At 36.1% G+C, this 144,179-nt stretch overlaps 5 protein-coding genes across 6 annotated transcripts in view; 2 read left to right on the forward strand and 3 right to left on the reverse strand.

Moving 5' to 3' along the window:
- Nucleotides 1-5,838: 5,838 nt before the first annotated feature.
- LOC121405796 lies at nucleotides 5,839-26,699 on the reverse strand. The gene is made up of 13 exons (XM_041596749.1): nucleotides 26,332-26,699; nucleotides 24,176-24,452; nucleotides 20,613-20,725; nucleotides 18,019-18,180; nucleotides 16,736-16,882; nucleotides 16,050-16,145; nucleotides 15,073-15,537; nucleotides 14,393-14,533; nucleotides 13,125-13,331; nucleotides 11,386-11,461; nucleotides 10,750-10,908; nucleotides 7,447-7,587; nucleotides 5,839-6,720 (listed from the first exon to the last, which is right to left on the reverse strand). The coding sequence occupies exons 2-13, from the start codon at nucleotides 24,431-24,433 to the stop codon at nucleotides 6,652-6,654; spliced, it is 2,034 nt and encodes a 677-aa protein (XP_041452683.1). The 5' UTR covers nucleotides 24,434-24,452; nucleotides 26,332-26,699; the 3' UTR covers nucleotides 5,839-6,651.
- Nucleotides 26,700-30,276: 3,577 nt separating this feature from the next.
- On the forward strand, nucleotides 30,277-94,929 carry LOC121406043 (oleosin GRP-17-like). 2 transcript variants are annotated; one of them, XM_041597051.1, is made up of 7 exons: nucleotides 30,277-31,030; nucleotides 52,932-53,009; nucleotides 80,129-80,164; nucleotides 87,204-87,250; nucleotides 90,341-90,404; nucleotides 91,318-91,379; nucleotides 94,565-94,641. In XM_041597051.1, exons 1-6 carry the CDS (start codon nucleotides 30,767-30,769, stop codon nucleotides 91,339-91,341), a joined length of 513 nt encoding a protein of 170 aa, XP_041452985.1. In that variant the 5' UTR covers nucleotides 30,277-30,766; the 3' UTR covers nucleotides 91,342-91,379; nucleotides 94,565-94,641. The 2 variants fall into 2 exon arrangements, with proteins under 2 accessions (XP_041452985.1, XP_041452984.1); XM_041597050.1 differs by lacking the exon at nucleotides 91,318-91,379 and adding an exon at nucleotides 93,277-93,381 and having other exon boundaries at nucleotides 30,301-31,030; nucleotides 94,565-94,929.
- Nucleotides 94,930-107,846: 12,917 nt separating this feature from the next.
- On the reverse strand, nucleotides 107,847-112,866 carry LOC121405839 (late histone H2B.L4-like). Its single transcript, XM_041596808.1, has 4 exons — nucleotides 112,727-112,866; nucleotides 112,045-112,207; nucleotides 110,647-110,784; nucleotides 107,847-109,947 (listed from the first exon to the last, which is right to left on the reverse strand). The coding sequence occupies exons 2-4, from the start codon at nucleotides 112,186-112,188 to the stop codon at nucleotides 109,849-109,851; spliced, it is 381 nt and encodes a 126-aa protein (XP_041452742.1). The 5' UTR covers nucleotides 112,189-112,207; nucleotides 112,727-112,866; the 3' UTR covers nucleotides 107,847-109,848.
- Nucleotides 112,867-120,343: 7,477 nt separating this feature from the next.
- LOC121405905 (tRNA methyltransferase 10 homolog B-like) lies at nucleotides 120,344-131,399 on the forward strand. Its single transcript, XM_041596898.1, has 7 exons — nucleotides 120,344-120,445; nucleotides 122,861-123,064; nucleotides 124,099-124,251; nucleotides 126,618-126,696; nucleotides 127,785-127,852; nucleotides 128,921-129,038; nucleotides 131,156-131,399. Exons 2-7 carry the CDS (start codon nucleotides 122,897-122,899, stop codon nucleotides 131,248-131,250), a joined length of 681 nt encoding a protein of 226 aa, XP_041452832.1. The 5' UTR covers nucleotides 120,344-120,445; nucleotides 122,861-122,896; the 3' UTR covers nucleotides 131,251-131,399.
- An 8,821-nt stretch (nucleotides 131,400-140,220) lies between these two features.
- LOC121406347 overlaps nucleotides 140,221-144,179 on the reverse strand; it is a 7,679-nt gene continuing 3,720 nt past the window's right edge. Inside the window, exon 3 of the mRNA XM_041597384.1 lies at nucleotides 140,221-142,336. Within this exon, the coding sequence (XP_041453318.1) occupies nucleotides 141,842-142,336 (495 nt within the window). The 3' untranslated portion in view covers nucleotides 140,221-141,841. The remainder of the gene's footprint in view (nucleotides 142,337-144,179) is intronic.

Below are 144,179 nucleotides of genomic sequence, written 5' to 3' on the forward strand. Positions count from 1 at the left end.
TAAATGTCATAAAATATTACAGTATGCAGATGACACTCTTCTGACATTAAACGGTTCAGAAAGAGAATTGAGTAGTGCTTTTGACATCTTGGAAAAATATAAAACAATATCAGGTTTGACTGTTAATATAACAAAGACACATGCAATATGGATTGGAGGATACAAGAACAAGAAAGACTGTATTCTTGCCAACAGGAATTTGAATTGGGTATTTGATGAATACTTCAGATATTTAGGTATAGATTTTTGTATCTTCAGAAAATGACAGTGCATAATTACAATGAAAAGTTTAAAGAAATCAAAAGTCAAATGACTTCATGGTTGAGACGTTACCTGACGGTCCTTGGAAGAGTTACGGTTGTCAAGTCATTGTTTGTGTCTAAATTGAACTACTTAATTCTTTCTCTCCCGAATCCAAGTGAGTTATTTCTAAAAGATGTAAATTCCCAATTTCATAGATTCATATGGGGAGAGAAACCAGATAAAGTTAGTAGAAATCAAATGTCTCAGAGTTATTCTGAAGGTGGAGTAAAAATGATAGACATAAATCTGCATTGCCAGTTATTGAAAATTTCTTGGATGAAAAAAATGATAAACAGTTCCATTGACAGTAATATTATTTGTCTTCTCCAGTCTTTTTTGCATAAAACTCAAAACTTGGATCTTTATATGGGAAATAGCTATTTTTTTAGACTGGCACACGAAATTAAAAATACTTTTTGGAAAGAAATGTTCTTAGCGTATAGCACACTGTTATCTATGCACTGTAATGATATACCTTGCCAACCCTTATGGAACAATGATTTTATCAAAATAGGTAATAGCTCAATTCACAGTAGATCTCTAAATGATAGGGGTGTTCGTTTTGTTAATGATATTTTAGATGTACATGGCAATTTCCTCTCTTTGAATGACCTTCAGGAAAAATACAATGTTCAAATAAATTTTCTTTTTTACCGTGGATTATGTGATGCTATAAGAGACGGTTTTAGCAATGGCACACACTTTAGCAAGTTCCAAGAACCTATTATCCCTGATACAATAGCACTTGTTATGAAATATGATAAAGGTTGTTCACACATCTATACGATGCTTAAAAAGAAAAGAAAAGTGGAGTGTAAAAGTTTTCTTAAGTGGAAGTGTATATTCGATATGAATGACAAGCAATGGCAGTCGTATTGCTCTATTGGATTCAGTTGTACTACCGATGTGAATTTACGTTGGTTTCAGTTCAAAATAATGCAACGCATTTTATATACAAATGAAATATTGTTTAAAATTAATTTAGCTCAACAAAAAGAATGTACTTTTTGTAATGTACACCGTGAAAAAGTCACTCATCTACTTTGTGAATGTACATGTATTAAACATATATGGGACAGGTTTGAGCAATGAATATTTCTTAAAACTGGAAATAGAATATTTTTCTCTAATAAAGAAAAATTATTTGGCTTAAGAGGTTCAAGTAATCATGCATTAAATTGTTTATTGATAGTGATACGGCTAATGATTTACACTTCCAGAGTAAAACATCAATTACCTGTTTTTGATAATAAATTTGCACTTCAGAATTATTTCAAGAATGAAAAATATATCGCAGAGTCAAATTGTAAAATGGTAAAGTTTACAAAGAAATGGTTTCAATTACGTGCCATGTTTACATGAGGTGATCTGTTCAGTTCCCTTTCCATGTACAATTATACTTATGAATATTATTGTTCATTTACTCCTCGCATGTTTCTTAAATTGTTTACTATTATGTGAACCTGACAGTTCAATTTATATATTTGTTGCAATTACTGTTGTTCTGCATTTCGTTGTTATTAATTTGATTTGTCATTGAAAAGATATCTTGTTATGTTTGAATAATAATAAAACCCCTGTGTTTTTTCCTTGGTCATAATCTTTTATATGGGGGGAGGAGCACCCAGAGCCCCCACCCTCAGTATGCCACTGTTCAAAGGCACCATGACCTTTGTAGCACACAATGAAAGGATTTGAAAAAACAAAACACGCTCTCCAATACTTTGGTTTAACAAAAAATGTTCTTGCCTAAAGAAGGAATATTCAAAGCTAAAAGATAACATATTAAAAAGGAACAACAACAGCACTATTCAAGCAAATAAGTAGATTTGGAAATGAATTTTGACCGCATAATTCGAAAATTATGGCAAAGATAATGAAAAGGTTAAGAGGAAGTCTGCTGATTAGCAAGAAATCCGACCATCATATTTATCATTTTATGCCATTTTGGATCAAGCCTCCTTTCTTACCCCAGACAAAAACATTCCGTGTTCACTCAAGCATGAACGAAACTAAATTATTTTAATAGCATTTGAAGGATAAGACTCCAGAGCACGTATTGACACCAAAATAAAGAGATTTATAATTTGAAACAAATTTTATAGACTTTTCAAATCTGTCCCATTTTTTTTTATACGCACTGTATAATACCGTGTTCAGATTATCCCCCGCTTACCTGGACATCCCCAGACCTGAGCATTTTGTGTCGGTGTGTGATTGTTCCAGTCATTTAAGATTTTTATGTTAATTTCCTGTAGCTTCCCTGTGCTTGAGCCAATCTCTAAACAATGGGTCAGATGCATAAAAAGTAGCAATTGCTAGCAAGCCATTGCTTTAGCACAAGCCAAGCAAAAGATCATGCTTCAGCAATTGCTTTATTTCATATGCATAACTATGGAACTTAAAAGTGCCACCGAGATGTTGAGATAATTATCTTGGGAAGTCGACATCATGATAGCAAAAGTTCAGATGACGAGATCCTGGATCTCATCTCATCATGTCCACATCTTTCAGAAGAGATGACAAGATCCTGGATCTCATCATGTCCACATCTTTTAGAAAAGATCAGATGACAAGATCCCGGATCTCGTCATGTCGACATCTTTTAGAACAGATGATCAGATGACAAGATCCTGGATCTCGTCATGTCGACATCTTTTAGAACAGATGATCAGATGACAAATCTTCTATCTCGTCATCTGATCATTTCTTCTAAAAGATGTCGACATGATGAGATCCGGGATCTCGTCATCTGGTCTTTTCGCTTGCAGGATGTCAACTTCCCAAGATAATTATCTCAACATCTCGGTGGCACTTTTAAGCTTCCATAGACACTTACATTGGCTTGTAGCTAGATTATTAGAGAGAAAAAGGGGGAAAGAGGTAACAGTATTATTTCAGTAGTTTAAAAAGAAAGAGAGTGGAGAGAAAAGGGGAAAATGAAGAGAAAAATGGGGGAAAATGAAGAGAAAAATGGGGGAAAACAGGAGAGAAAAGGGTGAACAAGAGGAGAAAAAGGGGGAAGAGGAAAAAGAGGAAATAAAATGGAAAATACAGAGAAAAGGGGGAAAGAAAAAAATGTATTTCTTCAGGACTTTCCATTTTTCAATCTTTCTTTCTACTTTTTTGTCTCATTTTCTTTCACTTTCTCTCTTATCCATTCCTTTATTTCTATCCCTGTTCATGTCTTTTATCTGCCTTCCTGCCTGTTTCTGAATTTTTTCTCTTTCTGTCATCTCTATGCCCTTTCCTTCCCTCTCCATCTGTTGTCTCTTTTCTTTCCCTCTCTTCTCTCTCTCATCTCATTTCCTCAGCTTCTCTCTCTATATAAACATGTTGTATTAATTGGAATAACACAAACTACATAAAATATTTATATTTTATCATATATTTTATTTATTTATAATATTTATTTATAATTGACATTCAAAGAAAGAAGACAAGCCCATTGAGCAAAAATTCACACATGACCGACACACATTATTTTGTTTCACCCATTTTGATCATAATCTTTGCATTTCACACAGATTTAGCCATCACACTGATAAATCATAAATATTACAGCATATCTGTCTATGCACTTCATACAATGGAAGGCCCAAAATTCAATGTTTCTATTGCTGTCCATTACACTCAAACACAATTTTACATGTGATATACATCATATTTACTTCAATTTCTTTACATAATTTCTTCCAAATTACACATATCAAACGATCATTTAGAAGAATGGAAAATATACACGACATTCCAAATGCCCTGTGTCAGATTACTTACTGTACATCACTGATCAGATTTTGAACATTATATTTACAAAGTCAGGAAAATCTTTCATAAAGCTGTTTTTAAAGTTATGCACAACTTTACGCACAACTTAATGACTGACTGTAACATCTTCTTAGGTGCTTAATCACCTACAAAGGGATATATCATCTAGCACAAGGGTCAACAGATGTGTGGAAAGTCATGCATAACTTACAAAAACCGTCATGAAATGTCCCCCAATATATATATAAACATATATCAAGTTAAAGTAATGTATTTCAGAATATTTCAAAGGTGCAAAAAGTCTTTCTTAAAGAAACATTTTATTTCAAGGTGATTTAGTGTTTTTTAAATACATGTACATAGAAAATGAAGACCAGGGTCCTGGAACACACAGGTTAGCGATTGATCATACACTTGATTTTACGATTGATTGTAAATTGTAGTCAATGGAATCAATTGCAGAAAAATGTTCTACGATCAATGCTAAGTTGTGTGTTACGGGCCCCTGAAAGAAAATAGCATGCAGCCCAGTATTTATACATTATTCCAGTAAAAATATAAATAATTTCATCTACCCAATATACTACATCATATTCCATTATCACAACAAATGTGAAGAGGTCTTCTTTACCTTTTCGTTAACATTTAAAACAAAAAATGATAGTAAGAACTTGTACTATTCAAAGAAATCAGGTTCCAATTGTCACAATGTTGCAATATGCATCTCTCGTAACAATTATGTAAGAAATCCCATGCAGTGTTTGTGTTGTGACAATTCATAGTAATTATAAAGACAGATAAATGTTATTGATTTCAATATTGGTAAATATACCAAAAATATACCAAAATTTGGTAATGGTTAAAAATACACAGACTGACAAATGTGAAAAAAAATCAATACATGGATATTGCCACACATTTACACATAAATAGTCATCAAAATTATTTTTAACAATTATTTGTATAATTTTGGTAATGGTCAAATACATAAAGACAGTAGATTCTTCTTCATTATAGGGAATATATAACTTTCATAAAAAACTTCAAATGTTTTTTATCCATATTTATTTCAAGTATCTGGACGGATCAGGCATATATGAATATTGCAAGTGGAAATTTATTGATGGCACTATTAACATATATATAAGCATCAAATACAACATTTAAATTTTTTTTAATCTGGTAAAAAAATCATTGACTTAATTAGTTTTTTTTTCATACTAAATTTCATGTCTTGACTGGCCCTAATCTCAATCTTTCATGATATATCTTCTCGAATAAGAAAAATTATTGGAAAATCTATTAAAAACGATTATAAACTCTTTCAATTTAGGGTTGCCTGGTTCAGCCTCTCTCATGTTATCATTCATTGAAGCCTCATCTCTTATCTTTATCTAAAATCATTTGTCTAAAAACTTTTTTACTAAAATCAAATTTGCGAAACAGGTTGTGTTTTGAAGTACACGACCAAATATGACATATGATATTTCCTCAAATTACATCAATGGAATTTATGTTGGAGTACATGTACATAAGCATTGACTTGATTGAATGGGAAGTTCTGGAAGGAATAAGACCTGCATAAAGATTTGTAAAAAAGAGAAATATTCATGACAATGAACCCTGCATCAAAAATGGAAGAACCCTGATAATGGTGGATGCCAAAAATAGAATACAATAACAGGCAGATCCAGGGGGCACAGCCAGCCCGTGACCCCCCCCCCCCCCCTTTGAAAGGAACAATTAAAATTTGTAATGTAAAAATGCAGTTAAAACAGAAGTGTGCTCCCCCTTTTGATATTTTTTTTTGTGGTTTCCCAATTCTTTGCTGAACCAAATGTCTTTATTTTGGGGTGGAAAACCTTTGTTTTTAAGTATTTTTATTTGTCTATTTCTTTTTAAAAAAATCCTTGATCTGTACCTGAATACCATTAACCTGCAGAATATTGATTTCTTCACATAGGCTTCTACGAAGAAGACGTGTGCCCTATTCCCACTGCTTGAGAACAATGTGTCCTAGCTCAGCTTACTATTATCCTATCGTTAGAATGGCTAGGGTTAGTCCTTTTTAAATATGCCTAAGTATTGACAGGTAAACACAAAATGTGCTTTCCAATGACAACACTGTATCTTGTGCTACCCTTTTATATGATGGAAGAGCCCATAAAGCATCATAGGTAAACTGCTGGAGAAGACCGTACCATTGTTCTTGGAAGGGGTGTTTTGTTCACTTGAATGTGATGAAATTCAATTAAATGCATAAACATATTGACAGGTAAAACATAACATGCACACTCTGGTGACAAATTTATATCTGACGCTACCCTTCATATGATGGAAGAATCAATAAACATCACATGTACACTGCAGGAGAAGACCACAGCATTGTTCTTGGGAGGGATGATTTGTCAACTTGCATGTGAGGAAGTAGATGGGCCTTTTGACTGGTAAAACATAAAGTGTTCACTGTGGAGACACTACCACATCTTGCACTACCCTTCTTAATGATGGAAGAACCCATAAGCATCATAGGTAAACTGCAGGAGAAGACCATACCATTGTTCTTGGAAAGGGTCTTTTTCACTTGAACGTGAGGAAGTATGGAATGAAGACCAGGTATTCTACCTTGTCAATTGACAACGATCCATTCTGAAGCGGAAAAAAAACAAGAGAAAAAAATTATGTATAATATAATATTTTATAATAAAAACAATATTCAAATAATATTAAAGATATATGTACAAATTATAAGCTGATTTTTTTATTGTGGAAATGCGGTATTCAATCGAGTGGGAGATATATTTTTAATGATTTATACAAATGCTTTTATTTTCACATCTAAGTAGACACTTAAGATTTCACCAATTTCTTTTCACATGCTAAAAGCATTCAGGTTAAGAGTGTATACCTGGGTTGTTAGGCTAACATTATAATAAACAATTGACTTTGTAATCATTACCGTAAGGTTGTAATCCATCATTTTGATGAATTGGATGGAATACATCGGTGTAAAGTACATTGCACCCATATTGCTATGGGAACAATATATTTAAATCAATACATTCCAAGATGTCCAACTTAATGGGCATACTACTCAGAATACATCATTTCCTTTATCATCCCCATCTTCTCAATCATCACCACCACCACCATCATCATCATCACCATCATCACCAATATCAACATCAGCATCATCAGCATCACCATCATCACCATCATCATCATCACCATCATTATCATCGTCATCATCATTATCATCATCATCATCATCATCATCATCATCAACATCATCATCACCACCACCACCACCATCATCATCATCATCATCACCACCACCATCATCATCACCCTCATTCTATAGCTCTAGGTTAATACCTTGCCGATGGTTGATAAGATATCACTGAAAAGCCTGGAGTTGGAGGTTAGATCCTTATTCAGTAATGTTCCTAGTAACTCCTTGAAGGAGTCCAGGCTGATGCACCCAGTTTGCTGTCTGTCCACAGTAGAAAACATCACCTGCAATTTAATAAGGTAAAATCAAACGTGGCCAGTGAATATAGACATGCAAAGGATGATATAATTTTTACTTTCAACTTCATGAATAAAGGCCAGGGATGGAGACAAAGCTGGTTGTTCTGAGACACAGGGCAACTCAAGGAACCCCTCTGCCTTAGACTTTGTATTGTGGAAAGTTGAGTTTTAGCCAAAGTATTTCCTTCTATAGATAAAGATATTTGAAGCTCGATTTGGCGTCCTCTTAGTTAAAGAAATTTTAGGGATTGGCTATGCAAAGTTTGTTTTCAATAGGACGTGTCATCTGGGTTGCGAGGTTGTTGGATTCCTTGTTTTGTTAAACATGACTAAGAATCGCATCCATCTGGTTTTTATGAATGAAAACAAATCAGTTTAGGGTTCTTTGGATTCCTTTTTTTATTAGTCACAGCTGGACTTTTGTCTCGTGTTCATGACTGAAGACTAATCAGTGAGCGATACTCCCGTAAAAGATAAATTAGTTCCACTTAGCAACAGCGTAGGCACTTTTATTTTGTTAACCGATTAATGGTCGGAAGATATGCAAATTAGCTAAAAGGTACATTGTAAATAGGTATCTAGAAAGATTGTTGAAGGTGAAAGATTGAAGGTCTTAATGATGCAAGGCGTATTAATTCTTAGTGATACGGTTAGGTTGGTGATGTGAGCAGAATACCTGTAGCATCGGCAGGTTATCGGGATTCATTCCTTCTTGAGCTTGCATCAGCGTAGCATCACATTTTGTGGGTGAAAGTTCGTTGCCGGTGATTCCCAACACTTTAGATCTTCCGAAGTGTGGTACGTACATTTAATTTGAAATGTTATTTGTACTGGTAGTGAATGTTAGTCATATTAGAGTATCAGGATGGAATTATTTTGTGACAAGACTCACTGATTTCCAAACAAGTATTATTAAGTAACACAGATTTGTATATGTGGGACATGTACACAAACATGTTAGATTTGGAAAGGCCTGTGGTATGAATTGTTTAGTTAAAAATTATGAAAGAGCTATTGAGCATATTGTGATTAATGAGTTATGGCTCTTGAGACATGAGGATTGATATAATTTTAGGACAATTGTTATAGTAATTTCAATTATGGATAAATAACTGGAATGGTTAGTTGTCTTATTTTCAGTCTCTAATGTTAACTGTTGGATTTTATCAAGTTGAAACTGATAGAAGTCTTTATCTTGATACAGAGAAAATTATTTTAATGGAATGCTAGCATGAAAAAAGTAATATAAGTATGTAAGACGAGTTAGTAATTTTGGATTTGTTCTTTGTTTAACAGCAGTACAAGTAATTTCTACACTGGAACTGAATCCAGCCAGTGTGGAGTGTTGGTTTACGATCACGTGACGAGTGGGTGTTGATCCTGGGTAAGCTGTTGCATTATATTTGGGCGTGGTCTAAGATCTACATTCTAATTATGTGCATGGTGTACAATATTATGTTTGTACTGTATTGATTTTATTGATTTAAATTGAAATCAGAATTGAGATAAATAAAGAGTACATTTCAAAAACTTTAAATGAATTCTTGTGCGGAAACCGATTTGACTTATGGATGCTGTCCTTTTGATTGAGGTATTTTGAGATGCCATTGAAGAGTGTAGTTAGTGAGGCTTTACAATTTGAGGGGATTTGTATGTCATTTTTGATTGAGAGGATAATGACGATGGTCTCTTTGTCTGCCATTCTTCAGGTTACAAACATTCGAGGATAAGGATGGTTAGGCAGGCTAGCTGCAAGGAATTAAGCATCCATAACTTGAATTATAATTTGACGCATTTAATATAATTTTGAATTCAGAAATACATTCCTATTTTTGTAATGCTGTTTTTATAGCATTATCTATAATATACACTTCAACAGTATGCTTATTAATTGAGAATAAGACGACTCATGTATTAATGCCATTATTTGATTGTATACTTACGATGGCCTTGCTTTATATCTTGCAGGGTTTTTTTTTTCTTTTATTTTTGTCTTGTGATGGACAAATAAAGACAAGTGAACATGAATCTGTTGTGCCCCTTGTACTTCTTGGAAGTGACCTATTCCGACCTACGTTCTGCGTGCTACAGTACAAAAGACTCAGGCCGAGTTCAAGCCGGCCCCGCCTCGGTCCCTGATGAAGACCACTACAAACCTTACAATAAGGGGCCTGTTTCATAAAGACTTAAGAACCATTCTAAATATGTCATTATTGTAACTTCCATTGAATCCTCGATTGCGATTGGCTGCAGAGCCCTGTTACCATGGTAGTTGCCATAATGGCAAAGTTACAACGGTTGTAACTCTTTACAAAACATGTCATAGATTGAAAACTTACTTCAGCTGAAGATGTAATATCAGTTATATCAGCACTGTTTCAGAATAAATGCCATTTATCAAAGTGTAATTATGTCTTTACTACTGGTGGCAGCAGTGGGATGTTTGAACACACAACTCGGCCCTGTAAAATGAAGATTAGCGATTGATCATATGGCTGTGTTTTTTTTTACAATCGATTGCATTAATTGATTATTGTGTATGATCAACTGTAAAATCATAAATATGATCAATCACTGAGCTTATTTTATAGGGCCCTGATATAACTTGAATTTAAGAGAGATTAGAGAGAGAAAAAGGGAGAGAGGGACATGAGAGGGGGGGATGAGAGATATGGGAGGGGAAACAGAAGGGGGATGAGAAAGAGACAGAGGGGAAGAAGTGATGTCAGAGGGAGGTAGAAGGGAAAGGACCAGAGTGTTTTCTTTTTGTTCAATTGGGGATTAACAATGAAATTACAAGTGCATTAACTGCTTTCCTTCAAACATGTGACTCTTCTCCCCCCCCCTGTATCCACTCTCCTTTTTTGACCCTCTCTCTACATCATGTGGAGCATTGTGGTCCAGTGGATTGTGTCTGAATGTTGGAACAGAGGGTCACGGGTTCAAATCCCAGCCATGACGTAATTTCCTCCAGCAAGAAACTATTCCACATTATGCTGCACTCGAGCCAGGTTAGGCTAATTAAGTTGTGGATCGAGCTAAAGCCAGGGTTTAGATAGTTACAACTATTTATATAATCTGGCAAAAAACGCAACATAAATCCATCTATTATTCCTAGAATTAGGGTAGCAATCTATCTATACTTACCACAAACTGAGTAATGTTTTGCTGAAACATAGATTGGTTGACCTTCTCAAATGCGTCCCTGACTGGACCGGTCAGCTTGGCTAGTCTCTCACAGAGGCAACTAATCGTAACAAACTCTTCTAAACCAAAGAATGTACTTGCACTGACCAGCTCATAAGCCTTTACAAAGAAGGGTAGAACAGACAAAATCGATATAGAATTTAGAATTAGGTTTGAAATTGTAATAATAACTTTGATTCAAAGTATGAGTATACATTAAAAATGACCACACATTTACAGCTCCTTCCTCTTCTTCTCCTCCTCCTCCTCCTCCTTCTTCTTCTTCTTCTTCTTCTTCTTCTAATACTACTACTGCTGCTATTGCTGCTGCTGCTACTGCACCTGCTGCTACTACTACTACTACTACTACTACTACTTCTACTACTACTAATACTAATACTACTACAACTACTACTACTCTGGGCTACTACAACTACCTCTACTTATATCATATCTGCTTCTACTACTTCTTCTACTTAAGAACATTTATATTCTGAAGAATAAATTCAATTAAGGGTGTGTGTATTTGTGTTCTTATTTGAAAATGGTCTTAAATCTATCAACATTGTATAAAATTGGTGGATTATATTGTTTTACCTCCTTGATATATCTCTGTTGAGCTCTGGATAAATTCTCTGGAAATGTTGTCTCTAGCTCTTTGAAGGTGATGTGTCTAAAAAGTAAGAATATCAAATACAAATATATACAAATATTATGTCAAAATCTATCAAGCATTAGATTGTTTGTATTTACAAAGGTCTAAATAGTTGCTCACTCACTTTGCTTGCTTGCATCTTTTTTTACAAATTTTTGGGGCTCATTATGCCACTGATGGTAAACTCCATGTAAATTAGTTGGAAGTATACAATTCTTTGTAAGCATTTTAAAGAACAATTCTATCAGCAAATTTTTTCAGTATTTTTTTATCATTTTAAAGTAATTGCCAATTTACTGATTTTTTATTTTTATTATTTTTGTTTGAAAAGACTGGAAATGATGTGTCCATTTCAAATTTGAATTTCAAGGGCAGTAACAATAGTAACATCAAGCAAAAAAAATAATTAGTGTTAGAAAAGTGTTGGGAAGAGACAAAAATATGACTTTGATTAAAAGCTGTAAAGATAATAAAGTATTAATGTTCAATATTTCATAAACTCAGTAAAGAAAATAAAACAAAATAAATTTTTTAAACATTTACTGTTAGAGCATGCATTTCTTCATTATTTTCCAAGAGTTCATAGGAGCAAAGATTAATTGGCAGAGAAATGGGATATAAAAAAGGACACCAAAATTAAAGTCAAGAAACAATTCCATCTTCAAATGTCATTCATGTTAGATCAGTTATCATCAAGACATCAAACAAATTCAATGTAATGATCACAGATAGATTTATCATGATGGCAATAGGACATGATCAGGGAAAGTTTCAATCAACTGTTACAGAATTTAGGTCAGTGTTACTTTGGGTTACATTAATGGCAGGGGTGGCACCAGAATTTTTTGATGGGGGTGGGGCAGAATGATCTATTGGTGAAGTAAAGTTTTCTAAAAATTAATAATAGGGGTATCATAGATTCAAACAACCAAAAACTATTCATTTCATGCTTTTTTTGTCTTTTTATCATTTTTCTTATCTTTTCTTTCTTTTCACTACTTGAGAATAGTGGGCAGCTGCACCCCGTGTGGTGCCGCTCCTGAAATGAATTACAAAACAATTTTAGCCAGTGTTACTTTTAGCATGTTACTTGAAACAAAATTAACAAACTCTTAAGAATTGGATCATTTAGCAAAGCAGAAATCATGAAACCATTTAAAGGATATGGATGGTTTACCGTTCCTTCAACTTCATATCGGCATTAAACCTGGGAGAGATTTTGCAGAAAGCAAAGACAGTGATTGTCAAAAAGTAGGACTTTGCTAGGAAGAATATATTACAATTAAGTAAATATATATAACAGTACAAACTCATATGGTTTAATAGTTTATCATGACGGCTCTCAAATAATGGCATTTAGTGACTTTGTTGAAAGCATACCAATTTTTTCTGACTTTTTAGTGCAATTAGTTTGACATTTTAAGACTTTAAGACAAATTGTTTAGAACTATACACCACATGTATAAAACTTTAATCTAAAACCTCAAAGAAGAGTTGTTACAGTATCAGGTTTAAACGACGTGCATGTAATTTGAAACATTTTTACAGTGTATTTTCAATGGTCTGAGGGTGAAGCACTGGTCTTTGAACATTACTATGGCAGGACCTGTCCCTGTAATGAAACCATCCACTAACACCTTGTCAGATGACACAGATTTTGATGCAATATTCATCAGCTTACCCATCTTTATCCGAGTCAAGCTTGGTGAACTTGAGAGCCAGCTCGTCTCGTTTCTCCGCAGTGATGTTAAGATGAAGGTCAGCAGACATCAGGGGGTTCGGTGAGGGGGGCTTAGGGGTGTAAGGCTCCTCAAGGACCGGTCCTACAGGGGCACAGCTATTGTCCACAGGCTCATCAATGTCCATCTCAGAATCTGGGCGTGGCAAGCTGGCATAACAAAACAGAATGAACAATGTAAATGTCATTTTACACCTTCCATGTAGGTAGTTCCCTGTTTATGATTTTGTTTCATGATATCAAGTTCCCAATAATAATCAAATTCTTTCTTCCTCATTCTACCCTCTTAATCCAGAGCACAAAGAGACTTATAATTTGCGCTTTACTAATAACAAACTATTTTCGCCTTTGTCATTATAATATTCATTGTTATTTTTTCAGTTGCTAACAATTATCATTAATAACATAACTTTGCATGATGCGTGGGTTGTTACACAAAAGAGGGAAGTGTGAACAACTCAATTTCATCCTGAATGTGAACGCATGATGAACGTATGTGAAAGCAAGATCTGGCAAAGCAGTGACATGAGTTTACATACAACTTAAAGTCACACTTGTCTTGTGAAACATTCCCCTATTGTAGAATTTTATGAATAGATAGACTTAATGAATTTCCCTACTTTTTCAGTAAACAAAAATATGAAAATAACCATCAAATTGTGATTTTCTTTTGTTTTTTTCCATATTGAGTCCCTTACCTCTATAGTTTACTTAGGTCCCCACACTGGCCACATTATAGACTTCGTTCTAGTGAAGACACTACAATTTTACAAATTCCTAGCGTTGTCTCAAAAGGGGGGAAGCTAGTTTTGATTTCTGCGGTCCCAAATTATAAAATAATTTACCAATTCAGCTTCGATCATGTACTTCTGTTGAATCTTTTAAAAGAAATTTGAAAACATATACATGTATACTTTTGTAGTGTAACTGTACTATTGGAGAGCAATATGTACAAAGCGCATAGAGCAATTTCAATTGATTATGCGCTATATAAGAACCAATTTAAGATTATTATTATTATACTTTCTGTTGAGCACAACCCCCCCTCAAAATTGATGTGACGGCCCCTGGACATGTCTAAATAAACTTTAATTTCTCCATTATCTCTGATAATGTTAGTTAGCCTCTTCATGATTTGAACTCACGACCCTCTTATTAAGAGACAGGTGCTTCCACCACCACACCAAGACTCCTCTATACGTCGCACGCACCTAATATCATTGGTGGCATCATCGGGTTGGTCTAATGTGATCTCTTCCGGGCCACTGACCGATTCTTCAGGAGCTCTCTCTTCCGTTTCCATCCTCTCCTCGTCTCTCTCCTCACTCCTGCCTTCATCGTCATCTTCAATGCTGTTGTAAGGTAAAGTTCAGTCTTGGTCAAAATTTTAGATATTAATTGGTTCAAGGGTGTATTTCTTACAGACTTGCTTGCAAAATATTAAAGACGTTTGATATTTGAAATATTTGAATTTCATTTCCATTATACGTGCCTTGTAACTTTTGAAAAAGCACTTTATAAAATTGAATGTTATTATACTATATTTTGTCTCGACAGGGAAACAAATTAAATACCTTCATTGTTCAGTCAAAATGGAATATGGTGCTGTATAAATGACATAAATAATTGTATAATCATTATGATATCATTATCATTACCATTATCATAATCATTATCATTACCTTAAAAATTAACATTACTGTTATCATTATCATTGTCATTACCATTACAAATTATAATTATCATTACAAATAAACTAAACAATATCATTATCATGACTGTTTATCATTACCATTACACTTACCATTAAAATTATCAATACCATTTTCATTACCATCACCATTATCACAACCATTACTAATTTCATTACTATCATTATTTTCATTCTGACCTTTCTGTTACAATATCCTCCATTTGTCCTCCACTTGGTAAATGTCTCCTCTGCTGGCAAGATCCATCTTTCACCATTCTCTCAGCTTTCTGTGCACCCCCACTTCCACCATGCGACCTCTGACCTCCAGACGATCTATATTCCGCTCTTGACCCACGAACAGTCGAACCATCAGCCGTGCTCACACCGGAATCATCATGTCGCAGATCTCTCCGATTCATCTTTGGTTTAAAAGAAGTTCTATGAACGGTTGAAGGTACGTGTTGAGGATCAACGTCTTGTTTTCGCTCTGTTCTTTGTCTTGCCACTGAGGGCGCTGTAATACTTTGTTTTCGTGGTGCAGGTTCCTTAGCTGGCGGAGACTCTTTGTGGGTGGGTATCGTGGGAGGAGCAGAGTTCGGGAGGGCAGCCTCTTGTTTGATTCTTTCCTGCCATTTCTTCTTGCGAACATTTGTCCCATGGGAGCTATAAAGAGGAGAAAAAATAAATGATCAAGATTTTTAGAAATCTAGTATGCCTTAAAACAGCTGAGGAAAAGGTAATACTTCAATCTTATTGCAAAAATTTTCCACAAAGTTTTGCAGACTAACTCTACTGAATCACAAAATGGATGCTTTCTGAATTATCGTTGAATATTTTTAAGTAATTTAAATTGGAATAAGGAGAGGTAAAACACCAAATAATTTTGTAGAAATATACCCCAGACAAATCTAAACCAGAACAACCATACATGTAGAATGAAAGCTTTCAGAAACAAATGGAAGTAATTATACAAACAGAGTTCACTGTTTTCCTTTTCCACTAATTCAATGGTAAAAAAAATCTATTTTGGTTATTCCCAGAGTGTCAAATCAGCTGAAAATTTGAACCAGCAATATCAGGGATTTGCATCACAATTAGCTATCCATAATTACACTGAACTGGGCAAGAGTTTAGATTAATTTGATTTCAAAATATATAAAACATGACTACTTTACCTTGGAAAAGTGAGCCCTCTACCAAGAAACAGATCTTGGGCTTCCCTCGGAAGAACAGCATTCTTCACTTTATCATACTCTTCACGATAATCTAACCTGTGAAAAAACAAAATGTTGTTCGTTTACAATTCATTCTTCTCTCAATATAAAATATATACATATTAATTAATGCAAAAAAATATGGAACATAAAAATATAGACAGGAAACTGTTATCAAAACCAGGGTCCGTAACACAAAGATTAATCGTATGCTTGATTTTCACAACTGATTGTACATTTTATTCAATGTAATCAATCGTAGAAAAATTTTCTACGATCATTGCTTAGTTTTACAAAACAGGCCCCAGATAACCCAATATCGAAAATGGCATTGTATATACATGAATATACGACACATGATATGATCAATGAGATACATGTAAGTTATAGAGTATGTTATGGTACGTCACATGACATACTATATACATGTATAATGCAGAGATAGATGATACAAGAAATTCAGATATGAAACATGAATAACGGTATTTGCTACATCATATGATATGTATAATGTGTAGCTGACACAGGATATCCAGATATGAAATATTAATAAAGGTGTTTGCTATATCATGTGATATGTATAAAGCAAGTATTATTACCAGAGGGTCAGGTGACATTCTGGATTTTCAAATAAACAGATCACTTACTTTTGTGACAAGCTATGAGAATGACCTCCAATATGAAGGTCACTGTACTTTTGTCTGTGAACAGGATTGGCCAATCGTCTCTTTTGACCTCTGACCTTAAAGAGTCGCTCCTTCTCGGCAAGAAACTTCTCTGGTAAACTCTGTCCTCTGGCAAAAGAATTTCACAGAGAAAAATAATTAATTTAAATAGACAATACTCGAACCGCCATTCAATCTTGTTATCAAGGTAAGAAAACGAAAGCAAAAATATTTTTGTGTGTTAATTTAACACCAAATATTTCATCATCAAAATAAATGAATAGCTACTCAGCAAATACTTTTGGATAATACATAATTCATTATAATAACTATGAATTATCACTTAACACGTAAAATTTCAATTTAATATACAATGCTCACTTTTATGTGAGTTTTCGCTATTAAAGCGATGCGGAATGAATCCTACTACGCAGCAAATGCATTGAAAATGAAATAAAATCAAAATGAAGTCCTTAACAAGGGTTGGTGAATCAGAATAGCAGTAAAATCCAGCGTTTCAGAGCTGACAAACAATTGCAAAAATACAATTTGTCCAGGGTCACAAACACAACTGATTGATTCATCTAACCTCGGCAAAGACTACATCGTTATGAAGGGCTTTTGACAATAGCTACTGCATTAAAGGTTAAGTCTACCTCAGAAAAATGTTGATTTGAATCAATAGAGAAAAATCAGACTAGCACAATGCTGAAAATTTCATCAAAATCGGATGTAAAATAAAAGAGTTATGACATTTCAAAGTTTTGCTTATTTTTAACAAAATAGTTTATATATGAACGAGCCAGTTACTTCCAAATGAGAGAGTCGATGATATCACTATTTCTTTTGTTTTTTTATTGTTTGAATTATTCAATAGTTCAATTTTTAAGAATTTGACGATTAGGACCTCCTTGCCTGAAGCACAAAATGTTAAAATAATGGAATTCCACGTGTTCGGGGAGGAATGAAACTTCATTTCACTTGACAATGATGAGAAAATAAAAATATTTCATATTTCATATAATAAAATACAAAAGAAATAGTGAGTGAGTGATGTCATCAGTTCCTCACCGAGATTTGCATGTATTTGTTTTGTGAAATGAAGCGAAACTTTAAAATGCCATAACTTTCTTATTTTACATCCGATTTTGATGAAGTTTTCACTGTTATGCTTTTTGATTTTTTTTCTCTTTTTATTGAAATCAATTTTTTCTTGAGGTGGACTTGTCCTTTAATTCTGTGGTAATGTATTCAAAATTACTTACTCTACTGGTCTATCACTCTGTTCTACTTGTGACCATAAGAATGGTTGCGTATGAATAGCGACAGCTCGCTGTTTCTCAAGAGAGAATGGCGTTGATTTGATGGCAAGACGAGATGAATCTTTCTTCTTCTGAATGGATACAGACCTCATGATGGTTGAAGACCTAGAAATTAGCAAAATAATTTTTTTTTATCATTTTTTGTTTATAAAGTGCTTTTACTAACAGCAAAATAGCAAATAATCATAATTCATAATAATAAGAAGAAGAATGATAGCAATATTCAATATCAATGACAACAATAATATATAATAATAGTAATGATAATATAATAGTATTAATAACAATAACAATGATAATAATAATAATAATAATAATAATAATAATAATAATAGTAGAAGTATTTAGTGATAATGGTAATAATCATTACCATCATCTTTAGTGGCGGAATCAGGATTGACAAGTACATGTAGGGAGGTTTCAAGTTTTTTCTTCAAATAATTTTTGAAGAGCAGAAAAAAATCTCCACCCTAATCAACTTCCCACCTCTTTCTCTCTCTAAATGCCATGGAGAAAAGGACCAAGTTTCAAAAGGTGGGGGAATAAATCATACAAAATAAGAAATGCCATGAGTGAGTACAGTAAATTTTGAAGTGCAGTGTTTCGAACCTCCCTGAAATGCCTGAGGTTCGATCACTGGAAATGTCCCCATTCAATCCATCAAGTAAACCTACATGTACGTTGTAATTGGTAAAGATACATGTAATTTGGTGATTAGCTGGTATCATGGACCTAATAACTACCTGGATCAATCATGAATGTACATGACGATGTACCCCTTCACTTCAGGAACTGTGCTCTAGCTCAATTATAGGCCTTCATTATTTTATCAAAAAAATCAATAAATGACCAGGATGTACAAACATCAACAACAATGTAGCAAATCTTATCAGAGAACTTGTTATACATGCATTAACAAGCTAATTTCTGTTCTTTTCAAATGATCATGCTTGTGAGGCATAAGTCTGAGAAAAGTATTGATTTTTCTTGAAAGTGATAGCTTTACCTAGTCTGATGGTTCAGACCTTGCAAACACCATGTTAAAAGGAAATACAATCACAGAAGGTGACTGGATTCTTTACGTCAGTTCTCTACTGTGAATGAAGTGTACATTGTGATGAATTTTTATTTGAATTGATTACTTCTCAATCAATATTCATTGAAAGTAAGTTGGGTAGCAGGCCCATATACAATGTACAAGTTCTAATATAAGTTATATGGAAAAGCTCAGCTCAAAGCCCCATTTCATAAAGAATTACAACTGTTGTAACTTTGCCATTATGGCAACTACCATGGCAATCTTGATTTTGATTGGCTGCTGAGCCCTGTTGCCATGGTAGTTGCCATAATGGCAACGTTACAACAGTTGTAACTCTTTATGAAACGGGCCACAGATCAACCTTATAAAAGATTCAAAGTATAGTTTCTCAATCTTCATGAATAAGTTGTAAAACAGAAAGTACTACATTTATAGAAATACTTTTATAATTTTTTGTAAATTTTATCCTATTTATTTCATGGTTAGTGAATGATATGACACTGGAAAATGTGAAAATACATTTACATCAAAGCCTGATGACTGAGACTAATGACTAATTTGTCTTGGACCATTGGTTATTACATAATAACCAAACTAATGAATAGATGCAATGTTGAACAATTCTTTGTACTCATTGAGTATGAATAGAGGATGCTCTTAGCAGTCAATATTTAATGCTATTGCATGAAATAGATACAAGAAGGCCCATGATGTTATATCAATAAACGGGAGCAACAGCTCCCGTACCAAGATGCATTATACCCTTCAGTGTAAAAATTCTTTATGATATGATGATGAACTGGTTTTGGTTGAGGATTCTGTCTGGTTGGTTGTTGGGTGGGTTTCACCCCAATTGGTGATTCACCTATGAATCAACTGGCTTAAGTATTAAATCTTTGGAATTGAAAATTTAATATCCAATTTCTTCCATGATCAGTGAACGATCATGGGAACTGGGAAACTGGGAAAAGTTGATTTTCCTAGATAGCAAGTTTGCTTTCGACTGAATTCTGTTGTTATACTTTCATTTCTTATTACCAAGACTAAATCATGATATTACAGGGCTCTTTTGAAAAGCAGAGCTCTAATTTGCTGAAGAGACCATCCTGTCTAAAGAAAACAGAATAAAATATAAATTAACTGATACGTCATTTCTTGAAGTGTGTCTGTATAAAATATAAATTTGTCTGTATTGTATCAATTATATCTTGTAGACAAATCCTTGTTGGGCTCTAATACTCCTGATTTGGGTTCTTCACCTCATCTTTAACATGAAATGAGTGGCGCATCTATAAGGGGGTGCAAGGGGTAACACATCCCTATTATATTGAGAATTGCCCACAGAAGAATCATAATATAGCTGAATCTAAGAAAATTGTAATCTGTGCCCTCTGTATTTTGAAATTGTCTATTTGCACCCCTTCTATTTCAAATATCTGTATCTGCCACTTATGAAACACTACAAAACCAAAGGGGTAAAGATGTGTAAAATTCTAACCTGAATTTTGATGTCTGATATGGTAAAGTATCTTTGACATTAAACCTTTCAGCCAATTGGTCTCGGTCTGGATCCGGTGGAGTTCCACAACGTTTGTAGCGAGTTCTCCTCACCTGGAAGATAGAAAGTTATGCTTAAAACTCATCTTTTTAAATCTTAAATATCATATGTTTATTGGCCCATTTGATGGTATTTCTTTATTCATGATCTGGTGAGAAAGTTGTAAATTGTAATATTAGTTTTGATACATTTTGTTGTGCAAAGTATTTCTATTTTCTATTTCCTTTATACTTCATTTCCTCTCTCTCAACCGCTTAGAGGCAATTCTGCGATTTTGCGGTATATAAAAATCGCTTATCATTATTATTAAGAATTGCACGTTTATAATTATTTCGAAAAATAGAATTAAACTAGACACCTCAGTTTTCAATGCCTTGTTTTCATGACAATTTTTTTTTGCTTCTGTGTTCTAATACATATCTTCATATACTATGTTTTTCATGACATATGCTATTAAGGCTTTTGAAACAATAGCAAATGGTGTAAATCTGAGAAAAAAAAGTATCAATAACACTAAGTATCAATAACACTTGACATGCTAAACACAGCACTGCTAACAAGTTTGATGAGCAGAAATTTCATTAATGAAAGTTTTATATATTATTGAATTCTGCTTTGATTTTAAGATTGTATTTTTGCAATTCAACTTATTGGCCTCAAAATTAGTTGTCAGTCTAATTCTATAACAATGTAAAGTAAAACAAATAAGCAATAAAAATCTAAATAGAGAGTGAGGGTGTGGCAACATTGATCAGCATTCTTAGTGCAGACATAACTACGAAAAGGAAGTGAAATTTTCATGTAATTTTCTTAATTCAAATCAAATTAGTGGGATTTTCTTAACATTCTTTTAATACTTTCCCAACATATTCACAATGCCATGTCTGGTAAAACTTTGAGCTAACCAAGTCGAAAGAATATTTCGAATCTACAGTGACCAAATCACCAAATAAATGCTGAAGAAAAAAAAACACTAAATATCCACAACATACGAAATCAAGTGAAGTAAACAAATTAACGATGGATAGCCACTGGATCATAACTGCACAAATTGCACAAATTATCAATTATCTCAAATGAAAAAAAAAAAAAATTCTGACAGTCACTGGAAAATTTCAAATCAGCAAAACTATATCCGACATCAAGTTTGAAGAAAAATGAGAGATACATGTATTATGAAATTTAAAGTCTTGAAAAATTCCAGAATATCAGAACTACAAAAGTTGTGTGTTATAACAGGTTTATTTTGTGATGTCACATGTGAGCAACTCCCTACATGTCGTGTGAAATAAATAGCATTAAGTGTCTTTTTCTCAGAAAACTGAAATTGATTATCCTACATGTTTTTATGACAAAAACTCTTTCAGTAAAGTAATGAACCATTGTTTACAGAATGAGAATTTACAAACACATATTAGTGGTGTACAGGGGGGGGCTTGGGGGGCTTTCACCCCCTCAATTTTTCATGACCGAGAAAAAAGAGAAAGGAAATAAAAGGAAGGAGAGAAGGGTGAAATATGATACTATTTTCTGAACACTATCAATCACAAAATTGAATTTAAAAAAAATTAAATCTTTTTATAAATTTTGTCCAAAATGCCACATCTCGTTCCCTCAATTTTTTTTGCTCAATACGCAAATGCATCATATCATAGGGCAGCTGCTGGCATATGACATCACAAAATCAAATCTTAATAATTCATATTAGGCACTGAACATTATAATCTGATCATTTTTTTTCCTCAAAGACCAAACCATTAGAAGAATTTTCTCTCATTTTCTTCCTTGATGTCAGAATGATCTCTCTCTCTTTTAAGGACTAGTACACCCCAACAAAAACTTGATTTGAATAAAAAGAGAAAAAATTAACAAACATATCACTGAAAATTTCATCAAAATCGAATGTAAAATAAGAAAGTTATGACATTTTAAAGTTTCACTTATTTTCAACAAAATAGTTATATGAACGAGCCAGTTACATCCAAATGAGAGAGTTGATGACATCACTCACTCACTATTTCTTTTGTATTTTATTACATAAAATATGAAATATTTTTATTTTCTCGTCATCGTCATGTGAAATGAAGTTTCATTCCTCCCTGAACACATGGAATTCCATTATTTTAACATTTTGTGCTTCAGGCATGTCAGGCAAGGAGGTCCTAATCATCAAATTCGTAAAAAATGAAATATTGTATAATTTAAACAATAAAAAACAAAACAAATAGTGAGTGAGTGACCTCATCGACTCTCTCATTTGGATGTAACTGGCTCGTTCATATAACTATTTTGCAAAAAAATAAGCGAAGCTTTGAAATGTCATAACTTTCTTATTTTACATCCGATTTTGATGAAATTTTCAGCAATGTGCTTGTCTGATTTTTCTCTATTGATTTAAATCAACATTTTTCTGAGGTGGACTTGACCTTTAAAAAAACATTTACCTGCTCAATGTGTAACTGACACATAACCTCATTGGGGCCATACTAAATTATGTAAGACATGTTATAGGTCCAAGAAAAAAATGACAAAAGTACTGCATTAACAACTGAGCGAAAAATTGAATTTTTCAATCTTTATCGCCAATTTAATTTTGTTTCAAACAGAATGGAATACATGCAATCAAATAGCATACACCATATTACTTAATATGTCCACTGTCCAGAGGTGGAGCAAGGGGCAAAGGTAATAGGTGGGGGGGGGGGCTGGGCTAGGAGACTACAGCACACCCCCTCCCTTTTTTTTAACGTGTACAAGAAAATTATAACAGCACCATTCAATTACAAAGGATTTTCTGCACGGTCAGCCCCCCCCCCTCCACCATTCTGCGGCCCCTTCCTAAAAGGACTTTATTTTGTTTTGTTTCCAATTAATAAAACAGAAGCAGGGAGTCAAATTTATATGAAGTTACACAGCCTGTCACACTTTTCAATAAAACAGTGAGATATTTAGATTATTCTATTATCTTTTCAATGTTTACACCATTTTTAAACAAATACCCATCACTTTTTTTTAATCTAACAAGTGAAGACAAAAAAGATGAACAAGTAACATGGTATCATATTCATATCATGACAAGGATTTGTCACTAAAGATACTTGAGTTTGATATGTACATACAAAACTTGCAGATTGATAATTTTGAACTTCAACTCAATTGTAGATACATTTGAATAATTTTTTTTTATTTTAGATATTTCTGAACCATCGTCACTTTTTAAACTGTAATTTCAAGCCACGGCTGGTAAATGATTTCAAAATGAGTTCAAACATAATCCAATGAAATGACCACCAAAAATTTAAATATCAAACAAAATAAATCCCATTTTATAGCTTATCATTTTATACCCACTCTAAATTCATAACATGAAAAAAAAAACAATCCTAATCTCTAGTAATTTGCTATAATCGAACCACTAGAAAAAAGAATGAAAATGAAGGATTAATCAAATTTGAAAAAAATATATATATTTGAAAAGCAGAAAGCTAACTACATGTACTCACCAATGGAAGGCTGGGCTTCAAAGCTTTATCATCGCCCCTTCCGGAGGGAGGAGGGGGAGGAAGCTCTTCTCTGGCGTGGAGAAGTCTCGGCAGCTCAATCGAAGCCTTGCTGTTGGATGAGAGAGATTCCATTTCCTTTGAAGGGGAGGACGGGACATCATCGGGGAGGGATGGAAGAGTTGCCCCTCCCCCTGTGATGAGTGGGAAAGTCTGCTTGTTGGGGTCAGCGGTCATTACATCACTAGAATGACCTTTCATTGCTTTGTAATCACTTCAACTATAAAGAAAAAAAAGAATAAAATGATAACAATAAGGGTTTTAACATTGCGATATGTGTTTTTAAAATCACTTGAAACAGGGGTGCATTTTTAAGGTTTTTATAAACATTTTGGCTACATAATAGACAACCTTGTCAATAAAATGACAGCAAATTGCCTCACAGAAAAATGAACTCACTGACACCCAAAGTTCATGAATTCAACTACAAAGTAAATTAAAACATAAGATATCCTGAATATATCTCTATACCTGGGTGTTACAATGCAGAGTTTACAACTACAATAGAAAACAAGTATAAGAGAATCAAGGTAAATCATCATCATTGTCACCATCACCATCATCATCAAAACCATCACCATTGGCGGCGGAAGCCAAAAAATTTAGGGGGGACGCAGGAAACAAAATTGACAAGCAAAACAAAAATGTATCAACCAAAATTTCAGGGAGGGACTATCAAAAATTTTTGACAAGCAAGAAAAAAAGGGTCATCAACACAAAATTTAGGGGAGGATCGTCCCCCCCACCTCAAATTTAGGGGGGGGACACGTCCCCCCCTCCCCTCTGCCACCTATGACCATCACCACCACTGTCCTATACCATCATCGTCATCGTCATCACCATTTTTCTTTTTCAGTTTCAGTTTGGTTTATTTTCATTTCAACTCAAGTCAATTTAAGATTTTTAAAAATCATTACAAAGATATAAACGAATATACAAATATATAGCCTACAGTATGAGAATATGTATCAATATCAGAATATGACATAAATATTTACAATAGACACTAAACAATATGATGATCATATTAATAATGATATTTACCATGAACTATATAATTGTGATAATAATAACTGTAGAATATTCACGATAAAGCATTTTGCATATAACTTCTTTTATTCATCTTTACTATTTAAATAAATATTGAGGAAATGGAGGGATCCACTAAAAGCAGGGCTTGTTGAGTGTGGATTCTTCAAAGAATAAGTTAAAGGACAGATTTGTAGATATAATTATAAATGCAAGAACAAGAAAAAATCCTAAAAAAGAAAAAGTCTTATTGTGATGAATGGAGTACAGAAATGATGGATGGAAAGTGAAAAGAAATGTAATCGAGAAGAAAGACTGGTGCACCTGTGTGGATGAAAGAGAAAGAAAGAGAGAAAAAAATAAGGTTGATTGCAGATGAAAGGGAAGGACAAAGAGGAAGGAAGAGAGAGGTTGGGTCCTGAGCGCTCAATTGGGGCTTACTCTGTAAGATTCGAGAATGTGTCTTTATAGCTTGATTTTAAAGCATTACAGACTAACGGAGTTAATGATGTCGTGACTGAGTGTATTTCAGTATTTAGGACCGTAAAAAGAATTTTTTTTGTGCAAGTAGAGTGCGGGTACAGGTACAGTGAAAACGGAGGGATTGTCTTGATGGGTAATTGTGAATGGTGTTTTTTGTAAACATGTTAATTAATGTTTGGGAGTTTGTTTAAATTCAATTTGTAAATGAATTGCCATTTGAAAGAGAAATAGATCTGAAAGTTTTAAAATATTCGACTTGTAAAATAAATTGTTAGTATGAGAACAAGGCCGGATCATCACCACCACCACCGTCATATACCATCGTCACCACCACTACCCGTACCATCACCATCATCATCACCACCACCATCACCACCATCACCACCATCATCACCCTCATTATCATCCCCACCATCACCATATTATCCTCAACGCCACCATCATCAATCATCATCATCACCATCATCATCATTGCCTTCACCACTACCACCACCACCACAACCACCACCAAAAATTTAGAAAAGTTTGCAAAATCAAAGCGAGTACAATACGAAACCCATTGACCACAAGAGAACAAAGTTACGTACCAATGAAAGCCAGTTTTATATTCACGAGCCAGAAATATTACGTTCCATCGCGCAATTGAAGTCCCTTTATGTCCATGGTACTCAAACCTCATGCAACATTAAAGTATCACTCATTAATCTGTAATTAATCAGTTCTCAAAGTGATCATTGTGGTGAACTTATAAGGACCTCGACAAACACCGAATGTAAACAATTCTACGGGGTAGATACACTTCTCAAACTTCTTCACATGCCCGCACGATCGGGCCACTTTTACGCACTACGCTAGCTCTGCGGCGGGAGGGTGCAGTGCAGTATGCATTGCGCTGCACTTGTCGTGCAACTTTCCCCGGATCGATGCCCACCACCACCGATCCCGTGTCGTGTAGAGGTGCAATCGTTTACCCCTCGACCCCTACGCTAACGGAAAGCAAGGAACCGGGTTTATTGTGATATGATTTTAAGCCATTCCAGTCTAAAACACATTAATCTTGATTGGCCTTTGATTAATGTACAATGTAATTGTGATAATCATTGTGCTGTTTCATGAGTTCCAAAGTGGAACTTTGCGAACTTTGGACTCGAAGAATATCGAGCATCGCTTCTAGTTACCATAGCAACCGAAGTAGTCGGCAGATGGCGCTCATCCACATCCGTAGTTTGAACAAGTCTGCCTTTTGCATCATTACTACAGTGCGTATCAAAAAAAGTTTACACTTTGAAAAAGCCCTGGGATTTAAAAAAATATACAACATGTTGGTAATATTTTCACATACAATCTTGGGTTTAGGTCTCATCTATCCTATGAAAGTAAAAGTTTTGACAGAATGATACACTTGAGTGAGCACTGTCCATTTTTGTAAAGCTCGCAGAAATCTGTTTGCGCAGAAATGTTCGTCTGTACGCTGTGTCAAGAGGAAAGGGCGAAATCAAACTTAGCCTGCGACACATTTTTCATATTTAGTCAATTGAAATGAAACGGATACATTCAAGCATTTTCTAACAATCTTTCCATCCAAATTGAAATTTCAACACTAGTAAACACAACCTTTACCCTTTTTGTGCCAGCTGGATCTGAGGACTGAACAAATCAGTCTGAATCTGAACAAATCTGAACAAAAGTTCATATACCAGACATCTCTGGCATTTATTCACTAAGTTTTTATCATTTAAAATGGGTTTATATTTCATCTAATACATGTTTCTCCACACATTTCCCAAGCTTGACAATAATTAACAAAATGCAAATCAAGCCAAAGCCATTTTATGTAAATCACAGCTCAGTGTCAAGCAAATATCATCACAATGGCCTCGGTCTGTGGGGAGTGGGGTGGGCGCAATGCACTCCTCGAAGTGGTTGGGTAAGTAAACAAGTTTTTAAAAAGGGTAAAAGATATCTTCAAATCAATTTTTTACTAGCTAAATTCCACGTGTTATTCATGATTAAGGTATAATTTTATTCGCATAAGTATTTAAAAGTTCTGCACAAATCCCTTTCCACTAATTTTTTAATAGTAAGTGGTGCTCACTCAAGCGGAAATATTTTTCGACAGTTATATCGTCATTTGCTTAAATGGATTTGTACCAATGTTAAAATGTGGAAAAATCTTCAGGATATTACAAACGTATAATTTTATAGGATTTTTTCTAAGTGTAACCTTTTTGTATATACGCACTGTAGACAGCTGACAGCAGTCTGTTTGGCGGAGTTTTTCACTATTTTCCCCTTTTTTCCCTCCATAATTGTTGAGTGGAACGAACGGAGGACAGAGGAACAACCGATGTAACAGAGACCAAATCATTTATAGTCTAGATTAATTATGGCTTGATCTTTTATTTTGTGGGTAAAGGGGGTTTTCAAACATTTCAAGTTTCTACCATAAGATTTTTTTTAGCAAAAGCTCTTGAATTAAACTATTTTAGAAAGGACGTGGTCAATATCAATTTCACTGACGGATTTTTTAAATGAATTAATCCATTCATTGGTATCATAGATGTGTAATATATACATAAATATTGACCAGCATATATAGGACTGAAAGGGCTAATTTGCAATCTAATTCCAAAGGCCAAAAAAACAATCACAATCAAATATTTTTCCTTTTTACTTTTTGTCATTTTTATGGGCGTGGGGGGGGGGGCATGCAGACGGGCTGAAGCACCTCCCTTTCTCCCCCTCCCAAGTACGAGGAGTGATGACCCCGCCCTGTGACTTTTAAAGTAGTGAAAAAAGAGGTGAAAACAATTAAATTATGAGGGAAAAGGTCGTTTCAACATTCCATGTAGCCTCCCCTGTCACCTCCCTTTTCAATGATAATACAGTGTAACCATAGTGACCGCTCAAGGGAAACACAAAACGGGGCCTTTAAGGACAGGTGACTGCTATAGACAGGTTTGGATAGGCCTATACATCGAATAATATTTTCATCTTCTGTTCATTAAAGGGGTGGTCAAGGCTGGATATATTTATATCTCAATAAATAGAGTAGAATTCACAAAGCAAAACGCTGAAAATTTACTCAAAATCGGATAACAAATAACAAAGTTATTGAATTTAAAATATTTGTATTATTCCGGTGAAACAGTTCTAGACATGTCTTTATGAACATTGATTAGGTGGGCTGATGATGTCATATCCCCACTCCCCACTTGTTCTTTTGTATTTCATTATATGAAATTAGGTTAATTAAATTTTTTTCTACCAAGAACTAAAACAATTGGGTTGAAAACTGATCAAGTGAATTAGTTATATTGCCGCAACTTATTATTTTTTTTGCTTGTCAAATCTATTTTTCGTCGAAATGACCTTAAATTTAAATCTAACTTTTTTTGCTTGTCAAATTTTCCAACCCCTCTCCCCCTACTAGCCTTTTAGGAATTACCCCCCCCCCCACTGATAACGGATACATATCATTTACACGTGTATGAAAAAATGAAACAATTTCATGTAATAACATAAGAAAAAAAAATAAAGTGGGGATGTGACATCATCTGCCCACCCAAATGTTTTCACACAATATTGATGAATTTCAAAATTCAATAACTCTGTTATTTGTTATCCGATTTTGATAAAATTTTCAGCATTTTGGTTTGTGAATTTTACTCTATTTTTTTAGATATAAATATTTTGTGCCCGGATCAACCCTTTGACCCCCTTCGATCATCGAGGTCAAAGGTGCAGTCGGGGGGGGGGCACTTACATTGACGAGTGGATACCATGCGCGACCAAAAAGACACGTAAAAAGGATGTCTTTTTCAAGAGAGGGCACGTTACGTACGTAATATGATAAAGGTTTCAAAAACACAAAAATAATGAAAAAGGGTATTTATTTCGCTAGGAAAATTACGTGTTTAGGGTCGAATTTGCGGGGATGATAAAACAAAATTAAAATGTAAACCAAATAAGGTAAAGCCGGCGACCGAAGGACCCGTAACAATAAAACATTCCTGTACTTGTTTAGGGGTTCATTTCACGGAATATTTGCCAAGAGTATCGTTTTGTTTCCAATACATGTTAAGGGTAGGGTTTCACATGCCAATACTTGTTAAGGGGTGCATTTTCAGAATATGGAAATTACGTACGTGTTTAGGGTGCTTTTCGAGACCCCATGGTCGCGCATGGTATCCACTCGTGAATGGAAGTTTTCGGTGCCATTCATCACGTATCAAACGAGTCTGTGAATGGCGCCAGCTGCATTGTTCGATATAACTTTTCTAACCATCGAAAGTTTTGTGGACAACTCAACCCTGAACTCATGCAACTAATTTATCTAGGGTTTAGGTGTTGCAAGGAAATAAAACAGCAATTTCTTTCTGTTTGTTTTTAACAATAGCTGAAGGACAGTTACTTTGAGGTGTACTTGGCAAAGTTTACACTCGGCAGGCTAATCCCGCTGTGTTAATGTTTACATAAAGTCTAAAGCCCCTGGTTTTAAGAAGCTTGTGATATATTCACGAGGAAAGCTGTTCTGGGTTGATGATTACTCAAGAATGGGGTGTTTTTGTATCGCGTTGTGAATAGCATTTTTCCCCTTTCTCCTTGAGATAAAAGGAGAAGAGAAGGGAAATCGTAAAAGATTCTTCCAGTTATTATGATGTCCTCTTTGTAACTGCAAACGGGATACAACAATACGGAACTTTTGCTTTTGTTGAGAGCTGTTCAAAGCACGGCGGACTTTGGACGCGCCGGTTAACATTTTTGTCGTCTGCAGTACTGCTCCAATCTTTGAGCTCAGTTTGGGAAGCTCGAAGAGTTGTTCGAGCAGCGAGTGCGTAAACTTGTACGCACGGGATCTCGCCCAGTCAGGAATTTGGCCGTAAAAGGCCTGAAGTAGGAAAAAAGCAGATTTCGGGGAGAAAGGCGGCGGTTTTTCCCGCATTTCATCGTAAGCTCGACCTGATCTAGTCTCTTTGGAAGTTTTTGGAATAACACATTTTGTTTTGAGGGATCGAAACCATGGCAAACAACGGCGAGGCTGACGATATGGAGTCGAATGCCGCGAGTCGAATAGCGGCGAGGAGAAGGGAGCGTGCCGCTGCATCGGGGTCGGGGGAAGGAGGCGAGGAAGGGGCTGCTGGCGGAGCGAGTGGAGGCAGACCAGAGAGAAAGAAGAGGGAAAAGAAGGGAGGAGCTGGAGGAGGAGGAGCAAAAGGCGGAAAGGGTGGAAGATTCGGGAAGAAGAGGGAGAAACGTAGAGGAACGGGTATCGTGGTTTTAGATGTAAGTATTTATCCATCCACATCAGCATTTCAATTTATAGTTTGAAACTAGGTCTGGTCGATCTGGTTGATCCAATTTGGAGACACAAGGTCATCACACTGACGCATCCATTTGTACCCGGGCGGGCTTGCAAGTATTAATCAAGAAGTTAAAGTGCTAGCAAATAAGGCACATAAACCAAATTTAACCAATTCAATTTACTGAACTTTAGGGATTGCTTGTCAGAATCTATTATATCAAGGGCCATGGACATTAGAAACAGAGTAGATTAGAAACAGGTGTATTAATTGTAGGCGAAGCACTAAAAAGGGGGGTGGGGGATGGAGTACCCCCTTCAGCTGGTATCACTTTGTTTTGACAATTGACTGATTTGTTTTTTTTTTTTTGCATGGTATTGTATTTTTTTCATGGGGAGGGGGGGGGGGGGGGTAATTACCCCTTTTCTGTATATGTACCTCCCTTTTCTCCCTCTTTGTTATTTATTATTTGACATCAATATGGGGGGGGGGGGGTGGTTGCAAATTATCTTTTTTGCATTGGCCTATATCTCCCTTTCTCTTTATTTTTGATATTATTGATTACTTGACCTTGTGGAAAGGGGGGGGGGGCATTACCCTTTTCTTTGCAACTCTTTCTCTCTCTCCATTGTTATTGGTCTTATGACATCCGGGGGGGGGGGGGGCAGTCTGACTCTCCCCAGTTGGTCCTTGCATCCATAATGCTATAATCAATGAAAATTCTCTTTTTAAAATAGTCTGATCCTAGTCACCCTACACATGTTTGCTTCACTATGTAATTTACATGTATGAGAACAGTTGCATGGCCATTCACTTTAGAAATGACATTCCAATTCATATAATCATTATATGAAGGGCATCTTGGGTTCATAAATCATTCCCTTACATCATTAACATCCTTATAGTACTTCAAAAATTATTATTTTCATTGCAATTTTGGATGTTCGAAAACTAGTTATTAAGCTATATTCATAATAATGATGCATTGTAAAAGTGCTGTTTAAATGTGTAAGCACTTTCTTTAAGCCCACCATTTTCTAAACAGTTATTGTTTAAACTTTAAAAAAGTTTCAGAAAGTTTTAGCAATAATAATTGTTTAAAAGTTCAAGTAGTAGTTCAAGTGATTGACTGTACAGAGTGCATTAGAGTTTAAACAGCATTTATAAACTATTTTTGGGCATACAATTTTTGTCATTAGGTGACTGAAGTATTCAGTCTATGTATGTGAGAATTGCTTGGAAATTAGAAAGATTGTCTGAGGTATCCTGACAAAGCATTTCTAGCAAAAACTATTACTTGATAACTGAATTTCAGTTCTATATTAAAAAAAAACACCAGTAAAAACTATATGACTTTGTAAATTATAAAGAAAAAAATATTTGCAAAATGTTAAGTGCAAGGAATAGTGTTTTCTGCAGTGTGTGAGTCTAGGAAATGGAATTGAACTTCAGAGCATTATTTTGAAATACATAAATGATGTGAAAAATCAAGTGCTGATTAATGTTTTCTTAGGGTTCTGCCACACAAAATCTAAGTCAGAACATATTTGTTTTCATTCTTAAGGATTGTGTATTTATCAGGGGCGGATCCAGGATTTTCCAAGGGGGGGCACATTTTCTTGAGTAAAATTTGACAAAGAAAAAAAAAGGCCCTCGTTTTCAGGGGGGAGGGGGGCACACTTGTGTTAGAATGGCATATTTGCATACAAATTTGATTATGCATCTCAAAAGGGGGAGGGGCATAGGCCGGATGTGCCCCCCCCCCCCCGATCTGCTAGTGTGTGTTATGGTCCATGCAGCCAGTAAAGTCAGCTTTGTATCATGCATTAAAGGTAAATGCTAGTTTTGGTAACGATATCAAAATGAGTTCGTACAGAATCCAATGAAATGACCACTAAAGTGTCTGTTTGTATAAATAAAACGCATGTGCCAAAGGATTCTGGAAGAAATTGTGTAATTGCTGAGAAATCAGCAAATAAGCACGGGATTCGGGTAGGGCGTCGGGCCCGACGCCCTAAGCAATAATTATACATTGTCCCACGTGCGCTTATCTGTGTTGGGGATTTTCGGTGTGAACATTTTTCAGCGTAGATTTCAAGATTTCACAAAGTCCAGTTAATGTAACTGTACCAGATCTAGATCCTCGATGATATACTGGCAATTGAGCCTTGTTTTACAGACTTTCTCATGAAATCAGTGTTAACTGCAACTACTGGAATTTCTCTTTAAGTTAAGCTACCAATTTGGCTTCCTTGGCCATCATTTGCCTTACAAAAAATTAATAATAAAAGTAACAGTAATGTTGTAAACTTGAAATGATTTATAGGAGGAATGATTCATTATCCATTCAGTCTTGCCAGCTTAACTTATTGACTACTGAATTCCTGATACTCTCATAGGCTTTGTGCAGGGTTTAAAACAGTGCACTGATGACTCCCGATTTCTGACATTCTATTATAGGCATTGAACATGGATCTCTAGGGAGAGCATTTCATGAAAAGTTTTGTCATTGATTTTCAGAGACTTATTTTCTCTAAGCCAATCAGATGCAAGAGTTTACAGTAGCTTTTAACAATAGGCAGTGAAAACTTTGTTTAATTAAATGCTCCCTCATGTTCCAGTATGCAATGGGTTAAATGCATGTACCCTAGATGTGTAGCCACACAACAGCTCTCAAAGAAGCTCCATGCTTTCTTAACCCCCGATTGGCGAATGCTTCTGAGGACGTGATCCTCTGAGAACGTGATCTGATGGGGATGACATTTCATTGCTGTGTTCTTTAGCCATCTATAGAGCATCAGTGCCCTGAGTGACAAAGAGTTGCGATTGATCAATTTAATCATAATTGTGGCAAGCCAGTAACAACAAACATTGGTTCTGCTTAGTCTTTTTCCTAACTATGGTTTCACTCCCTGGATTTTACCCTTGCTTGCTTTATCTCACCCATTATATGGAGATCTGAGGACTGTTTTACCATGGATCCCATTGTTTTACAAAGAGTTATAATTGATCCAACCATGGATCCTACTGGATCCATGATCCAACCAATCTCTATGTTGAAGTTGCTGCTGGCCTTTCATGGTTGAGGTTGATCAGATCAATCACAACTCTTTGTAAGACGAGACCCAGGCACCTGTCCTTTTTTTAACTTGAGTACAATGTAAGAAGCTACTGAAATCCTTCAATCTGATGTAGATTTGTTATTATTTATTTCGGCAATGAAAAGTATAAGAAATTGGTACAGTGTAGTACAACACATAATAAACTAGAGGCTACAGATTGAGCACCCACTGGACTGCCAGGGTCAAATAAAGTTAACTGAATTACTGTAGTCGATAAAGACCATTTGACCCAATCCAGTGATGGCTTACATAAAACAGAAGCGGATAAAAGAGTGGGTATGAACAAAGAGGTTTACGATCAATTATAAATAAAATGAAATAAATAAAATTATAAGTAGAATAAAATAGGTCTACTTGATATCATCTTAACTTAGAATATCAAAATTTTATGTTATAGAAATTGTGCATTTGTTATTATAAGTCTTTGTGAAACAGCGTCATGTGGTGTGCTCCTCTTTCTTTTCAAAGGGACATCCAACATTTGGTATGATGAAGAAGTATGATGTTGATGGCTTTCTAAAGTTGAGATTGATTGGATCAATCACATATCTTTGTGAGATGGGGGCCCCTGATGGATAAACCCTGCTTCCACGGAGGAGTCTATGTTGGTTTAGGATGGTATTTAACAGGTCAAGGTGATGCTTATTTGCACTGTGTCAGAAACTTAGGCTTGGGGAGGACAGAAGCAGAGTGAATTTTAATGAGATCATTGCCACCTCTCACCTTTTCTTTCTCTACTATTAATTTACAATTTACAGTGAATCTTCATTGTAATTCCTACAATATGCAAATTCTACCTCCTTAGGAAATTAAGAATATTCTAATTTTGAAAAAAGTTCAGTCTTAAGCCCTAACATTGACCAGAAAACGTAAGAAAAAGTAAGATCAGGTTTAACTTTCATTCTGAATCCTGAAAGTTGAAGTAAACACGTTTTGAGTTTGGTCAAAGTACTAGGATATTCATTGCCTATTGGAATTGTATGCAGGTACAGAGCCTATTAGAGAAATTAGTGTGTACATGTATTAAAATGTGATATGCCATACTTTAATGCCATGTGTAAATCAAAGAAATTGCTAAGAAAATTAATTTAAAGAAAAGAGTTTGCACATTTAGAGAATTTTAAGAGGAATTAACAAAGTTCAAACTTCACTGTAAGTATTGAAGCTGCAGGAAATTATGCCTGAACATTATTTTTGTAAAAAGTCATCTAGAAATTTACAGACAAAATTGTAGTGCTGCATGTTATCGTATTCAGAGAAATATGGAGAAGTTTTCTTAGATTCAGAATATTTAGTCAACAGATGGAATTTAGAGGGGCTGATACATGTATTTTTGTATACAACGTACTTTCCTTCCATTTATTTTAGATAATATAAGCTATTATAAGAGGAAAAAATTGAAGTTTTCTTGGTAGTTTTGTAAAGGATTACAATGTGGATCTCTGCAGCAAATTTTGCACATGGCATAAGCCTTTTATAGCACAATTTACAACAACACAACTTTAATATGAAAATGTTTTTTTATTATATTACCCTTCAAGGAAGAAAGATATTTTATGTCTTCTATCAGAATTTACATCCTGTACAAAGAAAGAATCTATTCGATCCATCATGAGTGAGACAAAGTTTTGAATAATTCCTTCAACTTTAAAGAAGTATCGCATCCTTATTCACACACTTTGTACAAAGCACAATGTCTACAAACTATTTGTGAAATCTGTAGACTGAAATCTTGGCAACTTCATTTTCCAGGATTAACTTGTCTACCAAGATTATTTGTTTAAATCAAACTTTAAAGTTGATGTTTCTTGTAAGAAACAAGGTACTAGATAGATCTCTTAAAATGTAATGACTACAAATTTGTGTGGTATATACTATTTTGTCAACTTCCAGACTAAAATCCTGCTTAAGATCATTTTCTAGGATTAGCTGGCCTTTTAAGATTTTCTGGTCTAAATATTTAGAGGTTATATAGTGAATCATCAGATTCTATTACAGTGTATAAGATTGAAGTGATTACCAAAGATTTTAGAGTCGTTAAGTGGGGATTAAAGTGAATTAGGAATAAAGGAATCTTATTAGTCATTTGTGAGTATTCTTCAGGTATTGGACAATTGTAATTATTTAGAAAATGTTAGCTTATTCCTCATGTTCTTCCTCTTTCCCTCTTCTTGTACTTTTCCTCCTTTTCCTGCCCCTCCCCCTCCTGCACTTAATAATGGTTTTGTAATGTTTTACAATACATGCTCATTGCAAATGCTTTTTAAAACTTATTTTCCTATTTTCTTTCTTTGATACACTTTCTCTATTTCCCTCTCGGACCTTTATCTCTGTCTATTTCTCCACCTCCTTCGGCACTCAATAATAGTTTTGTAATGTTTAAAAAAAAAACTTATATTCCTCTTTTCTTTCTTTGAGCCTCTTTATCTTTCTCTTTGTTTTCTCTTTCTCTATTTCCTTCTTGTACTTTTCCTCCTTTATCTCTGTCTCCTTCTCTCCCTCATTCAGCACTCAATAATAGTTTTGTAATGTTTTACAAGACATGCACATTAAAAAAAGGTTTAAAACTTATTTTCCTCTTTGGTTTCTTTGAGCATCTTTCTCCTTTGCTTTGTTTTCTCTTTCTCCCTTTTCCTCTTGTATGATTCCTCCTTTATCTCTGTCTCCTTCTCCCCCTCCTGCGGACCTGCGCTTAATAATAGCTTTTTACTGTTTTGCAAGACATGCACATTAGAATGCTGTTTAAAACTTATATAATGTACAATGCTGTTCACTATATGAACCTGACAGCAGTTGTTCATTTAACACAACTGTATAATATCTTAAACAACAAAGTTTGATTTTTAATACTTAATTATCAATAAATGGTTGTTTAAGCTGTTAAACAATAAGGTTTTAATAGGAAATACAATACAAGTATTTATATATCGCTCTTCACAATGATTGTATCACAGTGCTTGACAAATGAGCAAAAAAGGAAACAGCATTCTATGAAATTATAAACAACTTTTTACTGTGTGGAGCCCTTCCCTGTACTATTTCCTATGGAGTAGCGCGCTCAAAATGTGTGAAGCTCGCTTCCCGAAGAACTGTTGTGTCCTCACTTATGCTAAACCCAGTTTAACAAGGCAAAGCGATGTTCAAAACTACATTGCGAGATGGTTTTATGAACCGGTTTGGAAGATGGCCTCCAAGAAAGATTGCTTTGAACGTTCTCATTACACCTTAAACTAGTTTCCACTAAACTAGTTATAGGAATGTAGTGAGAACGGTGTCTGAGATTGCTATTATTGGAAACAGCGTTATAAACACTTTCATGCTTTGAATAACTCAAAAAACTAATGAAGCATGCATTGCATTCAATTTCGACAGCAAAGTTTTTATATCATTATTCAGAATCAGATCCGTGTTTGTAGGCCTGTCTGGCTATGATGTATTATATGTTCTTGGAGAAACCGCTGTTTTGCCAAGGTATTTGCAAGGGAGGGGTGCAGAGAGGCTGGCAGGGATTAGGATAGGGGCGGCAGGTAGAGAGAAATAGATAGAGGGAGGGGGGTCCCTTTGTAACTTTGTTTGAGATTTATTGTCTTGTTAATAACTGGGGGGCAGAGATGGGGGGGAGCAGGGGATGTAGAGAGGCAGGGAGGAAGGTTTGTGCATGGACCTACTACAACATACGTGTCAGGCGGTACTGAGAGGAAGAGAGGGTGGTTAGATTGTATAGTAATTTTCTTGCAGCTTTTTTCAGTCTGTTAGAAAAGAAGAAACTAGTATAAATGCTGGAAAAAATAATTTGCATATCACCAGTGGCAGTGTTGAGCATATTGCTGTGAATTCACACAAAACTTTACAGCCAGTTTTGATCAAATTTCTTTTCTTATGCTTCCTTGATATTTCTCTGTTTGTGGACTTGGCCTTTAAAGTGAAACCATACCTTGAATACAGAAAATGACTTGTTTGCAAACAGAATCAGTTTAGTTACCTTTTCCTTTAATTTTCCTTGTAGATTTGTAGAGAATTCATTGAATATATTTTAAATTAAACTATTTGAAGTCATAAATGCTTTCATGCCATCTCAAGCCTCCAGTCCTCAAGATTTGTTGAATATTTAAGGGGAATATCCTTCTTTCAAAGTTATTAGAGTAACCATAGAAAGTTTAGAATCTCTTTTATCACTGATTAAAAATGTCAGTATGTTTTGAATCAAAACAATTTAGTTAACACGTCTGCTATCAGCCCCAAACTGGATGCAGCAAAGATACACAAAAATATATTTTTTGCTTATGCATTCTTCACTTATAAATGGAAGGAAAAAGTCTTTGTTCGCTAATAAATGTTGGGCTACGCATGCATTGTTTGCATATGCAGTGGGAAGAAATGTTGATTATTTTCATATTCCAGCCATTTTTACTAAGACTTTTTGAAATTTATTTTTGTAACAATACAAACCATAGATTATATCAAAGACCATGCCTTTTGGGGTTTTTGTTAAACATTTGGTAGCTTAGGAACTGAAACAAGTTTGGTTAAACATGAGGAACATGACTATTTTTTCGTGATTAAATGGAGGTAAATGGTTGGTTGGTAGGTTTATGTCATTGTGATGACAACTACATGTGTATAGGAGACGAAGCCATGTGAATTACATTCTTTTCTTACATTTGTTTTCCCCCAAAGAAAGAAATGTAACCCAAACCCTACCGGGAACCTTTTGTACCATTCAAATCAAAGAGTTACCGGTACTCCTTGATGAAATACTGCCTATTATCACAGACACCACCTCCTATTATCAAAGGGGTACCGTTCATCAGTATGTATGGGGAGTATTCAAAGAGAAAGAAACCAGATTTTAATAGTGCTTTCAGAGCTCTTTATGTAGAGCAATGTGACTTTATTGCAAGTCAGGGTGGCACTTCATACTGTAGACTTGTTATATAATAACATGTGAAGAATTTCTATAAGGAATTTACCATTCAAATGGAATTGTTTCAGTGGCTTTTAACTGTTATTCCAAATCTGTTTATTTTAAAAAAATAAGTTTTATAAAACAGTTGCCAGGTCATTACTAGCTCCAATGAAAATTAGTGTAAATTCACTTGGCAATTTTTTATTTTGATGGGAGCAATTAATGTGTATACTGACAACCTGAAAAAATGATATCAAATTGAAAAAAAAGACTGTAGCCACTTCATACATACAGTGTGAAACTATCTTTTGAAAGATTTTACATATTTTTGAAATGAGCTGCAAATGTGAGTTGTGAAGTTCTTTTTATTATGTGCTTGTGTGTGTGTGTGTGTGTGTGTGTGTGTGTGGGGGTGATGAGGGTAGCATTGGTAGCACTCCAATGCCCCATTATATACCAGTGTTCTGATCCAATGTTTTGAATCCAGTCTAGGTACCCTTTCCACTAAGATTTACCACTATTGTAACTTTGACATTAGTATAGTAACTACCTTGGTAACTTACAATGTAGTTAAAAAACCAATCAAAGTTGGGTTACCATGGTTACTCAAGGGCGGAAATCTCTCCCTTAAGGTAGGGGGACCAGATGCTGGAAAATTTGACAAGCAAAAAAAAAAGTAAGGTCATCTCGTCCAAATACATGTTTTTTTTTTTTTGAAGGATGTATTTCTTTCCATCATAAAAGACCAAAAATATTAAGGGGGACATTTTATATTATGTCCCCCTTCTATTTTGGGTAGGGGGTTGTGTCCCCCCCTTGGTATTATGGGAAAGTTTGTAACTTAAATTAAATTTGGACAGGGTAGCCAGATTTACTGCAAAAGCACAGTGTTGTCAAAACTACATCAAATGGTATTCTGAGAGGATGGCACCAAGCATTAAAACACAGCTAATTTTTGTGGTGTATGTTCTACACCCTTTAGTGTTTCGGGAGCACATTCTGTTTATAATATTAACAATGTTTGGTGTAGGCCTAATCATTTTGTAGTAGGTCCATGGTGTAACATACATCATGGTGAATTTATAACACCTTAGTTATTTTTTACAGTGTACATGGTCAGCAATGGACCAAGCTATATATATATAGCTACCTACACGTTCATCTACAAAAGCAGCTACATTGACAACTCCAGATTATGGTTGTCATAATATATGTCCAACTTTAATGAGCATTAATACATGATAAGGCATCGGATGATAGCAGATCTGGGGTAAATAAAAAGGTCTCTTGTAAACAGCTCGAAGACCTCTCATTTGTAACCTGCCAGGGACTCAAATGTGAGTGCACGCCTCACACCTCTGAGCAATTAGGTTTAATTGAAATAACAATTTTTATTCATTATTTTCAATTACAGACTTATGCTGTTGACATAGTGAAGGTAATGTTGTTGAAAAAAGAATCTGTTTTTATATATTTAAAAAGGCCACATTATTATTTTGAAAAAAAAATAAAAATGCTTTATTGCTAAGAGTATAAGTGAAGTATGGTCACAAAAAGTGTAACAGGTTTGCTTTAAGTATTTCACTTAGCTAAATTATTTGCTTTTCATACTTTTCATACTTGTTATTTACATTTTGCATTTTTATTTACATTACATCCCCCACCTTCATATCACTGGCATATATCCTGTTTTATTCTATTCCATTCAGTTTCATTAAAAAAAGTCACAGTTCCTTTATGTACCTTCTTTTCAATTTACTTCCATTCCATTCCCATAAAAAGCAATGCACATTTCAAAAGAGAATAATAGAAAGCACAGCAAAAACAATACAAGATGAGGTATAAACTGACAATAGAAATAAACAGATATCTATACAATATAATTATTATTGAAGTGAAACTCTATGTACAATTATTTTTAGAGAGATAATGAAATACACAAAATCTTCAACCTCACAAACCTATCACAATAAATAAAAAGGCAGAAACTACAAAAAAATATCTAATTATCACTCACTATCGATCATAAATTATTTCACTCTCCTTTAAAAAGCATTTGTTAAATTAGGTGATACTTTGTTTTTCCTATCCACTTTCCACTCACATGTTTGATTTTTCTGTTCTTATTGTTTTAGATCATCTCATTATCTCATTACCATTCCTGTCTTCTTTTCTATTCTAGCATATTAGACATTTTTTCCTCAAATTTATCTTGAAATAATTACAAAGATATTAAACAGCACTGGCTAAAAAAAGGCAAGTGCTGTTTTATTTGTGGTAGTCCTGAAATTGTAAAATAAAACTCATGAATGTAACAGTGCTTATCAAAATAACAACAGCTTAAAAAACTACCATATATTGAAAAATCCTGCGGCCTCTGGACAGTTTAGCTTTTTTTTTGCTCTTCATGCTAGCCATCATTTCTGTTTTCAGACAGGACTCTTAGTGTATTTTACATGTTTTATTTTTTTGAAATGATTGTAAATTACAATCTATATTTATATAACATCAGGAGATGAAGTCATTTTCATTCTAGCTGAAATAAATTAGATATCCAAAGCATCACCTCTGCCAATAAGAAACAATGTCTTTAAAAGGTATTTTGACCTTTAGTTAGTCATCAGCATAGCAGCCATAGTCCAATGTTGTCTCTTTTCAGTCAGTACTAGACATGTATCAGCCCCAGAGCGTGGACCTAGACTGAAACTGATCACAATAAACCTATCCAATCATTTGCAGACACACATTGTTCAATATTATTCAAACCAAATGATTATTGACTCTTCTCTTCCCAATGACATACCAACGGTTCTGTACCTACCCACTCTTTGCCCTTCGATTGTGTGATGCGTCACTGTCAACGGTACGACACACTGTCATTGAAATTTGGAATTGTTACAACTAAGGTTAAAGTTAATAGTTCTTTCATTGTATTGTTATCGTTGGGGTTCAACCTTATTTAGACCATGACTCAACGAGAGAATGACGGCCAGGTGACCGTTATTTACTCCTTTAACTTTTAGCGTTCATGCCTGACTAATGGGTCATGAGCTGCCACAAGTTGTGTGCAAATTTTTTGCACACACATATGAAGCTTGCATCAAAGAAATAATTTGGCAGAAAAGAAAAAAAAGGAAGGAAAAAGGATTTGTAATTTTTATAGTGTGTTTGCTATTCGAAAGGACCTTTTCCCCACTTTAATGGTCTGAATATTCAAAACTTTCTGGCTATCTAAAAAAAAAATCCTTGAAAACAGATGATGTATGATAGGGTTTACCCAAGTTTAGGGGATATATACTATGTACCCAGAAAGCATATAGAAATATGTGACTCGGCATACCGAAATGAGAGACAAGTCGCAAATGAAAATTCCTAGAAATTCGACAAACTAATAAAAAAGTCAAAATTTTGAAGATTTTTTTTTTTTTCATTTTTAGATTCTTCCATGTTTCATAATTACTGTGTGAAAAAAATGAGTGAATTTGATGACGGGAAAGTGATAAAAAAACAGTTTTTCTGCGAGTGTTTTTTTTCGGTCAGTTCGAAATTTTTTGATACTTGGCACGCTCGATTTCATCGAATTTCGCTTCATACTAAGCTCCGCCCCTAGCAACGTAACGCCATTGTTGATTGGCTATTCATTTAAACTCAAGTACAGCTGGCGGCGTCCGCCGACCGTCCGCTCGATCGATCGGTTCAATGAGCCTCAAAAGAAAGATCAAAAGCATCGCTTTCAATAGGTATTCTGAAATTGAAAAGGGGCTTCTGAAAGTTAACAAACGGGATTCAACTTCTAAAGGGCTATTTTTTGTAATAATGGTAGTTGGTACTAGGCGGGGGCGTTAGCGATAGATTGATAGGCCTACCTGATTTAGAGTGTATAGCTAGCTTGTCTCGCGAAAAAGGTCATGCGTAAACGCAAAGTGATAACACGGTTTGTTGGCGAGGATTAATTTCATAAAACATAACATGGACATGTTGAAGATTCTCTTTATTATTTGCAAGTGATCGGGATGTTTCGATGAGAAAACTCTAATTTCAAAATAAAGGGTTTAAAATACATAAAAGTGTTGTATGTTCGCGAATGTGGGTTAATTGATCTGCAGTATATCATTAACAAAAGAAAAAAAGTTCATCATGAAAGCTTTGTGGGCTTTATTTCCAACTATTTTTGCCTTCAATTTTTTTATCATGTTTGAATGAACGATAGAGAAAGAAATAAATGTCAGAACTTCGACAACTGAGGCACGGATCCAGGGGATGGCACGTCCCCCCCCCCCCCCGAGAAGAAAAAAAAAACAAAATTTGTAATGTAAAAATGCCATTGAAGCCGAGATGTACCCCGGGATGTACCCCTTTTTGAAATCGAAGACTTCTATTCTTTTTTTTTTTTGCTTGTCAGTTTTTTGGCGGGTACGAAGTACCAAAAAAAAATCCTTTTTTGGTAAATCCTGGATCCGCCCCTGACTTTGACAAATGAAATATGGGACCATGCAGTAGGCCTGCATTTTTAATTTTTGGATAATGGTATACGGGTCTTACGATATTGATTGAAAATATTAGTCATTTAAAATACACCTATTGAAATTATCATTTCCTAAAAGTCATTGTCACGTTGTCCCATTCGACTTTGCCCAGATCTATTCTCTCTTTCCCTCTCTGTTATTCTCTTACCTTCTTCTTTCGTCTTTCTTGTGTTTTATTTTTTTCCTTTCTACTGCTCCCCTTTTCGTTCGCAATTTTCTTTCAGATCAGTCAGTCTCTTTTTTTCTAAATCTCCCCCCCCCCCTTATTCTCCCTCAACCCCTTCTCTTTTTTAATCTTATTCGTTAATTCCTCTTCTGTTTTCCGTTCTTTTCCCCTTTCGATCTCTTTTTTTTTCTATGTCGATTATTTTCTCCTTTTTTTTCTTCTCTCTGCCCTTTCTTCACCCTCCACCTTTCCCCCCTATTTTCACCTTTTCTTCTTTTTCGTTTCTATTCACATAATTCTGTTTCTCGTTCTTCTCTCTTTTTGCCGGTTTTTCTTTCTTCTTTCATTCCGTCTTTTCTCCCTTCCTCACCCACCGCCTCATTCCTCTTCCTTTTATCTACGTTCCTCCTTAATAATTTATATTATTTTTGTTTTCGTTCTCCCTCTCACCTGCTCATCCCCACGATCTTATTCCTCCCCCTCCATTTCTATTTTCTTCCTCTTTACCTCATTTCTTCCCCCTTTCCTTCTTTCTCTTTCTTGCTCATCCGAACGTCTTATTCCTCTTCTTTTCCCCTCTTATTTTTTGTTGTTCTATATCCTTCTTCTCCCCGTTCGATCTTCTATTTTTTTTATATCACAGCCGTTCTTTATTCTTCCTTGCCACATCCATCGTCTTTTCCTCCACGCCCTTTTTCTTCTTGTTCTTATCTTTGTTTTATCCTCTTCATATTTCGGTTTATCGTTCTTTCCCAGTTTGATCTTCTCTTTTGTGTGTGTAAGCAAGTGCCATTTTTCGTATGCCAATTTCTACCCCCAAATGCCATCACAAACGTGTTCTGTACGTGCAGCCCATTTCACACCCGAGAATTAAGGGCCCGTTTTTATTCCGTTAAAGGGACCCCTTTGCTTTCTGATATAGGTGACCTATCTCTTATCAGTGCCCCTTTTACCCAAATAAAGTGCCCCTTAATTACCAACACGCCGTGCCTCTTTCACCTGGGAAGGACAAGTTTTGTCACGGTGTATAACGAGTGCCCCTTTTAAACAAGAAAATAAGCAATATTCTGAGGGAAAAAAATAATCATACGTGCATTAGAAAGAGAGAGGGATGATAGGAATTAGCGAAAACAGGGGAGGAAGAGAGGGATGGGAAGGAATAAGCGAAAACGGGAGGGGGGGGTGGGAAGGAATAAGCAAAAACGGCAGAAAGAGAGAGGGATGATAGGAATTAGCGAAAACAGGGGAGGAAGAGAGGGATGGGAAGGAATAAGCGAAAACGGGGGGGGGGGGGGGGGGGGGGTGGGAAGGAATAGGCAAAAACAGGGCAGAAAGAGAGAGGTATGGGAAGGAATTTATTATTTATTTTAAATCTATTTATTATAATTATTACGTTTTTCTCTCTCTCTTTTAATGGATCTCTCTCCTCCAAAATAAATCATTCAATGTTACAAAGGCTTTTGCATGGTCTCATTCTTTATCTGTTACTGTGTTAGAATAAAATATTGGTTGTGCTTGATTTGATCCGAATCAGCATTCATGTTGGAGGTGCCATGGCCGAGCTGTGTCTGGCTATACATGGAGAGCGCGGTCAGGCGCCGATCCCGCGGCTACGACATTTTTGCTCTTATATCCTGCATTCAGATACATGGAAATCCTTTACGCATTATTTGTAACTTGGTGTGCACTTGTTTGTTTAAAAAGTAAAAGCGTATCTTCCCTAATCCATCCTCTGTTGGAAATTATGATGGGACTTAATTACTCATGGTACCTCCTGGCTCTTTTTGTTGTAGAATTAAGACGTTTATGTCAAGGTTTTTTTTTTCTCTGCATCACTTTTAGAATCACTTTAACCTTTTTTTTCATTATACCTTTCTGTATTTTGTTCTAATTTTGAATCATTTCAATGCTGTATACCCCCCCCCCCATGATGGGTACGATATTGAACCCATTTATTGAACAAATTATTCGCGTTTTACTCACACTGTCTCAATCTAACTTAAATATTAATAAAACATGAGCACATAAGTAAAGGTGAGGTACGAATTATTTTGAAGGCCCATCTTACCATTTTACAAGGGATATTTTTTTTAGAACACGCGGTTAAAGTTCAGGTCATAATGACACGCTTGATAGACTACATGTCACGAGTCCGGGTAAGAGTAAACGCCATCGACATTCAAACAAGCCGATGGCACAATCCCTCCTCCATGGTTTTAGGTCCAACTTTTTAACCCCGCCTTTTATTTAATTAATAAGGGAGATCATGGCATTCTTTTTTTCTTTCACGAAGATTATAAAACCCCGGTTTTAACCAATGATGTGTACGTAGACGATAATTGATTGACGTGGAACGTTGTTTCGTCTTGCAGTCGCGCGTGACTAACAAGTTGACTATTGTTCTCAATGCAGCCTCCTCATTGGTTAATCGTTTCGCCTTATTTGGCACGCGGTTACTAGGGCCTTTCGGTTAGCTCGGCGGTGGCAAAATATATTTTTTTCATGGAGCAGGGTCAAAACGGAAGTCAAACTTCGAAGGCGTTTTTCTCTTGATTTTTATTTTCAAGAGCCAAATTCTTCCTCCATTCTAAAGCTAATATCTCCACTAATATTTACTCCTAAGGATCGAGTGATATATCAAATTAAAGGTAAAGAAACGGGAAATAATAATCACTAAAAAAGTTGGATTTGAAAAATTCCGACTTGTCTCTCATTTCGGTATGCCGAGTCACATATGTGATTTTGGTATTATTTAACAATGAAAATTATGTGTTTATGGGTGTTTTTAGAAATCTGTGTAGGCCTACAGCAGAATAGGTGAGTGGCTTTCCACCCCTCCCCCATCCGTACACTTATGAACTTGTTTAAACTGTCTTTTAAAATATGGATAGTGTATGCCTACCTATAAAGTAAAGTCATCACAAAAACGCACATTGGAATGAGTATACTACACCCATCATACAGCTTTTCTTTGCCTATATTGTCGTGATCAAAGGTCATGCTGTATTAATATCCCTCTTGTTGTGCTTTTATACATACTTTATTTACCGAAGAGACATTAATATCTAACAGTCGGCCATATTATTTAATTGGTTCTCATTAATGCGCACTTGTTTCCGATCTAAATATAAACAGCTATTTGCCGTTTTATTGCTGATCAAGTCATGCATTTATGGTCATTGTACCCTTTCCAGGTAGTGCATAGTCTGCTGATTGTTAGGAGTAAATGTCTGTTTGAACGAAGGTCACAAGTTGATTGTGACGAATGGAGGTGTATTGGTCTACACGTATAGGCCTATATATTACATTATGGGGAGCATTTCATCTTTTGGGTGCAAGAAGGACCTTAACACCACACGTCACTTTGGCAAACTGCATGCGCACAAAAATGCCATTAAGAGCACATAGTGCATTGTTTCTGTACTTTAAAGATAAATTCCAGTATTGGTAACAATCTCAAAATGACTTTTTACAGAATCTAATATAATGACCACCCAAGTGTCTGTTTGTATGAATAAAAAATATGTGCCAAAGGATTCTGGAAGAAATTGTGTAATTGCTGAGAAATAAGCAAAATAAGCGCGGATTTGTTCACTTCCGTCGGGTCTTTATTCCAGCAATAATAATACACTGTCCCACGTGTGCCTATCTGTGTTGGTGATCTTCAGTGTGAATTTTTTTCGGCGTAGATTTCAAGATTTCACAAAGTTCAGTTTATGTAACTGTACCAGATCTAGATCCTCGATGATATACTGACAATTAAGCCTGATTTTACAGACTTTCTCATGAAGTCAGTGTTTATTGCAACTACTGGCATTTCTCTTAAAATACCTGAAATACTTGCATCTGATTGGCTCAGAGCAAATTTTACGAACAAGATATTCATGAAAGGCTTCCAATATTTGCCCAGTTATCTTATTTATGAGAAATATCCCCTATAAAAGGTATAATATCAACATAGGCATATCATGTAATGCTTGATATAAAGTATATGGATAAGTGATGTCTAATTCATGAAAGGACTTGTCAGACATTTTATCTGACAAGTACTATTTCATCTGAAAGTTACTACGGTAACAGTGCCATTCAGCGAATCATAATCAAGGAAAGTTGTCAGATCTGACAACTTGTTGGACAAAAGTTTTGATAAAATGCTCACCTGGTTATCAGATTCTAGCTAAAGTTCTCTGAAATTTTAATTTTCACTCCTGAGGAAGCTTTCCAGCAAGAGCCTTCTTTAAGTCTTACTAGGTGCTTATATTCCTAATCAATATTTTCCCTCTTCCTTTTCCCTTATTTTCATGATTAAACAATAAGAGAAAGCAAGATATAAATCCCTTTATATTTATGTTTTTGGAAAGAAGTTGTCCATATTTGGAAAATTAAAACCAACCATGATGACACACTGTATGATATACCATATTTGAGGGTTCTGTGTTCATTTCCCAAAATCGTATACAATATCCTTTGCCCTCATCCAGTTTATAATATTTTGGGTCAAGTTTTGTGGTCGACCCCCTGTCGATTTAGATCCTGCTATAGGCTGTGTATTTCCATGGAGCTCTTAAAGGGGAAGTTCACCCTGACAAAAATTTTATTGTAAAAATAGCAGAAAAAATAATAAAAAATATTGCCGCAGGTTTTAGAAAAATTCATCAAATAATTAAAAAGTTATTAGAATGTCAATTATTTGATTTGTGACGTCATATGCGAGCAGCATTCCTACATAGCGAATGGTAAAAAATCAATGAATTGTCATTATCTCAGAAAATTGAAAATGGTTTGCACTGTAACTTTTGTATATCAATAGACAAATCATTTCACACCCGATCATGAAAAGAAAACAAAATTAAGTCATCGGGAACCATACAAAATTTGAAATTCATACAATTTATATTACATAACACATGGGGCAGCTGCTCGTTTATGACGTCACAAATCCAAAATTTTGAACTCTAATAACTTAATTAACTTTCTTACTCTTTCCTCAAACCTTCACCAATATCTTTTACCATTTTTTCTGCTATTTTTACAACAGATTTTTCTTCAGGGTGAGCTTCCCCTTTAAGGGCAAGTTCACCAAGAAAATATAAAGTTGGTTTTATAAGAAAAAGCAGGGAAAATAGCGAGGAATATTGCTGAAATTGTGATATCCATCAAAGAATGAGAGAGGTATTAACTTCTAAACTATTTAATTTGTTTTGTCATAAGAAGGTATGAAATGATGTGTCTCTTTATAACCAATGCTCACGTAAAATCACATTCAATTTTTGAGAGAAAAACGCATTTAAAAAAATTTGTTATATTTATGACACAGTATATATACAGTGCGTCCCAGAATAAACGAAACCGAGATTTAGCGATCATTAATCATAACTTAATCATAAATAGAATAGACAAATGACCTACCAATTTAAAGCTTAGAATCTCCTCTTTCATCTGATATTACTTAGGTTATTTCTTATTCACGCATGAGTGAGCAAAAACAATTTGAAGAAAGGATACCAAAAACTCATTTGGCGGGGGGTATCTGGGGTTTCAAAAAGAAAATCACATTTCTGAAAAGTTCAATATCCGCTCTTTAATTTGGTACCTAAATTACAGAAAATAGTCAAGAAATAAAAAAGTTCTGGTCATTTGAAATAAGGCTCGTATTTCCATAATTTCACGAGATAAACGTGTTTTCACCGGTTTCCCACAGAAGCTTTCGCATGGTGAACAAAAGATATAATGCATGGCTGATCGTCAACAAAACAGAGTGTCGAGTGAGTTTGAAAGCCAGCCTGGAGAACCTCTTCATTTTATGAAATTATTGAAATTCAAGCCTTATTTCAAATGACCAGAACTTTGTTATTTTATGACCATTTTCTGTAATTTAGGTATCAAATTAAAGAGGGAGATATTGAACTTTTCGAAAATGTGGTTTTCTTTTTGAAACCCAGATACCCCCGAAAAATGAATTTTCGATATCCTTTCTTCAAATTGTATTTGCTCACTCATGCATGAATGAAAAATAATCTAAGTAATATCAGATGAAAGAGAAGATTCTAAGCTTTAAATTGGTAGGTCATTTGTCTATTTTAAGTATGATTAAGTAATGATAAATGATCGCTAAATCTCGGTTTCGTTTTTTCTGGGACGCACTGTATATAGAAGAGTTGCTTTTCTTTGGTGTCACAAAACCAAAAAAAAAAAAAAAATCATGAGTCTGTTATGCTCAAAAGAATTTTCAACAGAACTGCACTATATTCTTCAACTTTTCTGCTGTTATTGTCAGGTTGAAGTTTTCCTTTAAAGATCGAGGTCCTTGATAATTTGTATCATAGTCTTTTGTTTCTCATCTTACATCCAAAATATATATATATAAAAATATTTAATCCTAGGCCAAAATGAACACCAATGCTGTCTAGCTACTTGTATCATTAGACGATGGAAATATAAGAACATAACAAATTCAAACTGAGAATAGTAATGCAGTTTTATGTGGGAATCATGTTGCTATTTTTCTAAGTAATTGTGAGGTGCAGGCACATGAATGTCATTAAGACATTAAGATTATTAAGCCTAATTTCCAACCATTTCCCAGCATATGTTTGGGATTAGGCGACCAATGTGCTCGTTGAATAGGGATTTTGCCACGAAGGAAGCCCTACTTGAAGTAGCGTAGGATGTGTTTACATCTACATGAGTGCTTGCCTATCTGAATGTTTCTAATTATTCTAAATGATGATAATATGATAAAAATAATGGTATATTTACCCAGGGTAGCCAATTCAGTTCCAAAAACTGTTCTCCCAGCGGGCCCTGCTATTATCATTACCCCGGCTTTAGCTGGGCTACCTGTTCAGGTGCACACATCTTTTAGGAATTACCTGCTGCCCGTACCATTTACCTCACCTTGGTTGAGTGCAGCACACTGTGGATGAATTCCTTGCTGAAGGAAACTACGCCATGGCTGGGATTTGAACCCACGACCCTCTGTTCCAAAGACTGTAGACTAATCCACTAAGCCACGACGCTCCACAAAAGGCAGTTCAATGGTATATTTGGGCCCAATTTATAGTTTTCTTTGTCATCCATTGGTATTTTCCATGGAATCTTGATATGAGATATTACAATTTTTTTGTGTTTTCTCATGAGTCATAAACAGTAATTTATAATGATATGTTATGTTTTCCTAAAAGCCACATCTTAACTTATCATGTTTCAAAAGAAATCATTTTGTTTGATTGATTGAATACTGGGACGGGTTTATTCAATTATAAATTTCCTATAACAAAATTACAAAGTAAGGTCAAATGTAAGACAACTCTGAAATGAAATAGATATTTTTCTCCATAAAGTATAAAGATAGCCAACAGTATTTTGCAATTTTATGCCTTTCCGAATGTGTAATAATGAGCCTAGATACATTGAGGATGTAAACACACCCTTTGTTGTTTTCAATTTTTTTTTTTGAGGAGACTGGTCTACCCCATCTCAGCAAGAGGGATGCCACAGGAGGCTTCTAGTTTAACCATAAATTCTCTGAAATTGCGTGATATTATTCACAGGTCAACAACCTTTATGGATAGGAATATGCATGAACAACATCGACATTGGCATTGGACTCAGCAGGCAAAGCCAGAAAGGCTGAGTATGTAGTCTGCATGCACAGACTTTTGGCTTCGCATAATGCATCATGCAGAGTCTGAAGTACAAGGCTAGTTTCACTCATAGGGTCGCTGCTTCTAGGATTTAATGCTATAGTCTCCAACCTAGACATGGAATTGTATTTTAGATTGTCAAATTTGAGTCTGCGCTTGCAGACTAACTAATTTGGCTATTTGCAAAATCTCTTTGACCATTATCAGATCAGAATTACCATCTGGTCTAATCCAACTTTGTCTAATGCCCATTTGGTCTTTAATGATATAATTCCATTTGATCTAATCTCTTTTTATTTCAAATTCTAAAATCATATTTGGTCTAATTTGCCATATAGGCCTATCCTATTTACCATTGAAAAAATAATAATTTAGACTTAGTTTTGCATGGTCTAATGTATGCATATTAACAATCTCTTTTAGTTTGATAGTTACAGGCCATGCAAGTGAATTTCATCTTCTTTGAAATTCCTTGATAAACTGTATGTACATGTAATTAGGCCCCTGGACTTTATGTATATTTTAGGTTAATGGGTTAAGACACATTAAACAGAATTTGGTAAAATTAACCCATTTGGTATTTTGACTTTCTTTCACAAGAACTTCATTCTCAGATTTGACTTCCTTCCTATGCGCTTAGACTTTAGGAGGTCATTACCTTATACCCCCAACTTTGTGTGTTACCCCCATCTGCTTCCTGGTTTACCTCTATGGATACCTTCTCACATTCTTCAGCATTCCTGGTCATGCTCATTTATTATATGTAAATTGGGTCATGAACCTCGGTGCCTTAGGAATGTAGGAGGAAATTGTGAAAACAAGTCAGGGTACACAAATTGTTTACTAGTTTTAGAGGAAACCAATGTTGAGGAATCAGTGCTCTGCTTGTACTTTACCATAGTATAGTGATGCACATAGAACTGAATTCCTGACTGAAAGGAATGTCATGTGAACTGAAAGCAAGATGATTGTTAATGATGATGATGATGGACTGATGGTGGTGGTGTGGTGGTGGTGATGATGTGGTGGTGATGATAATCATGATGATGATAAGGATGATGATGATGTTGATGAGGATTATAAAAAGCTAATTTTCTTACAGTCTATAGGTAGTATAACATGTTCAGTATTAATTATTTTTTTCCACAGGATAAGAAGGTCTGTAATGTGGGCCTTATTTTAAATTCAAGATATTTCCTAATCAGTGTCATTAAGACCTATTTTCAATATTTTGATTTTGCTATGTAAAAAAGGTAGAAATGTCAGACAGACTTCTCTTGTCTGTTACATTCCCAATATTTATCTAATTATGATTTTCCATAGGGAAAAGAAGGTGTAAAATGTGGACACTTTGTTTTGTTTGTGAATTTTCTTTAAGGTATGAATAAGATTTATTTTCAATATCATAATCATTTTGCCACAGGATAAAGAAATTGGGAACTGTGGACCTATTATTTTGTGAAATTCCTGCTCACTCTGAACAATATTTAATGTTTAAGATTTATTTTTTTCTTGTAGGATGATGAAGGAGGTGACGGCGGACAGGAAGGTGGACAGGAAGCCAATGGTGCTAGTCATAATGGAAACGATCATGCGGTAAGTCTATATAGGCCTGATTTTCAATAATTCTTCAAATCATACTTGAATTTGGTATCTTTGAAAAGTATGTGCTAATAATATTAATACCAACACAATTTTGTAGCACATACCACTGCAAAATGCATCCCTTCAGGGGCCACAGAACGATTTTGAAAGTGGGTGGGGTTGACCATGCAAAAAAAATCCCAATCAGATGGTAATTTTTTACATTTTTGTACACGGCTTTGGAAAAGAAGTGGAAGTGGGGGGGGAGGCTGAAGCCCACCAGCCCCTCCCCCACCATTTGGTGGCCCCTGCCCTATGCACTCTTTGAAGAAGACAAAAATTTTAGGAAAAGAGAAAAGAGTATACTTCAACCAGTATTTTTTATAGAAGAAGTGAAGACCATCTTTCACATTGGCAGTCTGCATGAAGAAAAAAACTTAAATTGAGTGAGAAAGATATAAACAGAGAAAGAAAGGTGGAAGGTGAGACAGGATAGAGAGAAATCCAAGAGAGAGGGGGGGGGTGGAGTAAAGTACGAGTTGGCAAGGAAGAAAAGAGGCCAAGAGAGAATACAAGAGAGAGGTAAGGTTAGGGGAAGGCAGAGCCAGAGAGATGATCTTTAAAAAAACATCCAAAGAGGATTTAGTGTTGTTTGGCTGTTTAAACCTTGTACCGGCATCTCAATATCTATCAACTTTGAAACTATGCCTCATATTGTCTGAAAGCAGTCTTCTATATCTGCAGAGAAAACCCTTTCTAGGCAAAAGAAGACTCCAACTTAATTCATTACTCTGAGATCTAGCTTTTTCTAAGCTATCCTACAAATTTTCATAGCTTTAACAGCCCAGAGAACAAGCAAAGTTATGAATATTTCATTCACCTGCACTGTAGGCTATTGGGAAGGGAAATACGCTATCCCGTGAGCAGATAACAGATTATATTGTAGTAGTTTAACATCCAATGAAGATAGCAGAGATAGTGACCCTCGAACCCTTCACTCCTAAATCACGCTTTGCCATCTGGTCAAAGGCTTTAAGCTTTGAAGATGGGGATGAAGATTTAAACAAGTTTTTAATGGGAGCTGATAGAATCTTGGTACGTAGTCTTGCAAATTAGACTCTTGTGATGTAGTCAGGTCTGGGAGAAATGTGCTGTAAATGTCATTAATTTGAAAGAAAGTCTGTTTGGCTGTGAAGAGTAACAGGTCAAATTCTTGATCTAGATTCATATCTCAAGGATTTGAATAAAAACAGAAAAATCCAACAAGCATAACACTGAAAATTTCATCAAAATCACAATAAAAGCAAAAGAAATAATGAGGGACATCATCAACTGTCTCATTTGCATGTCACTGAGTTGTGCATATAATTGTTTTGTTAAAAATAAGCAAAACTTTAAAATGTCATAACTTTCTTATTTTACATCCGATTTCAATGAAGTTTTTGGCGTTATGCTAGTTTGATTTTTCTCTTTCTATTCAAATCCACATTTTTCTGGGATGGACTTGACCTTTAACAACAGTTTTCCAAAAACTGAATTTGGAGTTCAATCTTTTGCAGACAATTGAAATGGCATGAGCACTGAAATTGTAATGAACTGAATGAATAAAGTTCAATCTCAGAGATATTTCTGTAATCAATCCTATCCTTGGTTGAGGGGGGGGGGAGTTGGTGGATGGGGTAGAATGATTATGACAATTGGATAAAGAGCAATGCTTTCATTATTTCATGTCTTGAATCAGCAGTGTAAATGGTTAAATTGCCGATTTGTCCACCCCAAATACATCTATTTTCCTCTTGGTATCATCACACACGGTCTAACCCTACAACCAGTTCACTACTAACCATTTAGGCTATAAGTTGCCATAGAGTCATTTCACCATTTAGTCTATACCTCGGTCACATTTGCTCTACGGCAGCAGTACGGTGAGTCGAAAACAGTCGTTTTATCCATTTTTATTCAGATCACATATATTAGCTATTACAAAAAAGATGTTAAAACGGCTGTTTTGAACTCGCCGTACGGCCGCCGTAGAACAAATTTGACCGAGGTATAATTCCTGTTGGGTTATTCCTGTTTCATCTACTTTCCATTTGGTCTCATCCCACATGGCCTAATCCTACTTGTCATCTACTAAATAAATAAAAAGAAAATCTACTAAATAAATAATATAATAAATAAGAAATGATTAAGATTTGTATAGCATATGTATCCACCTTGCCAAGTGCTCAAGGCGCTCCTATATTACCCCCGCTAAGCTAGTCTACCAAGTACCAATTCTGGTGCGCACAGTTTTGGGGGCAATTACTTCCTTCCGGTACCCATTTACCTCACCTGGGTCGAGTGCAGCACAGTATGGATAAATTTCTCGCTTAAAGAAAAAATCACGCCATGGCTAGGATTCAAACCCACGACCCTCTGCTTGAAAGTCGAGAGTCAGAACCACTAGACCACGACGCACCTATTTACTACTAAAACCATTTAGGCTGGCTAATTCTCACCCAGCCCTTTCACCATTTAGTCAAATTCCAAATAGACTATTCATGTTTCATATAATATCCACAACTGGTCCAACCACACCTTGCATGTAAACTCTATCTACTATCTACTCTGTGGGTTGGGGGAATTTAGCCCTTGAAATGCTCAATAGTGCCCTGGAAATCCTCATTCAATTTCAATGCAATGATAAAGCTCATCCAACATCGAAGATTTTGCTAGAAAGTTGTGAAAATTAACCAGGAAATCATATATTTTGCTGGCTCTACATGGATTTAAATCAATTGTGTGTGAATCAAAATTTTATCTAGAAATAAGAGCATTAGATAAAATGTAAATTAGTAGATCTTAGATCAATTGCAGTGTTTATTAAACAAAAGTCAGTTTGACTAATTTGAAAAGAAAGAAAGAAATGGGTTTAGTCCACGTGTATTTAAGAAGTACATGTACACCAACTGCTTATGAACCAAGGGAATATAATCCTGTATTAATATGTATGGGAGATTTTCATCCATGCATGCAACCTATGTATTCTAAATGGTAGCAATAGTATAAAGAGCCATAGGAGGATGATGAGTCTATAGGATTGTAAAATGACACTCTGAGATTCCTGAGATACTTCAATTCAGACTCTCTTTAGTCTACAATTCTAAACTCTTTTTAATCCATTCTCAAATTATCAATGCAGAGGAATACATGTACAGTCATAAAATGGTAGAGCGTTGTGGCCCAGTGGATTAGTCTTCTGACTTTGAAACAGAGGGTCATGGGTTCGTATCCCAGCCATGGCTTAATTTCCTTCAACAAGAAATGTATCCACATTGTGCTACACTCGACCCTGGTGAGGTAAATGGGTACCTGGCAGGATTAATTCCTTGAATGCACTGAGCACTGAAAGGCAGTTCGAGCTAAAGCCGGGGTAATAATGAATAATGATAATAACAACGCACCTCGGAATAGAATATTTCTAGATAGATGGTGCTATATAAATGCCTATTATTATTATCATTATTAAATGGATTGGTCAGAATAGCCAGTGTGTTGGTGACGGCGTTGATCAAGTCAACAAAATTATCTAGGTTCATACACCTGAGGCCCATCTTACAAAAAGTTGTGATTGATCCGATCAATCGCAACTATGGAAAGCCAAACATATAAAATGCATGTTTGTTCAAAAAAAAATCTAGTTATGAATGTATATCCATAAATTCATTGATTTCTTTACAGTTTGGTGTGTTCTCCTTTGTATAAAAAGGATATTTTGCAAATTTCCTGTAAAAACAATTTATGACACTGGTGGATTTCTTTAGAGTTACGATTGATTGGATCAATCGTAACTCTTTGTAAGATTGGGCCCTGGGCCCTGTCACTCAAAAGTTACTATGGTAACTCTGCCTTCCAGTGGTAACTACCATGGTAACATGACCCAACAGCCAATCAAAATCAAGGATTTCATGAAAGATACCATGGAATGACAAAGTTTCTATTAATGTTATTTTTAATGCAACGGGAGCCCTGCATACACTTCATTTATAAAATACAGTGTGGTAAGACCAGATTGACAGATAAAAATGGTCATTGTGGGGGTGTAGTGGTCTAGTGGTTAAGACTCGTCTTTCAATCTGAATGACATGGCTGAATTTGATTGCAAGCCATAGCCTGTTTTCCTTCAGCAGGGAATGTACCCACATTGTGCTGCACTCAACCCAGGTGAGGTAAATGGGTACTGGCAGGAAGTACATGTAATTCCTCAAAACAGATCATGGGTTAACAAAGTGGAAATTATACCAACTGAGCATTAAACTAAATGAGAATGGCACAAGGTGTGGTATCATATGTAACAAATAACTATTAGATAAAAATTGGTAGTAGAACAAAATGACTATGCTCATCTTTTAGATTGTCTGAGTAGTACCCAATGACCATATGGCAACTTAAAGGTCAAGTCCACCCCAGAAAAAATGTTGATGTGAATAAATAGAGAAAAATACAAGAATAACGCTGAAAATTTCATCAACATTGCATGTAAAATCAGAAAGTTATGGCATTTTAAATTTTCCCTTAATTTCACAAAACACATGCACATCCTACATCCTGGTCGGTGTGCAAATTAGGGAACTGATGACATCACTCACTCAGTATTTTTTTTTTGTATTTTATTATACAGATTGTAAATTATTTTAATTTTCTCCATATTGTCCTGTGAAACAAAGTTTTATTTTACCCTTAACTTGTGGTATTACCATTGTTTAATATTCTATGGTTCAGTTGAATTGGTCCTTATTGTCAAATCTGCAAAAATTAAATATTGTATAATTCAAACAATAAAAACAAAAGAAATAGTGAGTGGGTGACATCATTGATTCTCTCATTTACATCCGATTTTGATGAAATTTTCAGCATTATGCTTGTTTGATTTTTCTCGATTGATTCAAATATTTTTCTGGGGGTGGCTGGACCTTTAAAGGCACCAAGTTGGCTTTAGAAGGAAGTAATGAATAGCATCATATGTTTTCATTGCCAAAGCGCATCTGTCTTGGAAGCAATGGGTCATGAGCTGTCAGACTAGATAGAAAGGATGGAAAGTTCAAATAGTTGACAGTTAAATGCCTGGACTAAATTAGATTGGCTTCGGGGGCGTGCTAATTTGGGAAGTCGTGTCAAAACGGCAGGGAACGATGATAAAAGACCATCGTAAAACTTGTTGAGAGATTAAAAGTTTCTTTTTCAAATCATCTGGAAGATGGACTGCAGGCCTGATGGGTGTTCATAAAGCTGTTCATAAGTTAAAGGTATTGTTTAACTTTGTGAGCAGCCGATTTAAAAAATTCTCAAACCAAGATGAAACATGTGTACCAGTGCATGTATTAGAACAAATAAACCCTGAAAACAACCATTATTGAGAATGAAAAGCTAAAACTACAAGGCAAACCCCGATTTTGTAAATAGGCGTCTTGTAGATGCCTAAATAGTACACATAAGTGTATGGGATGAAATTAAGATGGTGTTTCTGGTCACTTTATATTTCAATTTTTGAAGCACTAAATAAATATTTTTGAATGCAATTTCTTTTTGGGCTTCATTTTTGTAACATATCCTAGACACAGGTGACAAGTGTGACCTTCTAGCTCAGATTTTTTAAAAGTCAAACCAACGTTAACCAATCACTTTAAGACTGACTTAAGAATGACTAGTGATCCTTTCTTGTGGTAAATGATATTCACCACTAAATGTTCATTTGTGATTACTTAGCGTGTAAGAAAGGTTAACCAGTCATTCTGAAAGTCGCTTTTTTCACTTACAAAAAGCTTTATGAAACGGCTCCTGGGTCTATATAATTGGATGAAATTAGTTTCTTCTTTTTAATATGTATTACTTGTTCTGGTATCCTATGTGTACCCCAAAAACCTGTTTTCAGGGATGTTTATCAAAATCATATTTTATATCAGGTGTTGAAAATTCACTTTGGAATTCAGACATACCACCAAAATAATATGGTTAAAAAAACAACAATGTGTTGTAATATACAAGACAAACTACTGGTTTACTGTAGTTGATGATAAGTGGATGAAACGGTCAAATTTAACTATTTTCCAGACCCCAGTCGATAATAATTGATATCATTTTCACTCATCAGTAGACTTTTTGTTCTCTTCATTTAAACTTTTTTTTCTTGGATGCATGAAAAAAAATGAGGGGGTAAACATTGTGGGTTGGTAACACTTTTAAAATATACTTGTAGCCCCTTTTAAAGGAGTGAAGTGAGTGAACAAAATTTTTCAATTGAATATAAAGCTACTGTGCATAGCAAAAGTTAATGTTGAACTACAACCATAGCATTAATAGCAGTGTAAAATGAGTGATAATGTCCTCTGTCAACACCAGTGGTGCAGTTGTAAAACCAGTGATGTGATTGTAACACCAGTGGTGCAGTTGTAAAACCAGTGATGTAATTGTAACACCAGTGGTGCAGTTGGAAAACCAGTGATGTGATTGTAACACCAGTGGTGCAGTTGTAAAACCAGTGATGTGATTGTAACACCAGTGGTGCAGTTGTAAAACCAGTGATGTAATTGTAACACCAGTGGTGCAGTTGTAAAACCAGTGATGTGATTGTAACACCAGTGGTGCAGTTGTAAAACCAGTGATGTAATTGTAACACCAGTGGTGCAGTTGGAAAACCAGTGATGTAATTGTAACACCAGTGGTGCAGTTGTAAAACCAGTGATGTAATTGTAACACCAGTGGTGCAGTTGTAACACCAGTGATGTAATTGTAACACCAGTGGTGCAGTTGGAAAACCAGTGATGTAATTGTAACACCAGTGATGTAGTTGTAACAGCAATGGTGCATTTATAACTCCAGTGCTAAACACTAAGCTTCTTGTGTACACGGTGTACCCCAATCTGATGGAATCTCCCTTTAATTGTGACATCAGTAGCTTCGGTGTCTCTGCAAACATCTCATGTTGATAAATGTTATGTTCCTAACTGATAACCATTGGATACCAATAACACAAGGCCATTGGGTTATCTCTCATGCTGTGTGCATGAATGACATACGTGACATGTTTGCAGAATAATGTTTGATTTAACGCTATAAGGCAAGTGAATAAAGTGACCATCACGATATTGCAAATAAAGTTGATTTGAATGAATAGGGAAAATCAAACTAGCATATATATCACTGAAAATTTCATCAAAAGCAGAACATTGTAAAGTTTTGCTGATTTTCATTAAACAGTCATCCACATCCTGGTTGGTATTATATGCAAATAAGCAAGCCTGCAATGTCATACATTCACTAGTTCTTTTTACGTAAATATGAGTTATTTCATTTTTTTTTAGATTTGACAAATAGGGGAGCTTTTGATTGAATTACAATTTTTATTTTCATGTTCAAGAAGGAATCAAGAGCATGTTTGGCTTATATTTGTAAAAGAAATCATAATTCACAATCATGAAATAATTATAATGATTTTAAAGATACGAAAGGATGACATAATTGGTTCCCTCTTTTGCATAAAACATACAATCCAAACCTTACAATGTCATATCTTTCTTACTTCACATCCAAGTTTGATGAAATTGTCTTCACATCAATGTATTGGTGGAGTGGACCCAGCCTTTAAATGCAAATACGGCACATTCTTGTATTCAATTTATTGAATATTTGATGAGGTGAGAATGCTAGAACTTCTGGAGCACTGGAGGAGGAGGTCATTGTATTTTCATTTTACACATTCTTTCATTTTGTAAAGGGGCTGTTCAGGAGAAGAATTGGTGATATTTATGAATTAGATATTTTGATCAATATTCTGAAGTCACAGTTAATTACAATTGGTCAAAGTCTAACTTTATACTTACATGCATGAGGTAAGCTGAAAATGTTGTAAACTTTGTTTACAATGTACATTTCTTATATTTAAATGTTCCTTAATTGTGCTTCAAGGGTTATTAAAACTATCTGAAATCATTTCAGACAGTTATGAATGGTTCGATTGCCAAACTCACTGATAAATTGAGTCTTTACTGTTTGAGGTAAAACACTAACTTTAGAATGCATAATGATAATCATCGAAAATCCAGTTACTCTATATCTTCAGTTGATACTTTTGAAGATGATAGAAATGAAAAGGAAGTATGTCACTAGTACATTGTAATGTACCGTAAATTTTCAAATTTAACATACTTTATAAGTCTAAAGATATATTTTAAAACTGATCACAAAAACAGCAAAAATTATATGGGGGGCATATGTACTGAAAATGACCCAGCATTAGGGTAAAAGCCTTCCTGATCCTACCAGCTAGGTATGAATACAGGTATATAGGGCTCAATGTGATACTTTGTATCTAACATCCTCTGTATACAGTGCGTCCCAGAAAAAACGAAACCGAGATTTAGTGATGATTTATCATGACTTAATCATAAATAAAATAGACAAATGACCTATCAATGTAAAGCTTAGAATCTCCTCTTTCATCTGGTATTATTTAGATTATTTTTCATTCACGCATGAGTGAGCAAAAACAATTTGAAAAGGGATACCAAAAAGTCACTTGGCGGGCCGTATCTGTGTTTTAAAAAGAAAACCACATTTTTGAAAAGTTCAATATCTGCTCTTTAATTTGATACCTCAATTACAGAAAATGGTCAAGAAATAACAAAGTTCTGGTTATTTGAAATAAGGCTTGAATTTCAATGATTTCAGAAAATGAAGAGGTTTTACAGGCTAGCGTTTAAACTCACTCGACACTCCGTTTGTTAACGATTAGCCATGCATGAAGTCTTTTGTTACCGTGCGATAGCTTCTGTGGGAAACCGGTGAAAACAAGTTTATTTAATGAAATTAGGGAAATACAAGCATTATTTTGAGGGATCATAACTTTTTTAATTCTCGACCATTTTCTGTGATTGAGGTATGAAAGAAAAGAGCAGATATTGAAGTTTTTAGTCATGTGATTTTCTTTTTGAAATTCAGATACCCCCCGCCAAGTGAGTTTTTGGCATCCTCTCTTCGAATTGTTTTTACTCACTCATGCGTGAATGAGGAATAATCTAAGTAATACCACATGAAAGAGGAGATTCTAAGCTTTACATTCATAGGTCATTTGTCTATTTTATTTATGATTAAGTTATGATAAATCATTGCTAAATCTCGGTTTCGTTTTTTCTGGGACGCACTGTATAGTTTAAATGTGTGTTCAGTCATGAGTTGGTAACATAAAGAGACATTATGTAAACCTTGTACCAGCCAATAATTCTCGCCCTGTCTGTTTTCATTGAATCCCCCTACGACCCTATGGCAAGTTTTGGGCTGTAATCAGGTTTAGGCATGCTATTTCAATCCAGTATTTTATAAGTAGGACTATGTTTGTACCTACTTTACTTTCAATTTAAAAAAAATTAAGAAAAAAATCCTGCAAAGCATGAGATAGTTTCTGATAGAAATACATAACTGCGTGACCAGGGTCTAACCCACATATCCCTTCCCCCTCCCTGACTGTTTAATAATCCCATGATGCATTGCGATTAAAGAACTATTAATGTGAGTATTCTTGCAGCCCCACCAAGGACTCTTCGTTGATATTACTGCTATGTCCCCTTTAATCGCACTGGTCAAAATGATTCTACATTTTATCCACATACTGTGTAATCTCTACTGAGTGATGGGATATGACTGGCTGCTATGCCATGATGGTATGCTGTATGGGGGTGGGAGCGGTGAGCAATAGATCGGGGGGGGGGGGGCAAGGGGGAAAGAGGGAGGAGTGAGGGAGAAAGTTGGAGGAGAGAGAAGGAAGCCGCTCCAAGGCATAGCATTTTGTTCTTATCGAGAAAAAAGAAGAAAGAAATCCGCTCCAAAGCTTCGCATATCTTTCGTTACGCCGTTCAGGTCGCATTGATCTGCTGCAATTTTGGTGAAAAGCGGCCTCCGAGCGTCTCTGCGCGAGCGCACCCGGCGGAGGCCGCGCTAGCTGCATCATGCACGCATGCCCGTTCCATAGGGGTGCATACCAGAAGAAGAAGAAGGAGGGGAAGGAGATAGAAAGAGGGAAAGAGGGGGGGGGAGGAGATGCAGATGGGGGGGGGGAGAAATGGTATTATCCTGTCTCCTAAGAGCTGGAATCTATCCTTGATTGGATAAAGACCTGGCAGACAAATTGATGGTCCTAATCTCATAATGGTAGGGCATGTGGTTTGTTCATGGATCTGTTAAAGGGGAGGGAACTGACCACAATTTTTGTATTCTGAATTCAGGTTTGATTTAAACTCAGGTTTAAAGTTGTGTTTTAAGTATGGATAGCCAATTGTTACATAAATCACTAACAGTAGAGATATCATATTTCAGCTCATTCGGCTCTCAAATCATTCATAATTGTCTAAATATAAGTAGTATAAATAGACGATTGTCTTCACCATCAATGAATCAGGAAACAGCACAGTAAACATAAGAAACATACAACTTAATAAAAAGGTTGACACTTTTGGCTTCCCATAATTTTAACACAGAGTTACAGAGGATAAGATACAGAGGATAAGTTAGCCTATATATTATTTCATGAAGAGAAACTTAATCATTTTTAGAGGAATTAGAGGAAAAGTACATGTTACTTGGTAACATAATTCTAGCAATAGAAACATATTGAGTAGTGATTTAGTGTGTCATCTTTCAAATGGGCCTGTACTTCAAGACTACACTACATCGAATGTTACATTATGGCCTCAGTTATGAACCTGGCCAGATATGAATAGTTGAGCAATTGAGGTGGGGCTATTTAAGGCTGCTTCTTTGTATACCCTTGAAATACTTCATATTTTCATCCCCAAATCAAACTTTTGCTCTGCATTTTAAGACCTCAAAATTAGCAACGCCTTTTTTCATCTTCATTTGAATGCTGATTGTAAACGCCAATTGTAGGCTAAAGTTGTGTCTGTGATTGGTGTTCTAAAAAGACATCTCCTGAAAAGCACAAACATAATATTAAATATAAACATACTTACTTGATGTCACAATAAGTTGTTGATGGTCATCTGGAGCTTTGCTTGCCTGTTTCCTGACATAGCATCAATTGTCAGATGCATGCTTTTAGATTAAAATTTTCAATTTCTATTTAATCATGCTGGCTTAAGTTCCGAGAATGAAATCATGTGATGTGTATCCTCAAAATTCCATTCACAAAAATGGATAAGAATTACACAGTTAGGAAAATTATTTGAATGTAAACAACTACCCCATTGCCTGCATTAACACATCTCGGTCCATGTCAAACCTGACAGATGCTTAAACTAGTTAGGCATCAACATCTCTGGTCTAACATAGCATTTATCTTTCAATTCAATAAACAAAACCCCAGTGTGGGTAGGTGAATAGCCAACAGCAGGGCCCTGTTATATGAAGTGTAGTGATTGATCTGAGGTTGATTTCAACGATTGATGGCATTGATTGGTCTGTATGATCAGTCGTAAAATCAGCCCCCACGATCCCTCACTATGCTTAATACTACAGGGCACAGATTACCATTTCTGGATTGACATCAACTGCCCACCGCAGTCTGTACAACCTTGGGATGTCTTTCAGCAGTGCCCAGCGTGAAAGCGTATAGGTGGGGGTAGTGCTATAGTTGACATTGCAAAGATTTTCATTTTGTTTTATCTAGGTCAGTGTATCTTTGTTATGACATCTAATGATTCACTGGACTGTGCACTGGGCAATGCATTAGTCTCTTGATTTCTAGCTGTATCCATTGGTGCGTCATTAGACCTCATGCCAGGGAAGGAACTTATATCTTCTAGGGAATATCCTTTTCCTCACAGTGGGGCAATTCCTGAATTTTAGGGGCGTTTTCTCTTATTTTAAGGGCCACTTTTATCCAATGAGCAATTATGCAGTAAATTCAAATGTCAGTGTGGTCGAATGGTATAGTGGATAGAGCATTGGACTCACAATCACAAGGTTGTGAGTTTGAATCCCTACTCTGCCATAGTCTCCTCTTTTTTGATAAAAAGGCCCGAGAGTAATATTTGTCGTCTATAAGGTCAGCCATTGTGACTGATAAACCTAGATGTAAATGAATCCTAAGTATATGGTTATATACCAGCTTGGGGTTTACCAGCAAAACGCTATCCTGCTGAGTTCCTACAGGAGTTACCATAAACATATGCTGCTGTATGTAGAATATTGATTTTCGAAATAGTCTTGATTGTTGCTTGTGGCCGATCTTGTGACAACCCTTGAATAAGAGGGTCAGCCAAGGTATGCAGTTTGGGTAATTTCATGGCAATTCGGGCTGCCATGAGGCCTGATCATCTATCACCTGTGTGTCCTTCCCACACTGCCCCATGCTGTATCTAGGTCTTTTTTATCAAGACCAAGGCAAACTAATTGGTCAAGATGCATGTCCAGGGCCCCATCTTACAAAGAGTTGCGATTGATCTGATCAGTCTCAAGTGTATGGAAATCCATCAATGTCAGAATTTTTCTCTCTTAAGGAAATTTGCTCACTGTCCTTTGAAAACAAAACATTCTGAATTGTCAAGAAAGCAGTTAATGTATGAATATTCATCATTTCTTGAAAATAGTTTGAACAAACATGTATTTCATAGATGAAGACTTTGATGGCTTTCCATTGTTGCGATTAATAGGATCAATCACAACTCTTTGTAAGACAAGCCCCTGAGTGTAGGGAAGATGATATATAGTTTAATACTTTGCTAAACTCTGGGGACCCTGTCAACAATTAGTCTTTGCATCTGATATTAAGTAAAGATTGCTTTCTTATGAAGATATGAACCTCTCACAGTATAAGAAAAAGAAATCAACATATATATTGCATGTTAAGCCTTACCTACCCTTATGTTAAGTAGTATTTACTTTCATTAAAACAATCCAAAATAAAGTTAGCACCATTTATTTGGAATGAAAATACTTAAGCTGCAGGATCTGATTGGTGTAATTCTATTTGTGGTCTCTTCTTGTACAGTAATGTTGTGTATATGAAGTTTCCTTATACAGTATAATCCCCTATTTATTCCACATGCAAAAGTCTATGTGCTATGTGTAATATAGTGTGTGTATCATATGTGTTGTGATTTTGTATGTTCTTGTATACTTCAATTTCCTATGTGTGTTTTTTTGTAATTCATCTGTGTAATTCATTGGTAATGTGTATGTGTATTTACAGTAATATAATTTCTTGCTTTAAATTCATGTGTATACCTTATATGTGGCCATTGTGTGTAGTGTGTGTACTGTAATTTCCTATGTGTAATGTAAGTTCTTGCTTAAAATTTCTGTGTGTTACATATGTATTGGTCGTGTGTGTTTTTGTGTGTGCAATCATACCCAAAGTGTATTGTACACCATTCTGAAGCTCACATAATTTTCTTTGCCATCTGAATCAAGTAGCTTGCTACCTGTGTGTGTTGAATCATTAGAATGCCATAACAGACAGGGGGCACTGTGGGGTTTAACACATGAGGAAATGCCACCTATCATGTTACCGTCATCATGTAATAGGCAATGATACCGCTGTGTACATTACATGCTCTGACATGAGGAGATAAAGGGGAAGATGGATCATTGAGACCCATTGGCCCTCACTCTGAATTCAGGTTTAACTTAGACCACGTCGGTCTAACTCTGTGCTGAAATTATAGGGAGCCAAACTTCAAAAATTATGTTTATATTGGATATTTTGTATGTTTTCTATTTTGTTTCTTTTTCCTCTTATAATGGAGAAAAATACTTCAGTTATCATTTTCCCAGACAATTGTGAAAATTTTGTATGTCATATGAGTTCATATTGATATTGAATGTCTACTGTAATGGATTTGTAGTCTAGTTGGCTTTCCATAGTTAAATCACAACTTTAAACTAGGGTTTAATGTAAACCTGAGTTCAGAATACGGGCGATGGGATCCATTTGTATCAAATGCCCATTAATCATATTTCAATATGAATATGGCATTTAAAAGTTGAAAAAGCAACCATTAAAACTTTGTTTTTCCTGAGAAGTGACCAACATTAGCAAAACCTGCTGAATCTTCTTTAATTCAAATTTGCTTCTGCCCAATAATGTGCAGACCAACTCAAACACAATACTTATTTCGTTATTCATTGATATTGTGGCAAATGGCGAAGTAGAACATTTCATATTGTGAACAAAAGCCACTTGTTCCTGCCTGACCCCTCGGCCCCGTTGCAGAAAAGTTACCATTATGGTATGGTATCTTTCATGATATCCTTGATTTTGATTGGCTGTTGAACAATCTAGTTACCATAATAATTACTTTTATGCAACAGGGCCCAAGGGGCCGTTTCATAAAGCTTAAAGTTGCAAGCGACTTTAAGAACGATTGGTGATCCTTTCTCGTGGTAAATGATATCCAACAAAATGTTCCTTTGCGATGGTTTAGGTTTATCAGTCGTTCTTAAAGTCACTCTTAACTTATGAACAGCTTTATGAAACACCCCTCTGGTTTCTATCTACATGTATATGTACAGAACAAGGTAATATAAGGGGGGGGGGGCGGTATGGGCATTGGGCCTAACCTTTAATTGTTAGTTGATCCCATCGTTATAACGATGAGCTCATCTGCTAAGATTTCAAACATACGTCTGGCCGTGTAACCCGATCCTCAAGGAATCGGATCAGAAGGAACTATGGTTCAAGAGTTTGTAGGGAGGCGCCAGAAGTGATATAGGTCTTACCTGATTGTAACATACACCTTGCTTGGATCTAAAGACTACATGTATATGACCCGTATTCAGAACTCAAGTTTGCTAAAACCATGGCTTAAGTCTGGGCTACAAGTCCACAAATTTACATAAAGCTTCGTGCAAAACATCTGTTTACACTTTTGCCAGTTTACTGACAAAATATGTATACTTAGCCTGCCTGAAATTTGTAAATAATCAAGTTACAGATGGTACAGTGTATGAGCAAATAATTCTACCATTCAAAGTGAAAATATAATTTTGTGATAGATATGGTATGCATGAAATATTTGATATTTCAAACTTTTTGCTCTTATTTCCCTTTCTTTTGGTTTTCTTTTTCTTTGTTATTTTTGGAACTTAAAAAATGTTTATTTTGTATTTGTTAATTAATCTATTTATTGTTATAATTATTATTATTTTTTTTTTTTGGGGGGGCGATGACTGAACCCAGCCCCCATATGTACGCTAGTGAAGAATATCGGTTCAAAGAGAAAAAAAGATAAAATCATACTAAGGGGTGAGTGAATGGTTTTGAATAGGTTACACAATTTGATTTACTATTGAATTCTACCAATCATCATCACAGGACAAGGCTGATTAAATCATATTTAGAGACATGGTCAGAGATAATTGAGACAATGTGTCTCCTTTGAGCAGAATGGTTAGCAAATCAAATAAAGAAAGATTTTTCGTAGCTCCCATGATGTGGTTAGTTTAGGAAGATTGCTACAAGTACATGTAGATTGTTCTTCCTCATGTTTGATGTTCATGACTTTCATCTTTAATTACCTCCATCAACAGTATTTTAGGGTTAGATTCCTGAGATAAGTTTTAAATTTTGGCTAAGATCATGCTCTTGAAAAATTGTAAACAAACATGGATTGATTTTTGAATTGATGTCTGTGTTACATGTAACAGTTTTTTTTGTGTGTGGGTCATTTAAAACCAGTTACCATGATTGTTTGTTAAGAAAATGGTCTTAATTTGCGAAGGCAAAGTTCAATTTTAATATTGAGAATCCATGGCATTACAATGAATGTGAATTTAAAGCATAGTTTACATATTCATATTTATTATTAATGATATGAATATAAATTCGAAGTATATATGTAGCAAATTCATTTTTATTGTAGGAGAAACGAAAATAGTAAGATAACAGAGAACTTACACAAGAATACAATATTCTGCATGAATTGAAGCAAAAACTACTTGTACATCATTAAAAAAAATTATGAAATATAATTGCATAATTTTCTTCCAAAAAATAATTGTTATGACTTAAATGATGAAGTAAGTTGTGTAAGTGAACTTGGACTTAGTAAAAGCAGTCTTTCTGAATTGTATCATTCTATACAAAACAATTTTTACATCTTTTTATTGCATGTAGTATCCATTACAGTACATGTTGTAAAGGGTTAAAACCTTTTGGTGCAACTACGTTAATAAACTTCCCAGTAGAGATAGACCCTGCCGTCATATCTATTTCTCCCTCGCTCTGCTATTGATATGAAGACCGTGAAATTGAAATGGTTCAGTTATAGATATATGGATTTACGACAAGTCTATCGTCTTTATTGCATCATCAGTATATATCGAGACAATATTACGCAAAACTTGTTTCCAATTCAATATTGTCCCATCAGCCCCCATGACATTTCGAAGAATATGAGATAACAGTGAGATATTTCACTGTTTTACTTGCCTTGTTCATTCTCTTGGAGAATAGGATTCACTTATGGCCTAAAATATACTTCTTTTTTAATGATTTCATTAGATGAGTGACCTGAAAGACAAAAACAGTATCCCAATATTATTCCACATACTGCATGCGTTACAATCAGAATGTCTAGCAGAGAGAGAAAAAATGATGAATTTACAGGTCACAGGTGTTGTGAAAGTATAGATCTGCACAAGTTTGATGTGTATTCTTATCGTGTTTTTAAAAGTCTATAAGCAGTGATTACATACAACACACTTCAAACTCCAGAATTGGGTTAAACAACACTGTTTTAATGGTAAAAGATATAATAGAAAGTGCTTAGTTAGGTAGACCACCAAACAGCTGTATTTTTATTATCGCTGGTTTAATATTAACTTTTTGCATGCAAATGCAGTATGGTTAAGAATTTTTTTTTATAAAGAATGTTTTCATATCTTCTGGAGATGGCAGGTTACAGGATAGGTTTAATTAAATATCTTGTCATTTGCAATCGCAATTTTGCTCTCTCTTCATTCAGTTCAAGTGATTTTTAAATGCAACTTTCAATATGATTTTACTCCCAATTGTGAGAATAAGACTCCCAGGCTGTTTTGATGAGCGATGCAATGAACTTTAAAACAGTGTCTAGAGTTCTGGTTACTGGTAATAAAAAAGGGCTTAGTGTGAAATTTTATTGGTACAGCCCTACACACTAGCATCGATGAATGCATGCAAGGTACAAGTTGAGAATACACCCCTATGTATTGGGAAATGTGTCATGTGTACACCTTAGTGTGAAAATGGATTACAATACAGTCCCACCCATTGGAATTGGTGTGATGAAAACACGACATCTATGGAGGCAGGTGGGACTAATGAGGCATATCACCTTACATCTATCATTAGGCTATGTTTGTCAGTTAGGTTCATTTCATTGAGATCCCTAACCCATCTGAACCTGTGCCATAATAATTGATCTATTATTTAGAGGGAAAGAGGCAGCCTATTTGAAGTGAGTTTTGTACTATGTAGGTTTTGGAAAACAGATTCAAGATCAAATGATTTATCATTGTACTTCATTTTCAACAGGAGTTAAAAGTGAAGAGAGAAATAAGATTTGCAATATATTTGAGAAATCTGTTAGAGGGAAGGAGGTAGTCTGCTGTGCAAACCCTTCACTCGAGTTAGGGGTCTGAATGTGCAGCCTACTCATGTCATGTGTACTAAAGGCCCTCTCGCTCAGATACAGAAATGAATTGAAACAGTAAGTTTTGTATACATGTGCTAGTCTTTGCGTGGAGACACACTTGCTGACCACAGTTTTAATCAGGGTCTGTGCCTGCAGACTAGGAAGGAGGTGGGGCAGCATGTATTTGAATTAGTACTGGTATCATGTTGGTTTTGGAAAGTAGATTCTAGATTCTAGATTCAAGATTCAATACTCTATTTATTTATTTATTTTATTTCCAAAATACTGCAAAAAAAATTTTAATGAAGAGAACAAGAATATTTTTTGTAAAATTATTTAGAGGAAAGGGGGGGGGCAGTATACAGTGTATTTGAATTAAGTAGTGGTACAGTGTTGTTTTCTGACACATAATTCTAGATTCAAGATTTAATAATTTATTATTTTTTTGTTTCATTTCCAACAGGGAAAAAACATTTTTTACATAATGGTAAAAAGAACAATGGTGTAAGCCATGGGCATTGTCTTCTTTCTTTAAGTCATTTTTTTTATTTAGAGTACATTAAGTAATGATTTGTTCTTTCATAGCTCGTGGCTCTGTTGTAGTATAGTTATTAAAACCTCCCCAAATTCTTGCATTTGATTGGTTGAGAGAAAGGTTTTCATAGAAAATGTACATCTGTTGTTGATAACAAATTTTATTACCCAACACCAGACCCCAATCCCATGGGCAAATTATCACAGTCTCATTCTGTATACTTGGATTGACTCCGGACTAGTCTTGAATATCTCTAGATCTCTTAAATAGTGTTTGATATGATGTGCAAATTGAACATATGGATTCAAAGTCGGCATGTAGATAAAAGCCGCATGTGATCAATTAGAATACAAACATTTGTATCAGTTAAAAACAAAGATCAGGCATGCTACTGAACAGGACTACTTAAAGGGAATGATGAAGGCTATATCACAGTAAACCAGTCCGAGTGAAAAAAAAATGCAGGGTCTGACAATGTTGTGCTACAGTGGGATCAAATTCTGTGTGGTCACAGTGTGGAGAATTATGTGAAATCACCTTCATATTGTTAAATTTGTTTTTAACATGAATCACATTTTCGTATATGTGGACACGCTAAATACTCACATCATCGACGAGTCCACAGTGTGAGATTGATTCCACAGTATTAGATTTGAGCATTTTAACAGTGTGAATTCCATATATCCTTTGTCAAGGTTTCCAGTGTATAATTCTATTCACAATGTTTCATCTGAGTATTTTAACAGTGTGAATCACATTTTCACATAGTTCACTATGTGGACACACTGATTATTCACACTGTCAAGGTTTCCAGTGTTGAATTCTATTCACAATGTTTCATTTGAGTATTTTAACAGTGTGAATCACATTTTCACATAGATCATTATGTGGACACACAGAATATTCACACTGTGGAGGTTTCTAGTGTTGAATTTTATTCACAGTGTTTAATCTGAGTATTATAACAGTGTGAATCACATTTTCACATAGTTCACTATGTGGACACACTGATTATTCACACTGGCAAGGTTTCCAGTGTGGAATTCTGTTCACAGTGTTTAATCTGAGTATTTAAAACAATGAATTCCATATTCCTTAGTCCATTATGTGATCACACAGTGAACATTCACACTGTCAAGTTTTCCATTGGGGAATTCTGTTCACAATGTTTAATCTGAGTATTTCAACAGTGTGATTCACATTTTCACATAGATCACTATGTGGACACACTGATTATTCACACTGTCGAGGTTTCCAATGTGGAATCCTATTCACAGTGTTTAATGTGAGTCAGTGTGAATATTCACAATGTCAAGGTTTCTAGTGTGGAAATCTTTTCACAGTGTGTAATCTGAGTATTTTAACAGTGTAAACCGAATTTTCACATAATCCATTTTGTGATTACAATGTGAACACACTGAACAGTCACAATGTCGAAGTGTCCACAGTGTGAAACTATCTTTTATTTAGAGCATTTTAACAGTGGGAATCCCATTTTTACTGTGTATGTGGACACACTGTGAACGTTCACATTGTTGGGGTGTGCACAGCGTGGAATTGTTTTCACAGTGTTCAATATGAACCTTTATACAGTATGAATCACAACCCCGCTTATAGTACACTATGTAGTCTACAGTGTGTGACATTGTTACTCTAGGAGGAAGGGAGGTTTATTCTTAACTGAAGAAAATCAAATGCAATTTGATTTTCAGTCATCTAAAAAGCAAGGATTGAGGTTGTTTTCATACCTGGTGTTCAGAATAGTTCCCAGTTTCCTGATTTATAAAAAGCATATTTCATGTTTGTTCTACAACATTAATACTGTTCTGTTTTCTTTGCTGAAACGTATAAAATATGATAACAAAGCAATTTTTAAAAAGCACAAACTGTTTAAAGTTATTTAGAAGTGGCAGAGTTGCCACACACTGCCATCATGTTTGATGTAGATTTCTGTAATATCTGTGCTTTTCCTATTGTTCATTAGAGACGATTGGAGACGATTTGTGATGATTAGGTTAAATGATTCTCTAATGTAACTGGGCAAAGATATACAAGGAGGAAAATAGGCAATAGGATTGTATCAGTTTAAGACTTTAATAAAGAACTTAAACCGTCACCTGGGACCTTCACCTAGGACGTTCACAAATTTCTAGAATAAAAAATTTAATTGATCATTTGCACTCATTGCGTTCGTATTCTCCCTGGCTGTTTTCTGAGACTCAAACATATTGATCTGTTTATATTTGGCTGTCTTTCTGGTAACTTGCCCAACATCCTTCCAGGATTTCCACCTGAGAAGAGGAATTCCCTCGAGGAAGAATATTTATAGGATTGGTTCATATCACAGCTGCCTCTCCTAACACCCAGTTCTATCCTGGTTAACAGTAATAGGTTTACAGAACATACTGAGATCTTCATTTTATGCCTCTTTTTAAAGGGAAATCTCACCCAGATGAGAAATTGGATTAAGAAAAATATTCAAGAAAGTGAAGATTTGACGATAACTTATAAGATATGGCCTATTAGAGGAGCTGTAAGTGTTTTCAAAATATGGGTTTGTGATGTAGGATGCGATCAGCAGCTGCATTTGTCCTTTAATATAAAGTCAGACTATCTTGAAGAAAAAAAATGACAAATAGTCCAGACACTTTGCGTGAATCACCTACAACTCTTGGTGGAATGCTCCCCTGGGAATGGAGAAAAAGTATACATTGTATGCGGGCATGTCATCATCCAATGATAAATGTTTGTGCAAGGCACATACGAACACAAAGTTTGAAGCCCTATATTAGAGGTAGGCCTATTGTTTAACATTGTGACCAGCCGATTTAAAAAATTATCAAACCAAGTTGAAACATGTGTACAAGTGCATGTATTAGAACTAATAAACCCTGAAAATAACCATTATTGAGAATGAAAAGCTAAAACTACAAGGCAAACCCCGATTTTGTAAATAGGCGTCTTACAGACGCCTAAATAGTACACATAAGTGTATGGGATGAAATTAAGATCATGTTTCCGGTCACTTTATGTTTCAATTTTTGAAGCACTAAATAATCATTTTTGAACGTATTTTTTTCTGGGCTTCATTTTTGTAACAGACACAGGTGACAAGTGTGACCTTCTAGCTCAGATTTTTTAAAAGTCAAAACAATGTTAACCAATCACTTTGATGTAAACTATCATTTGCATTATATAGCAGGCAGACCATGTAGATTTCCCGATGCTGTAGTATAATACACTAATACAAAGAGGCTATGCCTACTGGAACAGGTTTTGAAATAACATTCTATTAAAGGGATGGTCCAGGCTTAAAATATTTATATCTAAATCAGTAGAGTAAAATTCACAGAGCAAAATGCAAATAATTTCATCAAAATTGGTTAACAAATAACGACTTTATTGAATTTTAAAGATTTGCATTATTCCAGTGAAACACTTTTAAAGTATATCAATATTTGGTGAAAACAAATATATGCACATCGTCATGAAAATTCATTAGGTGGGGTGATGATGTCACATCGCCACTTTCCCTTTTCTTATGTCATTACTTAAAATCAAATGTTTTCTTTTTCAAACATGTATAAATGACATGTCTCAATTATAATGAAATAAGTTGCGGCAATAAATAACTAATGCACTTCATCAGTTTGCAATCCAATTATTTTAGTGCTTGGTAGAAAAATGTTGAATAAACCTAGTGTAATAAAATACAAAAGAACAAGTGGGGATATGACATCATCAGCCCACCCAATGAATATTCATAGAGACATGCCTAGAAGTGTTTCACTGGAATAATGCAAATTTTAAAATTCAATAAATTTGTTATTTGGTCTATGATTTTGATCAAATTTTCAACTTTTTGCTTCGTGAATTTTACTTTATTGATTTAAATATATCTCCAGGCTAGACCATCCCTTTAAGTCACAAACATAGCATAACTGCTTAATACAGTGTTTTTATTGAAGTGCTGCATACTATAAGATGAGGGAGTCACCTGATGCCCATTCGTCTTCCTCCTTCAATTGACATGATGATGTTAAGTCTATGTGATCTCATGTGCTAACCAGCTGATAGCTGACCTCCACATCTATCTGTTATGTCTACTACAAGGTGGCTAGAAAAAAAATTCTGAGAGTCACACTTGCCGTGCCGTAGTGTGTGCAGCAAACAGTTTATGACTAAGTGATGTAAAAAAATCCACTATCTAAATTAAGCTCTATTTTTCATGATAAATGTAGGCCTAGATGAATAAAGTTTATTTCAAACAAACATTTACATACAATTTGACCCGAAGGTAACCAATCCCAGGGTTTAACCATTGGTAATTTTTTTCATTTTCACTGAGTGTAAATTGTAATACATAATGTAGTCTCAGTCTGATGATACATATAAATTTGATAAATGGATAAAAACTACTTTCGTTTTCATGCTGATATCATCACAGAAATTTACTTTACTTAACCTCTATATTATGATGAGGATGCTAGCAAAGCAATCTTCTAAGCTGGTTTCCTATACTGGTATGAGGGAAATGAGTTTAAGAAAGTAGATGAGAGTGTGGTCCTAGGTTGTTTTTTTAGACACCCTATATACAATGTGGAGAAGCTGTGTTCTATTGAAAGGTCAGAGAACACTCCTATTTATCACAGCCTGGAAGGCTGGAAGGGATGAGGAAGACAAATTAACAAATTAACCCCTATCATTCCAATGCTTCTTCATCTCATGTGAAGAGATGACTACATCTCGCTGCTGTTCTATGCTGGATGAATGTAGCAAAAATGTTGTTTAATATTTTTATGCAATGCAGTTTACTTTATGAATGTTACAGTCGTAATTTAAACAGTTTAAAGAAATGTATAAAACCTGTAAAAAATAATTTTGATTTTGGATACTTGATTCTCAATAAATTAAGCATGGTTGTTTAAAGCTGTTAAACAAGTTCTGTGAGGTTCATATATTAAACAGCATTGTATAAAATTTCAAACAACATTTTTACTGGGACATTCCATGTACATGTATAACTGAACAAATAATAATATAAACAAACAAATAATAATGTAATATTTATAATAATAGCAAAATGCAATGTTTCTTGGTACTGCACTACATAACCCCACTTAAGTACTTGTTTTCATACTGGCATGGACCTATTATGTGATACTGGGTAACCATTTACTACACCTTGGTGGAGAGTGCCAAATGTAGATAAACGCCTTGCCAAAGGATACAAGTGTTGCATTTGGGATTTGAACCCACATATTGCTGTTTAAAGATCAGTGACTTAATGTCATTTACAACAATAAATATACAAAATTTTATTAGTCCATTGTAGAGAATGAAAACTAAGTTTTAAAGTGGAATGCTTCTAAAAAGAAACCAAAACCCAAGAAAAGAAGAAATCTTATTGGAGAGGGTAAAATGAAAGGAATAATTAAAAAAAAAGTTTAATCAAAATCAGTTTTGAGATAAGCAAGTTATAAGAGTTTGAAAACTCTTGTTGTACTCTCTATGGGGATCCTCAAATTGACAAACATGCTTCAAAGTGGCTGATTTTGTGGACATCTCTCCATTTGTTTTGTACACAAATTTTCAGATTTTCCTCATCTTTGAAATGGCATCTTGCCTCCTTCTGGGCACGACATATGTCATGGGAAAATATAATCCATACCGCATTATGTCAATGTCAGGAGGAAGTAATGTGAAATATGGAAAATAGAGGGGAAAATCTGAAAATTTGTGTACATAACAAATGAAGAGGTGAAATTCTTGGCTTACCCTTTTGCAATTTTTCATAATGCTGTACTGTCTTACTTGCGATGTATGAACGAATTGAAAGGAAAAATTATAAAGGGAATTCATAATATCATCATTATCATCATCACCACCAACACCACCACCATCACTGTCATCCATTTTCATAAAAAAATAATCATTTTGTGTATTATACTCTGTTGAAAATTATTTGAGCTTCGTTCTGTGGCTGTAATACCTTCAAGCACATTTGCTTATAATGACAGTCCTCTTGCAGCGTTGAATGAAATGTTATATTACTTATTTTGTTGAAACTGCTTTAGATATTTGTTTCATTGTATTTAAAAGGCATATAGATATGCCTATACTTTCTTGTGTCACATAATGTATTTTGTAAGACGTTCTATCATCTATGAATACAGAAGGAAATAAAACAAACTAACTTGATCTCCTGGCCTACCCACACAAGAAGCATATGGTTGTTTCATTGTAAACTAGTAGGAAACTAGAAGCACAAAGAAAACACAAACAGCTGATTAGGTTAAAGGGAAAGTAAAATTGTTTGGGTTTATATACCGTCTGTTATCTTTACTGTAGTATGGTGCAGAGCTAGTTAAATTATTATCAGGGGGGGTTGTTTTCCAGTACGCCCCTGTTGTGTTTCTTGTAACCGGAGCTTTGGTCGAAACAAATTTGATGAAGAAAAGTTGAAAATGTTGATGACAAATGGGATGGAGATTGTGTTAATCCTTTGCACACAATAGTTGGAGTATGGGAGGGAATGCACTATGACATAGCTTGCATGTCAGGACAGCAACACCGAACACCATATTTGGGTGGTGTGCGTCATATGGCGTTTACCCCCGTTTGCCAGGCACGCTCTGAAGAGGGGAGAGGGGCGTGGAGAGAGGATGACAGAGGGAGTGTATGAGGGATATTGGAGTGGAGAGGAGGGGAGAGATGGAGACAGGCGTGGGGGGGGGAGGGAGAGGGGCGAGGAAGAGAGGATGACAGAGGCAGTGTGTGAGGGATATAGGAGTGGAGAGATGGAGACAGGCGTGGGGGGAGGGAGAGGGGCGAGGAAGAGAGGATGACAGAGGCAGTGTGTGAGGGATATAGGAGTGGAGAGGAGGGGAGAGATGGAGACAGGCGTGGGGGGGAGGGAGAGGGGTGAGGAAGAGAGGATGACAGAGGCAGTGTGTGAGGGATATAGGAGTGGAGAGGAGGGGAGAGATGGAGACAGGCGTGGGGGGAGGGAGAGGGGCGAGGAAGAGAGGATGACAGAGGCAGTGTGTGAGGGATATAGGAGTGGAGAGGACTAGGAGGGGAGAGATGGAGACAGGCGTGGGGGGGAGGGAGAGGGGCGAGGAAGAGAGGATGACAGAGGGAGTGTATGAGGGATATTGGAGAGGAGGGGAGAGGGAGAGAGATAGAGATGGAGACATGAGGGGGGGGGGAAGAGAGCGGAGAGATAGAGAGAGAGATATATTACAAAGAAAGAGACAAGAGAGGTGTGAAAAGAATATTAACGATGGAGGGGCGGGGAGATGATGGAGGAAAGAGAGAAAGATAATGGGAGATGAAAGGGAAAAGATGCAGAGAGGTTGCTTGGTGAATGGAGAAATGGATGATGAAATAAGACATGTATGAAATGGAGAACTAGAAGTGTAAGGAAAGAGAAAGGGAGATTGAGAGAGGAACATGGGGAGGGGAGAGGTTCTGGAGGGATAGGGTACTGAAAGAGGAGAGGGATGGAGAGAGAGGGAGGGATAAGAGTGAGGTGGGGGAGGGGGGCAGGAAGATTATTTTGATGAATGGAGGTGAGAGCGAGTGTCAATCTGTGACTAGGAGAGGACAGTTCGCTAGGGATGGTGCCATCAACCATTATCAAGACATATTCATGACATACACGTATAGGATTTATTATATACTTGGAGATATGAAGGCATGTACAAAATTACTGAGCAAGGGAGAGAGGGGGGATTAAAAATAAAATAAGGAAAGTTTTTTGTTTAATACTGGTATAATCATGGAAAAGTATAATAAAGTATGTAAGTATTTATATCATAGGGGTTTGAAACACTGCAATTGAAATTTACACATTTTTTGGCAGATCAGAAAAAAGCTGCAATTTATAAATATGGCAATGGTGGCAACTGGCAACCTTATTCTCATAACAGTCTCCTAATTCATGTTTAGAAAACCTTCTTTAGTAAAAAGAAGGTTGAAATTTTGTGTCATAACTCCCCAATTCAAGCTTTATAAGACCTTTTGTAAAGCTTGAGAAGTGAGCTATTAACACCCTAGTTATGTAGGAGGTATATAATTGTAGAGGGTGTCATAGTCATGATAGAGATGTGCTAGAAAAAAATGAAAAGAGCAAAGGAAAAGAAGAGAGAAGGTAGAGGAAGACAAGGAATTAATACCCTTTTTAGACAGGCTAAAATTTCCTTAACCCCGTACTATTGGTGGGGCTAAATGGCAATTTAGCCCCACCTATAGTACGGGGTTAAGCTTAGCCCACTTTCGTTTTACACAGCGTTTTTGCAAAGTGGGCTAACCCCACCTATAGTACGGGATTATTTGGCCCTCCAAAAAAGCAGGGTTATCCCACCAATTGCGGTGCTAAGAGCAATAGTACGGGGTTAAGATCGCATGTGTAAAACGAAAGTGGGCTAAGCTTAACCCCGTACTATAGGTGGGGCTAAATGGCAATTTGGCCCTACCTATAGTACGGGGTTAAGGAAATTGTAGCGTGTGTAAAAAGTGTACGAGTGAAGCACTTGTACTACGAATGATCGACAAAAACCAATAGTCCGGGGTAAGCGAGTTTCGTGTGTAAAAAGCAAGCATTCCTTATCCGGGGTTAGCAATAACAATTTGGCATGTGTGAAAAGGAAAAAAATAGTACGGGGTTAAGGATAGTACGGGGTTAGCGATAGTCCGGGTTAAGAAAATCCTGTGTAAAAAGCCTAATAGAGGAAGAAGAGGGGTAGGGAGAGGAGGAGGAAGAGGAGAAGGGGCAGGAAGAGGAGGATGAGGATGAATAAGAGAGGGGAGGAAGAAGAGAGGAAAGAGAAGGAGGAGGAAGAGCAGGGACAGGAGGATGAGGAAGAAGAGGAGAAAGAAGAGAATGAAAGAGAAATAGATAGATGTAGGTGTTTATCCAAGTTAACTATATACTTACAATAAATTCTACATTTTTTTTTCATTTTTGTGAATTGATACTTCAGTGCCAGGATGAAGGAGAACAATCATCAGATGATGAGGTATAACCTTTAGCTGGTAGACATGTTATTTACCTTTTTTTATTATAAAAACATTAACAATCAATTTTTAATCATGATAGACAATTAGTGTCATGATTTTCTAACAAGTTGAATCTATTTTCATAATCATATTATATCAGTTTGTGTTGAATTGTCAATTCAATCAAATATTTATCGATTCCTAATCATGATATACATTTAGTTTCATGATTTCCTTTACAAGTTCAATCTATTTTCATAATCATATTATAATATGTGTTTATGTACTTTTCAGTGTAAATTATGTGTTTTCAGTCTAATTAATTAACTCTTCTATTGTCTATTGAATTCATTATTTTTAACATACACAATTCAACAAATTTTTTGTCACCTTAACAACAGATTGTAGATTTGAACAAAATAAAAATCTCATTGCTTATAAAACTCATCTAAACTTCATATAACATATTTTAATGTAAAGATTTGAAGTGCAATATATTGAATCATTTATTACTCTGCCTTCTGTTGTGTCACTTCATTACATTTTTTCTATTAATATTGATGTATTCTGATATTCATTTTGTTAAGGATTTATGAACTTGTTTACGTATAATCTTTGTTTATCAGTCTTCCAACTGTTTTAACAAAGAAGTTTTTCAATTAACCAAAGTAAATGAATGGAAACCACAGAAATATACATTTTTACTTTCAGTTCCATAAAACTATTAAAGGGTAACAGTCTGGTTAACCACTGTTGTGGTATGTCATGATTTTGTTTTTCGTGTTCCTTCATACAAAATATAATAATATCAGTTTCCAGAATATTTTGCTAAGTCACTCATTTGTCATGGATAAAAACAAATAATTACTTGGAAAATAATGTGAATTAAGTACACTCCCTTAATTTTACAGTTTTGCCAAGATGTGAAACACTTATTCTCAATGTATTCCAATAGATAACGGTTATTGTAACTACTTGTAAGTATGATCCCAATTTACACTTTATGTTTGAAAAGGTCTATAATTTATTAAAGACTAGTGTTTCAGTGCAGGAGCCATTCAGGAAATATTGTCAGAGATATAAGGCGGTGCTGCACCTACCCGGTGCAGTCTTGATATTTAAGCCCGATCAGCCTTCTTCGCGATTAATCTCAAGATTCAGGAAACCCCGTCTCCACCATCGAAAGGAGCGATACGTGCTTGAGCGAGACATCAATGCATTATGGTTTGATGCCGTGAATAAATAATCCTGAATGCGTCTGCACTTGCGAATTAGCACGATGATTCGTAAAATAGCCCGCTATTTTGCAAATAATCCCAAGTTGATTTGGGATTGCAATCTCGAGATTAATCCTGCAAACTAGCGCGATAATTGCGTCTCCATTACAAATAATCTTGAGATTGTTCAGATTGGGATGATTTGCCAGATCTGAAATAGCGCACTATAATTTGAAAACACGGGTTGATGCAGTCGGCCCTACATGTATAGTCTCCCTTTAATTAAGTAATTGTTGACATACTTTGACCTATTATTTCATAGTGCTTGATCTTATGATGACAAAAGTCTGTGTTATATTACACAGTATCATTTAAACCACAGACTGTCAGTGTACTACTGTCTGTCCCAAGCCAGTAACCAAGCTAGTAATATAGACATGGGAAGTTTATCATGAATAGTTTTTTCGTTGATTTTCATTGACTAATTTGCTCTCGTCCAATCAGATGCAAGTATTCACAGTAGCTTATATAACATCTCTCAGTGAAAGTCACTGATAAAACTTTTTATGAAACGCTCTCCATGAACTGTCTCTCTGCCATAAAGTGATAATGAAGATGCATACCGGTACTAACATTTGTGCAGTTCACAGGATTAAGCCTGTTTAATATTTTGTAATCACTAGAGAATATTCATTTTCAGAGTTTGATTTTTATAAAGATCTCTCAGTGAAAGTCACTGATAAAATTGTTCATGAATCCCCCCCCCCATGAACTGTTTCACTGCCATAAAGTCATTAAGAATCTACATATATTTGTGCAGTGCTCAGGGTTAAAACCTTTCAAGCCTGTTTAATCTTTTGTAATCACTAGAGAATATTCATTTTCAGAGTGTGATTATTTTAAAGATGAATTATGAATTATTTGATCTTGCACATATTTTGTGAATAGACTCATACACAACATGTGTCAGCAATTAAAGTGTCTTAAATTTGAGCTGATACATTTACAAATTTCTTTCTTTTGATTACGCCCTATTTTCAAAGAATGCAGCAAACCATCTGCTTTATGAATTGCCAATGTACTGGTGCTTAAACTACAAAATATGATTAAATGGGCCTATATTTCATGATGTATTTATATGTATTAAGATTAAAAACGACAATGAGAGTGTATGATCTACTCTGATCAAGTCAAAGTAAAACATTCACAAATACTATATAAATCAAGGGAAAAATGAAATAAAAGTCATAACACATTTTTAAGATGTCTTAGTTGTTGCTGGTCCATTTAAGGAGCATCCAATGGGTCTGGCTTTAACCATTTTGATAAAAATGTTCATCACAATACACATTCTGAATGTACATATCTGTCATCACATGGGTTTTAGACTGTGATCCGACAATGAGGAAGCAATGATATGACACATACCATTCTATAATACCACTAAACCGCAGTAATGTCATCCTGTCAAGTGCTAAGTCATTTGAGTTCCTAAAAATAACTTGCACATTCATCCAATTTGTTGTCATCATGTAAACAAACCAGTTTGACCTTGACAAGTGTATTGTTGTTGTATTTAAAGGGGATATCCACCCCTACAAACAAGTTGATTTGAATAAAGGGAGAAAATCCAACAAGCATTGTAATATTGAAAATTTCATCAAAATCGGATGTAAAGTAAAAATTTTCCATATTAGATTTTTAAGTTTTGCTTGATTTCACAAAACAGTCATGTGCACATCCCGGTCGGTATGCAAATGAGGAGACTGATGACATCACCCTCACTATTTCTTTTGTATTTAACCCTAAATCTCCCGGGTATTTTGATTCTTGTCATTCCCGGGGGGGGGCCATTATGGCCCCCCCTTAAGATCTCTGCCTTCGATCGCGCGAGCGACGCAAAAATTTGCACGCTGGTAGTGTGCGATGTAATCTACAAGGCTGTATGGTAAAATTTTCCAAAATAATGAGATTTTATTTTATATGAATTAATTATGCTAATTTATGCATAAATCATACTTTTTGCTCTAATTCACTGAATAAAGCTCCTAGAATGCTAATTTTTGGTAAAAATTTTCTTTGTAGCATTCTTAACAATCGTAATTCAAAAAAACTTTGGTTTGGAAATAAATTTCTTATGTATTTTATTGTTTTATGAATTTCTTATGTATTTCTTTGTTTTTTTACTTTTTGTTTTTTATTGTTTTTTCAATGGAAATTGTTCCAGACATAATTCTGATCATAAACAAGGCAAAATTAATTAAGTTTAATCAGTAAAAGTAGAAATAATGATACATTTATGAATTTTGGCTAAATACGCAATTTGCATTGGATTTGTACATGAAATCACGTTTATGAGCAATTTTGGGTCTGACATGCACTTGCATAATGTTGCGTAATGTCGTAACCGCGTACCCGGGCGTCACAAATTTGGTCTCAAAATTTGCGCGAGACTTGAATGTAAAAAGTCAGTGAGCTGCGAGGTGAAAAAATTTCGCGCAGCAGATATATCGCGAAAATTGTTGAGGGGGGGCCATTATGGCCCCCCCCCCCCCGGGAGAATTAGGGTTAATTATATGAAATATAAAATATATCAATTCTCTCCTTGCAATGTTTAAACAAAGTTTTATTTCTCCTTGAACATGTGGAATTACCATTGTTCAAACATTTTGTGGTCAATCAAGTTGTCAGATCTGTAAAACTTGATATATTTTTAGAATTCATGTAATAAAAGACAAAATAAATAGTGAGGGACATCACTGACTCTTTCATTTGCATATCACTGAGTTGTGCATATAACTCTTTCGTGAAAAATTTATCTTATTTTCCATTTTCCATTCGATTTCGATGACATTTTTAGTGTTATTCTTGTTCGTCCTTTATTCTCTGTTGATTCAAATCAACTTTTTTCTTGGATGGACTTGACCTTTAATCATAATTTTGTCTTCAGGCAGCATATTTTTATTAAATAGTTCCTGAAATTCCCCTTCACAAGATCATTTCTCCTCCAGGGAATCTTCACTTACAATGGCTTACTTCTTTAACACAGATCACTTCATTTAGATTTACAAACAATAGGTGTGTTTGAGCTTTTTCTGATTGGAATAATTGAGTTGTACATGTGCACTTGGACAAGAATAGATTGTTTACTCTGAAATGAAAGAATTCATGTCTATTTATTCAGAGTGGTAGACTTATTCACATTCAAATAGCAAGCTGTCAGACACGTGATTGTGATGTACGGCAACACGAGATGGTATTCAGCATTTGTACGTATGAAGTGATTCATAAATCCATTGTCAGTTTAAATTGGAATTTTCAACGGGGCATTACAAGAAATTTGAATTCATTTGTTGTATAATTGATTGCAATTTTTGATTGATCACTTGTCTTTATCTTGCAACAGGAAAATGTGCAAATTGATTGTTACCTTGATTTATCATTCTCTAAAGTTGACAAGTGGAAGAGTTTTTTTTTTCAAATTAAAAAAAAATATTGATAAAGCTTGTGTGTCTTAAAAGCCTTAAAAGCAATATGTCTTACATTATTACCTGAAACTGAAATCCAGGCTTCTTTTATCATTATTGTTATTCAAATAATGTGTGTGTGTATGTCCCATTACCCAAGTATATCTTCTTTGGACTCAGTATAATATCAAGTTTTCCTCTTTTTTCTGTAGGTGATCTTTGTTTCGTATTTAAATCAACACTATAATTTCTTATACATGTACTTGTACTTAGTTGTTTATACTCATAACTTTTTTCTTTTAATGCATGCTCTCAACATTGTGATTCTCTTGAAATTAATGTATGTGTGTGCAAATTTGAAGGAATTAAGAAATTTAATAAAATTTCATTGTTAAACGTTAGCATATACCAGATAGAATTTCTAGTTTCCCCTTCAACTTTCTTGAAGTCACTTCCTGCGCCTCCCCCTTAAATTTTAAACTAATCACCTGAACTCCATTTTCATGCAGGATTGATTTCGTCTTTGTATTTCAGAATCATTCTTTATTTCCTGATTCAATAAAAAAATTCTTTGTAATCAATCACAATTTATTGTGCTCAAATAAGTGAATATCTATAAATCATAACTATTTCCTAATTTGTTCGAAATGTATTCTTTTAAAACCCAAAATCTGCTTCATTCTCTACTTTACAATTTCAAATCAATCACCTGAACTCAGTTTTCATGCAAAATTGATTTGAATTTTTGTAATTGTATTTCAAAAACTTTCTTTATTTCTTGAGCATTAACACTTTTTCTTTGTAATCAATTACACTTTTTTGTGCTCAGATTGGTAAAAAATATCCATCAATCTTAATTACACGTATGTCCTTATCTGTTCAAAATATCTTCTTTTAAAAACCTCAAACTTCTGTATTCTCTACCGCAAAATAATGGGTTTAATTAACGATTGTGAGTGGTAGACAAAGTACATTTACAATTTAATTGATTAATTTATTATGAAATAACTTAATAAGATTACGCTACGGTCACAAGTACCTTTACAAACACCGACAAACGATTTTATACTATTTATCGCTATGTATAAATTGTTTATATGGTGATCGTGACCGTAGCATTACTTTTTAGTGTGTGAATATGCATAGGGAAGTGCCTTGAGCACCTAACTACTGTAGGTACTTGTATATGTGCACAATATAATACCCTATATAACTATCATGATTATGTAGTGGACATTTGATTGATGAGTGCTTAGAGCAAGTTTTGAGATCTACACAATAAATTGAACGATTTGAATAGGTAAAAGAAGTTTTATGATGTGGGGTGGTTATGGTTACAGAAATAGTTCCAATTAATATTTAACATTGATTGTAACTTTTTGTACATGGATTTCTATAGACTTACTGGTTGTGCAGAATTATAAGATTGATTGTATTGTTTACATGGCCCAGGTTTGATATTTGAAGTGAATTCTTTCTTGAGAGTTATCAGATCGTTGTCACAATGGGAATTGGACTGGAGTAACATTTTTGTGATTTTGTGATATAGCGATCTGTGTATGAAGTGTATTTCATTTTAGCTTTTTTTTTAATTCAAGCAATCTTTATGGAGAGAAAGAAAATTGTTTGGAAGAGAAATAGCCAGAACCAAAATAATGAAAAAATGCTAACACCATTATAAAAAAAGAAATCTATAAATCCTGGTAATAACTCAGTCACATTTGCTCTCCGGCGGCTGTGCGCCGAGTTGAAAAAACATTTTGTACTAGATACTTATAGGTGGTTTGAATAAAAATGAATATGATGGCTGTTTTCGTGGCCGCCGTAGAGCAAGTGCGACCGAGGAATACCTCTTATTGTAAAATGGTTATAATCTTTCACACATATACTCACAATGTGGAGGTATCCGTAGTGTAAGATTTTCTCCACTTTATTAGATTGGAGCATTTTAGCAGTGTGAAAAGCATCTCTACATACTCCATACTGTTAGCACACCTTGGACACAGTGTGGAAACAATGCAAACACACTGTATGACACTATGATCTTCCCAGCAAAGTTAGAGTGTTCTACACCAAATTCAACACTACACTCTAAAAATGAGGATGGTAAAATCAACACCACTTGATGTCCATAGAGAACCACACTGTGAGGTGTTAAAATTACACCTTGGAGTTTGAACATATTACGAAAAGGTGTTAAAGAAAAACAAGCAAATGTGTTGTGATAGCGCCAGTGGGTGTTGAACTAGCACTGTAAATTCAACACCAGAGAAAAGTGACTGGTGTGATGTTCTATGTACACCAGTTAACACCATAGCTGTTGCTGTATGTTGTCAATCATTTATCACTTTTTTTTCTTTTCTTATTTGTTTCAGAATGGAAATGGTAGCAGTGTAGATCCAGAAGAATCAAGTGAAAGGAGGTAGGTGTTATTAGTACACTGATAAATGTTTGGTGTTTATATGCAACACCGGAGTCCCCATAACACAAAGGCTAGCGAATCCTATGCTTGACCGTCACAATTGATTGTACATTGAAGTCACCAGTCAATGCAATGAATCATAGAAAAATGATGCATGATCATTGCTAAGATTTGTGGGACTAACCCATGGTTGGTGTTACATTGACACCCATGGCTTTCACCTTTTATCCGCCAACCAACCCACTCATGCACCCACCCACACATGAACCCACCCGTGCATCCTCCCACTCACTCACCCACCCACCCATCCACCAACCAACCCACCCACACATGATCCCACCCACCCACTCACCCACCCATTAGCCAACTTACCAGCCAATCCATGCATCCACCAACCAACCCAATAATGCATCCACCAACCCATGCATATACCAACCCACCCACCCATGCACCCACCAACCCACCCACCCATCCACCAACCCGTGCATCCATCAACCCACCCACCCACCCATGCACCTGCCAACCCACCCATGCATCCACCCTCCTACCCACCCATGCATCCACCCTCCTACCCACCCATGCATCCACCAACCAACCCACACATGCATCCACCAACCCACCCACCCATGCATCCACCAACCCACCCACCCGTGCATCCACCAACCCACCCACCCATGCATCCACCAACCCACCCACCCATGCATCCACCAACCAACCCACCCATGCATCCACCAACCCACCCACCCATGCATCCACCAACCCACCCACCCATGCATCCACTCTCCTACCCACCCATGCATCCACCCTCCAACCCACCCATGCATCCATCAACCCACCCACCCATGCATCCACCAACCCACCCACCCGTGCATCCACCAACCCACCCACCCGTGCATCCACCAACCCACCCGTGCATCCACCAACCCACCCACCCATGCATCCACCAACCCACCCACCCATGCATCCACCCTCCAACCCACCCATGCATCCATCAACCCACCCACCCATGCATCCACCAACCCACCCACCCATGCATCCACCAACCAACCCACCCATGCATCCACCAACCAACCCACCCATGCATCCACCAACCCACCCACCCATGCATCCACCAACCCACCCACCCATGCATCCACCAACCAACCCACCCATGCATCCACCAACCCACCCACCCATGCATCCACCCTCCAACCCACCCATGCATCCACCAACCCACCCACCCATGCATCCACCAACCAACCCACCCATGCATCCACCAACCAACCCACCCATGCATCCACCAACCAACCCACCCATGCATCCACCAACCCACCCACCCGTGCATCCACCAACCCACCCACCCGTGCATCCACCAACCAACCCACCCGTGCATCCACCAACCCACCCACCCGTGCATCCACCAACCAACCACCCGTGCATCCACCAACCCACCCACCCGTGCATCCACCAACCAACCCACCCGTGCATCCACCAACCAACCCACCCGTGCATCCACCAACCCACCCACCCATGCATCCACCAACCCACCCACCCATGCATCCACCAACCCACCCACCCATGCATCCACCAACCCACCCACCCATGCATCCACCAACCAACCCACCCATGCATCCACCAACCCACCCACCCATGCATCCACCCTCCTACCCACCCATGCATCCACCAACCCACCCACCCATGCATCCACCAACCCACCCACCCATGCATCCACCAACCAACCCACCCATGCATCCACCAACCAACCCACCCATGCATCCACCAACCAACCCACCCATGCATCCACCAACCAACCCACCCATGCATCCACCAACCCACCCACCCATGCATCCACCCTCCAACCCACCCATGCATCCATCAACCCACCCACCCATGCATCCACCAACCCACCCACCCATGCATCCACCAACCAACCCACCCATGCATCCACCAACCAACCCACCCATGCATCCACCAACCCACCCACCCATGCATCCACCAACCCACCCACCCATGCATCCACCAACCCACCCACCCATGCATCCACCAACCCACCCACCCATGCATCCACCAACCCACCCACCCATGCATCCACCAAACCACCCACCCATGCATCCACAAACCCACCCACCCATGCATCCACCAACCCACCCACCCATGCATCCACCAACCAACCCACCCATGCATCCACAAACCCACCCACCCATGCATCCATCAACCTACCCACCCATGCACCCATCAACCCACCCATGCATCCACCAATCATCCCACCCATGCATCCACCAACCCACCCACCCATGCATCCACCAACCCACCCACCCATGCATCCACCAACCCACCCACCCATGCATCCACCCTCCAACCCACCCATGCATCCACCAACCCACCCACCCATGCATCCACCAACCCACCCACCCATGCATCCACCAAACCACCCACCCATGCATCCACCAACCCACCCACCCATGCATCCACCAACCCACCCACCCATGCACCCATCAACCCACCCATGCATCCACCAATCATCCCACCCATGCATCCACCAACCCACCCACCCATGCATCCACCAACCAACCCACCCATGCATCCACCAAACCACCCACCCATGTACCCACCAACCAACCCACCCATGCATCCACCAACCAACCCACCCATGCATCCACCAACCCACCAACCCACCCACCCATACATCCATCAACCCACCCACCCATACATCCATCAACCAACCCACCCATGCATCCACCAACCATCCCACCCATGCATCAACCAACCCAACCACCCTTGCATCCACCAACCAACCCACCCATGCATCCACCAACCCACCCACCCATGCATCCACCAACCCCTTCCATCCATGCATCCACCAACCTACCCACACATGAACCCACCCACAAACCCGTCCTCTGGTGCATGCACCAACCAACCCACCCTTGCATCAACCAACCCACCCACACATGAACCCACCCATGCATCCACCCACCCACAAACCCATCCTCTCATGCATCCACCAACCAACCCACCCAAATCGAAAATAAAGTTTAATACCGCTCTAACTTTGATATTTTACATCATATTTGAAATTTATTGTACTGTTCTTTCTGTTGAATTTTGTAGAACAGGGAGGATAGAAGCTGATGATAATGAAGAAGACGAAAGATCAGCAGAAGAAGTCCAAAGAGTGAGTAGTATTGATTGGCAAATCAATGAAGGATTTATGCTGGAGAAAATTATTAGATTATTACATTTTCATTTCTTTTACTACAAATCATATGACACTCTTTAACTTCCATTTTAAAATAACATTGTTTATTTGAAGTATTTCTGTATAATTTCTCCTTCCATAATCAGTTTTGTGGCACTTTTCCAAATTCAAATTTGACCTTGAGAGAGCAATATCCAAAACAAGGATAAACAAGTTAAAAATTGCACATTAATTATGAAAATAGGGTTGAAAAAACTGATGGAAAATATTAATATTGGAAATCCAGAATACAAATTGCTGCTCTTCTAACGGTTGGCAGATATGTGGAGTTAAAGATTGAAGGGAGAGGGAGGGGGATGGTTCATAATTTGAAGAAAATCAGTTATTATAGACATTCAGTCATAAATAAACATTTTGACTTACTATTCTGAAATTTTCCCTTTTGGCTCTACCATTAATGATTTACTGTGTTATTTGTCCATTTGTGACCTAAATGAATGGAAAATACTTTTGATACAGTGTCCTTTTAATTTGTTTGTTGTCGTTATGCATGAAGTTTCTATATTTTTATCCCGTATGAATCTGTTAAATTTTTCTTGTCTTATCTGTATATTCAAAGTTTAATATTTTTATTTCTTTCGATCTAGATTTGAATTTAGAAGATTTGAAATTGACTCCTTTTTTATTTGAAATGGATCCTGATTAGCTGTGGCCTGTAGTGACAAGTCAAATTTTGGATTAGATTTTTAAATTAATCATAAAGATGTTATGCTCCTGGAATCATGTTTACACCAAATAATTGAGAGTGTGCCTCTTTGAAATGCTGCTCAATTTCTATATTCTCTGTATCAATGTTATCAACATCAATATCTTGTGTTATCTTATATAGCGCCCTCGTGGTCGACGAACATAAGGATTGTACATTCTCTTCATATCTTATTTCCATATTTGGTATCTATAAGAAAAATTCGTTTTTCGATTCTGCTGTGAATTTACTAACAAATTGTTTGGATTCAGCATACATATTTGGCCTGTCATACATTGTATATCATATATACACATAATTAGCCTGAATACATATTTCCTGTTTCATTGTATGTCCAACACTGACTGAAAATGGCTAACATCAAACATTATTCTCAAAAGATCATAGTATATGGCAATTCAGAATTTCAATGTTTTAATTTTTATCCCTCCTAAATAAACATATTCCCAAAAGACCCAACCCCATGTTATAATGTGTGATACCAAATAAATACCAGCTTTATGCTCTTTATTTATTTATCTAGTTTTATTTCAACAGGTTATGCTGTAATATATGCCTGAGCTCCGACCATGTAAAATAAAAAAAATATTGATTTTATTGCAATTAAAGCATAACTCTATTTTGCAAAATATTTATATTTATAATTATGAAATCTATAATTATGAAAGGGAAATATCAATAATCACATTTAACCCTTCCTAAGAGATTTTTTAAAATCACTTTTGCAATTTTAGTGATCACATTGCTGAGTGTATGGTTTGATGTGATAAATTTGGCATTTTCAAGAATGGAATGTTTGTAGTAGTTTTGAATACATTTATTAACATTTGAATGTAAAGAGTATATGTCATACATACAGGGTTTTTTGAGAGAGAAAGAGAGAGAATTATAATAATTTTGTGATTAATATGAAGTAATTTTGTTGAATGTATGGCAAAATTTAAACCACTTGAAAATATATATTTCTGTCGAAATGTCATCTGGGTTTTGTTATGTAACCAAATAAACATAAAAATATGAACCTCGGTAAAACTCTGGCTATTCTTTTTTCCTGTTCAATTTTAATTCAGGAATTTATATTTAAACATTTTGTAATCATATGAGATCATGATCATGTCCTTTCACAAAATTTCCCTCCCCTTCTTTTTTCATGAAATAATAATGGGGGCACATTTTTTGGTAATCACTTCTCAGGGTGAGGCACTGTCATTAGAAGGTGGACATGAGCATGAAATGAAATTTAAAAAAATAGATCCTAAACAATTAATTATCTTTTGATCTCAGAATAGGCTTAACTAATATACATATTTTTCCCCACCATAAATAAAGGCTAATAATTTTCATTTTTCATGAACTGGTAAATACTTTTTTTACGTATATATGGTTAAAAAGTATACCTCGGGCCCGTTGCATAAAACTTTTTACCTGAAAAAACTCAGGTTGTTTTACCGGAGTTTTTGCCCTGTGATAAAGTCAATGGCAGATATCAGACTAACCTTAGTTTTCAGTTTTTACCACAGTTTTCTCAGATAAAGAGTTTTATGCAACAGGCCCCAGATATCTGATTTTGCAACTTGGATACCCATTTCCAGTACATTTTTTTTTCAATTTCTAGTACTGATTTTCATTTTTTAGTACTGAAAATGGACAGAATACTGATAGGTTCATGCAAAATACTGATTTCCAAAGTTTCAGTTTCAGTTTTATGCGTCGTCCAATGGTATTCCTTCAAAAATATTGATTTCCTCACCAAAATACTGATTTTCAGCTTTTTAAGTAATGAAATGTTCGTTCAGGTTTGCTGCTCTGCATTTCACTGTATTGTGAAAAATTACCCCTTTTATGTGTTTTGTAAATAAACATGTTATTTACCTTTTACATGGCAGTGAAATGGATGAGGGTGAATACCCATTAAACTTGAAATAATTGTTTGATGTGTCCATGAAATCACCTGGTCATTTAATTTTCCACTCCAATTTTGTTTCCCTCCATGCATGGCACCCCTTACTGTTTTCTGCATGTTGTATGACCTGTACCCATCTCCCGTGACCTTTGACCCCGTCGATGTGATGATGTCATCAGATGTTAAATCGAGAGAAGAGATCTAACAAGAGGTTACAACGGAAGCTCGAACAGTCGCAGGAAAGGGTTCTTATTCTAGAGCAAGAAGTCCAGATACTAACACAAGTAAAACAAAAATGTTCATTTTGAATTTTATTTCCCCAAGCTATTATCTTTACTTAAGCCAAGTGTTTGTTAGTCTAGTTTAAGACCCCTTTACCGATTTCCTTGTTCGCTGACTTCATGCCAAAAGCTGAGTGAGCATGTGACCCTATAAAGCTGTACTTGTGTGTAGGTTTTCAGGGTTGTGCTTATATTTAGCGTATGGATTGTTTGAGAAGGTTACTGATAGGATCTATGCTTAGCTTTCGGCATAATTAGTCGGCAAATAAAGATTTCGTAAAAAGGGCTTTGGAAGTACACTTCACTTCATAAGACATGGCCCTGGGCTTTCATTGCTGTGCATTATAGAACTATCTGTGAGCATGAATGGGCAAAATAAATGAACAACTATTTTTAAATGCTCTCTTATATATTATATTATCCTTGCAGTGTTGTCATGTTGTAATCTTCATTCAATTTTAATATACATTATATCACTTTCACATTGTCAGAATGCAGTATTCATTGGTTATTATTGGAAAGAAATATAACTGCATGTCTGTATTTCTGACTTTTTATGGATTTTATTTTCAGACTATTGGTGATTAAATTTTGTACAGTGTGCATGCAAGTATATTTATTTTTGAAACCTTAAGAAATTTGAAGAGTATGCCTGTAATTAGATGTGTATCCATGCACGTTTTAAATTTATTTTTAATGTACTGTACATGCACACCAATTGAAGGATATAAATAAAACATTTTATTGCATTTAATTCATTATACTTCTATTTTGCTGAGATATGTATATATTTTATATGTAAAAGCAAGAAAAACTTAGAAAATTCTGTCAGAAGTGGGTCCAAGATGATGGGGGAGGGGGCATGTCAAAAAAACACTAGGAAGAAAGGGCTATCACTATTCTAGGAGACCATTCTCACAAATATTTACACCCCCCCCCCAAAAAAAAAAGAGCTTGCTAAAAATAAGTGAGGGGGTGGGGGTGCTGAGTAAAATTTGGCCTCTCTTTGATATCTCATGGCTAGGGGAAGGGGGCTTAGTTGGATTTTCTCCCCTCTAAAGACTCCCTTTATTGCTTTACATTTTTTGCATTCAACAATGGCCTCAGAGCATATAGTTTTATGCAGTGGGACATTGAAGTGACTTTAACCTCCTACTATTAACATTTTCTTAATTTTTTTCCATAGGATTTGGAAGCTGCAGAGGATGAATTGGACCAGGTGAAGGACGAGAATCGAGCATTACTAAAAGCATTGGCCAAGTTAGGCAGTTAGGCCATGGTATATATGTATAGCCCCCTCTACTGTTAGGACAGAGAATAACTGATAGCAACTCACAGTGGCAGACTGACCACAGCGGGAAATAAACAGATGCAACTGTGCAACATGGATGAAGAGCATGAATCCTCAAGAGTCAGCAATGGCATATGTATTTACTTTGTATTGTCTCATTCAGTTAGGGATGGTACTTTTGGCATATCAGAAGGAATATAATTCCTTATCCCAGTAAAAACTGTGATGTTGTCAGGTGTACATAAAAAAACTACACCAGTCACTTACACCAGTGATAAATTCACATTGTTAATCCTTCCCCAAATGGTGTTAATGTTACACCTTTTGCTGGTTCAACACCCTTTGGGTGTTGTATTGAGACTGTGGTGTTAATTGATGGATGTAGATGACAACACCAGTCAGTTTACACCCTGAATTCAGTGTTCAACATCAAACATGTTATTTTAACACCTTTGGTTATTCATCACTCTGGTGTTATATACAAAGTCTGTTTAATTTAACACCTTAGGGCTTGGTCCTGTTGGGGAAACCAACTGGTGTCAGTTTTACCAACTAATGATATTTTTGTGGTTTCTTGACATTTGATTCAGCGACAATGGCTCCGATGCATAATCTATCAGTATTAAGCCAAACATAAACTCTAAAACTAAATAAATCCTGATCAATGTATTTACATTATTCTGAACAAAAAAAACTCTATCACAAATCTTAACTCTAACCCAGTAACCTCTGAGATATTAAGACTGGAGCAAGTATTGTGTCACCATTATGACAACACCCTTTTTTAACACTCTTTGGTGTTGTGCTCAAATGCTCAATTTAATTCTAACATCACAGTGTTTGCAAAGAACCATAAAGCCATTGATTTAGAATTTCGAAGCATGATCTAGGTTCCTGTATCACAAGCCTAGGTGATTGATCGCATATATGATTTCTACAATTGATTATACATTGTTGCCAATGCAATCAATTGTAAAAATTGGTCATGTGATCAATTGCCAACATTTGTGTCACAGGGTCCTGATCTGATGTAGATATGAAGTTTGTCTGTTAAGACCAGGAAGAACTTTCACAAAGATTGAAGTATGACTTAGAGTTGCACTTAATTGCCTAGTTGTGTGCGGTATAATAGGCATGACTTCATTGGTCCAATTATACCAAGAGAACTCATGCTACTGCATAATTGATCAATGCGTCAGCATTTAAATGCGACTGTAAGTCATACTTAAAAATCTTTGTGAAACACCACCCCAGAAGATAAATTAACAACTTTAATAAAATCTTATATGAAGTCTGTAACTTTCAGACATAAGCATATGTTTTGCATATAGGATGGATTTAGCCAATCAGCTTGCTGTATCTCATGATTCAAATCAATTTTAACGATGGAAAGCCAGCTGCACCATTATCTTTCATCTAGGACACATGTATCCAAGGTTTTGTGAGAGATTGCATGGAGTATGCATGTTAAATGGACTTAGCCAATCGGCCTTCTCTATCATGTGATTTAAATCAATTTTGATTATGGACAGCCATCTGCACCATAATTTTCAATCTAGGACATGTGCATTGAAGCACAGTTTTGTGAGAGATTGCATGGGTGTTGCATGGAGGATGGATCCAGCCAATCAGATTTCTTTATCTCCTGCCGAGAGGAAGAGTACATACCCCTGATTGATGATGAATTATAACCCAACAAATGGCTTTCCATTGTTGAATTTAAATAAATAAAGCTTGCTTGGCTTTCCATACACATGTAGTTGGTTTGGCCTATGGGTTCAAGTTAAGTTAAACTCTCATGGGGACATATAAGCACCTTAGAACCAGTATGTGCACATCAATCGTATGTCTTGCAAATAATTCTAAGTTTGCAATCATTTTAATAGCTGTGTAATAGTGGGGGGATGTGCAAGAACCCATAAAGCAACAGGAGAATTCCCAGGCCATCTGCAAACAGGACCCTTGCCTTTCAATTTTATTCATTGATAAAAGCCATAATCATTATCACAAAATGAGAAAAGGAGTGAGCGTTCGTGTAAAGGGAATTAGTTTGCTACCAGTTATTCTCCTTCTTGGCTTTATAAATACATGTAAATACTACTTGTTTGATAATAGTACTAAATATGAATACATATTGTTGCCAAAAAGAGATTAAATAATGTGTAAAATATTGAATTCAGGATTTGGACTCAGGCAGCATACTTTTTCATCTATTTTCGTATTTATTGGTGATGCCAGTGTAATCCTAAAGCAGTGAATGATGTCATGGCAATAACCATAACAATAAGTTTTTAACTATCTTTTGAATAAATATCTTCTTAGTATTCTCCATCTTCACTTCTAAGGTGCTCAATCAAAAAAAAGACAGTATCTATAAATAAACTTTCAAATTCACAAGATATCTATATGCTTAGGATGAATAATTACTAAATTTTAGCAATTGAGCAAAAATGTTATGAAAGCTCTCTAGACATGCTGGGATTATCCATGTCTTTGCTTGTTTGAGAGTATCTTTAATTACAGTGAAAACAAGATTTTTTATGTTTTGTTTCTTGATCATGATCAACATTTGGCTGTAAAGCTCACATGTTTGACCCTTCAGTGCAGATATCCCTGATATCTACTTGATTATTTTGGGGAGTCTGGAAAAGGTACATTGCCAGCCGTTCTATGATACGAAACAATGCTTAAGCTAGGGTTGGAGTATACAGCGCTTAGAAACATTGCTTTTAGTGCTATAATAATGTTTCACGTCATGACTAATATTGTTACATACATTTCTTAAGAAGAAAACTGTTTGAAAAATAACATTGAAAATGTGATCAAGTATGACAGGTTATTTTTTGAATAAGAGAAAATGGGTCAAATTGGTAAATCCTTGCAGGAAACCGAACAGGGAAGTTTCCTAAAGCTGCTCATTTGTTACTAATGACTTAACTTACGGATGACTGGTGACCCTATACTTAGAGCTAAATCGATGCTGGTGAAATTTTTTTTTCAAAAGAATAGGTCACCAGTCGTGTATAAAGTCAAATGGATCTAATGTTTAAAGGATGAATGGTTCTTCCTAGATAACGGTTTTGATCATATGCCATTTCATTTTGGAGGGTCGCACAATTAAGCATTAATAGATGAAAAATATCTTGAAAATTGGTTAGGCTGTGAATGACTTAGAGAACACATGTATATCCAATGAGTGAGAGAAGTTCTGAGAAAAGCCACACAAGTCCACAGACATCTGGGAAAATGCATCGTTCTGTTGCGGTCTGAATTTTGCCAAGTTGTGCAATTTGCCATATAGGTAAAGAGAGATGTTACTTCTGTCTAGTTTGGTCGGCAAACACAACGTTGCTCACCCATTTTCATCATAAAATGAATAGATTAATCTTTAATCAGAGACCGTTCTTTTTAGGGGATATTTTCATAACGATCTCTGCCTCTTTTTTATACACAGTACTATGCTTACCTATACCATCTCATTATATTGCTATTCATTACCCCCAACTCAAATGGCCACAGGACTTGTAACCAATAGATGATGAACAGCATTTATATAGTTCAAGTTATATGTTCAAAGCTTATTGATATATTATACTAATATTACCAACTGGTAGAGCACGGGCCGTTTCGTAAAGCTGTTTGTAAGTTAAGAGTGACTTTTAAGAACAACTGGTGATCCCTTCTTGTGGTAAGTGATATTCACCATTAATTGTTCATTGGTGATTATTTAGTGCGCAAGAAAGCTTCAACAGTCATTCTTAAAGTCGCTCTTAACTTACGAACAGCTTTATGAAACACCCACCCAATCCGGGGTTCAAATCCCACCACAGCACTTGTGTCCTGTGGCAAGGCATTTATCTACATTTGCCACTCTCCACCCAGGTGTAGTAAATGGTTACCCGGTAGGAAGGAATTCCTTGAATGCTCTTGTTTGAGGTTAGCCGCGCTAAAGCCGTGGTAACAGTATGCAGCGCTTAGAAGCATATTTAAAGCACTATATAAATGTTGCATATTATTATTATTATCATAATCTTTTACAAAGTTGATGCCCCCCCTCTCTTTCTCTCAATTGATATTACTGTGGTTTAACTGCCTATTTAGCTCAGTTACTGGCTTAATTTAGATGGATCTAAGAATAGCTGATGTCTGGAAGTAAGTTTCCTTGTCTGTTTGACTAGATATATATTTAGATTTTATTAGAAATAGTATAAATACATGATATATATCATTTTTTAATAGAAATGAACCAAAAGATACAACAGTTTTTAAATCAAGATTTTGGACAAATGTTTTGTATCATAACTCAAGAAAGTACTGATGTATTCAAAACTTTTGGTAAAGTACATATGTACATGATTAATGATGCGATCAAGAATATAGAAATATGCAAGAAAAGTACTTATATTTATATACCATTGCAGTGAATATTCATTTTCATATTATTTCCTATCAACTCAGATCTGATGCAAAGTTAAAAACATTTATTTTTTAAACCATAAAAGAGTCATCTCAATGTCATCGATGTGCACCCTCATTGCACAAAAAGACAATTTTCACCTGCAATACCTTTGCAATGAGTTGATATATATAGAAAAGATATATGATATTCTGAGTGCTCTGTTTGTATTTATTAGGCTCCAACGCCATGAATAGCATGCGTGTTTGGATTTAATTTTCGATGTTGATAATTATGTGTGTTTAGAGGGGAAAAAATCATTGTTTATATTTGTACTAATAGTCTTCTCGAAGACTCAACTATTTTTTTGATTCAGGAGACATGGCTAATATTTGCTCATGAAGATGCATTTCAATTTGCAAGAGTATTTGAAGGTGATATGTCATAATCCCTCAGGAAAGGCACTCTTTGATTTTCTGGAATCAAGAATGTATACTCAATGAGAGAGATAGTTTTGTTGACTTTTCATTCATATGGTGTGGGAGGCAAACATTACTTGGCAAGGCAAAATAGTATAGGAGATAGAGAAATTGGAACCTATTCATAATCAAACAGAGTTAGGAGTTAGGCACCTTATCAAAGTCAGAGCCAAGTCCTTCCCCCAGGGAATCCTGTGAGAAGTTTTTCATTACAAATCATCATGGTCACCAGAGATGAAACAATGCGGACTGTCAGAAATCTGCTATGAAATGATGCACAGTATCCTTATAGCGGGATCCCTGCTAAAAGTTATGGCACACAGACATTGGATAAGTTGCCTCGCCAGGGGGTGTTTCACAAAGTTTTAAGTATGACTTAGAGCCGCACTTAAATTCCTAGTTGCGCACGGTATGAAAGACATGACCGCATTGGTCAGATCATAGAGCTATAGCTCCATGGTCAGATCATGCCAAGTGGTCGTGCTTTCCTGCGTATTGATCAATAAGATTGCGCGTTGCATATTATGTACACGCTGGCATTTAAGTGTGACTCTAAGTCATACCTAAATTTTGTGAAACACCCCCCAGGATGTATCTTCAAATATTCTTGTGAATTATTTGCATGTGTGAATGATGTCCTATTTTCATATCATTTACATAGATATAAATATTTAGGGGATCATGGTGTGCCTCATATTTGATTAAGTTCCAATCAAAGTGTGTCACAATATATCACAATATTTTTTTTTAATTAGAAGGAGTATACTTGTAGATAATTTCAAGACTAATTCTTTAGAACGCTTTTCTTTTAACTTGTTTTATTGGCTAGTTGCAATCTTGTGGTATTGAATTTTGAGTGTGATTTTAGTCCTTCCCCATATTTTTTTAATATTAAGTTAGTTGACAGCTAAAATGTGTTGTACTTTAAGTTTAAATGCATTGAGCTTTTAATTTGATGTAGAAATTCTCTAAAGTCTTTTTCAAAACAAAACACTTCGCATAGAATTATTGTAGCATCAAAACTTTTCAGTAGTAGCATGTATTGTCATCTCAGAAAACGCATTTTCAGGATCTAGTCTCTCTCAGAAAACGCATTTTCAGGGAAAGAAATATTTTGTATTTTGATTTCTAATCACTAAATGGTAATTTTGAATATTCATCTGATTTTACCAGGGAGCTATAATTTCTTAAAAAGTGGTGCTTGTTACAATCGTCCTGAAGCCATGATGAAGTACTTCAAAGAACAAAAAAAATCATTTTCTTTTGAACTGGTATTTGACATATGGGACATTGTTACAGTATGTGAAGGTAAACATGACTCTTTCATATGCAAACCCCTTTTTCTTCCGGAGAGGTTCTGACTTGCACCTTTTGCTTGGAGATTAATACTTCAAGTAATGTTACATTCAAACAACTCATTCTCTGCAAAGAAAGGATTGAATAAAATGGTGTGTTGAACTAGTGTAGGCATGTAGATGTAGATTTTTTTTCTTAGGGGGAGGGATGGGGTTGGTCTGATAACTCAAAATCTTTACATTATCAGTATATCTGCACCATGTGGTATAGTATTCTATCATACAATCTATTATGACATTACAAATTTCACAGACATATTCAAGTCCTCAGTTTTATTGTCAGATAACTGCATCGCCCTCTCCATTTCACTGAAGCATCTCATTCTCAAGTGTGAAGTATTTTCTGTTTGTTATTCATGTGCAAGAATTTTGAGAAATCCTTCAACTTTTGGTTCCATCTTTTTTCTGCATTATGAACCTTCATTTCTTCTGTGTAAGCTTGACCTGTAGATGTTGGATTGATGATATATTGGAAATGTGCTATGTGCCGATTGTTTTTCATATGATCATACTTTCTTTCCTTTTTTTGGGGGGGGGGGGCAGGGGAGAGTTGGGAGGCTCTTTTATACACAATTCAAAACAAATTAGGTGTGTTTGCAATTAAATTGTTGTAATCTAATATTTATCTTCATGTACTCTCTTCTATATTCTCCTTTAAATTATTTTTATGCAATATTCTATTTCTGGTCTTTAATTAATGCAATAAATAATGTTTTTCATTAAAACTTTGTTAAGGGTCAGTGGCCTTTCAATAATTACATCATGTTTTCAAGTTATTTTAGTACTCTGTCCATTTAACAGTAATGATACGTATTTATTATTCATTTGTGTTGTATATAATATCTTTTGTGTTGGATGTGTAGCATCAAATATATAATTGTATTTTTGTGTCTATCATTGTAAATACAGTTTTCTAAGCATGGTGTCCTTATTTTCCTAGATCAGAGTTCAGTATTTTCAATATATTTGCATGCAATCCCTGATGATCAACTAGTATTTAATTTATTCATATTGGGAACAGTGTGTTTCTATGTAGAATAAAGGTCCATGTGTATGTATATTGATGCAGTAGGTATAGTAATTGCTAAACTAAATTTTTGAGTGGATAAAAATCTTATCTGATCAATTTTATTTGTCTTCAAAACTCACAAATTGCTAAACTAAATTTTTGAGTGGATATAAATCTTATCTGATCACTGTTATTTGTCATCAAAACCCACAAATAATGTAAAAAAAAATCAACATTTGACTATCAACCAAGTGGTGTTTCAAATTTGATGGGGGGGGGGCAGCAAGATATCCTATTTGATATTCTCAACTGTGTTACAGTTGTGCAGAGATATCTTTTTCTCCCTTTTTTCTTGTTTTCCCCTACTGGACACACAAACAAAAATCATCATTAGTGAAGGGGCGCCCCCTGTCCCCTATGGCATTGCCCCGATCGGTAGCATTCCTTGCAACTTACTTCATGCTGGCGCTAGGTTAGGCAATCTGATCTGTTATCTTAGCACATCACCAACACTCGAGTTAAAACCACACAATCTGTCCCTCACTACATAATTGATATCTGAAATTGCGTATGACAGAGCTTATGACATATGGATAGAGTCTACAACATTCTCTTTCAACGATGGTAGGAATTTGGAAGGAAATCAGTATTGAATATGCGGCAATATTGGCTTTTCCAAGAATGAGTTTAAATTGGAGTCACTCCTGTCTTATCCAGACTAAAACTCTCCATTTCAGTTTGGATACAGGAGTGACAGTTTGTGCTGATGACCAGTCTTTCTTACAAAAGGGGTATCAGTCAATACTATTGCACTATTTTCTTTCCAGAAAATACGGATATCGCATCTCATACAATGATATCGATATTGTGGCATGGAATTTTAACTGAGAGGGTAATAACAAAAGTTATATTACTATGCAGTGATATCTATTATGAGGTATTTTGAGCCGTTAGGTCAATAGTAGAAATTATAAGATCACATTCAATATAGCATCAAGAAGCACATGTCATATGTCATTTTTTTTGTAAAATGGTGGTTGGTGCTGAAAGTGGAGCACTAAAAATATATATCACAACTCATGAAATAAGAAATAAGGTGGTGTTTGGTGCTGAAAGTGTAGGACAAAACAATATATCACTACTCGTGAGATGAAATAGGGAGATCATACATTTTTATGTCATAAATTGTGTCTGAAGCTTCAAGGGCATTGGTAATAAATATATCACTTCTCATACAGTATCTTTCCCAGTTGCACATTACCATTGCAGTGATTCATCTTTCTTGTGTGAATAATATCTTTAGATTACCCCATTTGATTTTTTCATATGTAGATGAAGCAGATGCATGGGGGGACCCATGATAATATGGGGGCAACAATTTCAATTTGTCCCCCCCCCCTATGATTTTTACAACATTGAAACCCCTAAATTTATAATATGCAATGCGAATAACAGTTTTAAAAACATTGAAAAATAATTGAACTTGGCATAAAAATAATGATAAACATTCAAATTTTGTTTATGTTTTGGTAATTTTTACTTTCTGCCCCCGCCATCCAAAACATTGGTCAACATCCCCGGGGTAAAGGAGTCCCAATTTGTTGGTGCCAAATTGTCAATAATCACAGTCTTAAGTATTCATTGGTGGATATTTTGATTGCATTTCATACATGTATTCATTACTATTAGACATCAGCCTGACTTTCCTCTAAAATCTTTGCAGAATATGTAACAACATGCGGAATCATAATTGTTCATTGTGATATGTTTGCCCTTCAGGAGGAGAGATATTACATACATTGTTCTATTCTTGGTTACAACAAAATTCAATGTCAGTCAAATTTATATCTCTTAATCACAATTTGTTCCAGCATTCTTGAGTGGTTTCTGTCTCCTTTGGTGAGCCGACCTTTATATGGTGTAAGTGCGACTTTGCTTTTTCAAAATTGGTCAAAAAACAATCAGCATTTGAATATGCAAAGTTTTTATTGTTTAAATATTACGGCAGGTTGGCAAATTAGTTTTCTTTAAATTTCTAAAAAAATCTCTCAGTGACGCAGTGGGAGGTATTTTTTTGTCCCTAATCGAAGTGTTTCCAGGAAATTTGGTACAATGTTTGTTGTACAAAATTCTGGTTTAACATAGGTCCCATTTGTTTTATTAATATTAGGGCTTGTAGAAACCACTGGATAATGTTGAAATTAATCATTTTCCAGCTGACATATCTGTTTTTCTATATATTATGACAGATTTCTATGATAAAACACAAGAAATAGAAATTCGTCTTTAACTCAATTCCAGTTCTATTAACTTCTGCCACCCAATAACACAATTTTTGATATCTGCAGGAAACAAACTTATTGCTTCCAGATTTGGAAATATTCGGGATTCGTCTTGAGTACTGACAGTGAAATGCCATCAAAATGAATACCATGAAAATAGTCATCTGTTAAATACCATAAAAATGAATACAATCAAAATGAATTCCATCGAAATGAATACCATCAAAATGGATACTATCAAAATGGACACCATCAAAATTGAACACCTTCAAGATGTATACCATCAAAATGAATACCATCAAGATGCCATCAACGTAAAATGCATTCATTAGGGGACTTATGTTGCACATTATTAGATCCTTGAGACTGTTTCTGGTTGTATTGGTTCAAATGGAAATCCAGTCTGCCCAGGAGATAGTGCATCATTCAAGATGGCATCCATGACCGGGTCAATAGCATTGTATATTGCATCCATGATAGGTCAATAGCATTGTTTATTGCCTGGTTGCCATGCTGATGATTTTTTTATTTGGCACAATTCAATTTAGAGAATGTAAAAGAATGGGGGTTGACATAAGAATTACTTTGACAACAAATATTTGTCTTTATTTGTCCGTCACCCTCCTCTCACATGTATTATGAGGTCATGTCATGTGACCTAAAATCTTGTTCCCTTTCTCTCTATATTAAGATGGTGGGGGGGTTGATGTTGGTTAATAATTCAGACATATCTGCCATACTACTTTACATAATTGCACCCTTCCCTTCGAATCGGAAGGGAAAAGTATTTGTATTCAAATCAAATCACATTATATTTTTATTATCTCACAGACGTATTGCCAAAAAAGTCTTGAATAGTAAAAATAATACTTTGATAATGATAGTAATCATACCCTTGTTCCCACTAGCCTGCACATACCAGTGTGATATATGATGCATGATACACCCTGTTTTAGTAAAAATTGTAATTATCTTGCGTTTTTAGCACTTGGGACATTCGTTGATTGTAGTTGTAACTGTGCGTGCAGTGCTTTCAATTTAATCTTTTTTTTTCATTTTGTTTTATTTTTGAAGTGTTATGTAGATTAAATCTTTGATCGTGTGAGTGTTATTCTACGATATATAATATGACAAAGCCAGATGTGATGAAGTAGTTAAATCAATTTTGAATGTTTTCTTTCGATATTATTATTATCCCATGTATACTGTACATACTAATGTATCTGTGATGTTCAATATATACTTTGAATTGTGACGTAATTGGTAGTGATATAACGTTAAGTATATTGTTGGTTCATGCAATAACGTAACAGGAATTATCTGATATATTTCTATCTTATATTCACCGTAACCATGGTAACTCCGTTTACCTAACGTAAGGAAGAAATTCATTTTTTTCAGTCTCCATCGATCTCGTCTATTCGTAACATGTTCACACTTTCGTTCATTCATCTCAGTATTCATGCATTTTCTTGTTCATCCACATAAAGCACCAATATATGTCTGCAACGTTTATCATCTGTCTCAAACAAGTCAACACTTCTGAAAAAAGGCATAATTTACCTTATTATATTGCGTTAAGTAATTTTAACACGGTTCTGTAACAATAGGCCTATGATGGAGGGTAAATTTCCATTCTTGCGGTTTTCTCAAATGATTTTCTTTTTACAAAGATATTTGAGAGTTCTAAATTTAGGTGTGAATAACTTTGATTTGTAGAGAGAACAATAATTGTCCTTTTAATCAGTTGTTATGCTGTTCTACTGAACTTCTTTCTTTGGGAATTTTTCTTTCTTGTGTGAAGTCGGTATATTTCCCTTCAACGAGAGTAATAAAGTTTGCCATGAATCCTGAAGATGTCTTGATATTGTAATTATTCTTTTGTGTTGAAAGGCTTTGACATGTATGATTTATGCTTATTGGCACAAACAAGGATTGTGGCCATCATAAATAGAGAGCAAATGAGAAAAAAATGTCACAAATTTTCTTTGGTTATGTGATCATAAAGTTGAATATTTCTTCATTATGTAAAATTTTGTTTCCTCAGGGAACATAAAAAAGGATTTAAAAATTAAATCTGTAGATGTGGTTTGAGTTCCTTATCAAGGGCGGATCCAGGAATTTTCAAAAGGGTGGTAAATTTTCCCAAGGAACATTTTGAAAAGAAAAAAACATTCAAGGCCATTTCGTCCACGAAAAAAATTGACGAAAAAGGGCATTCATCCACCAAAAAAATGACAAAAAGAGTATTCACTTTCAAAGGGGGGCACACTTTTGTTTTAATGGCATTTTACATTACAAATTTTGACTGTGCCTCTCAAGGGGGGGGCACGGGCCGGCTTTGCCCCCCCCCCCGATCCGCCAGTGCTTTTTCAATATTTAATCCTCAATAGATGAAGCATCGTTGTTTCATCTGTATAAAAAATCGGCTTCTTCATTTGCATACTGACCTTGATGGCCGCTTAACTGTTTATAGAAATAAGCGAAACATTTAAGCCTAACCAGGCCGGGTTTTTTTTTTGTTTTTTTTTTGCTCTAATTCACTAAATAACGTTCTTTTTATGTCATAATTTTTTATACCATCGCTAACTATTACAAATAAAAAAAAGTTTTACAATTATTTTAATATATTTTATTGTTTTGTTAATTTCTTTTGTATTTCAAAGTTTATTTAATACTTTTTTGGGCCAAATACAAGCAATAACTTTTTTTGAAGCATAATGTTAAAATCAGTGGCGGATCCAGAGGGGGAGGGGCACAGCCGGCCCGTGCCCCCCCCCTTGAGAGCCATTATCAAAATTTGTACCCCCCCCCTTTTGAAACTGACATTTTTTTTTCCTTGACAAATTTTTGTAGGGAAAATCCTCGATCCGCCCTTGGTTAAATTCGATCAATTTTAGGAGATGAAAGTTTGTTTTTTTTAAGCAATTTGGGTCTGATATGCCCTTCGGCAATGTCGTTGCGCAATTTTTCAACATATCCGGGCATCATAAATTTGGTCTCAGGACTTGTGACATTAGGTCATGTATCAAATGGGGATTCGAATTACTTGACGAGAATCAAGGGGGGGGGGTGTTAGGGAGAGTGGGTGGGGTGTCAGGGGCGGTGCAAGAATATTTTGACAACTCTCTCTTAAAAATGTTGGGCAACATACTGTCCATACATTAAAACTTTTTCCGATTCTGGGTAGTTTTAAACCAATAATGTACATGTATGCTTTGGTGAAAACTACATTAACCACAGTATTGGATGAAAACTACCCAGAGTTAGAAATTGTTTTTAAACCAATTGTTGTGTGGACAGTATGTAACCGAACGTCTTAAGAGTGTAGGGGCAGGACGATTTTTCCTTGATTAAAAAAGGGACACATAAATTGAAATATAAGTCGAACTATATCATGCTATATATGGGCACACAGCCGAGATCTCTCCCTTTTACTAATTTCTTCTATTTTCTCCCTCTTATTAATGTCGACTCCTTTTTTTCTTTTGCACACGTAAAAAAGATGGGCGGCAGGCCGTCTGGCGCCGTCCCTGTAGCTCCTACTAACCTCATCCCGTCCCTGACGTTATAGGTCGTATGTTATATATTACAGCAATGTTTCGTTTCTCTCGACACAACGCTCAAAATAATGAAAACTAGTAATATCGAAGAGATAAAGCCTTAGAGCATTTAATTAACAAAAATGAAAATCAACTCCACAAAACAGAAACATACGATAACTGAACAATTTCACACATAAACATCAAATTTTTAAAGATTTTTTTTTCACATACACATACTAAACGATACATCTATAGAGTCTACAACTTATTAAAAAAGTATCCATATATCTTAGAAACTACTAATGGAAAAATCATTGGAAATTTCTTAGCCCCATGCCATTAACTTTGTGAGGATTCGTGTTCTACATTAAGTAGTATATATTAGTTGTTTCTAAATCATAAATTCGTTATGCTTTTGATACCATCAATGCATATATTTCTCATTAAACGGGAATGGTTATGGAAAGTCTAATGATTAAGCAAAGTGTCCGATAAATTTTCAGACTTGAATTTTACACTACTCAGTAACTTAATGTTATATCGTGATATCAGTCATAGAGCTAAATGGTCCAAATTATAGTGACATAGAATTTTCATTAGTGAGGGTTTCGTCTTGTACAACGGTCCCGTTCGAGGGCTTTGCAGTATTTTAGGGTACTTCTTTGAGCAACGTTCGCAATATCGATCTGTTCTCGAAAATGTTTCAACATCTACTAAAGATCATCGTTTATATTAGATGAATGTCCTCTCTCTATATTACTAACTCTATTTTGTCACTTGATTCAGATCCGCTATATCTTCGCTAGAATAGTCGATAAAACAGTAAACAGTGACTGAACTGGTCTCAGCGCAGGATTGATATCAGATACAATTAGAAGATAAACAAGTACAAACAGAACATACTGATTTTTTTCCCCCAGAATATAGTCACTGCTGCATTGAAGGGCATGTCCATCCAGTAATAAAGAAAATCGAAGTATAACTTTAAGCTTTCCAAGAAAATCGAATGAAACAAATTAGAACATTTTGATTTTTTAAGGGGGGGGGTTATTTCACAAGACATTTATATGCTTATATCATGAATGGTATGCAAGTGACGGAAACGATGACGTCACATACTATTTCATTTCTATTCCATTGAATGAATACGAGATATCTATCTCACCCACCCCTTTACACAGTTTGATTCCCAGTGGAAAATGTAAAAACACTATTTCATAATGAACACCCGATATTTCATATAGTATACAGTAAGGATGTGACATCATTTGCATACTGACCAGGACATGCACAAAACGGGTTTATGATGGAAAAACAAGACTTTAAAATGCGAATAATTTTACATCCAATTGTCATTTTCAGTGCTACAAGTATGTTTTCTGGTTTTCGCTGTTTACTCAAATGATTTTTTTTGGGGGGGGTGGGGCTGGACCTTTGAAAAATCTTAACTAAACATCGTTCTCAAATTCATAACTTCGTATGGTATTAATCTCAGGAACGAATACACTAGTAAGTTATATTATGATAAAATACTCAACTGAAAGTATCAATCAAACAAATATACCCGTTGAAGGACAAGAGACTGGATCATTTGGTTCTCTGATATAGATCTATCGTTTTCTTTGGCCCAAAGTGTGCATTTTTTGATAAGTGTCTGTTATGCCAATAACTACAATTTTGCGATTCCGTAGGACATGTTATTACGAACCCACCCTACAAAATGCATACCGTTTTTCAATATTACTTTATTTCTACAAATGAATATCAAACATTTTAAAATATTAAGATGGCGTACTTAATGTATATCCTTGACTATAAACCGAAATCATTTGATAAACAGAAACAACTCTATCAAAAGATGGAATAATGAAAGACAAGCGTTGCTCATATCCCGACATAGCAGCATGTGATGTTATTTTCAACAACTAGCTCAAGTGACACGATCCTTTAATATTTCACGATATTAATCGTCAAAATGATTGACCACCGAACAAATTAGTTGATAGATGCAGCATGTTTTATCTCCGTTATTGCCTCAGCGATTCATTCGATATGGATTCAATCGCTCTTCTGACTTCGGTGGCGACCGGAGCTGTTCGAAATGACCGCATCTCTACCGCGACGTAGTGTATTTGGTAACCGCTTTGGTGCCCTCTGATACGGCGTGTTTGGCCAATTCACCGGGAAGTAGGAGGCGAACAGCTGTTTGTACCTGGTGAGGGAAGGAGACGGGAGTAACATTAAAAATAATATAAATATACAATGGGACTGAAGACTACCAGCGAGTCACCATGACTACCGTCAATATCATCACCATCATCACCATCATCATCATCACCATCATCATCTCCCATTATATGATGGCATCACCTCATCCTCTTAAACGTCTCCATCATATCACCATCCTAACAAACATTCTACGCTCTTCATCTAATTCACTATCACCATCACCACCTCCACCACCATTATCACCATCATCACCATCATCACCTACACCATCATCATCGTCATCATCATCACTACCATCACTATCATCATCACCATCATCATATCATCTTCATCCTCACCATCATCACAATCACCATCACCGTCATCATCATCATCATCGTCATCATCACCATCATCACCATCATCGTCACCATCATCTTCACTACCATCACCATCATCATCACCAACATCATCATCATCGCCATCTTTATCATCACCACCAACATCACCATCATCACCACCATCATTATCATCACCACATCATTATCACCATCATCATCATCACCAACATCATCATCACCATCATCATCATCGTCATCATCATCACCATCTTCACCATCACCATCATCACCACCACCACCACCACCATCATCATTATCACCATCATCATCACAACCACCACCACAGTGGTTTGTTAACTCACCTCCCTACTGCTAATGGTGCTTTTCTTGTTGTACTGAGCCAACCTTGAGGCTTCTGCTGCAATCCTTTCAAAGATATCATTAACAAAGCTGTTCATGATTGACATGGCTTTGCTTGATATACCCGTATCGGGGTGAACCTGGATTGCAAGAAAAGTAAAAATTCGTTTCAAATTTTTTTCCAAATCACGCCAAGGGCCCTTTTCATAAAGACTAATGCTAATAATTTGCAACATTTCTAAAGCCCTTTATACAATATTCAGATGGCTTTAGCACGGCTATCCTGATCTGACGCTCGAGCATTCAAGGAATTCTTTCCTACCGGGTACCAATAATTTACTACACCTGGGTCGAGAGTGGCAAATGTAGATAAACACCTTGCAAAAGGACGCGAATGCTTCTGTGGGATTTGAACCCTAGACCTTGTGGTTCAAAGTCCGGAGACCTATCCACTGAGCCACAAAACCTCTTGTAAGTTGGCCATTGTAACAATGGCCAAGTTTGCAACAATTGTAAGTACCATGGTTACCTCGATTGTGATTGGCTGCCTAGCCCCGTTACCATGGTAATTACCCACAATGGCAAAGTTACCATACACCTTTTATGAAACTGACCCCAGCCCAGTGGAAAAATTATTAAATTGAATGTAGTTCTTTTGGCTGCTGATTTTCCGCATTGATTTTATTCATATATTGCAACATTTTTTTAATTTTCTGACCTCAAATATATAAGAATATGAACATTGAAATAAAATAAAACAGATAGGCCTATAATGCATAATAGTTGCTCAGATGCATTCGGAGTATTATTTTTAAATATTTTACAAACAATACATTCTGTTTACACTGCAATTAGCGTGCATCAGGAGGGGGATGATCTCCCAGAAAAACTTGTTTTTTTTTGCTGAAAAAAGAAATGTCTGATTTTAAGTTTAAAAAGAGAGACGCGGAGAACGAGACGTAGTGGGGGGGGGGGGGAGAAGTGATGAAATGAAAACGAGGTGAGGTATGACGGGAAACAAAGAGATGGAGAGAACGAGAGATAGGGTATAGTACGGAGCCTTTAAAGTGCCGACGACTTGGCGAGATATTTTTGCCATTTCGACATAATAACCTTATTGTGTCGACATGGCGAGATACGTTATCTCACCAAGTCTACTAATAGAAAGTTATGTGTCAACATAGCGAGATATTTTATTTTGCCAAGTCTACTTATAAAACATATGTCGAGATGGCAAGATATGAAGTGTCTATAAGGCCCGGCGATAGTCCAAATATCTCGCCAAGTTACCTTAACTTTTTATAAGTCGACTTGCCGAGATAACGTATCTCGCCAAGTCGTCAAGTCGATGGCACTTTAAAGGCTCCTTAGAAAAGAGATTGAAGAGATGAAGAATTTACTTGTTTTAGGACTTTGTAGATGTATATGTTGTACGACTCCATCCTCCTTCGCTTTCTCTTCTTATCCCCTGATCGGGATGCCATCGCCTTGGAAGACTTCACGGCCTTCTTTTCTCCCTTCATAGCAGAACCTTTGGCCGGCATCTTTATTCTAATTTATGATCTGTAGACCAAGGAAAAGTTACAAAAATATATGTAGAAAATATGTGATTATAATAAAAAGAGAAAAAGGAAAGGTATAAGAGCCTTTCAAAGCAGAGCGTTCATGTATTTTTTTCTGATTTAAAATCTGTAAATAAAAAGTTAATAAAGTATAATAATGAATACAGAATCAGAAAATAACAAAATCTTTGATTTGATCTTTGTTTTTGGTTAAATCTATCAAATGAAGAAAAGCGACGACACATGTAGTAAAATTAAGATAATGAAAGGGGGGGGGGGGGAAATAGAATGAAATACATTTCCCCTTCTGCACAGCAGAGCATTTGGCGGGCATTTAATTTTGATTTAATATATGTAGGCTTACATGTATAAAGGAAATTTATTTCAAGTAGTAAAGATACAATGATTATGAAAGGAACAAAGATAGGAAGAAATAGAAAAAGACAAAAATGGTTCAATGGCAATCATGAATAAAAAATAAACAAACAATAATCTGTGATAATGTGGTTGTTCAGCTTACCTTTCAAACTTGAGAACAAATAACTGGGTTGTCAAGAGGACAGATTGATAACAAAATAAATGATTTCTCAACGCAAAGGAGCTAGCTGCCTGGCCTTCGACTTGAAACGCTTCGAAACCGGACAGCATGTATAACGATTGGAATGATTTTCTGCATGCATCATCGCATCATGTTCACATGATATGCAAAACAAGACCTCTTTATTATTGAGAAAAGGGGTCGTTCAATGAAACTGTTCATTATGATGTCCTCTAATCATCTCATCTCTGTCCAAATTCCTTACTTTGACGAAATGGAACTTACTTTAACATGATTTTTTTTCTGTAATCTATCTATGAAAGGAAAAAAAGGAAGTATTTTTTGTACTACATCTATTTTAAAACTATAAGCAAATTTATTTCTTGGCGATTCTTTCCCCTCCATTCCCAAGCCTCAAATATTACCCTTCAGTAAAATTATGGTTCACCCCAAGAAATGGTTCAATGAAATGTATTCTTGTACAGATTACATTGTTTTGATCACAGTTAAATTGAACATACCTTTCTTCAAAATGACCTTTCAAATTCCAGGAATATTTTCTCTTGAAATAGCTGGAAGCGGGCGATCGCCTCAATGCCTAATCCGACCTAAAGGCTTGTTAAATCAGATCCACGGTCAAACAAAATCGTCTTAATACTTTACACACAGTCACTAACAGCTTGCCAGAGGCTTTGTGTTATAGCATCAGGGCATAGCGACGCGTGATGTATGGAAATTCCATTCAAAGTATGTAGCATGTATCCATGCCCTAATAGAACGTGATTGGACAATGGGTTCCAAAGAATGAACAACTATAAATAACAATTGACATTTAAGTCGTGATAAAAAAGAAACATTTTAGTCTGAACCGAACCCTCTTTTTGTAGGGGAGTGTTTCGCTGTTTTGCCACTTTGAAATTAAAGGGAAATTATCAGAAACATGATTACGACAAGTAGATATCTGGCACTTTTCAAAACAAAATATCAGATTCCTACTATTTACTTTCAGGAAACGTAATTATGCACAGCACGGATGGAATGCAAGTAGGGGCCGAACGGTGTTCAAAACTATCTTCATTTACGTTTAAATATAATTAGGAGACATAATTGCGAGGTGGTAGGGGGGGGGCGAACGCGATCTGTAATTGCAATTATTGGAAACAAAGAAGCGATTGATAGAAAAAAAGTATAGGTCATTCTATTCTTAACCCCAACCCCTTCACCGAAATTTCCCGGTCCTGCCCCTTCACGGTCCGCTTAACTTTCACCGTTGCTTCGTTTGAATGGTTTGGTTGTTATAGGCCTTTACTGAACATTGGATATTTGAATGATTTTCAGCTCATTAATTTATTTATTAATATATCACACTAAAATGCATTTTCTAATTAATTTCAATTTTAAGAGAGTCAAAAGGGGCCTAAGCTTTCGATCCTAGCAGAATCTTCTTCGGAGGCAAAATGACAAACATATAAAGTGGAACAACCATAATATAGACCACAGACATTCAACAGCAACACTGAAATCAAGGAGACAAAAGGGGCATTAGTGAAAAGAGATGACCAATCAGGTTAATGAAGGGGATGAAAGAAAAGGAGTAGGCAGACACAAAGGGAAGTTAGTGTAAGGCCAAAGAAAGACCTCAAGTGGGGAGGGATTAAGATATGAGGCAGGTAACATCAAACAGGATCTAGAACAAAACAGTTATGGGGGGGGGGTATGAGGAAGAGATGAATAACAAGAGAATTTAATAGTGAGAAGTGGGTCAAACAGGTAAGAAAGGCATAATAAACTGGTACATAAGAGTGGGGAAAAAGGGAAAGGAAAGGGAACAACTGATGATGTGCAAAAGACATAAGTATGTATGATAGAGCAATAAACAAACTAAGAGAGAAAACTAAGTCTAAAAATAAATCTATAAGTATAAAATTATGTAAATATATCCAAAAGGAAAAATATATATATGTATATATATACAAATGGTGTAACTTATATTGTTATCCACTGGGTGTGAGGGGAAAAAACAGAAGACTATATAGTATGGAAAAAAAACCTGTATATAAGGAAGGGAAGCAAATTGCCTAAAAGGGTAAAAGCGAATAAAGAAGCTGATGCTGTATGAGAAAGGGGGTGTAAATGAGAGAGAGAGAAAAAAAAACAATTCAATTTTGTTTGATTTATATGGCAGCTCTAGGAGGGGATACAAAATGTCGACACAGAATTTTAAAACTCATTAAAAGTGTTAATTTATGCATAATTAAAAAATGCTTCTAATTCATTTGTTGACCGATTTTGAATTTGTTTGTTCCATCCGAGAGCTGCATGAGGTGAAAAAAAAAGTTCTGCACAGAATTTAGAAATGTTGACTAGAAAAAATTATTCATGCTTATTTTTATCCGAATTTTATTCATAAATCACACAAATACTTCTCTGTCATTTCTTCATCAATTTCAATTCCGTCTCCTCAATATATACCATCTCTTTCAGTTAATGGCCTCTAAGGATATTCTTCGATGGCTAAAATAATGAATCTGTTGTGTTATTAACTACTGAAATACAGTTAATACCGAAATGCGAGCGAGCGAAACAAGAGACCAAATTTTCAGTAGTTGGAAGACATGATGACCAAAATCGTTTTTCATGAGGTATGATTATTGGATAGTGTGGCGAATGAGCATAGCGAGGGAGCAAATTTTTCAGTTGGTAGAAGAAAGAATGTTGCCCCCAAAACTTTTGTATATAATTGTGTGCATAATACTACCATCTTTTACTTGAAGGAATATCACAAAATTCACAATGTTATATTGTAACCTAATTGTATTCTAATCTTCTCCTTTCTTAATTTACAACATATAACATTTATTTATTTCATTACTTTTATATGTCATTTTGTTATAGCAATTGTTATTGTATATATTTTGTATTTTACCTTGTACAGAATTTCGCAATTCAGCCTTTGGCTGCGATGAAGTTTTTTTGAATAAACCATTTCAATTTCAATTTCAAAAAAAATTGTTGTGACGTAAACTACTGCGTAGAAGTTAGTATCCAAATGAGAGCTAGCAAATTTTTCATAGTTGGAAGAAACAGAAACAGAACTATTATCAAATCGTCTTTCGAGGGAGTGTAATTATGGGATAAACTGCGGCGGTGAGCGTAGCTAGCGAGCCTTAAAATGTTGCTTCAGTCGTTTAAAATAATATGCATTTGGATGATAAGGCTATATTATTATAAATAACGTAAACTTTAGAAGGATAAATGAACAAGACATGAAGAGTAAGTAGGGATTAAATAGTCGAGTTTTGTTCAATGAAAACTCATTTGCTCACTAGTCAGAGATGAGATGAAAATTAAGACAAAAACTCGATTATGATTATCAGGAAGAAGGCCAGGGGTGGTATTCTGAGATCCATTTTATCTCAGATAAAATAAAATATTTTATCTCCGTTAAAATCACTGAGATAAAATACTCTTAAAATCTCTCCGAATTGGTATTCTGAGAACAATTTTATCTTCATTTTATCTCTGTAAGACACACCTACTTTTTAATCAATATCCAATTAGAAACGCGCTTTTATAGCTCTCTCGTGTCACTCAACCAATTGAAATCCATTCCGCCAGGAGGTGTGGCAAAGGGGACAGATTGCGTCAATTTATTGACTTCAAATACGCTTGCACTATACGCTTGCGCGTCTTTACAGAGATTTCTTTTTAACAAACAGGACAATACTCTCATCTTTTTTCGAAGTCTCTATCGCATCTTTTCGAGCATCATTTCAAAGACAATATTAGTCAAGACATATCCTATGAAATACTTTCTGATTGTACAGGAATAACGTTAAGGTGTTATTCTCAATAAATATATAATTTTTCTTCATTTTCATATCAACATTTGGGGTTAATTCACCTAGAAATATTGGTGAAATCAACGTCGCGGAGATAAAATAGCCCCTACCCTCTTTTAAGTTTATTTTATTTTTTTCATCAAAATAACTTGGGCGCAAGCACATCATCCGCGTTGCAATACCCAGATACGCGATGGGTATGTCTACGCAGGCATTGTTCTGTTGCGTATCATCTAGTTATGCAAGATAAAATTTTTACGCAAGATAAAATTTAAAATTTTATCTCGGAGATAAAATGTCATCTCAGAATACCAATTTCATTTTAAGAGATAAAATAAAATATTTTAAAGATAAAATGACCTCAGAATACCGCCCAGGGTGCTATATAAAATGATCATAGGCCATCAAAGGTCACAATATAAACTTCTAAAATCGTGAAAATATCACAATGATGAATGTGAAAGATTTTGAATAATCTTCAAGGAACGTTATTTGGAGATGATGCAACGGCCAAATTCGAGCAAAAAAATTATGACATGATTGTTGTGTTAATTACTGTGATTTAAAGTCCTCTATAAATGGATAAAACGGTAAAATGAATGTTTCATCAAAGAAATTGGTTAGATCAATGTCATCAGAAACTCACGTACCGTAGGCCTATAGTTTTGAAGAATACGGTAGGCCAAATATTTTTCGTACAAAATCCCTGCTTCCACAAAGATACCAGATGACCCCCCTCCCATATTCAGGAAAGTATATTTAAAGGATGTTTTAATTCGTTTACAATAACAGTTATAATCATATTTGAAAGTCATTGGAATCATACGCATAAATGAACTAAACTCCCGTGATGCAGTGGATATAGCTTTTACAATAAGCTAAAGTTACATAAGGTTTAATAGTGTCACGGCCAAATCTTGCAAGAAACGGTTGTGCACAACTAGGCCAGTTTAAGGATTATAGCACTATCTTTGACTGAGATGAATCCACACATTAACAGTAGTATTACCATTCGATGATCAAAACAACTATTTTATTTTATCTTGAAAAGTGTGTGTGTATGGGGGGTGGTATTGCACATATTCCATTCTCCCCTCTCCGTAAAGTGGGGGAATGTATCCCCCATTCCCGGGATACGTCCGCCCGTAAACGAGCATCACCACCACCATCATCATCATCACCATCATCCAGGCGCGTACGCAAGGGGGGGGGTTCGGGGGTTCAAACTCCCCCCTTTTTCGTTTCCTTTTTTTTTTTTTTCTTTTTGCTTGTCTCCCCAGAGGTCGGTCTGGTCAAGGAGTTATCGGGCAAGCGCCTGATAACTCCTTGGTCTGGTTACGGACAGTTCCCCTACCCAATAATGTATATGACAGCAATAATGAACAGAATCTCATGTTTCCGACGAAAAACACAGAAAAATTTCCGCTCGCTTCGCTCGCTCCATTTTATTATATCTTTTATTTCCGCATGTCGCCGACATGATCACGGTATCGCCATTAACAAGGCCATACATGATTATCATGATGTATACTTATGAATACAAGTGAACCAAGACAAAGACATACGTTTTCTTACAAAATATGTTTTACCAATATGAAAACCAAAATGACGGAAAACGCTAAAATGTCGGTTAGCTCGCTCCGCTCGCTCGTAATCATTTATGAAATTTCTTAAGTTTCTAGTCTCTTGATCAAGGCCATATCATGAGACTTACGAGCAGAAGGACATGTATCATCAACTAATATGTAATCATTACCAACAAGCTATTGAGAAGAATTGTATGTTTTGACGGAAAAACGCAAACATTTCGGCTCGCTTGCTCCGCTCGCTCGTAATTATTCATGACATTTCTCAAGTTTCTAGTGTTCTGATCAAGGCCATATCCAGGCGCGTAGCCAGGGGGGGCGGTCGCCCCCCAAAAAAAAAACGTCCCCAAAAAGAAAAAAAAGAAGGGAAAAAAGGAGAGGAGAAAAGGAAAAGGGAAGAAAGGTAGCTTTGTGTTTTTTCTATTTATTCTTTATTTTTTTCTCAAAAGAGAAACTCCTTCACTCTTCTTGCTTTAAATTCATATATGAATTTTGCTTCCGCGCTGCGCGCGGTTAAATGACAATATTGAAGTTCTCCATTGTTCCCCCACCTTTTCTCTAATCCTGTTTTTCCACCTCAGCTATGTGCTTCTTGCCAGTTAAAGTTAAAATTTTATACATTAGGGCATGAATTTGAGTAAGGTTAGGCCGAAGTAAATGTATGAAGTTATCTTTTTTTTCAATTGATCGCGCAACTTCTGGTCTGGTTGGCTCCAGCGGGTAAAATCTTTATATCAGTTTCTGCCGTCACCTCCATAAAGTCAGCTTCTCCCGCTTTTCAGCTCATTACTATAAACAACCATAATTTGGGGGCAAACAGGTTCCTAATTTAAAAAGAGGAAGGTATGGAATTCGTGTCGTATTAAATAAAAAAGTACAATATTTTTTTTATCAAATTGTATTAAACTTCATGTCATTTCCCTGTATACATTCATCTCCTGTCCTGTTTTGCGCCCTCAGTTTGAAATTTTGAATGACACTTAAGTTTCTTTATATTCAAAATGAAGCGCTTAAGGATAAGTCAAAAAAATTAATCATCCTTTATTATATAGATAGATAATTTCAATAAATCACAGAAGTTTCAACTTTATGCGCACTATTTTCCTTGTAATGAAGTTCAATAATCTTAGAAAATCAATTGAATTAGAGACGATTGGGTATTAGAGATATCTACATTAATTTTGATGAAACGTCCGCCCTTTGAAATTTCAGAGTTTCATTGCTCATCGCGGGGAGGAATATCTTCCTCTACCAATCTTCTCCTCTGTTTTGCGAGTTAAAAATATGCACTGATGCTAAATTGTTTGTAATCAAATCTGATCTTTCCAAAGAAAGTTTCAATACATCTTTGAGAATACCCTTTTCTCGGGACCCTTTTTATGGCAAGAAAAATTGATAAATCACTTTAGCTTCCGCGCTTCGCGCAGAGTTATTATCATTTTAATTTCCGGATTGTATACCTCTTTTGTGCGTTTACAATCACTTTTGAAAACAAGGTTCAAAATCGCAATATAGTCAACCGAATTGGAGGTACTAGAGACAAGAGAAACGGCTCCTTTTCATTTTAATTTATGAAACACTAAAAGCTTCGCGCTTCGCGCGGGAGGGGGAAACTCCCCATCCCTGCACCCACCCCCTAGGGAGCGCGCTTCGCGTGCATTTACCGCCCCCTCCAAAATGAAATCCTGGCTACGCGGTTGGCCATTTCATGAGTGCTACGATCCGAAGGACATGTAGCATCGACTATGATTCCAACAAACTATTGACAAAAAGGTTATGTTTTCAACGCAAAAACGAGAACATTTCTGCTCGCTCGCGGGTCATGACCGCACTGTTACATACCCATCCCCACTTAAATGTTATTGTCTTATTTGCAGCGCTGAAAAAAAAATCATCACCTCCCCCCCCCCCCCGCTCATCACTTTTTAGAGACTGGGCGGGAGATTCAAAAAAAATCAGTTCGAAACCCCCCCCCCCTTTCAAAAATCCTGCGTACGCGCCTGCCATCATCAACATCATCATCGGCATCATCAACATCATCATCGGCATCAACATCACAACTACATTCATTCATATCCAATCAAATGTCTTCCAGGCCATGATCGACATTCAGTGTCCTCTTTCATTTGGTAAACGTAAACTTCATAATTTTGCCATTCATTCCAGCTTTCTGAATATCTTTTCATTTGTTTTTTTTTTCCTCCAAGATACCATTTCTTCACACTTCACAGTGCAAGAAAGCGAGTGGGGACTGCACTGCTCACAAATACCAGGTAAGAATTTAGCCCTTTTTAACACTCCAAGATAGGATTTTACATAATACAAAGATATGGAATTTAGAAGTAAAATTTTTTATATTTCAAACTGAAAATTCATCTCAAGAACTAATACTGTGACATTTATTTACCTTTTTTTGATTTGGTGCTTTGAGTTGACCTACACAGAAATGGGTGTGTGGGGATGTACAAATTTATCAGAATCTGAAAGTCCGTCTTCCCATTTTTGTTCACTCGTCTCGTGCACTTCTAAGTTCTAGTCTGAAACCAGACCAAAATAGCTTCAGTCTTTGTACATTGGTTGGGCAAGACTTCCATATGTCCCCTCCACTCAAATTGGAAAAAAATAATGGAGAAGTAGTCAGTAGAACTAGAAGGGTTATCAAGAATTAAAAGACCTAGGCCAGGCCTATGCGCCTACTACTACTAGTATAAGACAGTGCCCAAATATTAGACAGCTGGCAGCCGTCTGTTTCGAGGAGTTTTTTAACATTTTTTAATTTTTTTATTTCTCCTCGTCGACAGACGGCTCGCTAGCGTGTCCCCGCCATTAGGGGAGGTACAACGCAAAATCCCCCCGGCGGGGCTCATCGAATATTTTCGTAAATATAATGCAATATATAAAAAGAAGCTTACCAAAATGCAGCTTGTTATTTCCTCTAGGCTTTGATTGGCATTTAAGTGGTGAAAATTCAATTGAAAAGGAACAAAATCAGTGACTTTCCTCGGCTGTCGTGTAGCTCCCAATTCACTCGTTCCTCCGAAGTCGATAATGTACACAACCATATGAGGTGGGATGAACTTCCGGGTCAACTGCTTATCGAAACCGTTGGCCAATCAGATCATCTCTTTTACGTCAGGCTTATGAATATTAATTTTCTTTTCCTTTTCAACGTTTGCTCGCCCGGGCACTGTATATGTGTGACGTAAAGGTCATGGGGCGGAGTCTAACTTTCGCCGGCCACTTTTCATGAATAATTCATTACCAACATGGCTGCCCACTCTCCGAGTCGCAAGTGTCAACTTTTAGAGACAATCCTCTGAATGCCAGTTTCAAAGCGGGAATTTAGGGTAAGAAACTGTCGTCACTTAAACATTATCACCTAAAGGTGCATATGAATGCACTGTTTGTGTAAAATATCACGGTATTGAGGAGAAAAACAAGAAATTAGCCGTGGCCATTGAGCCCCCGTACAAACGACGGTTTAACTTCGGTCTATGTATTTGGTGAGTGAAGCCAACGAAGTTCAGCTGAACAACCAACATAACAGAGACCGAAGCTTTTGGTCTACCCAAATATTGGACCAAAACAAAAAGAAAAATTGTATTACAATCATTGAATCAAATAATAATCATGTTTATTTCCGTAGTACAAATGATGAATATTAATGTCATAAAAAATAGAATTGAAAAAAATGGTAAACGAAAATGATTTACTTGCTATCAGACGCCTATTTTTTTGCCAAAAATCTGACGGCAGTTTCCAAATATCGGACGTATAGAGTTGTGCGCCGTGATCAATTTCGGCGATTTGAATCATGCTCTAGACTCTAGACCCCAAAATAATTGCTTAGGCCTACTTGTTGATGAAATAATTTATTTTAGCTGAGCAAATGCTGAGTTAAATTATAGCTATCAATAATTTTATTAGAAATCGGTAAATAATGATAATTTACTTACCAAAAGTCCAAATGGACCTCTTCTGGCTTCGAACATCAAATGTATGTTAGTTGCGTGCGTCTTCATTCTAAAAACGAGCACGCGCTAACACTTAATCTGACTGATGGATAGATGGTAGTGTTTATCCCGGGTGCATGATCTGGTCAATGCTGTGATGTGGTATGTAGAAACTCTGCCATCCAGCGGTAACAATGCTCAACTGCCAATGAAATCACTGATTCCATGGAAGTTGCCATCGGATGGCATAGTTACTATAATATTCTACAAATATACCATGATGATCATGAACTTGGCTGAAAATATTCACAATTAACGAACATTAAAGGTTATCCAAAGGAAGATTGTACTAGTGATGTTCAACATCAATAGTATTCATCAAGAAATAAGATGTGCACAGTATGGTTCTAAGCGTTTTACTGTGACTCTACAAATATGATAGATAGGCAAGTGACAAATAATAACAAGTGCTATAATCCAATCACAGCACGAACTGAACAATACAGGAACTCGTTCTTCCCATCCACTATCATTGAGTGGATTCAGTGGAATCACCCGAGTGACGCTGTCATCAACTCAACATCGACAAGCTCATTCAAGAAGGCCATTGACAGAACCTTCTAATCCTCACTCCGCCCTCTCTCACCCGATGCGTCTACGCCCAGGATGGCCCTGCATCGTACACATCCAGATCCAGTAGCATTATGTATTTCTAATTCATTTTTTATGGAACAGGACCAAGATTTAAGATGAAGATCAGATGATGATGAGATGGAGAGCTCCTCCTCTGTTTGCCAAGCAGAGAAGAGCTCCAAGATGACTAAGAAGGAAAGGACTGCTTTACAACATCAGAGGTTGGTAGCAGCAAATAACGACCGGCAAGGCCTTGTACCACGTGTGTGCATAGATCTCAGTCTTGGTCATCTAATGAATGAAAAGGTAAGTCATGTTTGTGTAATAGGTCCATAAAATGCCACCTGGGCCCTACAAAATAAAGGTCAATGAATTGACGTAAGTCTGTTTTTTATGATTGGTCATACACAATGATAAAATGATTTTTAAGAAGTTACTGCTTCAAGACATCAAAGGTTGAAAATATCCAATATAACCATCAAGGACTACCTTGGGCCTGTTGCATAAAACTTTTTACCTGAGAAAACTCTGGTAAAAACGGGAAACTAAGGTTAGTCTGATTTCTGCCATTGACTTTAACACAGGGCAAAAACTGAGTTTTCTCAGGTAAAAAAGTTTTATGCAACAGGCCCCTTGTGTTTCATTGATCTCAGTATGGGTCATCTTATGAATGGAAGGGTACATTATGAATACAGTTTGCTTAGTCCTACATGTAACTGCCTTAAGGGTCTTTTGACACGTGAATTTGGAATCATCGTAATGATGATAGCAATTTGTCTGTAGAATCATTTACCTTACAAACATTTTTACCGTAATTTGAGTGAAACTTAACTGGAATTCACCTCCGGAGTAGAATTGAATTCATGATTGTGATTCGCATTTGTGATTCTAGTTTGGTTTCACACGTGCTAAAAATTTGTCATTAGCCTTTTTTTTCACTGGAATCGTCATTCAAATTACAATATTTTACCGTGTAAAAGGGCAGATTGTCAGGTCAAAGAATGGTGTCTTTGCTCCTCCTTGCCCTAGTAACAAAAGGTTAGCGAGACTGATTTGATACAATCAATCATCCACAATATTTTTAAGGAAAAAGTTTTTTGGCCCCCTTGCTTTCTCATCAATTCTTAATCTGCACCTGTCTATTAATGACTACAAATGAACAGATATTGAAATCAATATAGGTTTTACTTTTCTATTTTACCATCTATCATTTTATTTGACTGCATGCCAATCGGTTGCACATTGAATTGCTTGATATATGATTTCCTTCAAATTTTTCCATTTGAATTAATCTTTATTTTGTATTTTTTTTTCTGTAATTTTTTTCCATAATTGATCAGGAGATGAGGAGCCTTGTTTGCCAGATTAGACAGATCTATGGATTTAACCGAAGAGCCGATCATCCCATGCAGATTTGGCTAACCAGTCTGGACACAGAGGGCGACATTTATAAAACATCCCTTCAAAAGAACGATGGATTTGAACTCTATGTGGTAAGTTGAGTTGATGCTTTCATTTGCTTCTGTACTAGTGAGTCTGCCAGTAGATCACACTATGCAATTGAAGTATAGCTTTGTTAAGAATCTACAACAGTATGATCTTGATTGTTGTACACCGCCTACTTAGCTTGTTGTACGCGATCAAATGCGAGGCTGAATGTCACACATTCGTACCGTTGCACACAAGACGTACCATCCAAAATGTACCGTCCAAAATGTACCATTGCATGGCTTTAGGGGGTGACGTCACAATGCGATTTCATTGAATAAGGAAAAGATACTACAATGCGCGTATAGCCCGCTGGCTAAATGCGCAATGTTGTCCAAGATCATGTGCGCTTATCGCTTGTGGGCCCGGTTTGTGGGATTTTGCTTTTCGCTTTCAGTATTTTGCTCCCTATTCATAGATTACTGGAGGGAAAAACTCTTCTTTTTTTCATATTTTTCGCTAGATTCCGAGGCGTTGTACAACACAAATAGCGAATATTCTTATTCGTGCAATGGTGCAAGATTTCGCATTCGGTGAAAGAAAGAAACGCTCTATTCAACTCGGCTAACGCCTCGTTGAATAGAGCATCTCTCTTTCACCTCATGTGAAATCTCGCACCATCGCAATCATGCCTTTTCGCTATTTGTATATTGTTCTTCTTTCATATCCATCATCTACAACACCCCCCCCCCAAAAAAAAAAGAAGTCAGATATTGGTCCAGAAATTGGCATATTGCACATCCTTCATAATTGCAGCCATCAAGGCCACATCTTATAAGAGTTATGATTGATCCAATCAATCATAACTGTGGAATTCCATCAGTGTCATTTTTTTTTCTGCAGGAAATTTCAAAAAGTCTTAAATTGTAAACAAAGGCGAACACACCAAATTTTTAAGAAAACGATGAATGTATGAATATACATCTTATCTAGAATTTTTTGGAAAAACATGCATGTTAGATATTGTGGTTATTGCTGGCTTTCCATAGTTTCGATAAATTGGATCAATCGTAACTGTGCATAACGGGTCCCGGGGGCCTGTCTTACAAAGAGGTGTGATTGATCCGATCAGTCGCAACTATGGAAAGCAAGCAAATCAAAGTATAAGATGCATGTTTGTTCAAAAAAATTCTCGCTATGAATGTATATCCATGAATTCATTTATTTCTTGACAGCTTGATGTGTTCTCCTTTGTCTGCAAAGGACATTTTGCAAATTTCCTGTAGAAAAAAATTATGACACCGATGGATTTCCATAGAGCTACGATTTATTGGATCAATAGTAACTCTTTGTAAGATGGGGCCCAGGTCTTTGCTACATTTTTTATTGGTAAGGCATGCCATTAGGAGAGGTATAATGTGCTTTGTAGAAGGCCACAGTTATGCTTTCATTATCCACACCTCAATGTTTGATAGGTCAATCATACATGTCGTCTGCTGTGCAAACCCTTTAAGGGTCTGAATTTTCAGCCTTCTCATGCCTTGTGTGCTAAAGGCCCTCTCACTCAGGAATTGAAACGCAAGTTTTGTATGTGCTTGTCTTTGCGTGGAGACACACATGTTGATCAAAGTTTCAATCAGGGTCTGTGCCTGCCGACTAGGCCGATTAGGGGATGTATAATGGACACAATATCATCTATTAAAGAATATTCTGCTTTCATTTAGTGCTTAATACATCTGTACGATGCCTGTAAGCAACTTCCAGCTATATAATTACCCAGGCATCGGATCCTGGCATGCCTGTGCACAATGTATGCACTTGCTTGCTCCACTCTCTGGGGAACATTCCAACAAGAGTTCCAAGACTCCATTGCAGAGCACCCTGCCTGGTACCCATTTACACCTGGGTGGAGAATGGCAAAGTGTGGATTGAAGCCTCACCAAAGGACGCTAGGCTAGGTGGTGGGATTAGAACACACGACCCTATGATTACAAAGCCGTAGTCAGAACCACTTCAACATTTCCACGATTCTTTGAAGTTTATATGTCCCAATATTTCAGTATTATTCAGTAGAGATGTTGTGGCTCAGTGGATAAGTCTCCGTACTTTGAACCACAACGTCCAGGGTTCAAATCTCACTGCAGCACCCGCGTCCTTTGGTGAGGCATTTATTTGCCACTCTTCACCTAGGTGTAGTAAATGGATACCCGGTAGGAAGGATGCTTGAGCATGCGATCAGGGTAGCCGTGCTTAAGCTGGGGTAATAGTATACAGCTCTCTTTAATAGAAACATTTGTATTAAGAAACATTTGTATTAAGAAACATTTGTATTAAGAACTATATAAATGTTCCATATTAATATCATTGTGCTGTGTAAATGACCTACATGTAATAGAACTCACTGTTGCTCCCTGCTGTTTTTTTTCAAAAGATAAACAAGACAAGTCAGCATTACAGTGCAATATTCTCCCAGGAAGACGTCATATATTTGACCCCGGATTCTCCAAATGGTAAGAGATGAAATTTGTTATTCATTGAATCATGATCATAGCATGTCTAGGCTTACTGCTCATCTCATGTCATCTTATATTTACTTTGTCCGACAGTGTTTAAAGAGAAATTCCAGTAGTTGCAGTAAACACTGATTTCATGAGAAAGTCTGTAAAACAAAGCTTAATTGTCAGTATATCATCGAGGATCTAGATCTGGTACAGTTACATTAACTGAACTTTGTGAAATCCTGAAATCTACGCTGAAAATGTTCACACCGAAGATCCCCAACACAGATAAGCGCACGTGGGACAATGTATAATTATTGCTTAGGGCGTCGGGCCCGACGCCCTACCCGATTCCTGTGCTTATTTGCTGATTTCTCAGCAATTACACAATTTCTTCCAGAATTCTTTGGCACATGCGTTTTATTTATACAAACAGACAATTTGGTGGTCATATCATTGGATTCTGTACGAACTCATTTTGATATCGTTACCAAAACTAGCATTTACCTTTAATCTATATGGTTAGATGAACTTTTCATGAACCAAATTTGAGAAAGTAAAAAAAAATGTAGGAGTAAGATAATACAAGCACGATAATATAAGGAGTCTGTACAGTCCATGATGCCCAACTATGGCAAAAGGAAGCACGTAACACATCAGTCAAATTTGAGTTATTGTTATTTCTCAAACACCCTTGTATGTTGCATGTAAAATTTGGGGAAGAAATCATCGTTCTATGGAAAGGTATCGAAGAAAATATGCTGTACAATTGCATTGACGCCGATGTAAATGATGAACACACATTGCTCATTTACAACAACTGATACTTTTGTAACTTGCTTCCTTATACCAAAGAACGGCACGGCAGAATGGTTTTATACCATGAAACCTCTTTTGAGTTCAATTTTATCATAGTAATCACAGTGACCTTCAGGTCTTGTTGATTCTTAACATTCTCCTTTTGGTTTGATATATTACATTAAATTGAAGTGAATTTGATACCATTTTATTTAAGCTAAGAAGAGTATGTGAAATACCAAATTAGTAGGTTTCACAGGTAAATAACCCCCAATTTCTTCATTAATTGGTTTTATAAATAGTTTTGACTGAAATAGAGGCGAGCAAGGTGTATATAATCGGTGGACTGGTGGATGAATCAGTGATACCTGTAAGTGTGTGTGTGTTTTTTCCCCCTTTCTTTTTTTTTATTTGGGGGGGAGGGTGAATTTAAATTCACCCTCAATTAAATGATTGATTATTTTTCTTTTTATTACTGTTATTCTTTTCACGACCAGATTGATTGTCAGATTTGACAATACAGTTCTACAGGCAATCTGTTTGAATTGGAGAAATCAACTTTGAATAGGTTTCACATGTTAATGTGATCTAAAATTTGCTTTGACTTTAGGGAATATTCAGTTGTACCCACATTTTTTTTTATTACTGAAACTGAAAGGGTGGATGATATTTCTGAGCTTGATTTTTGCTTACTATTTCCAATGGAAATACATGTATCTCTGAAATGTCTCTGCTTATTCCTCTACTTGATGTTATACAGTGCGTCCCATAAAAAAAGAAACCCGTGTTCAGAGATAGATTTCACAATTATTAAATACGTTCTTTACAATAAATTTGATACTCATGACAAGATTGGATTCTCCTCTTGAATTTGGAACAGGCAGCTAAGCAAATCGTTCACGAATGGCAGACTGCAAACAATAATAGAGGCATATCAGAAACGATTTGCACAGAAACTTTGTGAATCCACTCTCATTTCAGGGATCAACGAGAGAATCAACAAAGAATACAAAAGAAATGCTTATGGGCCAAATGTCAAATAAGCACAGTTGTAGTATCTTGTCCCATTTTACTGTGCAACCAAGTTTTGACATTAAAATTCAAAACTCGTCTCGCTCATTAATGAGTGAAGTGTTTGTCTCATGTTAGGTATCAAAATAAAGAGGAATAATTGAATTATATAACTATGTAAATGAAATATCTCTTGTTTGATTGAAAACGTTGTGATGTTCTAAGGCACCAAAAGTCTGTGCCGCAACTCTCGGATGGAATCCCAATTACAATGGCTATGGGTGCAAATGTATCTTTTCATTTTGTTTTGTTTATGATGAAATGCAAGACTTTTCAATGATAAGGCATTGATTTCTGGCTTTAAAGATGCCGTTCTGGATTTTTGTACAGTGCCTAATGTCATCTTTATTTTTAATTTTTTGTACAGAATGCGACCTTTGACCTTGCAAAGGAAAGAGGCTATGATACTGCCAAGCTCCCTATAATGAGATGCATGAAGCATGCTGAGAAAGGAACATTTAGCACAGTTCTTGCCATAAACCAAGGTTTGTCATTCTTAAAGAAAATTGTGTGATATGTACTCCAATGACAATCACTTTCATCCACTGTCTTTGAATTCTGATAGGTATGTTGGGAGCTGCAATGTTAAAGCTTATCTAATGATGCATTTCTTGGGAGTAGATTGTCAAAAGTAGCCCCCGAAAATAAGCAAAATATTTTTTGGCCTGCATCATGATATTGGTGATAATGTAAATGGTGCTGATTTATTTTTTTCTTCTAATCATCATTTTTCTTGAATCGTTCTATAGATGATAGTTGAATCTTGATATTTGAATGTTTAACCCTATCTAGGCCGGGGTATTTTGGGAGTTCATATGGCCGGGGGGGGGGGCTCCCATGCCCCCCCCTAAGATCTCGGCCGTCGACCACGCGATCGCGCCGAAAATTGGCACGCGGGTTGCCTGGGACATAATCTACAAGATCGTATAGTAATTTATTTCATGCGAAATGCTATTACGTGATTATGCTAATTTATGCGTAATTAGTATGCAAAATCATACTTTTTCCTCTAACTCCCTAAATAAAGCTCCAAATGTACTCATTTTTGGTATAGAAACTATTTGTGCTGTTCTTAGCAAGTGTACATGAAAAAAATTGCGATATCAAATCATTTTCTTCTGTGATCATAAAAACATAAAAGAATTACATTTAGACCAGCAAAACTAAAAATAATCATGCATTTATGAATTTTGGTTGAAAACACAATTTGCATTGACTTTGTACACGAATTCACGTTTTTGAGCAATTTTTGGTCTGACATGCACTTACATAATGTTGCATAATTGATGACACAAAATTGGTCTCAAAAGTTGCGCAAGACTTGAAAGTAAAAAGTCAGCGAGCGGCGCGGTCAAAAAATTTCGCGCAGCAAAAATATCGCTAAATTTGTTGAGGGGGGGGCCTCCAAGGCCCCCCCCGGCCTAGATAGGGTTAAAATGAAGCAATTATAATAACAGTAGGGGAAGGCGGGCAAGATGAGCCACCACCCCCAGGCCAAGAATGAATGAGTCAGATATTTTTTACATAGTTTTTGTGGCTCAACTTACCCTAAAAGGTGGCACAAGTTAGCCCACAGATGGGGCAAGTTGAGCCATTTGACATTGTTCTTTTTTCAAAGGCGACAATGACTTTCAGTGTTGGGGTAGAAAGTTATATATTGTTCAAAATCTTTTCCCAAGAATTAAATTCAAAGGCATAGTAATTATTTCTACACGATTATTAGTCATACCAATTTGAACATGCAAACTGCAAAAAGTGTCACAACTTACCCCGCCTTTCCCTAATGTTACTCATTTGAGGTATGCTCTCTTCCCATTTGTTTTTGTATACTACTTGGTTTTGATTATTTGTATCATTGATGGCAGTATTTCATAAGACTTCAATGTTCTTCCAAGCTGTCTCCACATTCCATTTTATTGTATATACATTTTTACCTTGTAATTGTTTTTAATTTTAAATGAAATAGATTGAAAATGAATTGAATTGAATATATTGAAGGTCAAGTCCACCCCAGAAAAATGTTAATACAAATAAATGGAGAAAAATCAAATGAGCATAATGCTAAAAATTTCATCAAATTCAGATATAAAATAGGAAAGTTATGACATGTTAAAGTTTCGCTTATTTTCCACAAAACAGTGATATGTATAACTTAGTGACATGCAAATGAGACGGTCGATGATGTCCGTCACTATTTCTTTTGTTTTTTATTGTTTGAATTATACAATATTTTATTTTTTACAGATTTGATAAAAAGGACCAACTTGACTGAACCATATAGTATCAAATAATGCTAATTCCACATGATCATGGAGGAATTAATCATTGTTTCACTTGACAATGGGAGAAAATTAGAATGTTTCATATACCGGTAACAAAATACAAAAAAATAGTGAGTGGAGGACGTCATAGTCTCCTCATTTGCATACGTGCCAGGAGGGGCATAACTGTTTTATGAAATAAAGCGAAAATTTGTAAAGTCATAACTTTCTTATTGTACATCTGATTTGGATGAAATTTTCCCCTTTTTATTCAAATCAACTTTTAGTTGGGGTGGACTTTTCCTTTAATATTTACCCATTTGGTTTTGACAATATTGCAGTGTTTGAGATCTTGCTGAGGTATTACAATGCCGGAAGCTGGGAATCTTCTGTTGTCTCCGTAATGCCGAAGAGGAAAGGGTTTATTCCAAGATGACTGGTCAGATGTGCCTCAAGCAAGCTGCCAAGTTCATTCAAGAATGAAAACAACTTTGTAGATATGTGATGGCACATAAGATACAGTTGAGGCCAGTAGTTTATATACACCCAGGAAATTCAAAGAAAAGTTGACACTTGCCAAACATCATTAAATTAACTGTATCTTATGAAATATTTGTGCTATCATGACGAATTTGATATGAAACAAATGAGTATGTCATGCCCCTTCATCACATTGCTTTGTCATCAGGAGCTGAAAAATATTTAGGTATCATTTTTTCACCAAATTCTTCGTATTTTAGACAAATTTAACATGAAATCTTGACAATAAAATTTCATATTTGTGCTAGTTACTTCTAAACACAAACATTTCAGATTACTCTTTTTTGTTCAGCGGTGACATATTATGATAGAAAATGTAATATAAATCATAGATTTGACATTTATATATGTCTATGAAATGATGTTTAAAAATATAATAACAAACAACAGAATACATTTAGCGCGAATATTGCCTTTCTTCAATGAAAATTCCACCTGAAATATACTTTAATCCCAACAGCATGTACATTTTTACGATGTTTGGCAAGTACGATGATACACCAACCTGGTGGACTGCATTTTAACAGATGATGACGAAGTAAAGAGATTTCACTGAATTCCATGGTTGTATGTAAACTTTTGGCCTCAACTGTAAATACTAGTTGTGGTGAATGATCTCTAAATGAGTTTGAACAGAATCCGATAAAATGTGTGTATGATAAAAAAATATGTGCCAAAGTGCCAAATGATTCGTATTCCGGTGACCCGGGTTCGATTCCCACTTGGTGCGCTAGTGCCCTTTGGTAAGGCATTAATCCTCAGTACCTTTGGAGAGGACCTTAAGCCGTCGGTCCTCTGGTTGCTTGCTTACAAGCATTCATTTCATGCTTTCTTAGCAATCAGGTCAAAAATCACTACCAATCAATCAATCAATTTTGGTAGCAAATGAGTAATTACTGAGAAACGAGCAAAATGAGCATTGCAATGGCATCCAGATGTAATAAAAATACACTGTCCCACATATACTTATTTACGTTGCCATTGTTTTTCAGCATAAATTTAATATTTTCACATAATTAGATTTATGAGAATGAACCAGACAAAGATGTACACTGATATGGTGACAATTAGCATACAGAGGTGGAGGCTGGACCTTCTAAAAATTGTCATGCCCGCCCCCCACAAAAAAAAAAACCCAGGAAAGGATAGAAAATGCAAAGGAAAAGGGTAAAATATATGTTTTAACATTACGTAAAATCTGTCACATAATTGGACTGTGACAATCAACCTTGCTTTCCAACACTTTTCATGAAAATTGTTGTTTGCAGCAACTGCATTACTCTCCCTATAGAAAAGCGAACGAGTTTATTTCAAGAAAATGTTAAACTGCTTGCCCACTGAAAGGCCTGGTTGCTACATGCATTATGTATCTGGGTTATCTTTCCCTGCGTTTTGTCCCATTTACATTCTTGCAGTTGGAATATGATGAATTTAAATTGTGGTTCTTGTATGTATATAGAGAGAGAGGGGTAGCTGAATAGCTTTTGGGGTATACAGGGAAAGGGTCCGAGTTGATAGGATTGTTTAGAAAATGGCTTGTTTATGATTCAATATTCTGCACCATCTTCTAAATTTCTCTGAATTTCCAATCCAATCCAATTGGATCGGTTGGAATCATTTGTAATCATTTGGAATAACCTTCCTTTTTATATAAAAGATAGCCCTTCCCTTTCCATTTTCAAAAGGAGACTATTATCATATTTGATTGACAACTACAATACTCAATTCATTTTCTATATTACAGGCTTTATTGTTACTTTGTGTATGTTACCGATTTAGGTATTTCAGTTGTATTTTCTTCTATTGTGACAGCACCAATAAGGCTTCTCCTCACTTCATAAATTATTTATTTATGTATTCCAAAATGTTTTGGAAATGTTATTTTTAATATATATGAATGGAATAAATACATATGAATGAATGAATGAGTATTCGACATAGTGAATTTTCCCTTTCAGTCACAAAGTGCTGCACTCACACTACCCCATGTTTAGGCCCAGGGGCGTCGATCCATTTTTCAGATGGGGGGGGGGCAAAATCCTGAATCAATGTTCCAAAGGCGCTTTATCATACACACACGCACACAGGCATATATATATATATGAGTCATGAGATATAGACGAGTATCTCACCAACAAATTAATGAAAAAACAATGAAAAGTAAAAGGTAAAAAAACAAAGAAATACTTAAGAAATTGCAAAAAACAATATAATACAAAAGAAAATGATTTGATATCGCATTTTTTCATGTACACTTGCTAAGAACAACACAAAGAGTTTCTAAACCAAAAATTTGGACATTTGGAGTGTTATTTAGGGAGTTAGAGGAAAAAGTATGAATTCGCATACTATGTATGCATAAATTAGCATAATCACTTAATAGCGATTTGCATGAAATTAATTACTATACAATCTTGTAGATTATGTCCTAGGCAACCCGCGTGCCAATTTTCGGCGCGATCGCGCGGTCGACGGCCGAGATCTTAAAGGGGGGGGGGCCCTCGGCCATATGAACTCCCAAAATACCCCGGCCTAGATAGAGTTAAGCATGTTTGTTCAAAATACTTTGTAGATATGATGTACATACATTCACTTTTCCTGACATTTCAGTATGCTTCTCTTTTTGCTTACAAAGGACATTGTGCAAATTTCCTACAGAATGTATGACATTGATGGATTTCCCTATACTTGAGTTTGATCAGATCAATCGTAACTTTTTGTGAGAAGGGGCCTCGGTGTTCCTTTTTTCATGTTATCACATGTAAGAGAATTTTCATTAAATATATCATGGACAAACTTAGTAGAATGAGCAAAAATAGATTGGGGATATATTTGTTAGTGTACATAGGTGAGAGTTGTTCACGTGTGACATCTTGGCTGCATTGTCAATTAGATGATCTCTGTATCATTTGTAATCTTGACATTCAGGTGTGCATAACTTTTTTATTGTTCATCCAATTGTTCTCAAGTTTCAATTAATCTCATTCTTTTGACTTTTTTTTTGTTTTTACACAATCTAATTTGAATTTGAATTCATCTTAAACCATTTTGAAGTCAGGTTTAACTTAGACCATGGTCTAACTCTGCTAAAATTATGGGAAGCCAAAAGTGTAAAAAAATTTGGTGTATAAGAAATAAGGGGGGGGGTGTGAGGTTTTACAGTATGTGAATTCATAACAAATTGACAACATTTACAATAAAACATAATTTTGTGTGATATTTATTCTGAATGTAAATGATACATTTATATACATATAAAACTTATATATAAAGACTTATATATTTTTGAGACTCTGAGTTATTTTAGTACAAAATATCTAGAAGAGTACAAAATAGAATGAAAACTATTGTAATAAATTATTTATTTTTAACAAAAATATCAATATCATAAGAACTCAATTAAAAAAAATGCAACTGGTATTCCATTAACAACAACAACAATAACAACATCAGCAGCAAAATAGTGAAGTGTAACAGGGAGGAAACATCAATATTACAGAATAGACAAATCAGAAAAAAAAGTGAAGTGGTAGAGAGATATGGGATGCCGGAGTGAGTGACAAAAAGAATGGGATAGAGAGAGGGGGGGAGAAAAGAAGAGAGGGAGAGGATTAAAGGGGAAAAGGGAAGGATCAAAGGAGAGAGAGAGAGAGAAAGTAATATGTAGGAGATTAAGAATAAATGAAGCAACATATCAATGCACCACATTCAAGACATGGGGCTGTAATTGTAGTGATGGTTTACTATATTTATGGGTGTCACTGTTTAACAGAAGAAAATTGACTTTTGGAAAGTGAGCTTGCCTCAGATATCACTAAAACACAACAGACTTTACAACAGAAGGAAGGATTGACATAAATGAAAATAATTATTTTGCAGTAATTGCAATGTCGGTTCCGAAACAAACACACGATGGTAGGCTGCAGCTTTTATTGATGTTCCCGGGGGGGGGGGGGGATACCATGCGCGACCAAAAAACACGATAGGGCACGTTACGTACGTAACGTGATAAGGGTGTCAAAAACACAAAAATAATGAAAAAAAGGTATCTATTTCGCTAGGAAAATTACGTGTTTAGGGTCGTATTTGCGGGAATGATAAAACACAAAATGTTTTAAAAAAGGATGTCCTTTTTGCCCCAACCCTTCGTGTTTAGAACTTTGGTTTAGAGTCAGATTTGCGCGAGGTGTAGAAGCAGGGGTCGTACTAAAATAAGGTATAGCCGACGGACGATCGAAGGACCCACATTCCTGTACTTGTTTAGGGGTTCATTTCAGGGAATAATTGCCAAGAGTATCGTTTTGTTTCCAATAGTTGTTAAGGGTAGGGTTTCACACGCCAATACTTGTTAAGGGGTGCATTTTCAGAATATGGAAATACGTGTCTAGGGTGCTTTTCGTGACCCCATGGTCTCGCATGGTATCCACTGATCTCTCCCCTAGGGGAGAGATCAGTGATGGTATCCACTCGGGAATGGAAGTGCCCCGCGCCGGTGGCGCGTTTCCGTTTTACACCCTGGCGAAGGCATTTTCCGGAAAAGTAGCCAAAAAGCGACTAGTGAAGAGTCTACACACGTCGCTGGTTGCATGCAGCGTGCGACACAGGTGAGTCCACCACCGCATGCAATTTGCACATTTACTGATCAGAGCACAGAGTTCCTCGGCACTTCATGTGGCAGTCAGGAGTGAAATCCGAACATGCTTTTGCAGTCGCGTTGTTTATGATAGTTTTTTTTTTCTAAAAATAAATTATTAACTAAATGAATAGAATGACAGACAAAATCAAAATAAACAGATACTTATAATGGAAAGGCAAATTGAAGTTTGATGGATTGATACGGGATTGATACACTTAGAAGCTGCCGAAAGATAGATATAGAAGACTGATAAATATTGAGACAAGAAATACAGATAGATAGATAGAAATAGAGAAAGAGACAGAGAGAGAGGTGGATAGATAGAAAGAGAGAGAGAGAAAGAGGGAGAGATGGATGGATACTAGATAGATAGATAGATAAATAGAGAGAGGGGATAGACAGAGAGGTCGATATATGAGGGAGAGGGGGGGGGGGCGAGAGAGATGTTATAGATAGAAATATGGACGGAGAAAGAGAGAAAAAAGACAGACAGATGCTAGAGAAGGAGAGAGATAGAGAAGATAGACAAATTAACAGATAGATAGATAGATATATAGATAGAGAGAAATAGAGAATTTGAGATAGATGTTAGATAAAGAATGAGAGAGACAGAGAAGATTATTAGATAGATCCCGGGGGGGCCACTTCCATTCACGAGTGGATACCATGCGCGACCATGGGGTCTCGAAAAGCACCCTACACACGTAATTTCCATATTCTGAAAATGCACCCCTTAACAAGTATTGGCGTGTCAAACCCTACCCTTAACAAGTATTGGAAACAAATCGATACTCTTGGCAAATATTCCCTGAAATGAACCCCTAAACAAGTACAGGAATGTTTTATTGTTACGGGTCCTTTGGTTGTCGGCTTTACCTTATTTGGTTTAGTACGACCCCACCTTCTACACCTAGCGCAAATAGGACTCTAAACACGTAGTGTTGGGGCAAAAAGGACATCCTTTATAAAACATTTTCATTTTGTTTTATCATCCCCGCAAATTCGATCCTAAACACGTAATTTTCCTAGCGAAATAGATACCCTTTTTTCATTATTTTTGTGTTTTTGACACCCTTTTCACGTTACGTACGTAACGTGCCCTATCGTGAAAAGGACATCCTTTTTACGTGTTTTTTTGGTCGCGCATGGTATCCACTCGTCAATGTAAGTGGCCCCCCCGGGAGATAGATAGATAGATAGATACTGCAGTTACATAGATAAATAGAGATAGAATTTGAGAGATAGATATATAGACAGATAGAGAGAAAGACAGACATCAGCAAATCGGCAAGGCAAATGATCAAGGATTCGTATTGAACTTGGAAAGTATAAGCTCAGCTGCATTTGCAATTCTGCGGATAACTTCGGTGCGGACTTTGGATCGCGCGCCCAGCTGATAATTGGGACCTTTCGCAATCATCACGGACGCTAGTATTAGGGTCCCCTAACACAAAAGTTAACGCTTAATCATACACTTGATTTTTAAGATTGATTGTGCATTACAGTCAATAGAATCAAACGTAGAAAACTGCTCTACGATCAATGCTAAGCTTTGTGTAACAGGGGGGTTACAGGCCCTACAAATCTGCTTTTCGTGTGCAAAATCCCTTTCCGCGACACCCGTACCGCATACATGCATGTATATTACGACTGATGGCTGCATGGAGATATTCAAAATGCAGAACCCAAAATAGATTTATGACATGGAGAAGAAAGTGGTTTTTCAAACAAATCGAGAACATATTGAGTGAGGAAAAACTTACTGAATGAAGGCTTAAATATAGATCATTACAGTCCATCGAATCGATATTACATTTAATGTGGATTATTGGTGGATCACTGGCAATTGATTTCATGGATAAGATCAACCTCTCCAGCCGAACATTTCGCATGCGTTGATATGTACACATCATTATGTGATACCTTTGAACTCGTTTCCTTTTGTTTCTTTTGTTTCTTTGTTTCTTTTGTTTACTCCTTATACACAAACGATATGCCTCTCGCACACGATGTGAGGGGCATTATGTTTTACATTCCCCAGAAATGGGGATTAGATTCAAATTCCGGGGGACCACTTCCATTGATGAGTGGATACCAGGCACGACCATGGGGTTTCGAAAAGTACCCTAAACATGCTAAACAAGGGAAGCAATTCTTTTCCAGATTATGAAAATGCATCTCTTAACAAGTATTTGGCTTGTGAAACCCTACAAGTATTGAATATATATCCCTTATTTCAGCATTTTAAACATCGTTTTGACACCCTTATAACGTTACATAGGCCTATACATGTATACGTAACGTACCTGCCCACTCTGTCCCCTTTTACGGGTGGTCGCTACTGGTATCCACTAATCAATGGAAGTGGGCCCCCCGGGCGGCCTCTCGAGCTCTAGGAGGAGTCAAATGTGGCTTTGGAAAGTCGTCCTCAATCGGATAAATCGCTGTTACCATAGTAGCAACCAGAATTTTGCACACGAAACGCATATTGAATGTTTCCGTCGCAGATGCGAAACGAAAAAAAAATCTCATGTCACACAATTTGCATTGCAGGACTGAGTTTTACGACCATGATGACGGGCCCAAAAAGTCCCTTCCAAAGTCAACGACCGTTGTAAATAAGCGTCCGCGTCCTCAAACGAAAGGTCGGGAATGTAAACAAACGTAGACGTAGACTCTTCACTGGTCGCTTTTTGGCTACTTTTCCGGAAAATGCCTTCGCCAGGGTGTAAAACGGAAACGCGCCCCCGGTGATGTTCAAACATTGTTTTGTATTCCTTTCATGTTAAGATGGTAGAAATTAACCGGGGGTGTTTCACAAAGATTTGAGTATATGACTTAATTAGGTCGCACTTAAACTACCGACACGTACAAGATATACAACGTGCAATCTTATTGATCAATACGTAAGCTAAATGCGGGGGGGGGGGCACTCTGTATACAATGCATAGTGGGTATGTTCCGCGGAGGGGACCCCCATTTTTACACCCAAATTTCCGTTCCAAGGCATAGTATTTTTGTCTTAATGAGAAAAAAAGAAGAAAGCCGCTCCAAGGCATAGAATTTTGTTCTTATCGAGAAAAAAAAGAAGAGCTTGGCATATTTTTCGTTACGCCGTTCCAGTCGGATTGATCTGCTGCAATTTTGGCGAAAAGCGGCCGCCGAGCACTGTCCGACCATCTTCTCTGCGCGAGCGCACCCTGTTGGGGCCGCGCTAGCTGCATAATGCACGCATGCCCGTTCCATAGGGGTGCATACGCACGTACTCGCACGCTGGCGATCAGTTTCAAGGACCCCCGTTTTCACAAACATTTGTTGTTCCGAAACCTGTTCCAAGGACTCCCCTTTTTACAATAAGCCCGCTCCAAGGCCCCTGTTTTTTGTCTCGCCCCTATCACTTTTTTGGTCGAGTGCCCCCGGCCCCCCGGGGCTCAGTGCACGTCCTCTTCACATGATCTGAGCAATGCGTTCATGCATTTTATACCACAAGCAATGAGGCATTTAAGAGTGACTCTTAAGTCAAACTTAAATCTTTGTGAAACACCCCCTGGTCATCAGCATTCACAGTAAACCATTTTTTATGGCGAAGTCAATGCTAATATTCACTAAACTGTACCGTAACATTCAAGATACACAAAAGAGCAATATTCCTTAGAATGCGGGAATACAACCTAAACCAATCCTTGCTTCTTTTTCATGGCTGCGTTAATTGCAGTAGGTTTGCATTTTACGATTGCTGGTTTCTTCTGGCTGCATCCGAATTTAAGCTTGCTCGAAGGTTTTTCTTTTATTGTTTAGAATAATGTTTCAGATTTTTCTTCTCCACGTTATCTTAATAAACTGTAAACTTCTGAACTGGAAGGGCAGATGGCTATTTTCTCTTCTTATATTCTAAATTTGAATGCATGATATTTTAATTATCGCTCGTATAAGGTGGAATGCTATTTGCCCAAACAAATACCATATTCTTGTTACATAATGAAACATATCTAAGAACATCATTAAAAAACAGCAGACTAAAATGTTATATTGTGCACTTATTAGAACTGGAAAGAAATGAATACATGCCAATCACTAATAAAAAAATAAAGATAAAAAAGAAATGAATAAAAGTATTGTGATGTTTGCACTTCAATTTTCATATTGTGCTATAACCTTTTTTTAAAAAAAAAAACATAATGCTAATACCTTGGTCACATTTGCTCTACGGCGGCTCTAGGGCGAGTCGAAAACAGCCGTTTTAACATTTTGTGTACACGCTACATAGGTGATTCATATAAAAATGAATAAAACGGCTGTTTCCGACTTGCCGTGCGGCCGCCGTTGAGCAAATGTGACCGAGGTATAAAGCTCGTATTTTTGTGTACATGCGATTATGTAGCCTATATAAAAATGTGGGAGTCGTTGACACGCTGAAGTGAGTCTATCTAGAATCATCTTTCTTTGATGCCAAAAGTAGTCATTAAATATCAAGTAACTTGTTCATATAGTATTTTCACATTTATAAGAACAAAAAAAAAACAAAAAAACACATATACTCTGAGAGTCATACTTCGTGGTCTGTAACAAAATCAGAAAAATAATTAGTCTCTCGAGCTTAATTAGTCGATACAAGATGCTTGGACATATGAAAACAAATTGAATGAACTACCCCTTTATACAAATGATGCTTTGACAAATAATTCTGATCTGCACTATTGATATCTGATGTCACGAGCGTCATGGAAAAAACAACAACAAAGGAGCAATTGTCTATGGAAATAAAGACTTTGGATATCTTATAATGTCATCAGCCACCAAAACAACAATAAGTTGCCAGGGAAGGTTCTCTGTAAATAACCGAAATAATATTATGGAATTGAAATATGGAATAATTCTTCGTAATACTTTCAAATTTTTAAAAGGTGTAAACTTGATAAAAAAAATAGATACACGAGTTTCTCTGCACCAGTTTTTTGCAGACTGCTTGGATGTTTCCCCGAGATTGCACATCTCGTGCTTGAGTGAACCTCGAACTTAAAATCTTGTTTTCTCCTTATTCCATTCAAGGAAGTACTGATGTGGCCGTGCGGGGTATTAATCATTTTTAACACGTTATGCATATATTAATTCAAAGCTTAGAGTGTGCTCTTTCAAGCTAAGCGAAAATGTCCAAATTCATTTTGGGTGATTTATTTATTTGTTTTGATGGCCGGTCACATTTTTCTATGTTTTGCTTGTCAGTTATATGTATATTATTATTGTATTTTCTTTGTTAATGTGTTTATGAAAAAGTGTTGCAGAAACCAATAAATGAAATTAATAAAAAAATATATGTGTCGTGTATGATTTAGAAGATAGTGAACAGTGATGTGGATCCTCATTTGATAAATCATCCTTATCTCAAAATCATGACCTTGCAATAGAATTTTTTTATCAATACCCGTCATTACCAAAGTATTCTGTCAACGTAAATAAATGATAGCGACTCATCGCTGGTTTTTGAGGTGGCCGGTCATATATTGTCAGACCTTTGGCAGCTAAAAGTAGAATCTATCAATAATCATTCATTTTGAAGTTAGTCGGTAAATTTATTTGTATTTATGTCTTGAAAGGAAGATCCAGTGTATGTAGGCCCTATGTGGCTGACGTATACTGCAGCATCGAACATTGTTCAAATAGAATTTCTTTGACTTGACTCCATCTCTTTTTAAAGCTCCTTGGCAATTACATATCATTTTCCTCTGATCTTGGGAGAGTTCAATGAGTAAGGATGTTCCCTTCAAGGATATCTAGATCCTATAGATCCATAGAAATCAGTGATCTTCAATCCATTATGAAGGACTGGTTGATTTCTTGCGGACGTCTTCTGTCAGATGTCTAGAGTAGCGCTTGGCCGTCGCTCAACGCAGGGCGAAAAGTCAAACGATTGCGCTGGATCAAATACGTTGACAGCCACTGAGGTAATAATGGTCTCGCGTCGAGGTGTACTTGATAATCGCCGATCACCAAGATCTGAGAAATTATCTTCGTCTTGCACTTCCTCTACGGCTATGACCGATCCCGGAACACCTTCTTCCAACCCATGAATGGTTACAATGTCCTGGCGTGCCGTTATGTCATCACCGTCCTCCGCCGTCTGGTGTGTCCTAGTAAAGAACTGATCCAGACTGCCGCCAGCGCCGCCGTCAGCGACCTCCGGTGAATATTCTTGATCGAGGTTGATGATCTCGAGAGAGTTTTCTTGACTTGTTTGCGGCTGTTCACTCACATCTTCGACAGTGTCCGAGTTTCGTTTAGACCAGCATGGTCGACAGATCTCGTCGTTGAAGGATTCTTGGTCAGTCTCTTGGTCAAGGTAGTCATCCTAAAGAGATGGGTAAAGAACAAGAAGGGGACGCAGATTAGAGGATGTTTTATGTCAACGTTGTAATTTCGGCATTACTTTAAGCGGTGATGCACCAGCCCGAGTTTGCTCAATCTCGAGATTTTATCCCGATCGGCCCTCTTCGCGATTAATCTCGAGATTCAAGAAACTCAGTCTTCACCATGGCAAGAAGAGTGATTCCTGCTCGAACGAGGTATCGATGCAGTATTGTCTGACGCCGTGAATAAATATTTCCGAGTGCGTCTGCACCTGCGAATTAGCGGGATTATTCGTAAAATAGCGCACTACTTTGCAAGTAATCCCCAAGTTGACTTGGGGTTGCAATCTCGAGATTAATCGTATGAACTTAAGCGCGATAATTGTGTCTCCATTACAAATAATCTCGAGATTGTTCAGATCGGGATAGTTTGCCGGATCATAAATAGCGTGCTAATTTGAAAACTCGGGCTGGTGCAGACGGCCCTTTAGGGTATTACTATGATTACCGTGACACGTTCACGTGCAAAATGATGAAATGTGTAGTTGATAAGAACACAATCCGGTCAAGTAAAAAGTACTGCGTCTAAATGTTTCCCTGACATTTCATGAAAGGATGACTGGTTTTGTAATTTAATGAAATTCTAGCAAACTATACAGTGTGTATCAGTTTTAAAAAGTTTATCAAAATTTGTTTTAATTATGACGTCTATATTTTGATGTCAACGAAGTCTAATCATTCAAATGCCATTTAAAACAAGTGCGTAATGCAGGCGAGAACCTGCATTACGCAATTTGATATAGCAGCAGTGCTGCCTTTGAAAATAGCTAATGAATAATTATTCACAGAAGAAAACACTAACATGATAACAAATTATGTCCATTGACCCAAAATGACCTTTGACTATGATCATGTGACCTAAGACATGCACAAAACAATCATTCATACTTGATTGCCCTTATGACGATGTTTCATGAGCTAGATCCATAAACTTTATAAGATGCCAATCCACTCCCAACACGGCTAGGGTTCATTGACCTTTAAATTACCTTTGATTTCGGCCATGTTCCGAAACGCGTATAGGGTATTCAGGGATACATTGCTGCTCTTATGAACTAGATTCATAAACTTTTAAAGTTATGATGACAGTTCCAAAATACCCCCAACATTATGAAAGTTTATTGACCCTAAATGACCTCCGACCTTGATCATGTGACCTGAAACTTAAAGAGGATGTTCAAGGATACTAGATTGCTCTTCTGTCTAAGTTTCATGAACTAGATCCATAAAACTTTAAAGTTATGAAAATTCCTCAAATACCCCAACATGGCCAAAGTTCATTGTCCCTAAGTGACCTTTGACCCCTGTCATGTGACCTGAAACTTGCACATGATATTAAGGGATACATTGTTGCTCTTATGTCCAGGTTTCATGAACTAGATCCATAAAGTTTTAAAGTTTTGATGACAATTCCTCAAATAACCCCAACATGGCCAAAGTCATTGAACCTAAGTGACATTTGACCTTAATCATGTGCCCTGAAACTCAGACAGGATCTTCAGTAATACACTATTACCCTTATTCCTAATTTCTATGAACTAGGTCAATATAATTTCGAAGTTATGACAACATTTCAAAAACTTAACCTTCGGTAAGATTTCGATATTGATTCCCCCTACATGGTCTAAATTCATTGACCCTAAATGACCTTTGACCTTAGTCATGTGACCTGAAATTCAGGCAGGATATTTAGTAATACTTGATTACCCTTATTTTCAAGTTTAATGAACTAGGTCTATGTACTTTCTAAGTTATGATGACATTCAAAAACCTAACCTTGGTTAA

This window comes from Lytechinus variegatus, chromosome 19 (assembly GCF_018143015.1).
Source record: "Lytechinus variegatus isolate NC3 chromosome 19, Lvar_3.0, whole genome shotgun sequence".
Taxonomy (NCBI): Eukaryota; Metazoa; Echinodermata; class Echinoidea; order Temnopleuroida; family Toxopneustidae; genus Lytechinus; species Lytechinus variegatus.

Excerpts from the sequence above, each read along its gene's own strand:
- LOC121405905 (XM_041596898.1), top strand. The coding sequence starts at position 122,897 with ATGGAGAGCTCCTCCTCTGTTTGCCAAGCAGAGAAGAGCTCCAAGATG. Across the intron at positions 126,697-127,784 it reads GACCCCGGATTCTCCAAATG|TTTTGACTGAAATAGAGGCG; the intron begins GTAAGAGATGAA and ends TTTTATAAATAG. Across the intron at positions 127,853-128,920 it reads TGGATGAATCAGTGATACCT|AATGCGACCTTTGACCTTGC; the intron begins GTAAGTGTGTGT and ends TTTTTTGTACAG.
- LOC121406043 (XM_041597050.1), top strand. The coding sequence starts at position 30,767 with ATGGCAAACAACGGCGAGGCTGACGATATGGAGTCGAATGCCGCGAGT. Across the intron at positions 31,031-52,931 it reads CGGGTATCGTGGTTTTAGAT|GATGATGAAGGAGGTGACGG; the intron begins GTAAGTATTTAT and ends TTTTTCTTGTAG. Across the intron at positions 93,382-94,564 it reads AAGTCCAGATACTAACACAA|GATTTGGAAGCTGCAGAGGA; the intron begins GTAAAACAAAAA and ends TTTTTTCCATAG.
- LOC121405796 (XM_041596749.1), bottom strand. The coding sequence starts at position 24,433 with ATGAAAGGTCATTCTAGTGATGTAATGACCGCTGACCCCAACAAGCAG. Across the intron at positions 11,462-13,124 it reads CTTGACTCGGATAAAGATGG|ACACATCACCTTCAAAGAGC; the intron begins GTAAGCTGATGA and ends CTTACTTTTTAG. Across the intron at positions 6,721-7,446 it reads TCTTATCAACCATCGGCAAG|AATGGATCGTTGTCAATTGA; the intron begins GTATTAACCTAG and ends TTTCCGCTTCAG.
- LOC121405839 (XM_041596808.1), bottom strand. The coding sequence starts at position 112,188 with ATGCCGGCCAAAGGTTCTGCTATGAAGGGAGAAAAGAAGGCCGTGAAG. Across the intron at positions 110,785-112,044 it reads TCTACAAAGTCCTAAAACAA|GTTCACCCCGATACGGGTAT; the intron begins GTAAATTCTTCA and ends CTTGCAATCCAG. Across the intron at positions 109,948-110,646 it reads GCACCATTAGCAGTAGGGAG|GTACAAACAGCTGTTCGCCT; the intron begins GTGAGTTAACAA and ends TTCCCTCACCAG.